Here is a 144,179-nt window from a genome sequence, read left to right as displayed (position 1 = left end):
AAGACATCATTTGTGACTGGATGTCAGGCAGCAATCGACGTACAAATTTGTCCACAAATAATCTTTTCCCAGACTCTGTTCCTAAGTCTTGTCCATTGAAATCCGAGAATACCTGTTCGAACCGATTAAAGAACTCAGTAGCACCTTCAGACTTTCCTTGGACACAGGCCGTAAATTTGTCCCAAATAATTCTCTTTTCGGGAATTATGGTTTTTAATTTAGCAATGATTCTGTCAGGCAGAGTTAATATCACCTATTGCGATCTTTCGCCAGCTGGCCTTTCCCCATCGAGTCTGGTTATATTTGCCTTGTATCTCCCAACCCGGGTACATCGTCAATAGTTCTAACTTGTTTCCATAAATCTACAGGCAGGAGTACAGGAAACAACAAATCAATGTCACCTAAGGTGAACACTGAGGACTGCAAAACGGATTCCATCTCTTTATAGAACCCTGTCGGATTTTTCCTAATATCGGGGATATATTGCCTAATAGTATTCACTAGTCCTAATAGTATTCACGTACCGTCTTGAGAACGGGACGTGAAAAAACTGTGATACATAATGTGCAGGAATGCTCACAGCGACTATATTATTTACAGCATCGGCCGCAACCTCAACCTTCGGGACAAATGTCGGAGGAACCTCTCTCATTGGCAACTGAGAAATAGGCGACTCCGAACGCTTACTAAGCAACAGAGCCAAGTCGAGCGCTAAAGCAGTCGAAGAAGTGTCAAGTGAAAAAGCTCTCTTATAAATGCTCAATAACTGTGGGACAACTAATCTTCCTTTTTACACATTCATCCTGCAGGTATTCTACCATTACCTGTATCACTTTCCTTTGCATTTCCAACGTATATTGACTATATGTGTCACATACCTCAACTGGAGTTATCGTTATGTCTGAAATCCATCTAATCGCGTCTTTCTTACAAATTCGCATTTCCTCCGATATCGGTTTACGACATGGAAGGAACCGTTTCTGTACATACGTATTCTCCTCTTCATCATCCTCATTCTGTAACTTTTCTAACTCCTTTCTATACCCAAATAACCTCTCGACATGCTAAATTACCTTCTCCACAGTATCTTTAGAAAGCGCTAGAGCATTTAGATCCCTTAAACCTTGCGGAACATCCACATTATTTAATCTTACCCACATTATACATAACTGAATCCCTAAACCTTCAATAAAAACATTTTTATCAGGAAAATTATCCGTATTACAAAGTGTGGCAAAAACGCTAGCTTGATCATCCTTCTCCATACAATGCTTAGCCCATGCAATTAATTCACGTTTCTTCTCTGGCGGTACAGTATTGCGAGTGACAACTTTTGTTCCTGTATCTCGATCGATTACAAGTGGCTCAGGACCACTTGGAAGAGAGGGAGCAGGCAAATTTGATGGAGGTACTATAACTGGTACTATAAAAAGAGGCGGAGGAGCAGGTGGAGGGACAAAAACCGGAGGAATAGGAACAACAGGTTGAGCAGGAAGAGCAGGAATAACAGCAGGAAGAGGTACAGCAGTGGGGAGAGGAACATACCGAGGTGGCGCAGAGGCACCAGGCCTTCGTTCATTTAATATTTTGTCAATAAACTCATCAGAAATATGAAGATCTTTAGAAGGATAGATTTTCTGAATTCCAAGTGAGAAAGCCCTATCCATATTTTTCGTTGCGTCAGACTGTTTGTTTTGGTCATATAACAATGCTTTTTCTGCGTTCATTTTATGATGACATGCATGTTTCTCTCTACCTTTAAGTTGTTGCAACACTTCTTTTTTCCAATTCTGCAAAACATCAAATGCTGCAGGTCTAGCCTTTTTCTTTAACAAGACTGACTCCAAGTATTCAATACGAGGGATCTCAAAACTACCATTGATTGGCCACTGAAGTTCAGAGGAATGTCTGGTTTGTCTGTGCCAAATATCATTAAATACTATACTTCCAATGCCATACTTACAGTACATAGTACATGCCGGCGACCCCTCCTGTGGTCGCCGGCTAAATTCCAAAGATTGTCTATCACTGCGGAATAATGCCCTAAAGCAGGTAGACAATTTCCCAGGCATATGTCAAATTTTTGGTGCTACCTGGTCAATAATTGTGTCTGCAGATACAATGCGCCAAAATTCAAATTGTCAGGGTTAAATTAAGAATCGGGTCACGACTCACCTGACCAAACCTAAGAATGACCGATCGGTACTTCTAAGAATCGTACCTAACTAATCTTACCTCGTGTATGGTGATTTCGGCAAATCTGCCCGCCTCGATAAGTGGACCCTCGTCAAGATGCCGTCTCGGACCACACGCTTATCGTCCAAGGATCGGGTGGTGCAGCACTGTTGAGGTGTTACATCTCATTCAGGGGGCCCCTTATGTCACACCGTCCAATCCCGGTCCGATAGCGTGTGGCAACCTTAACAATCCGGCATCAATCTTGAGGGTCCCTATTCGGGCGCCAACTGTGAAAACAGAAAAAGAATATCGAGGCTGAGTACCCCAAAAGGAAATGCACCGAACACGGGTTACAAAGGAACATACTAAGTACTTTATATTATACTGAATCCAGTTACAAAAAAAGAGCAAAATCGGATAGCTATCGGCCCTCAGTACAATACAGCGAACTCCAGCATGGTTCAGTGAGAGACCCTGTACATTAGAATGCATTTGCTTTTTATACATTTTAGTGGGCGCGATGCCCAGCCCCACTTTGGGTTAATATTCCTTTTAATACATCACCGATCTAGGGTTCGTGCCAAGTCTCAAATAACGGCATATAGCTGGTTTGCCTTTAATACATGTATCAACAAACGTATGTAATAACTGTGTATTCTAAAGTTTTCCAATCAGGCTTTCTTAAACATTAATACAATGTAGTTAAACAGATGTTCTTCGTTCAGTATTTGAATACATTGTCTCAACATATGCTTGTGGATTAGTTTTCATTGTACGAGTAATCCTTCTACACATAGGTCAGTGAAGGACATGGTCTCAATTCATGATCTCAACAAGTGGCCTGCAGGCAAATTACATATTAGCTATGTACAGAGGTCAAGACGGCCATGTTGTATTCTGGAATGACATCGTCCACCATTTTAGCTCACAGGTTGACTTTTACACAACGAATCCTAAAATGGCGGCTTGACCTAAAATTGGCGGCCTACATGGATTTAAGGTCAGGACTTTGCAACACAGATTTCTTTTGCAAGCGACTTTCGAGCAGCTTGGCGTAGGCCAATATTAAATATATTTATTACAATAGGAGGCAAGGTATACTTTCTATTTCAACACATGCCTTTCCCCTGTTTGATTCCATGAATGCGTATTGTTAGCACGCGTGTGGGCGTTGCAGGCATTTACCTCCTGTACTTCCCCCGTAACGGCCACATTTTCACGCGTTGTTCCACATTCCGCGTGTTCCGCCCTGTGTTCCGCCCACTTTTCTTGTGTGCGCTACACTATGTGCGCTTTCCTTGTGCGCGTAGCACACGCCGTTTAGTGACGTGTGCGCCCGCGTGCGCCACCCACGGATTTGGCATACATCCCAGCTTTTACTAGTGCAGCGCATTCCATAAATCGATCAACGGCTGCGTGCGTGGCTTTGGCACGCGTGCGCTGCGATTTTCACACTTGCGCTCCCCTTTTCGGCGTACATTTACTCCATGAATTACCCCGTTAATGTCTGAAGGAAAAAAAAAGAAAGCTATTTGAATGAAAATAACTCGTTTTTTGTCTCTTGTGGACATTTCCGACAACACCCGACCCCCTTACTTACCTTCAGGTGGCAGACTTTGTTGTGTGCTGCCACCTATGCCATCCTTCTGCGACGCCGGTTCCCTTCACTTGTGGTCATGGAAAACGGCGCTGCAGGGTCCCTTTAAAAAAGAAAACGTTATTATGTAAGTCGTGGGGGATACCCCACTACCCCTTATGCGATTACAGTGAACAAGCATGCGGGCGACACACCTGCACCCCTTGTTCACTGTAATTGCACCGAATGGTAGATGTGTCTGAAATTTTCGGCTGTACGTATTTTCATACACCCTAAATTGGAACAGAATTTTCTGAATTTTATTGTCAATCTTTCCTATGGATACCAATAGTTCCCTCAAGCTAGTTGTATCATGTCTAATTCAGTCTCACCTTCTGGCCTGCATGGAGTTTGAGTTTATCACATGCCTTAAGGCCAGTTTGCCTGAATTGTCATCCCCACTGAAGTCTATCTTTGGGCTAAGTGCAGATGACTAAATTTATTTCTCTACCTCTGGAGGACGGCCATGCCTATCCCGAAAATGTTTGAAAAGTCAAGCAAATCATTGCTCCATACATGCTCAATCTGAACAAATTCCTGCCACCTATAAACATTCGGGTGATTTATTTGAAGTACTGGGTTTCCCCACCGAGAAGCTCCACCATGTAAGAACACATTGTCATGATTGCTCATGAGCCAGTATTAAACTTCCTCAATGTGTATTTTAGAAGAACAGGGGGAGCCACCATTGAAGGTGTCCTTAGACATCAGGAGATAAGCCTGTACACATCATTAAGAATCATGGCCTGCTTTTCCAACCATGTTTGTTTGCTTCCATTTTCCTTTTGCAAGAAGTGATGGATTGGCCGCAGTGTGAGGACATGATGACAGTGTTTAAACCGGGGAGGTCAAAAGCACCTTCTTTGATATCCATGATTAGAACATGACACAGGACATGAGGTCACTTAGCCAATCACCACTGGTTGTTTTTTGTGACGTGTAAACAGATTTATAATCTCTTGTGCCCCTTTTAACCGGTAGCATTTGCAAGGGGGATATGATCTTAGGTAGATGTACATTTTTTAACCTTTCCCCAGTTACAAAGGTTCAAAGTAGCCATTCAACGGAAAAATCTGTTTTGTTCTGTAACAAACAATTCTGTGCTATAGTACATACTTTTCTTGGAGTCCCCCACAGTGTGAATTCCAAAATGTTATGCGACATCTTTGGATAGTTGGACCCCCAATTCTTGAGTTGAATTCTGAAGCAGATCAGGAGCATTGGCATAAACTCAGGTTTTCCTCAGTTAACTTTATCATCCCCTTTGAGGCCCTGAAATTGTATGCTTCAACTGAATTACCAGCATATCATCCGAGAACAGAAAAGCATTAAGTATTTCATTTCATGTTCCAGCTTTATTTTCATAGCTGTGTCATAAGAGCAACAACAGGAACATTCTCTATAAAGCAATTAATAAACAAATATAGTTATAATAAAATGTACAATACTTATAAGGTAAAATAAGAGTTTCCACCCTGACCGAAATCCATACAATAGCTCTCCTTAGGTCTAATTGCAACTGTGGTGGGCTCAATAATTAGGTTAGAAGAAAAGAAACAGCGAAAGTTGGCAGCCCTGCCTCATCCCCTTCTCCAAGCAAAAAACAAAAAAACGAAATACCTTGTTCTTTAGAATCCTATAGTTGATCCTCATGCAGAGAGGGTGAAACATATCTTTGAAAAAGACACCAATATACAAACTTCTGCACGGCAAAGACTAAGGGTCGATTAATGGCAATGTGCGCAAAAATCCTGCAAGGGGCACGCGCCGAGAAAAACACTACGCAAGCTTGTCCGCAGAATGAAAAATGCGCTCCCCGCGCATTCATGGAATTCACTGTGCAAAGTAACAGTATTCACAAGACGCGCCCGAATGCCCCCAGAACTCCCCCACGCAAAGCAGAAACAGCCAGAACAGCTACCTTTGCATACTCCCCCAGCACAAATACATACACCCTTCAAACAGTGCATGCGGTCCCCAGAAAGCAGGCAGACCTTGCCTCAAAACCTGCTGCTCATGCAAAGCGCAGCGGAGTGCTGTGAGTGTGTTGACCGTGGTTGCCCGGGGGACTCAGCCCTAATGATCACCCCACTCAATACTTTGCCAACTTATCTTCAGAGCTGGAGTGGAATGAACAACAGCCCAGAGACATCAACTGGGTAAGTGAGGTTAACTGTGATGTTCACTGCCCAGCAAACATACAAGCGTGGTTTCACAGCGCCACCTCAAGTGCTGCTAAATATTTTAAAAAACGAAGTAATAAATTAATCTCTGACCCCCGTCAAAAGTCAGAATTATATCCACCATGTATAATTTGAGAAGTGCATCAATGGAGATGACTTAAGAGCGCCAGAACTCGAATCCTACAGCAGCACACAAAATTATCAAAACAATATGCCTATGCACCTTACACTTATCGCAACACTTGCGAGCCAGAACCCGATAGTCGTGGCTGCCATGGCAAAAAAAAAAAAAATTCCAGCCATTGAAGAACTGCAACTATTGGAGATCTCTACTGTGCTAAGACAATTAGTAAAAGACACCATGAACCAGAACTTGGAATGCACAGTATCTACAACCACCATGAAACAAACAATCTCCAACTTTACAGTAAGATTGCAGAGCTTATAGGCATTAGACAATCTACCATGTGTCGCAAGTTTAACAGATCAATGCTCTGATGATGAAATAAACATAAATAATCTCCAAGTGTGAGAAGACGCATTCGGTGAGATTCGAACAGATTTGGACACAGATCCAGAGGCTCACCTACTTCAACGAAAGTTCACATGCCCTCCCTACTCTGAAGATGCTGAGAAATATTCAGTTTCCCCCCCCTATAGTAGCACAAATATAAGAGAGAGACCAAATATTCCATCACATTCTCAGGTGGAAGTACATAAACCTCAGGACACCACTTTGACAGCATTGAGTTGTGTACTGAACTCACTTGACAACGTTTTTGAATCTCTCGTGTAGGCTTAAGCACAGCCTTAAACATCCAACTAAAGGACCCAATTGATTTACTTAAAACAATTGTAAGGGGACAAACGGCTAGTCAAGATGAACTAAAATAGGATCTCAGCTCCCACAAAGAATCCAGTGAACAAATGTGGAAGGATATCAAATACACTTTAGCAGATATAAAGGGGCTGGAAAAAACATGAAACTTGGTCCAGATGCACATCAGGATGAATTTGTTTACAAAGATGACACCCCGCTTTCTGCGTCAGCGCTTGAAGAGTTCATGAGACTAGCGGCATTAGTTTCAACAACAGACCATGAAACCACAAATAAAAAACAAAATGGGTCAGAAGATGAGGAAACGACCATAATAAAAAAATAACGCAAACAATACAAGAAAAAAGAAAATAAGAAAGATATCACTATTACAGTGTAAGACTCTGCCCAGACCTTTAAACCGGGAGGGAAATCCAAACCATGGAAACAGAAGAAATAAAAAAAAAATACTTTTTTCAAAGCAGCACTGAACAAGATTGTAGAATAGGATGGCCATTAAGAAAAGAAAAACAAAACAAAAATCTCTGATCTAGTCACGACAGAAGAGGAAAACATAAAAATGCAAAAAGAGATGACCCAGCTCCTTGTAAAGGTGTGGATTCAACTAATGTCCAGCTAGCAGACCCTAAATCATGAACTAGCACCAGGTCAACAGACTATGGAATCAATGATCGAAATAGAAGAACTACCAAAACCTTTATGGCTGGCCCCCATCTTTTGCAAGAGGGGTCAATATAAAATTTGGGAGTCAGACAAAACCAAAAAAGTTAAAACAGAGACCGCTTCTTTGCTAACTGAGTTGAATGGCTGCTTGGAATATGACCCAGGTCTAGCTCAAGCACCAGAACAGACAATAGCTAATCCTGTACAGCCAATTTCAATAAGCAAACCCTTTGCGCCCCCCAAAGTATGGTTAAGACAACTAAATAAAACAATGTGACAAAAAGCACTTAATCGCAATAACGTCTATCATACACCAAAAAAGTATCAAACCTATATTTTTTTTCTCAATCCAAGATATAGAACTCATCTCCTTCCCATATGAAAAATGCACATACATGGCTGAACTTATCCTAAAAACAACTGAAGGTATGAATGCTTTCCAAATGTGTGCTGGAGAACTAACAAGCATGGGTGTCCAAGTATTTGACAGCTTACCGCCAATAGCCTTAAATTAATTGAAAAATAGGCAGGACATCACGCTAGCTGGTGTACAAAAAACAGCCTCCAAACAGACAAGACCTTCTGAATTAACAGACACTGCACCTCAGAGTGCAAATAAAGATTCAGCAAACAAAGAGAAATCCAAGCTATGGTCCGTTCTACCAGACATTTTGACAGTAGTCTTTAAGAGGCTTAATGCCAATGAGGATTTGGTTTAGGAAAAGAAGAGGCTGTCCCTTCTGAGCTGGAATACCATAGGCTCATCATCACACAGAGACAATGCCACCTGCAAGATGACTTTCAATGACCAAGACCTAGTATTTTTTCAATGGACTTGGCTCATGGGAAATATAAATGTTGATGGGTTTTCAACAGTTAGTCAAGTTACAATTTGCCCAAATGGAGGGAGGCCATCAGGAGGTCTAATGATAGCAATCAGAAACAGCATGGGCCATGATGTTAGTTGCATAAGTCATGTAACACCATGAATTCTTGTTGTCAGGTGCATTGTAAGGTGGGGTCGTACTACAAGAGGCCTTTTGTCATTTCTTGAAGATCTGTCTGCAATCCTTACTGAGGTAAATATCTCCTTTAGTGACAATCTCATCATATTATGTGCTGATTTCAATGCATATTGCTCTCCAATTATGAGGCAACTTTCAAAACCAGGTTCCCAGTAGGCTTAATGGAGAGGTATGGGACATTTATTTTACTGAATAATCATTATTGGTAACATATGTGGTGCTCCAACGGCCCTATGTCTACAAAAAAGCCTCAACCAACCCTTGATCAAGTCGACTATCATAATTGTTCAGACTGGATAGAAACTTTAAATGGGCAGAACACATATTAGCTACCTTTCCTGGTGTGGGTCCATCTCACTGCTCACCCCCTCTCTTTCTCTACTGCACAGTCACTGAAAGCTACACTAATTCTTACTTAATTTTGAAATGTTCATTCCTTCTTCTGTGTTTATATTCTCTGTTCCAAGAATATTGGGCTCTGATTGATCTAACATGAATGCTCCAACTGCCCTGTAGGGCAAAAGGGCAATGTCCAAGGTGCAGACCCAGCATATTAGTCTAAGCGATGTTGTGGTAATAGTGGGCCAGTTTTATAAGTTACTTCTCTTTGCAGCTAGTAGGTGTGATCAGTGCTACTGAGCATACATTCCTTAATGTGCATGATTTGCAACACATTTTACCAAAAGATTGCCCTTGGACACTACTCAAACAGTCTGTCTAAAAAGGAACAAATTGCCATTTGTGACTGGGCCAGGTTTTCATTTGTGCCTCAGCCAATTTTATTCTCCAGTCTGATCCTGGTAACAAATGGTTATTCATCCGAACCAACGTATTCTGTTTATAGCGGATCCTCTCCTCTAAATAGCTATTTGAAGCTGAAGGTTGGTATGCCCATGATCGAGAAGCTGCTCGAGGTGAGTGCTTAGAACGGAGGAAGGAATTGAGATATGGAGAAAGAAAGGGGATATGACCGTCAAAATGGGCAAGACGAGGTTGAGTTGGGGAAGAGCGAATTATCTTGAAAGGAGGTGGACATGGGATTACATTGGTACATGAGCAGCAGGGCATTGTTTTTGTGGTTGACTCGGAATGTCTTGCTCCTACGAAATGTTGTGTTGAACAAGCCCTTGTGGACTTTGCACCCACCTCCTAAAATGAGGGCTACTACCAGGAGATTGAGGGCAGAAGGCCCTGATATGAAAAGCCTCTTTTATTCTTTGCAGAGCTTTCTTTTGCTATGACTGTGTCTCCAGGTGCCAGTGCAGAAGAAAGGCCGTACACGGTGGGTCAATATTAGTAGCTATTATTGATTATTAGTATTGTTAATATTATTAATATTATTATTAGTTTTAGTAGCAGCAGCAGAAGGAGTAGCAGTAATAACAATAACAATGACGTTAATAATAAGTAATCTTAAAATATGATAAGTAATATTAAACATTCATTATATTATTATATTAATGATAATAATAATTATAATTATTCATTAGTATTATTATTAGTAAGATGCTTGACATAAGCAAACTATATCCAACACTGTGTCACACAATCCTACTCTGAATGAAATCCCTCAAATGTGACAAAAAAAGAATGTGGACTTCTGCATGTGCAACACAAGAGAAATACGTGATGAGTACTAAAAATCTGATTTCTTGATGGTCACCAGGGGGGCAGAGATTCAGATGTCTCCATAAACCTCTCCTCTCAAGGGGCCTCTTCGAGCTCTGAGCCCTCCCACCCCCCGAGAAGCCCCCATTGAAGGAGATCAAATGTCCAAGGGGACGTGTGAAGGTCAGGTGCACCCCCTGGTCCAACTCAAGGGCCGGTGGGTGCCAGAAAATGAGAGCTGTGCAGGGTACTCCCCACGGCAGCTGGTGATGCAGACCCGGGCTGCCCCACCACACCAGGAGCGGAGCTCCCCACAGGCCCAGGTGAAAGAGGCCCACCACACCACGCCAGCCTGCATATGTGGCCTCTCGAATCGCGGGAGGCCACCTGAGGAATGGCAGTGGCCCCCGTCCCCCTCGCCAGGGGATGCCATCACATGGCCCCCTCCCGTCGCAAGAGTGAGGAGCCCCCCTACAGTACTGTGGAAGAGCAGACAGCTGCAGGCGGAGATTCACCAGAACAAGGATAAGGCCCGGAGGGGTCCACCATTGAAGTCTGGGGCCCCGCTCGACCAAGAGACAAGTTGATCAGCCCGACACGTGGCACAGCCAGATGCCTTGCTAGGCCCTGAAGATCCTCTGCATATGGAAACTAAGGCACAATCACCATATACTAGTAATACGACAGACACGAGGTTCGATTTTCCAAGTACTATGGTTTATTGTAAAGTATGCTCAGTCGGCCGACTGGGTCTAACGTCTTGCAACGTGTACCACCAAGACCTCGTGAGACGCAAGAGCAGCGAACATCGCACAAGCAGCAACATATATACAAACATACAATCTTTAAAGGCACATCAAAACCGCCCATAATTTATCTTCTAGAGCTAGGGTTCGGTGATTGACAATCATGACAAATATGACACATTATGACGAGTTTCTTATTCAATCTAATTATACTTCTTTTAGCAACAGTTACAGAGACAGTTTTTTGTTATGGAGAACATAAAGTACTTGTTCAGCAAGGATATCGTGTTCGCGAGAGAGACACATTCCATGGCATGTTATCTACCCGTTTCTATTCATGAACTAGGCATCAGCCTGTTCTAAGGAAGATCCGCGAAGGAGGACGGCTAGAAGAGTATAATTCATGCTTTAACTGCCTATTACTACAGCTATAGTGAGACAGGCCGGCACCTGGGCCGCTGATTAAATGCTGTTTCTTCTTGCCTCCACGGACTTTGTGAGGGAGGAAAACAATGTATTTCTGTACTGTTTGAAATTCCTATCTGGGTTGATCTTTCAACATGCAGACTGTGGCCTCGCACCGTGTATGAGCTTTCAGAATAAAATAGATTTTGCAAAGCAATTGACAAAAAGGAACAAAACAAATGGCGGATGTTACACAAGATGGACGCCCTGTGGTTATACTGTTTATACTGACGATTCTGTGTTTGTGATGTTGGTCACATGATGCGATTGGTTTCCGGCCAGCATATTATAAATACTATACATTGTTAGGGTCCTTTCTGGACTAACAAACCCTCCTTTTGGCCATAAACCAAGAGCATCATCCATACATCTCATACATCTCATCTTCATCTGACCATGTATCTAATTCTGAATTATGCATGCTACTATAATCGTCATCTTCAACATTAATTGACATGAATTCCTTGATCGTTTCAATTTCGTGATTTGCACCATTATTTAATATGGGAGTGGGCTTTGCCTTCAACGCGTGTACACACTCATTTGTAATTTCAGAGAAAAATATCGGCAGGCAGTGTATGCAACAACAGGATCCCAAGTATTGTGACAAACATTGCAATTAGTTTCCATCCCCATGAACACAGTAGTTCCCAAAACCATGTGCTTATGTTCAGATTCCAACCACCTGTGGGGACATGAATATCAGAACTCAGGACGTGCAATTTCTTGATCGCTTCAAAAATCGTTGGGGAGGAAGGAGTCACTTACCAATACATAGCATGCTGACCCCACGATTTTGCACACACCCCCACGATCAGCCAAAATTATATCAAGAGCCATTCTATTCTGAAGTGTCATTAATCTAACTGCTTTCTCTTCTAGTGTCATGTTATAGAGTATATCGGTAGTTCCATTTATAGTTCTTTCTAACAACCTGGACAGTTTCCTTATATTCCATGAATTTATTGCTTGCCCCAAAATGGTATAAATGATTTTGCTATGTCGTCTGCAATCAGTCCTGTATCATCCCGCCGTGGCCTAGATCTGGATATTTTGGATATATCTGAAGTTTTGGAAAGGAATACACCAGGGAAAAGAATTCCTAAGTAACAGGTCCCTCCCCAATTTCTAGGTAACCAGGGATAAGCCTGTACCCCACATATAAAATAAACGGGATCACCTACATATATTGGTTCTTCTTATTTCTCAAGCACTGCAGTATTCATACATCTAGTAAACGTTCCTACCGAATAGGAACCCTTTTTCCATAAGCAAAATGGGACAGTACGTGGACTGTAATTGATAGAATAGGAGGGAGACACAACATCTTTATTCCCTACAGGAGTCATGTGGAAAGTGATTACAGACGATTTGTAAGGCACAAAGAGGCTATCTACTTGTATGGCCATTGGTTTTATTATTCTTGCTCTGTTAAATATGGAACAACCCACTGGTTCCATCACCACTCTTTCGAACTCATCTATGTTGGTTCCATCCAATTGACCAGTATCACTCTTGTTCCATTTACCGTAAAATAGTGCACTCAATTATGCATAGCATGCCGTATTAAGCGGTAATGGCTGCACGTACCAAACCATTCCTTTTCCGCCATGCTGGGTAAATGGGAGCAGACCCAACAATTCGTCCTATTTAGAATAGTATGAGTCATATTCATAATCAAAAGCAATGTATTATTATCGTACCCTCTTCTGTGTCTCACTTCTTGTGAGGGGAGAGTATAAGAGAGCACATGTACCGGGCTGCTTGTGGCAGGAGCATTGGTAGCAGGCAAAAGAAAGCTTAATGGATGCACAGTTTCCAAATACCAAAATATTGGGACCAATGTAATCAAGATGCAAAGTGGTGTCATAATTATTAGCATACGTTTCCCACAGCAAATTCTTCAGGGTACTCGTTTAGTCTCTATCTCTATAATATCATCAGGGTTGGTGCAGGAGGGGGCAGAGGTGTATGTAGGCATTTTCAAATGGAAAGTCTCAATGTTTGTCGTGGAAAAAAAAGTTCTCCACAGCAGCACACATGAAACAGCAAAGCGTTCAAGAAGCAGCAAAGCGTTCAGGCCAGTTCAGGTTATCCTGCTTAATAAATGATAGCAAGTTTATGTGATTCTGTACAATGCTCCAAAAGGCCAGAGCAAGCATCAATGTGTTGGTAACATATGCGCCCCGTTTGTTCCCATGGGGTGATTGCACTGGTCCTTCACTTTTCAAAGGTAGCACTAGGAAACCGCGTTTCAGGCTTTCAATTTGATGCAGAATGATACAGCTCATACGCTCCATTTCCCTAGGCCTCCAATTCCCATTTCATCCGTGTTGAGAACAGAGGCAAAACAAACACGTAGATCAGATCACTTCCGATTTTGAGAACGCAGGTTGTGCCTTATCGCTCCAGGTACTGTATAATCCATGAACAATGCACTCTCATTTCCAGATGCAGGATCAGTGCCAGCCTGCGATGCAATGAATGATGCTGTGGCTGTAGTCGGACAATGCTGAGGCACCTCTGGCCTTTCGATCTTTGTTGCAATCTCCCCAAGCCCTTTCTCAGGCTTAGGAAGCACCTCTGGCAGAGAACTGGCCACTGATGCAGCCTAGTTGCAACCATTACCAGGCCCTCCAGGTCACCCTGATTGGCCTCTCACCCCTTAAGAGGACCAATCCCTCGCCGGCAGGCGATCGCCGACCCACCCACTAAGGAACCCAACAAGGAACAAGATCCTGTCCTGATCCTGTCCAGAGCCGACAGAGACCAGGGCCAGGAACTCTGTCCGTGCTTCCCGCACCTTCCTGAAACCATTACCTGGAATCCTCTTCCATGCCCGGTAAGAACACCTGCCTCTAATAACCTAAGTAACTTTATCTATATGACATGCTGAGCCCCACACATTGGGCCCCTGTCGTAACTATACCACAAGTTTGTAATTGCTTGTAACATCATTAGTGCATTCCATACGCCCTGCAATGAACCACGCGGCCCGTGTTTATCCTCTCTTAATCCGCTGCCGCACATCTAACCACCCACACACCATGATAATGTATTGCCGTGCCCTTTGCACCTCCATTGAGCATTTAGACAAATGAGCACCTACGGCATGTAATGTTTTTAGCATTTGCAGTTAGCGTGTTTAGTAGGCATCTCGACATTCGAGCCCTCTGATTCTTGCCTCGCATTGAATACACTGGCATTTGAGCTCACCTGTCACTTAATGTTTATAGCATTTGCATTTATCAAATTACATTAGTGCGCTCCAGTAGATACTGCCCTAAGAGCTCTCCGCCTCTGGCCACATGCCACGTTACTATTCATTTATGTCTATTGCCCATGCATAAGTATAAGTTATTTTGCATGTTCTGGCACCAATGCTACTGCCTTATCACGGCCGTGCACCGCTTTGAATCCGTGTTTATGCTGCCTGCCTATGACTTTGCATCCTGATTTCTGCTGTATTGTAGCGCTTTACACCTCACCTGTTACTGTGTGCTCATAGAATTGCATCTTGATTACTGCTGCCTTGCAGTGCTTTGAATCACATTTGACATTGTGTGCTCATAGAATTGCATCCTGATCTCTGCTGCCTCACAGCGCTTTGCACCTCATCTGTTACTGTGTGCTCATAGAATTGCATCTTGATTACTGCTGCCTTGCAGCGCTTTGTATCGCATTTGACATTGTGTGCTCATAGAATTGCATCCTGATCTCTGCTGTCTCGCAGCGCTTTGCACCTCACCTGTTACTGTATGCTCATAGAATTGCATCTTGATTACTGCTGCCTTGCAGCGCTTTGTATCGCATTTGACATTGTGTGCTCATAGAATTGTATCCTGATCTCTGCTACCTCACAGCGCTTTGCAACTCAAGTAAGCAATACTCTGTATTGACTGTTATATTGACCAATATAAGTGTATCTGCCATTAGTATCCCCTAGTATAGATGGGTATGTAAAACGTAAAACGTTTGGTATGTAAAACGTTTCATATTATAGGCTGACTGTGTTATATTAGTTAGCGTACCATCTGATCAGTACATCCAGAGTACTAGCATATAATTCCTGCTTACAAGTTCCATCATACCTCCATTATGTACTGGTGCCTAACTACTCTCCTTCACTTACTGTACATATAAACCAGACACTGAACATTCCAGTCTCAACCTACATACTGTCCACTACACATCCACCTTCACCCCCGACGTAGCTATCACCCACACCTTGTGGATTAACACTATGGTCGGTGCTAACCCTTATTTGGATGATCCTGCACTTTGGATATGCCACTTTGCTACCAGACCAACACCAAATCAACCCTGTACTATTACTACCAGAAACCTTAGACTGAACTCCAGAGCCACCCCATTAAAATAGTGCTCATACTCTAAGCCATATAATAGTTCATTATCACCTCCCAACAATATCACAAGCAAATATGCTCAAATCACACCACACTCCTACCATCCGAGCATTACATGCAAAAACCTCAGATTAGGAGCTCGACTGTGGACTAAAACTCCTCAGCCTCACCCCCACAAGAGAAATAAACACGTGGGTCAGCAAAACAATCCAGCTACCCAGGCTAATGACCTAGATATTAGCTTGGCCTCTAACACTCTGCCTGACACTCCCCTACCAATGCATAAAACCCTTTCAACAGGCACTGTCATCAAAGCAGCCTTAGTGAATGCTAGGTCACTCCCTGCCCACGCATTGGACATTGCTGATTTTATAACTTCTGAAAAGCTTGACCTACTTGCGGTTACAGAAACTTGGCTAAACGCAGCATCTGGCCCCTCCTTGGCACAAGCCATACCTAATGACTATGCTATCATCAGATGTGATAGAAACACCAACCAGGTGAAGGGAGGCGGACTCGCCTTCATCTTCAAAAACCCCATCGACATTAGAGTCATTCAGGACTTACAAATCCCCTCTGCTGAATCCCTGTCCATCAAACTACCACTATCACCTAACCATACAGCAACAGTGCACCTCATCTACCGACCACCAGGACCTATTTCCACATTCACTGAGGACATTGTGTCCCTTATATCTACTAATACCAAACCTAATTCACAAAGTATCTTACTTGGTTATTTTAACCTTGGACTTAATGACCCATTGAATACTAACACCATTGACTAGCCAACAGTCTATCAGACTTTGGTCATACCCATATCATTCACGAGCCCACACATATTAAAGGAAGAACATTGGACTGGCTCATCAACCTTAACTGCACTATTGATCTGCTATCTAACGAACCATATATTTGGTACGATCACCACAAAATAACCTTTTCCATCAAAGCCACCACACTATGTCCTGCACCAATCATTTCTCAAGCCACCCACACCAGGAACAAGAAAGACATTACGCCGGATAAACTCCTTTCCCAATACTCCCCCTCTTAAACAATACTCTCACTTCGGACCCCACAGTCCCAGTCAATATTTACAATCAGGCAATACATAAAGCACTGAATACCATCACCCCTCTAAAATTGCGGAAATCTAAACCTCAACGCCATCTGAATTCATGGTTCACGCCGCACCTAAGGGAATTGCGCAAAACTAAGAGAACTGCAGAAGCACACTGGAAAAAGTGTCCTTCAGTAACTAATAAGAATGAGCTGACCCTAGCATCATCCAACTACAAAAAGGCCATTATACTTGCTAAAAAAGACACCTATAACAAAAGGATCATACAAGAGGAATCAAATACAAAATAACTTTTTTAGATCCTAAAAGAACTGGAATCTCCTATTGCTCCTGTTGACAAATGTATCACAGATGCATTATGGTGTACTAACATCCAGAAGGCTCTCTTGGATAAAATAGCCCTGCTACAATCTAAAATTAACACAAAAAAATCTATGCTACTCTCTGACCCTGATTGCAAACAATATCCTAGTAAGACCTCTACCTTCAAGCCCACATGCAAACCATTTAGTTTATCCCCTCTGTCAATTTGGGAAGTGGAGAATATCATTAGGAAACTCAAACCATCTAATTGCCAAGGTGACGCCTTCCCTGCTCCGATCATCAAAGCAGCTGCACATGACCTTGCGCCCTTTATCACTAACTTTATCAATGCCTCCTTCAAAACTGGAGTAGTGCCTGATAACTTAAAAGACGCTTGGGTCATTCCTCTAATCAAAAAAATCACTCTTGACCCTGCCAACCCATCTAACTATAGGCCTATTACAACGGTACCCTTTTTACTAAAAATATGGGATAGAGCAGCTTACCTGCAAATACAGACTTACTTAGAATCCAACAACCTATTGGGACTGAGGCAATCCGGTTTCCGTCTAAGACATGGCACGGAAACTGCCTTGATAGATCTCACCACACAAATTCAAGTACTAAAAGACAATGGTAAACAAGCACTCCTCCTACTGCTTGATCTGTCAGCAGCTTTTGGCTTGGTCAATCACCAAATGCTCTGCCACCATTTGAAATCTGCAGCTCATTTCTCCGACTCTGCCACTTCTTGGATCACTTCCTTCTTGGCTAACAGAACTACGAGGGTCTTCTCTCCTACCGACTCGACTGAACCTTCCCTGGTACCCTGTGGGGTTCCGCAAGGCTCTTGTGTGTCGCCTACGCTTTACGATGTCTTTACGAAGCCCCTGTTTGACATCCTTGACTATCTGGGTGTTACGTATACTAACTATGCTGACGACACCCAGATACTCATTCCCATCTCTGGAGACTACGCAACTGACAGCAAAACCCTCAATGAAATCTACTCAGTGATACAAGCATGGATGGCGCAACACGGTCTTTGTCTAAATGATGAAAAAACTGAGCTGCTAATCCTCAGTACACACGCTAAACTGAAGAAACTAAACACTGCCTTCAAATCATTTACTATAGATGGTAACTCCATCACCGTCTCCAACAACACGAAAACTCTTGGCATTTACCTTGACACCACCTTATCCTTCTCCAAACAAACTAATGCGGTAGCAAAATCTTCCACATATACATGTAAACTAATCACCGCCTGCAGGCCTTTCATTACCACACCTAATTGCATCACACTTACCAGAACTCTAGTTCCATCCAAAATTGATTACTGTAACACCCTCTACCTAGGTACTAGCCACAAAAACATTAACAAATTACAAGTAATTCAGAATAATGTGATCAGGGCAGCCCTCAACATCACGAAGAATTCGCATTCTGAGACTAGACGCAACCTCTGCTGGCTTCCGGTAGAGCACAGAATATCGCTCAAAACTCTTGCTCTAACACACAAAGCCAGGGCCAACCTTGCTCCAGCCTACCTTACTAACCAACTCACCTCACATACGTCCACAGACCACTTAGAGCGGCCCAAGTGCACACAATGACAATACCGAGATTCAAACTCCATAAGTCGGGAGGTGCGAGCTTCCCTGTATTGGCTTCAAAGTTATGGAACACACTCCCTGCTTCTTTCAGATCTGAACCCTCCTTCCATGTATTCAAGTGCAACACTAAACATTGGCTTCAGGACATGGATACAATGACAGTCTAACCTCCTTAGATTAGGTTTGTCTTCTGCCTTACTTTATTTTTTGTACTTTTCCTACTTATTTATTTGCTTTACCATTATCTCCTTGTAAAGGGGGAGAGCTTGAGTTTCCAGCCTTGATCAACGGTATCTTCCTGATCATTTGTATGTAACTGTAACATTCTGTAACCTGTATGCGTAGCATGGATCCATGACTTGCGACCATCCACTTGCACTGCAGTCTGTGTTGCCAGGAGGACCTGGTAATGCCCCTTCCACCAAGGTGCAAGTAAAGATTTCCGCTCAAAGTTCTTGGTTAGGACCCAATCACCAGGCTGCAGACAATGCCCTGGGCCGGTGTATCTGACAGGAAGAGCCTCCTGCACCTGCTGATGAATTAAATGCAAGTTTTGAGTTAACAGTTTACAATAAGTAATGAGCAAATGGTGTTCGATCTCCCTTAGACGCTTAGGCTGTGGGGCACTCCAAACATTTGCTGGTTTCCCCATCACGATCTCATATGGGGAGAATCCAGTCTTTGCCTGCACAGAGGTTCCCATACATAATAAAGCTAATGGTGATGCATCAGGCCACTTCAACTTACTTCCTGTGCATATTTTACTGAGTTTATTCTTTAAAATACGGTTTTGGCAATCCACAAGACCGGCACTCATCGGGTGTCTGGCCGAGTGGAATTTCTTATCAATCTGGAGGCCTGCACAAATCTGTGGTATCACGGCTGCAATAAAATGAGGGCCATTATCTGACCATATGACACGTTGCAAGCCAAAACGGGAAACATACTCTTTTAACATGATTTTCGCTGTGCTCATTGCGGTACAGTCTTTTAGGGGATAGGCCTCCACCCATTTGCTGAATGCGCAGACCACTACAAGGACATATTTATAATTCTGACATCTCTCCATTTCTATAAAATCAAAATGGATCACTTCAAACGGCATAGGAGGGGGGGGCAAAACTACCCACTGGAGTTGCTGTTCCTTTTCCAATGTTATGTTGTAAACAAGTCATGCAGTTTTGAACTAGCCTGTCAGCAGTCTTTCTAATGTGCAGATTCTGCCATACAGTGTCTAGATGCTGAATCATTTTCTTAGCACATATGTGTGTTGGGCTATGGGCCATAGTGACCATCGCTGTTACATAGGCATTTGGCAGTATCCATTTTTTATTTCTTTTGTCTACACTACACACGTGCAAGACAATTTCAGCAAAATAATTACACATCCAATGAACCAACAATGTATAAAATTAACATCTCATTAAAAAAAAACAATTAGCTCACCGTAATGATAATTCCATTATAATACTTAAGAACTGGTTTGGCTGGTCATGGAGCACGTCCAAGAATGTGTACCTATTAAATGAAGTGAGGAATGGAGCCTACATCATAGAAGAGGCAAGCTTACGAAATATTCATCACTAAGCGCTAAGCTAAGCTCCACTGGTGGAGTGATGATAACATGTCTGGGAGCTGGACGTACCTCATTGAGAAGACGAGTCGATATAATTATAAGTGCCATCCTCCAGATTCACTTCCGGTCATGAGCCTAAGGTGTGCATGACAAGTATGAAAGCAGTCGAAACAATGCATGGTATGAGGGGCAAGTGAGCAGGTCGTAAAATAGACAGCTCATTGGAATGTTTACAAGTGTGGCGGAAAGCCGGTAACCCTTAGGTTTAACACTGAGTACAAATAATTGTGGAACCACACGTAGGTCACAGTTTTAGTGGACACCTCGGAAGAGATCGGTGCACACAACCAGGAGACCCAAGGAGGCTAAAGGAGAGAGACCATGGCAGGTGAGTGGACATCATGGTGTTTCTATATCCAGTGATAGAAAAGAGACTCAGTCCCAATGGCTGGCTACGTGAATTAGAACCTTACCTTAAAGAAAGCCACATCTGACAACAATAAAGGAAGTCGAGATTGTAAAAAGGATGAAGGAGGAATGGGAAGCAGGAGAAAAACTGTATATCTGATAGGAAAATCACAAATCCTTGCATGAATCTGCCTTTGACACTGTCACAAGCAGGGGGACATTTGAACCGAGTGAGAAAGTTACAATTACTTTTGTTACAGACGGTTCAGTGCATGCAGTGGTGGCTTACACACTATGCTAATTTCTGTGCAATGCATGAATATTTTCTGAAAGTGCATTTTTGAGTGCCAGTGATAGTCTTTTTAATAGTGCTCATCCGTGATGGAACTTGAAATGTTACTCATTGCTCACTATATCAAAAGTGTTCATCATTTAAAATGCTTAAGAATTCAGAATCGCTAGATTGAAGGCACTGAGCAAAGCTAATAATGGAAGTGGTGAGTTCTGATTTCTAGTCTAGTTGCATAAACTACATGGGTTATCTGGCAAATCTAATGGCTGGTTATAGCACATGCGCACGCATACTAAATATTCATATGACATGAAAAGAGTGATTTTCTGATGCCCCTCTCAGCCAGGGCAGCTTTCCACGTAATATTGCGCAAAGTGCAAAATAATAGAATACGCATCCCACCATGTCGATCCCATAGTTTACTGCCTGTGGAAACATCATAAAAGCTTTGCAATTTAAATATCCTTTTATTGACTTGTACTTAAAAGTGATAATTAGGCTACAAGGTAGACAGCAATATTACAAGCAGGAATGACTTTTCTTTATCACATGTTTATGTTAATGTCATCTCTGCATTCCCCACACTTTTTCCTACATTATCACGGAAGAGTGCAGCCATAAATGCTGTTCCATTTCCCCTTTTTCTGGAGTATTCCAACCTAATGCCCAATGATGCTCTTCACTCCTTCTGACTCCCCAATACTGCGCCCCTACTCACCCCGAATTCTCCCTACAGTTTATCACACCTCTGCTTGCTTGCCCTCTATGCTCACTTCTTTGCGGCTAAACCATTTTCAGTTGTGAGGGATGTGTGCACAGGTGGGGGAGCTTCCCTGGCTGCATCATGCATCTGCCAGAAACATTTTATGTGCGCTCTTTCTAGAGAGCTTGATGTTAGCATTCTATGAACAGGAGCCCACACTATTAAGTAGTTATTTCTGTCATATACCAACGAGCTCATGCCATTTCCTAGATATTGGCATCCTACCCCTCCAGACAATTTGGATCATTGATTTTCGACAATTGATGAGAGTGTTGTCATGTCTGTCCACAGAACCCGTTCAGAGAACAGGCACTTTTCGCTAGTGTAGTTTAAAAATGATACTAAAACCCTGCAGGGTCTTCTTCACGGTGCGATGAGGAGTAGGAAAGAAAAAACATTGGGTGTGGATTCCTCAGCGTGTTCCACGTAATACGAAAACACCATCCTGGGCCTAAAAGTGGTCCCAAGGATGCAGGAAAGTGCAGGGAAGGATGCAGAGAGTGATAGAATAGGGGTTGAGCTGCTGGGGATAGACAGTCCAAATAAACTGAAATCTCAAATTGGAAATGTATCTTGCCCCTTACTAGGTCCTGAGCTCTGCAGAGAGATCCTTGGAAAGCTTTGCTCAAGAGCTCAATAATGAATTAGAAGTATCTAAATTGCTAAGGAAATGTCAACAAACAATAGGCCCAATATCTGAGCAGTGTAAGTGGGAATCTGTCCTTTGTGTGCATTACTTGGCCTTTTTTTTATAGATAGTCTCACTGGTTTTACTATGTCATTGGTTGCCATGCAGTCTCCAACTATTCCTTTATACCTTCTTGAAAGTTAGTCTGCAATTCCTAAATTCCTCTTCTTTCCACAAATGATGAATATACTATTTCGTAGTACACATTTTCGAAGATCCAAGCTATATCCAGATGACATTTATCAGCACAAGATGTCAATGTAACTTTCTGTCTTACCTTGCTAGAGGTTTATTAAGCACTGATCAGCTCCTTGTTAATCGAAGTTCTTCAGGGCATTGTACTATTGAATGGATTTTGGATATACCATGGATTTTAGTGTATTTTGGTGACAACTTATTTTTGTTTGCCAATGACAAGTGACTGTATTTACATTTTTCCAGTGCTTCGGTTAGATTTTGGGATTGAAAGGCATATGATTCCAAATCTAAACATTTGGAAGTCATTCCATGTTTCTGGAAGTCAAAATACTAACATGCTGAATGTTTTGGTAGTATATAACCGAAAGGAGACAGACATTTGCTGCCTTAAGATTTTGAGCTCTGAGAACAAAATAGAATACAACGTAGAAATGTAATTTGTTAAAGTCACAATCTGGTGACAAGGAGTGGATGATGTGACTCTGGGAGACGCGCAATGGGCATAAAAAAGACCTAGAAACATAACTTAAAAACATCCACAAGGTCGTATCTGAAGCACTGCAGGTTGCCCCAGATGCTAATAAGCCCATTCTCAAGCCCTGCCAGTGGTAAGCAAATCAGCAAAAAGGCGACATAAATCTAGGCTGCCTGATCGAAAAATAATGAAACGGTTCCAACGAAAGATGGTTGTTGGGGAAAATGGCAACAATATTTGCAAGCGTAAGGAAGTACATACTCGTGTAAGTGAAAACATTCATTAAGTCAGACTGTGCAAGTTTGAATCTATTTTCTTTTAAAAAAAAGAAAACTCATAATGCTTTAGAAATTATAACTGCATTAGGCTAGTATTTAAGGTCATCAGAGAAAATTACCTTTTTGGACTTGAATGCTACCAGCCAAAATTATGTCAGCCAAAAAAGATATCATCTCTGTAAGATCTTGTTTTTCATAACAAAAAACAAGCTGCTATTTTCATCTGGCTGACCACTTTTTTAGAACAAGTTAGGTATAATGTTAGTGGTATGGTAAAGAGAGATTTTTCATTAGAACCTGTAAGGATGATTTTACCTGGCACTGTCTTCAGTGTATGAGGCAATCTTAGGAAAATCTTTCCCTGTAAGCTTTCCCTACCTCCCCAAGTTTTAGGAGAAAATTGGGAATGATACAAACATACTATAACATAATATTATGTTGCATTATGGAAGGTCCAAGCAGAGATATTATGAAATGATGGTACTATGAAAACATGCTTTATCTCATAGTTCAGGACAATAATCATGTAGACACAGGTGTAAACAGAAGATCTATGGAAGATGTCTTGGAGAGTATGCACCACATTAACCACACGTTCTCTGTGGGAGTGTTTTTAATGACTCAATAATACCCTCACAGAGATGCAAGGGGGAGGAGGCCAACAGTACTGGTGTCCTCACAGGCCAAACCCAGAATGTGCAATGTGACGGCCATCTGCAGATTTAGCTAAGCTCTGGGTGTCTCTTTAAAAGAGCCACACCTCTTTGTCATCAGGGCTGGCACAGTTGCCATGGCAAGTAAGGCTTTTGGAGGTCAGAAAGTTTAGAAACATTGCACGTGGTCACAGAGACAGCTTATAAGTGACCTCAAACCTCATGCTAAGCTAGTTACTGACATTCTTGGTTTTCATTGCTTCCAACTCTTTGTAACCAGTCCACAAATAGACATGCATCCTGGCTGGGGGAGTGTGTGGGGGGGACAAGAGGGGGAAGAGAAAAGCTTCCTTGAGTTGGCATCTCTGCTGTGCCCTTCCGGGTCAATAGAAGAGATCGCTACATCCTGACCCCTGTCTGGTCAATTATGAAGCCTGGTGTTTGGAAACACTGGCAGAGCTTTCCTCTCAGAAAGGGTCATGCAATGGTGCCAGTGTGCCAGAGATTCTACACAAGTCTCCTTCTGGTTACATTTTCATTCATCGGGCTCGTCCATTGTGTCGACAATGTAGGCGTATAGTAGCTAAGGTTAAATAGTAAATTGGATGCTGAGAGGCTGTCTCAGCTTCCAATCATAGTGCGGCAGCAATTCCAACTTTTAGCAGCCACCCGACCAGTTGAGTTGCTGCCACAAACTTTAAACATCCCTGGGCTTCATCCAAGACCTTTGCCCAAGTATGTCTTCAAAGTTGAATACAAACACCCTTCAAACATCTATCCATGTCTGGTTCTTACACCGCCAGCCCTTCCCAGACAAGGCAGTCTGAAGCCAAAATCATACTCTACAACCTCCGTATCCCATTCACCTATCGTTAGTCTGGGGGACTCGGCACGTAACTTGTTCATGTTTAGATCATATAGTGTGATCAATTTCAGATGCAATCTTCAAAATGGGTTAATAGATGTGTATTATGTAGTTGTGTATGTTTGCTAAAGGTTTGTTAACCATAATGCAAATAAGAAAATTAAAATAAATATAACTATATAGTAATACATTTAACTTTTAGAAATAGATTTATGTAATTTGTAAGCTTAAAACTTCCCTTTAGCAATTACACATGTGGTCTGTATCATGATTCATACAGTGGTACCCGGCATTGTACTATTGACAAATAATAAAATCGACAATGCAACATTTCAGCAACTTCAAGATGTATAACAAGCCTGGAATAGTTCTACTGTAATTAAAGGACAATGTAATTTACTACTCACAAAAACGACTTTCCTGAAGGTGTGAACAGTATTTACTTTCCCAGGTGGACTGCGCTCTATTTCAATTACATTATTGTTCTTATTTATTACACATACATTCGATCTTGCATACAAGGTTTCTCCATACGCACATTAGCCCTTTCTCCTCTATATGGGGATATTTACGTACACGAATCCAACATATCCTAGTGAAGTATCAGAACAGGCTGGGCTGGACTCTAGATTACAGCTGTAAGCCTACAATTACCAGCATGCAAAGTAATGATTACCAAAATAAATCTAAAGAAACACAGTGAGACTGAAACAATCACAGCCCCAGCTTTAGGCACCCCTTCTTTTTTAATCGGCCATCATTTGCACCCCTTGATGACAAAGGTCAAAACACACATTTGCCATTTATTGGTTTTGGTAGTTGACCCCTTGTTGGGACTCTGCCCAAGCCCTCTAAGCCCAGATACAGCCCCTCCTCTCATCGTGCAGACATCATTTGACTGTTTGCTTTGCAAGAAGATGAGATCGAGGAGGCAAGGGAAGAGGTCCAGGGACTTCAGGCACCAAAATAAACCCACAGTGATCATTTATGTGTCTGATGTGAGGAGTCTTCAGGAGCTACCAGTGGCTCATGATCTACTGTTTGGAGAGACCATGGGGCTAGACATAATAATTAGGTCATCTAGGCTTTCATCTGATCAATAAATGCATACATGAACTGGGTTGCTTTTGTAGTTTTGTGTGCAATGGATGGGAACGTCATATTATTTGGGACTGTTGACAGAGCCAGAAAGTAGCTCACAGGATCCCTTGGATAAGGTTCCCAGATAACTCCATGTTCCCCGTCCCGCACTCCAGTCCAGGGACTTACTGCAATTGTTGTTGTTTTGTTGTACAGATGTTTTTGAAATGTAAATAACTAGTTTCAGTGTTAATTATGTATGAAATCATGAACTTTTATCTCCATTAATGATTCCCTTCATTATTTTGTGGGTCCCACTTGAAATGCTGAAAGACCTTGCAAAATGCAACCACATCAGACTAGAATGCAGAGAGGTGCCAGTAGAAGAACAAACGAATGGCTAAAAAGGGGTATTGCTATGTACATGACCCTGGCTTGTGGGCTGTTGACTGATATGTTTGATGTCAAGCCCCTGCCTTTTTACACCAAGAAACGAAGGAGATGCTTGATGATTGTATTTTATATGGAAGCAAGTGAATCACATGTTTGCGATCAATTACACCACATTTAACATCTGCATCATCAAACATGTTATAGATGTATTGATATTTAATTAAACCTATTGATTTAGCCTAGGAGATGAAAAGAAACAACAAGATACATGTTTAAATTCAGGAAAAGCTGCATATATATTGTTTTGTTAGTTTGCATTTAGTAATGGGCAGTAGAACCAATATGACCCCTACCTTCTTCAGGAAAGGAATGTGGGTGCCAACAGTTAAAGGGTGCTGTTTCATCAGCATTCAAATAGAAGGGAAGGAGGAAAGCTCAGGGGCAGTGCGTTTTTCTTAGAAGCAACACAACGTGGTGCAACACAGGTTCAAATCCCCATCCAGCATTTAGAAACCACTCACTGGTGTTAAGCACGTTATACATGAACAATAAAATGAATATAAATCAGCACAATTTCTATTATGTTCCAGGTTGTTCTAATAATAGGTTCTTTTATAGACAAAGTGCCCAAATCACAAATGGCTTTTCTTACTTCGCTGGCTCAGGCCAGCTGCATGCATGTTTACATGTATATATGGGATTTACAGAGCATGAACCTAGCTGGAAAGCATCTAATCACCCATGGAATTACAGGTAGCCTGCCAAGGTAGAAGAATACCTTGTATGTCTATCGGGAGCAGAGGGGTGAATCATGAAATCAAGAGGCAGGCTTGAGTGATATGATCAGTGATTGGTGAGATGTTCTTGGAAGAGTAGGTTCTTCAATCCCTTCCTGAAGTGAGGCTGGACTGGGGAGTTTTATCTGTAATTATATATTTTTTCCAGAGACAGGGTGAGCAGATTATAACCCAGTTTCCTAGTTTTTCCGCTCTTGCAGTTGTTTCCAGTCCAGTGGTTCGTGCCTTTAGGGGTTATGTTGGCCTGTGGACTTGGTGAGCTTCTATTGGGTGCTGTTTTGGTTGTGACTGCTTTGTAGGTGTTGCAGGCTGTTTTGAACATGATGTATTCTTGAAGGGTTCACCAGTGCAGATTATTGTGGATGGAGAAATGTGCTCACATGCTTTTAGTCCCAATGCTCCTGTGAGAAGGGAGATGCTGCAGTCCTGGTGAGAGATGTCCAGGGCTTGTAGAACTATTCTGAAATGTTGGGCAGGGATGGAAGCCTTGACTTTGCAACATAGTGTGTGATGGTACCATGTTGTTTGGGGCTGCTTGACAATTTGTGTTTTGAATGAGAGGTTGCTGTCAATGTCAAAGACAAGAGGTTGTGCACTGGCAGATATTTGAGAAAGAATCCACTGAGTTTCACGTCTGTCAACCAATTTTGGATTTCGGCATGGCTGCTGGGGTTTCATAGGATAGTGATTTTTGTTGTATTACGCTTCAGTTAATTAGATGCCTGACATCAAGGCTTGGATGAGGGGCAGACAGTCCTTGAGTTGTTGTATGCCACTGATGCACTTGGCTTCTAGGTAAAGCATTGTGTTATCTGAAAATTGGTGTATCTTGATGCTGGTGTTGGAGAGGAGTCCCATCATAGGATCCATGTAGGAGTTGAAGAGGACAGGGTGAAGGTTCCACGGGCTTGGGAATAAACACATGCAGCCCTAGCTCAATCTGCAGTCCTGACGTCCTGCTGCATGCAGGGCAAGGAAGAGAAAATGCACCACTACAAGTGTTGGGCCGGTATATGCTTTCTTGTTAATTACAAGCCAATACAATGTAATTATAAACAGGATTCAATTTGGCAATAAACTAAGATGCTCATCACAAGATGACATCAGGAATACATATATCATTGCCAGCAAATGCTTGGAAGAGAGTGGGAATACCTAAAGTTTGATAGCCAAAACGACAAATACAGTCTATCAGATCAAGCTCAACATTTCATCCTCGGTCATATTGCGCTGCAGTACCTCGACCTACACGTCTTCCTGGTAAGGTCAAGATTTCTCGTGTGTTCCGTCACGGGAAATCCAGGGCTGTTTTCCTTCGATAACATGTTATTCATAACAATGCTTATTCACGTTTGTACAGAAAATCACAGTAATTAAATGGCTCCTTTATCTTATAAGGGCATCAGAGATAAACATGTACAGCAAGCCTTTTCTCCTTGCGAATAACACCATTATTTATTTTTGCACTAAAAAGCAGAATTAACCGTTTAGCTATTTAACACAAAATATAATATGGGTGTGCTCTATTTTGGAACAGGACACCTAGGATTCTTCAAGGGCATGGGATCTGTTAGGCCCCATAAGTACCAGATGGTCACCTGTTGGAGAGGAGGGAGGCAGACCACTGCAGGATATTGAGGAGGCTTCATAGTCAATGGTATTGAAGGTGGGAGAAAGGATAATTAGAGAGAGTAAACATGAATCCCCTTTGTCCAAGATGTGGAGAGCGTAATTGATAAATTGGATGGTAGTGATTGCTCTGCTGCATCATGGTCGGAGTGCTGCAGGACATTGTGCTGAGTTACCTTTTCAAGCAAGTGGACGGTGAGAGTCTTCATGACCACTTTGCATGGATGGGGAGATGCATGATGGGGCAATAGTTGGCCAGATTGTCAGGGTCCAGTGTGGGCTTCTTTTGCAGGGGCAAGGATCTGTCCTGTTTTCAGTGCCTCTGGGAAAGTGACTTGTACTAGGGAATATGAAAATTAGGTTAAGAGGTGGTGGTGGGTGCCACACCTGTGATGACCTTTATAATGAGTGAGGGGAGGATGTTGTCTTTGTAGGTGGTGTTGAGGTCTGTAAGAATATCAGTCAAGTCTTCTAGAGTAATTGCACTTGAATTGGGGCAAATATTCTGTACTGAGGCCTCACGTGTTCATTTTGCTGCAATATAATTCAGGATCAATGATAGTAGGGTTATGATCATTCATGGACCGATAGGTCTTTGAACTGCAAAATCACATCAATTAAAACATTGCACAACAATTATAGTGGCAGGAGCACCCCTCGCACATACAGATATGTAGTTCCAAACCTGCAATTTCAATGAGCTATGCATGGTTGCAAGGTTGGGGAAGCATAATACCCGCAACTTTGCATGGCTCATTGATCTTGCGTGGCTGGGGAACTAAACTGTCAAAAGGAAAACATGTTTTCCCTTTGACAGTTTAGTTCCCCAGCCACTCAATATCAATGAGCCATGCAAAGTTGACAGTTCAGAGAGCCCCGGAGCGGTCCCTCAGCTGGAAAAGTAGCTGACTGAGCACTCAGTGTTTCACCGGGCTGGCTCATATGCAGTCGGCTCCTCCATAATGGGAGTGAGTGGGCCAAGACAAGGTGGGCCAACGCCCCCTTGCCCTTTATGGATGAGCTGCCACTGCTGTAAATATCATGTGTTACTGTACTCTACGTAATACATGATCTTAGTACAATAAAGGGTTGAGCTGTTAGTCTGAGGAGAGGTCACACTGTTCCTTCTGTAAATTCGGACAATAGAGAAGTTGTTTAATTTTTGAGGAAATGAAAAGCAGGGTAAATTTGAACTTTCTCGACTGCGTGGAGCAGAACTTCACCAGAGTACCATTGTGAAGCCTTCCTCATGGTGTGTGGGAGCCATGGGGCACAACCTTGGAGCACTGCAGAAACTCTGCCAAATGCAAACTTCAAAAACACTGAGGCTCCAAGTCAAGCTGAAATGCACACATTGCATCTGTAGAAAAGCAGCACGTGAATTCACTATGTGTCTTTGATAAATTCGAATAGCAGGCGCAATTTTCCTATTAAGTGAGTGTATTAAGAAAATAATAGGCATAGGATTATAGTTATATTGCAATTTAGGACATAATGTGAGAATATTAAAAGCCATTGTGGAATGCTGAGCCTTATAAAGCATGAGGCAGCAGATATTGTGCTTTATAGAGCAGGTACATTCAAAATGATTTTAATAGCTTCATGACCTTGTTTGGGGTGTCTTTTGATCCTTCTAATAGAAACATCAATGAAATCAGGTTTTCAGAATATCTATAAGAGGAACATATGTAGATTGGTCAGCATTTTATACAGTTACCAAATCTTCACTTTAGTAATGCTCAGAGATGAGCCCCGCTCAGGGATGGATTTTGGGGTGAAGATGGAACATGGATGCTCCTCAGGGTTGGGCTGGGCATCTTGTTTTGATCATCCTTGGGGCTAGAATAGCTCATCGGCACTGTTGGGTTTCGGGGTTGGAAAAAGTCAAGATGAAGTGTTGGGCCTTAAGGAGGAGATGGTGCCAGGAATGGAACTCAGGGAACAAAAGGGAACCCAAAAAACCTTGTAGTGGGGTTTGGCCTTGGGGTGTAGATGTGCCTAAAGTAGGAATGGGCTGTGAGTGGTAATGGGCCTTGAGACAGGGCTAGGCCTTGCAGCAAGGATGTGCCTCAGGACAGGGAAATGTTTCACGCTGCAGATGACCCTCAGGCAGAGATGGGCTTCGGGGCACTGATGGACCTAAGTCAAGGGTCAGCCTTGGGAACTTGAGAGAGTTTGATGGTCCTTCAGTAAGGTGCTGGGACATAGGAAGGATTGACAAAGTTAACTTTAGCTGTGGATAGCAGTGAAACAATGTCTCTCATGTAATATTTGATGGGTTCATATGTATTCTTTCACAAACCTCTGGATGTGATGATTTTACAGGATAACTTTGAACTGTAAGACTGTGAATTGACTGAGCATGTCCACAACCATTGTTACCTTGAGATTCAGTTATAATTGCAATCCCAATAGAAAATTCAGTAATTGATGTGGCAGCCATTTTGCCCACACGCCCAAATCCTGTGTCTGTCTGTATCAGTATATGCTATAGTATAGAAGAATGAAATGAGCACCAAGCCCAGTGAGCATTATGTATGCAAACCTTCTACCACGGATATATTTATGAAATGTAAAGATCTGTGTTCAGTTGCATTTTCCCAAGATGCTCCTTGAAATTATGTAAGGCAGGGTGACACATTCACGGATGCTACTTGCCATCTGCCCCCTTCCCCATAGGAGTGTTTATAAAGCGTGTACCAGACTATCCACCTTGAAATGATTATCTAATTGTACAATAGAATTGCGAACTGCACATGTTTGCAATGCCCTGAAAATAAGTGGGTGCTATGTACCCCTCTTTTTCCCCATTACTGCCGCACATTCTTTAATTCTACCTGTTTTAATACTTTTTTTCATTTTTCCCTCATTTTTCCCTCTTTCCATACTTTTACTTCACTTTCCATAACAATCACAAACATGTATGTTGATATGGAAGGTCACCAGAATGGGGTCAGGAAAACTGAATTCACAATTTGTTTCGATCAGAACCTAATTGACATGGCTATTCTAGGTTTTGATAATGTGCTTTTCTCAGTGTAATGTCCCTATTGCAACTACAATGTACTCTGGAAGTGGTCAGTAGAAGCACATATTGTAACATTTTCAAAAGAGCCCATTTATAAATGTTAGTCCCATTGCATAATGTATTGATTAAATAGCTGTTTTAGTTAACAAACAAACATTATATATATCGAACAACAGCCCCACTCCACAAGATGTCTAATTTCTCCTGTCATGCAAATTTCTACACAATCTAGAGTGGTTGCACTATACACACATCTGACTATGCAAATCTCACCAACATAGACATAGAGAATGTGTGTGAGAGAAAGGAGGGGTAGAGAGAGAGAGAGAGAGAGAGAGAGAGAGAGATAAGGGCATAGGGAGCACTAGATTAGTGTATGATACTCTGGGTACAGCTAAAAGTATTATAATGCTCTTATTACTCTGTGAACAATTGAAACATTTATATAATCAGGTACAATGAACTTTTCCTAGACTAAAATGATCAAGGTTGCCCTTATGGCAACCTCAGAGGCCAGGTCAATGTGTGTTGTTCTTATTACTATTGGTGATGCTGTGGTTAATGAATCATAATAATTAAATTTCGGCTGTTAATTTTAATTATAATAATAGAGAAGAGTACACATTAACCGAAGAGTGTGCCCTAATATTTTGTACTTGACTTGTCATTACAAAGTTTAACGATTGTTTTCAAATACTCGTAAATAATGGATTCGACAATCAAGTTTCAACATGGTGGAAAACATCTTACAGCCCTTTTCCGTGCCTTAAACATTGTATACATTAAGCAGTCTCAGTGACTGGAAGAAGCAGTGATGACGCCATCAGAATTAATCTGGCTTCAGAGTAAGATGGCACTGAATTGCTTCTAAATATTTGCACAACATCTTTCCTGGATGTGCCTTCTCCTGCTCATTTATAATTATAATTCTCATATAATAGCAGAGTGAGCATACACCCTGCTCTACAGTAAACATCTCCTGGCAGTGCTCTGCATGGACTTGCTTCCAAGACAAACGTGTTGTCCCTGAGCTATCCGCCCAGCTCGCATAGTGGGTACAGGGAGTGTGAGGTGATGCCCTAAAGCAGAGGTATCCAAACTGTGGGGTGCGCCCCCCTGGGGGGGCACGGCCTGATTCCCGGAGTGGTGTGAGACCCCAGACTGAAATGTGAAATGGGGGTGGTGGTTGTTCAGCTAAGGCATTTGAAAAATGCCTTTGTTGCACAATCCCCCTACCCACCTGCCAAAATCAACTCTTCTGAGGCGCTTTGGAGCTCAGGGGACAGGGATGGTATTTTTTTTACTGAACATCTATGACAGATGTCCAGTAAAAAATTCCATGCTTTCTCCCTGGGCCCCCAGCGCCATGCATACATGCATAATCACTTTGATTGTCTGCATGTGTTAGGTACGGTGAGGCCCAGGGGAAAGGGATGGTATCTTTTTAATGGACATCTATCATAGATGTCCAGTAAAAAGAACACCATGCCTGCCCTGTCGTCCCCCTTTGCCTGGCACACACTTATAATTACTTTGATTGTGTGAGTGCGTTAGGTGCTGTGGCACCCAAGGTACAGGGATGGCATATTTTTACTTTTACTGGACATCTATCAAAATGCCATGCCTGCCCCTTTGGCCCCTCAGCGCCAATTGCAAACGGTTCAATTATTTTGAAAAGTACGCTCTAAAATGCAACATTTTAACCTATTATTTAAACCCCCCCCTCACCCGAACCACCCTTGATTGGTTCGGGCTCCCTCGCTATGCTCGGTCGTATATGGCATAGCTGGGAGAAATATTTTTGCCCCAAGATGAGTACAGGCTAAAGTGCCTACTCAGCCCTCACACTTCTAGAACCCAAGAGCCAATACAATCATAAAGGGAAAACAGGCATGGTTAAGATATATACCTCTTTATCCTTTTGTGGTAACATAGACCAAGGAAAGGCTTGAGTGAATGTGGTTCTGTAGCAACCCAAACAACAGTACAACAGTAAAAAGTAAAGAAATGGCCAATCAAAGTTCAATAAAAATATATATACTTTAATCAAACACACCATGTACAGTAATAACTAACTAGAAAAACACTACACAAAACCCACCCCTAAGGAAAGAACACAGAATAGGTAAATAAGCACAATGCAGCACCATGATGAAGGAATCAGGGGTGTAAAACAAGTAATAACCACAATGGCCTTTAAAAAGATATGTTCTTGGGTGCAAAAGGGTTCAAAGTGACGTAACCTGTCACTAAGGCTCAAAAATGGAAAAGGGGGTACTTAGCAGTTAATAGTACCTTTTGCGGTTCTTAATGGTCCGGAAACGCTGAATTAGACTTCTTGGTGCTGTGTGAGGAATTTGAAGATCGGGAGAATGCAAAAGGCAGCACCGGATGTTCCAGGTGGCTCAAATGTGTCGAATGGCTCTTGAAAACAGCACCAAGCAGTTAAAAAGGCAAAAACACTAGTAGCCCGGCTGTATTCAGGGGCTTAGGGACAAGGTAAGCCCTTTTCTCATGCTCTTAAACATGCAGGAGGCAGGCACACAACTGGTTGGCAGGTCTTGCTCCAGCAGCACTTTCACCTCCAATGATCCCTTTGGATTGTAAGGGGACAGAGCTCGACTTTGCCTGGGAACACCTGCCTTCATCTCAAAATTGTAGGACTCTGGAAAGAACTACTCTCCGAGCAGGTTCCAAACAAAAACTTGTTGAAGGGTTGGAGTCCAAAAGATAATTACAAGAAGCGGTAGGAGACCCCTTCTTTTGAAGGTGAAAGCCCACATGCGAATGGACTAAATTTAGCCTACTTTAGGGGTCCAATCCCTGTTCTTGCAAAAAGTGGACTTTGCCCTTCTGACATCACACCCAAAGTGCTTTGAGCTAGATGATGTCAGCAAGTCGACATTGTTGTATGGGCGGGCCACTGTTTCGGCCAGTACGTATAGGATGTTATGCTGGGGCGTGGGAGGGGCGGGACCATGGCGAAGGGAGTTGCCGCATTGTATTAATAAAGCAGGTTGTACGTTGCTCTGGCTCCGTGTGGATTCATTACGTTTCACCATGCTGGGCCCACAAGGGGGACCACAACAATGGCGACGAGGGGAGAACCCTCTTCTTTCCTTAATGCGAGGCCTGCCGTCGGGCAGTGAAGCGCATTGGCGCGCCTCCATGAAAAGGAGAACACTCACCGCGCACCATGTTCCAGTGAGGAATGCCAGCCTACACTCCAGGGAGACTCTTGAGGACAGCAGACATGGATCCCAGAGCACCTCGGACAGAGGTGTGATGCCGCAGAGGTACACGCGCGCACACCCGCCAGGACACTTATACGTGTCGGAGCTCCCGCCGCACCCAGGTGTGGCCCCGCCTGCGAGTACTCAGCTGGGAACACTCGGAGGAGTCTCTCCAGTGCCCCGCATTACAGCCAGCCAGAAGGCGAAAAGCATAGTGGGACATCAAATGCCGAAAGACGACCGCTCCAGAAACCACACACAGCGGCCCAACATCAATGAGGCAACCCCACAAAACGCTCGGGAAACAGCCACACACACACGTGATATACACGTGCCTGCATCTGTAAAACCACTGAAAAACACTCGGGAAACATCCACACACACACGTGATATAAACGTGCTTGCAACTGTAAAACCATTGAAGGCGAGTAAAGAATTCACTATGGCCAAAACACCAGAGGGGGCCTCTTCACAGAGACCATATATCTCTAACACGCAAGCATGTCAAAACCAGCGCTTGCAACAGCGTCATCCTCGGGGGGGGCAGACAACCCTCAAGGAAATGAACAACAACCACAGGCCACCGGTGGCACGTCACAAGTCATGCACATGCCTAACCCATTTGAAATACGGGACACCTCGAACCTGGGACCTTGCTGGATCACATGGCTTCGAGACTTCAAATTCTACGCGGGAGCCATAGGTCTAACAGACGACGGGAGACTCAAGAACACACTCTTCATGGCAGTGGGGCCGGCGGTAAGGGACATTGCGGGTGAACTATTGAATGTGGACACTGTAACATATGGAGCACTTCATGCCAAACTCTCAGAGTATTTCGCTCCACATACAAATGTCGACTGTTAGGGAGAATTCTCTGTAAGGCTAATTTCCCAAAACTAGTGAGTCTCCCAGCAGCTTTGCTGGATTTTTGGGGTTTATATTTTTCTCTCCTGCTAAGAGTGAGATTCTTTTGCTCCCACTCTTAGACATGATTTGAGGTGTTCCTTTAACCATAGGGTCTCATGTGTTTTTTTGGTGTTTTTTTGGTGTGGGTTACACAGCACCCTCCGTCCCATAACCCAGGGGTGTCGTAGCGACCCCCCCAACATAGACTCCATACCCTGGGACTGACTACTGTCTCCCAGGGCATGTAAAGTCACCATTGGCTTTGCTAGTCCCAATTTATGAACAGAAACAAGTACAAACCATCATATTGTGGACGTACTGGTCGGGGCAATTCGATTGCCCCGGGGTCTGTTGTTCGAGGGGCCACGTCTCCGTCCCCCCTGATCGAGTTTTGGCTGGTGGCAGTGGATACTACTTTTTATATTCGACCGCAAATATATCTCTATGGGATTTTCCCATTGTTCGACACTACCAACTTTAATTATTCAATTCTTATAACCTCGAACATACCGCCGGTTTATTTATTTAATATTAATTTGCCAGTTGGTATTTTTTGCCAGAACTCGATTCTAAAATTGCGTTTGTGTCCTCTTCTGTGACTCCAACCCAAGTCGAGCACAGAAGCCTCCAAAAGTGGTGCCACTCTGTCTTAGTCCAGGGTTTAGGCACCCTGGACTAAGTTACCTTGGTAACTCAAGTCGCACTCTTGTGTGATTGGCCCAAGTGGTGAGCCGGCCGGCTCACCACTTAGCATGTTTGATTGACAGCTAGGCTGAGTGAATGGGGGTGTGCTGCATAAAAGCAGGGCTTTGGGGACTGGAACTTCAGAAGTCGCCACAGGACCTAAGAATCCGAGGAGGGAGAAGCTGAGCCGGCCTGCAACGATGACACCACCGGTGGAGCCCTGCTGAACCGTCTCACCACTTTTCCCAACAACAGAGGAGATTTCCAGCCCAGAGAGTCTTCTTCCTTCGACTGGTGGGGATAACCAGTTTACCTTCTTTTCGCCTTCCTGGAGCATCTCGTGTCCACCTTGCCTGTGCCAAGCACCCCGGCAACCGGGATACCACGTTTTCACAACTACCGTGAACCGAAAGGGTAGTACCTTTGTACCGGAGAACTCTGCGGCTGGTTTCATCTCTGGCAGTGCAACAACCTTCATCCTTCCTCCACAACGAGATCTTCTCTTCCTCTGGACGACGCTGTGACTTGCACCCCCTGCCCGGAACAACTGCCACTGTGTTCCGCCTGGCTTCCCTTGCAACCGTTTGAACGGGGTGTATTAAATCCTCGTCTCTCGAACCTGGGTTAGCCTGGGACACCTTAGCTAACTTTTCTGCACTGAACGAAACCTTTTTCGAACTACCTCCACAAACTTCGAAGACTCTGTGTAACTGTCTGATCTTGGGCATCTTCCGCATGGCTCCCTTGAAAGTGGGCCTGGCACCTAAGCTTCCTTGCTCACCAGTAGACTGTGCCTTCCTAAACTTGCTGTGGGTCTTTAAAAAGTGTTTAGTGTGTATGTTTCCATAATTCTGCTTTTCCCTCCCTTTTTATCTAACTTGTTGGAGTGCCATCGAACGTTAAGCACTCACCTCTGTCTGGAAATAAGTGGTGTTAACTAAGACTTGTCCAACAAGTAATCAGGGATGTACATATGATAATAGTGATTGTGTTTTGAACTTATTTTACCAATTTAGTGCTAGTGTGTTTTATAAGAGTGTGTTAAATAAATAAGTATATACTTTTACACCCACGCTCTGGTCAGTGTTTGCTTGTGCTACTGTATTTCTGTACCTATTTAGTATGCTCTGTATACTTCCTAACTCTTCTTGAGGGAAGTCTGACTGCTCAGCCACAGCTACAAAGTGAATCTGTGTGGTACAGACTGCTACCAAATGGGTTTACTGCCAAACACCTGTAGTCTTAAATCTTTTGCAGTGGTCCCTAAGGGAACTGCACAGGTTTCTGCCTAACATCGACTACGAACACCACATCTTTCATACTACCAGACAAGAAAAAGGTCTACCAGACAACTTCGTCATGCGCCTTTGCATTAAACTGAAACACTGTGAGTTTCACAAATACTCAAACGAAGAACCACTCAGATCGCAAGTTATTGCAGGATGGCTCTCTCAACCATTCCGAAAACAATTGCTACAAAAGCAGAGATCTCTGAAAGAAATCCTGGCGCTGGCCCGCATGGAAGCCGCAGTAGACTCACAATTGGACAATCTGGGGAAAGTCTCCATACAACAAATCCCTGAAAACTCTGACACCATCAACAAACTGTATACAAACCCCACTCAAGGAGGTAAGCGCCCCAATGCCGCGTGCTACAAATGCGGCTATGAATACCCGCACGCAGGGGAATGCCCAGCTTTAGGACAACAATGTGCTGCATGCGGGGGTATGGACCACTACAAGGCCATGTGTAAAAACGCACCAGGACCGTCGCCAAACAAACATCGACCTCAAGAAAGGCGCAAATATACCCGCCAAGACCCAGAGGCGACACCGACCGCACAAATTCAAAGAGAGAAGACAGAGACCGGAAAAACATCTACACGCGTGAAGACAGATGACTGCCAGAAGAGGCAAGACGCTCACAAAGAAGGTGTTTCGTCAGGTACATTGAGATGCGGTCTCCCTCCAGCAGCGAATCTTTGTCCTTGGAAGAAGATCAGAGGAAAAAAGGGATATGTGTGGGCCCTTAACAACAACACTGTGGCCACTCATCACAGCCCTATCCTCACACTGCATGTCAACAACACCCCGCTACAATTCCTGATAGACACAGGAGCGACGGTCAACATCATCAGCAAACAAGCGTTCAAATCACTCACATCGCCGCCAAAGGTCAAACAAGCCACCGTGGACATATACCTGTATGGTGCCACAACCCCTCTACCGTGCATAGGCACGATCACGGCGTGGTGCACGCACAAGGAACATGCAGCAAAAATCCCTCTACATATCCTGAAAATGGAGGCCAACAGTGGGTGCATTTTAAGCTTTTGGACGGCGGTGGACATGGGCCTTGTACATATCTTATACCAACTAATGGCTCATAAATATTTTGCCAAACCAGAGGCCACTGAACAAACCTTCCCAAATCTGTTCTGCGGGCTCGGAAAACTAAAAGGCAGGAAAGTTCACCTCCACATAAACCCACTCATCAAATTAGTGGCGCAACACTACCGAGGTATCCCTATCAACATTCAAAGGCAGGTGGAGGACGAATTAGACAAACTGATCAAAATGAATGTCATCAAACCCGTATCTGGCCCCACACCCTGGGTGTCGCCGATTGTCCCCGTCCCCAAGAAATCCCCGGACGGATCAATACGACTGTGCATTGACATGCGCAGAGCCAACATTGCCATCAAAAGGGAAAGGCACTAAGCACCCAGAATCACGGACATGATCCACCTCCTTCACGGGGCGAAAATCTTCTCGAAACTAGATCTAACGAAAGGATACCACCAGATAGAAATCGCTCCGGAGTCCCGATACATGACCACATTCGTTACCCATCTCTGCCTTTTCCAGTACAAAAGACTCAGTTTCAGCATCTCATCCGCCACTGAAATATTCCAGGAGGAAATACACAAGGTATTCCGGCATGTTCCAAACTGTCTGAACTATTCCGATGATGTCCATGTATATGGCAAAACCCAAGAGAAGCATGATTTAGCGCTGCACAGAGTATGCCAAGCCCTACAAGAAGCAGGGCTCAACAAGGCAAAATGCGAATTCTCCAAAGGGTCTCTAAGGTTCTTTGGTCACATCTTCTCAGAAAAGGGGATGAGACCAGACCCTGAAAAAGTCAAAGCACTTAACTCGGCCACACCCCCTGAAAACGCAACAGACCTGCGCTTGTTCCTAGGGCTAGCCAGCTACTGCGCAAGATATCTAAAAGACTATGCCACCGTGAGCAACCCCCTACGCCTGCTCATCTGCAAAGACACACCGTTCGTATGGTCAACAGAGTGCCAGAGAGCTTTTGAAGCTATTCGGAATGCCATCTCGCAATCGGGAGACATGGCATATTTTGATGCTGGCCGGGCCACTGAAATAATTGTGGATGTCAGCCCTGTGGGACTGGGCGCCATACTCACCCAAAAGGACCCGGCAGATCCACACAACAGATATGTAGTGGCCTACGCCAGCAGCAGTCTAACGACCACAGCACAGGCGTACTCACAGGCGGAAAAAGAAAGTTTGGCGGTGGTATGGGCCTGCGAGTATTTTAATTTATTCCTTTTTGGTAAAGAGTTCACAGATCGCCAGGCACTGCTCACCTTCTACGGCGACCCAAAAGCTAGGATGCCACCCAGAATCGCCAGGTGGGGTCTACGTCTAGAGGACTACAAATTCATGGTGAAACACCGCCCCGGCAAGGACGAGAATCCGGCGGACTACTTGTCCCGTCACCCCACAGAGACCACCGAGTCACAACCCTCCATCGCAGACGCATACATAAACTATGTGGTCCACCATCTCCAACCGCTGCCGGTGGGGTGGGCAGAACTAGCCGCCCAATCTGAACATGACCCATCTCCCCGAATCGTGCGTCATTGCCTACAGAACAACAAGAAGACACTCATGAGGCAACAAGCAAGATCAGAGGCGGAAACCACACAAGAGGATGTCAAGTGGCTCGACCAAATTCGAGACGAAATAACGGTGGTAGACGACCACATACTACTGAAAGGCTGCAAAGTGATCATCCCGAGAATGCTCAGGGACAAAACGGTGCACCTGGCCCATGAAGGCCACCGAGGGGTGGTTGCGACAAAGCACCTTCTCAGGCAAAAGGTATGGTTCCCGCACCTTGACAGACTGGTGGAAAACATAGTAGGCGGCTGTCATATTTGTGCACAGGTCCACACACAAACCCACTACAAACGTCACCACTACCAAAACGAGTGTGGGAGGAACTCACAGTAGACCTATTAGGACCGCTAAGTGATGGCACACATGTAGTAGTGCTCATGGATGAACACTCACGGTTCTCAGACGCACAGATAGTGGAAAACAGCTGAACGTCAAGCATCATCCCGGCGCTCGATTGTATGCTGTCGGCATACGGGATCCCCAAGATCATAAAGTCGGACAACGGCCCCTCATTCATAAGCCATGACTTTCAGAACTTTGCCAAGTACATGGGCTTCCAGCATCGCAAGATAACCCCACGCTGGCCACAGGCGAATGGTATGATGGAAAGGTTCATGGCCAGCATCAAGAGGACCCTCCAAATCGCCTATATCCAAAACAAACCATTTGATCAGGCCCTCAACCAACTGCTCAGAGAATACAGACACACTCCACACAGCCCAACAGGGGTGTGTCCCGCGGACCTAATATTTAGGAGATCAATCACACTGAGAATACCAGAAGACCCCAGGCCACGAGAACCGACTGCTCTCGAACAGGAGGTGAAAGTTAATGACGAAGAGAGAAAAGCAAAAATGAAGGAAGTCACGAATCGTAAGAGATGAGCCCGTGATAACCCCATACCACCTGGAGATGAGGTATGGTTTCGACAACCCAAGAGTCGCAAGGAAGAAGACACTTTTGCATCCACCCCACTTGTCGTGACACACAAGAAAGGCACGTTGGTAACAGCACAGTGGAATAAGAGCTCGATAGTGACCAGAAACATATCGCACTTCAAACGTGTAAGATCCACCCAGGGAGAAGACTGCGAAAGGAACATGGACAGTGAAGAAGACAGCACAAGGGAAGAACCAAATCACGGCGATGGGGAAGAGTCAGAAGGTGAGCGAAACACCATGATGCAGGCATGGAGAAGACGACCCCAGGTCGATCAAGGCGACCTCAACGGAGCCGCATGAAACAGCTACGCCTCAACGAAGAAATGGGGTAAAAAGGAGAAAATGAACTCATATGTTAAAAGGGGGGAAATGTCAGCAAATCCACATCGTTGTGTGGGCGGGCCACCTTTGCGGCCAGTGCGTACAGGATGTTACGCTGGGGCGTGGGAGAGGCGGGACCATGGGGAAGGGAGTTGCCGTGTTGTTTTAATAAAGCAAGTTGTACGTTGCTTTGGCTCCATGTGGATTCATTACGTTTGACCACGCTGAGCCCACAAGGGGGGCCACAACAGATGAGGTGGAGGGAACATGAAGTAGAGGCAGAGGCTGAGAGAAACAAGTTGGGGGAACTCTCCCTCAACTGTACAGGGCTCTCCCTGTCTACACTAACCCCACCCCTTCTCTTCTCAATTGGATCAAATGCCTTTAGATATGCAGCACCCTGGTGTAAGGCTGAACCTTTTGTGAATGGTTAGGCCCTTTGATTGCCCCTTTGTGAATGGGTGTGCCCTTTGATTCCTGTTCCCAGACTAGCTTCCTGTCATGTGTCTGTCCCTGGGAAAGAGTGTAAGCTGCCCTTACAAGGAAACTAAGAGAGGTAATCCCCTCCAGGCTACATTCTTGCCAATGGCAAGGGGTCCTGAGTCAATAAACAGTTTTATAAAAATCGAGCAAAAAAGATTGTTTTAGAAAGACAGCTCTGGGACCATGCAAAGCGCTCTTTCTAAATTGAACTGTCAGCCCCTGCGATGCACACAAATGCATGTGGGGGCTGACATGCATGTCGAGACTCGGAAGAGGAGACATGGGAGTGTGAGGGTAAGTGTGCATGTGTCTGTGTCTGTGTGTCTGTATGTGTTTGTATGAAAATGTGTGTTTATGCAGTGGGGGGATAGGGGAGCGGGATGGCGAGGAGCCAAGGGGAGCTTGGGGGTGTAAACCACTGAATTTAAAACAAAAAAATCCCTCTATCATGTCCTTTTGGCGCTTTCTGATGGCCGCATAAAGTCGACCAAAATATATCGGTCTTTTTTATGTGCGACCTTCAAAAGCAGAAACATTACATAGAAACATGGCAAGGTCCAGCCTGTCTGAGGAGAATACACATAACTCTTCCACTGCTGGACTGGGCATACAGGGCTGACACATGTGTGATACCAATTTTATGTGGGTTGGATAACTATGATAGATGCGGGCCACCATACCCTAAACTCAGGTATGGCTTATTTTTAACTTTCCACCAGAACAACATTCTTATAGTTATGTAGTTTTTGGAACAGGGGTGCATACCTTAAATGCAGTTCCTGTGCTACACAGACTTGGCTGTCACTGCAGCTCAGCTGTCAAGAGGGCACCTGTGACCGCTGAACCTGCTCTGTGTCACTGGTAGAGCAGGCACTGCGGATCACCATAATAATGCAGCAGGACACAGGTACACACTATGATTTTGGCATGGAGCTTATGAAAGGGGAATCTGATCAGCAGATTTCCCTTTCAGAAATGGAATTACCTGCTTTATTGTATTCATTAATAAAACTAAAAATAAGGCAGGGCTTCTGCACCCTTGCCAAATGGCAAATTTGTCACAATGAGTTCATGGCACTCAGTAAGGGGATGATGGGCAATGCATCTATTTCCACTTGTCTGTTTCAATTTAACACATTAAAACATTGCCCATTTGTGTCTCTTGAACCATTGACCACAGTAGTGAAAGTAGCAGATGTGATGATAAGGTATCCAAGATAAGCATGACTGATATTATAGAAAGTTACTATTAGTGAGTTCTCAATTTCCTGGTATTTCCTTGGCGAAAAGATGGGAATCATAAAAAAGGCCAGTGTATTAACCTATTCCATATGATTTGTTGATTTTATTCTTCAATGTTATCCAAACGCATCTTTATCAAGCAACATGTAGTGTGGTGACTGATTTAAGGTGCCGGGAGGTGTCAGCAGTGTCGAGGACTTGGAATGCTTTTCATGGAGGGCTGAGGGACATAGGAAGCCCATCAAGGCTGTGGGAGGCCTGACCTACCCAATACTGTGCTTGACACAAGTATGAAGATAATCGAATGTGAAAGCAGTCTGTTGTTGCAAGTTTTATTGAGGTTACCTGAAAGCCAAATGAAACAGACACATTCTGTGTAAATAGCACCCTCTGCGATCTGGGGCTAGAATCTCCGTGCATCAGAAGTCCCACACCAGTGATGCAATTTTGATGCTTAGCAATACCAGAAGCCAGAGAAGTGGCATCAATAGGAGACATGGAGAAAGATGCACCAAGGATATGTTACTCCAAAAAAAGCAGAAGGCCAAGAGCCATACCCATGATGGATTTCTTGCAGGAGGGCCATTGTTCTCTAGAGTCAGGTTAAGCCAATAGCTAGTATTGGCATGAATGGTGTGGGCTAGCAGTCTGTAAGACCCAGAGTGCCTCTTTCAGCGAGCAACATGGGTAAAGAATATACTCTGTGAAGAAGTGACCCAAACAATTGTGGAGGCCCTGACCCAATGTTCTCTTATCGAAATCCTTTAGAGGTAGTTGCCACATCACAACACTTAAGTAGAGCACTGACTCTGAGGGAGTCTCTAGTATGCAAGTCTGTTCGGTCATAGTAAGAAATAGTACAATTTGTTTTAGTCACAAGCAGGATCTCATGAGCGTGTGGATAAATTGATGGTGTATTTGAGAGCATTTTTTAATGGAATGTTTCTTAAATTCCTTAAAGTTATTTCATATATTTAATTTTATGTATTTTATATATTTACATAGCGCTGGAGCCCGTGGGCTTCAGGGCACGTTACATGGAGACAAGGACAACAAAAAGTGACAGGACAGCATAGTATAATGACTCTTTAAGTGTCAGTGTATTAGTGGAGAATTTTAGTCAAGTTCTCAGTGAACAATTATTTAAACAGTAGAGTTTGGAGTTTCTTTCTGAAACATAAGTAGTTAGATTCTACTCTCAAATGGCCGGGCAACTCATTTCAGCTAGTAGTTGCTTTAGAAGCCTGGTCCATTGACTCTTTTTGATGAGCTGACCTTTAGTAGTGACTGGACTCTACATCTGAGGGTATGGCTTGGCTCGTACAAGGTTAATTGCTTTTTTAGATAGGAGGGGGGCTACGCCAAATAGGCAGTGATGGACGAGGGTCAGTGATTTGAATGTAATGTGATCTTCTATAGCTAGCCAATGAAGATCGTTTCTATCTCCAGTAAATTGCTCTCTCCTGGATATTCCTGTGATGGTCCTTACGGCGGTATTTTGTATAACCTGACACTGCTTGATGCATTTGCTGCTAGCTCCTAACATCAACGAGTTCCCGTAATCGAGTTGTGACAGGATTGTAGCTCTGGCGATGATGGCACTATTCTCTTGACTCAGCAATGACCTAATTCGTCTCAACAGTCTTTGATGATATTGGCAGTTGCATTCAAGATATGCAACTTGAGCCTCTGCTCCCAATGATGATTGTAGGTAGACACCTAGAGTCTTGACTTTATCAGAGACTCTGATTATTGAATCTTTAATGCTGAAAGATGCTGCATTTAATTTAATTCTGGTGCAAGAGGAGCCGAATATCATTAGCTTGGTCTTGCTTCCATTGAGGCAGATCCAATTAGTTTTCATCCATGCTTCAATGGAATTGTAGATGACCAATAGCTTGTTATTATCTGTGGTGTGATCGCCACTTAACTCCATAATCAATTGCGTATCATCTACAAAGTTTGTGAAAAATATTCCCATGTTTTTTAGTAGGGTGCATAAGCAGCGTAAATAGAGATTAAAGAGTAGGGGCGAGAAACTGGCACTCTGTGGCACGCCAAAGTCAACTGGCCTACAGGATGAGGAGTGATCTCCCCAGATGATCTTGGAGCACCTGTCTTCCAGGAAAGAGGCTACCCAGTCGATGGCCTCCTGGGATCAATTCCCTGATTTGTCCAGGGTCTCTTGGAGCTTGCGATGATCGAGCAAATCAAAAGGTGCAGAGAGATCAAAGATTATCAGTAATCCTGCCTTTCCTTCATCCAAGATGCTTAGCATTCCGGTTTGAAGGTCTAATAAGGCGAATTCTGTTCCATTTGCTTTTCTGAACCCTGATTGTTGTGGATGTAAAAGGTCATTTTTATCGACATAGTCCTGGAGTTGACTTGTTGCAATTTTGTCTAAAGTTTTCAGAAGAAAATTACAGTTGGTAATTGGTTGAAGATTAGTAGGGTTTTGTTGGTCAAGGACTTTTTTTTACCAGGGGTGTGACCATGACAGTTTTAATTGCCACCTGTACTTTGCAGTCCCTGAATGATGCATTAACCATTCTACGGAGGTATGGGGCAAATATCTCTGAGCTGTCTAAAATTACCTTGGGGAGCAGTATGTTCTCGGGGCAAGATGTACAGTTAATGGTAGAAATTACTTTACTCATGTCCCCTAGAGATATTGGGGTGAACTGGAATTTTGATCCCTGTGAATGGATGGGTTCTTTTATTGTTGATGATGGACGTGGTATATTGTTGATTTTGCACCTTGCTATTGCTTCTCGTGCTTTTAGCTCACATATGTATTCCACTCTATATGATATATGGGCTCTATATGCCAAAGTAGATTAATTGATAAGTCTATTCTTCAAGGAAAGCAACCAAAGTGATATTGCCTTCTGGTAGAGGAAGCTAGGAAGGCTAATCACAGTGCTCAAAACTGAACATTTAAAAAGCATTTCAGGTCCTAAATGGGTAGTATGGGTTAGTGAGTGAGTGAGAGCATAGGTGGGTGGGTGAGTGAGAAAATTAGTGGATGGGACAATGGAAGAGTGATTGAGCCAGAGGAGTATAGAGTGTGGGGGAGTGACTCAGTGAGTGACATGACCTGCAGCATGCTCTTTGCAGTGCCAACCGTAATAATTCTCCCCACAAAGATATTGCTGTTTTTTGCAGGGACATTATTACATTGAACAAGGGGAGTGGGTGACACCCACGCAACCCCGATCCCCTAGACCTCATAGATATGTTCAACTTATATAATGTTGCCACAACATTTTCCTGGTGACATTATGTATGGGGATAATATTACCTGATACCTTTCAGAATGGAATGAAGATGGCAGGGCTCCATAAGTAGAGCACTGGGGCTGTCACATAGTAATCTGTACACTGTGGGATGACACATGAGCTGTAGATACCACTGTTGACCCTTGCTGTACTAGGCTTTCAGAGTTGAAATAGGGAATCTTGCAAGAGTTGCTGAGCTTATTTCAGATATAAGTTGTACCAATATCAACACATTTGGGTCTAGAGTTGGCAGTGCAATGACAAAGTTAGAGTGTAGTGTAGTTTTTGTGCAACCTCGCTTTATCATTGTTGCATCTGGCCAGAAACATTTCCTTGTTGACTAAGATATTGGAGAGGGTGAAACATTAAATTCCTCTCAGAATAATGTGTTGCTGTCATATAAATATTGAATATGTTGTTTGGAATTTATGTATGACTATGCCATTTCCTCTTGTAGCGAGGAGAGTACTTCACTAATTGATTGCTTGAAGAAAATCAGAATACAGATATGAACAGGCAAAAAGGGTGTTGCCATTGTGGTTGATTTATCTAACCTTGAAGGCTCTTCATATACAACGGGACATTAGCCAGAGTTATGTGCGAACATATCATTTCATGTGTTTTGTCTTCACTTTTAATTGGAACCTTTGTCGTGTTTGGCCTGTCAATAGTTCACTGACGCTCCCTAATAGAAACGTATTGCGCAGAATGGCTGTGTAATTAATATTCTGTATACAATTCTAAATTGGACACTGTGGGAACAGGTCTCCACCAATACACAAGCATCTGCTGCAGGCACATACTCCTTAGTTGAAGTAGAGGATTATTTATTGCCTTGGCATAGACAAGCACAATGGGCTTTGGCGTGTTGCCCAATCTGGCTCCCTAATAGAAACGCTTTATAATCATCATTAATCCTACTTCTTCAATTTGCAACAGTCCTTCATTAAAACCGAACTTGGTAATAAAAAAGAGTAGACATTTCTACACCCTCTTTTACCACAACATGAAACCCATCCTGAGCCCGTCTATTCGGACTTCCAATTAGTCATTGGTCACACTGGACAATAAAGTTCCTATTGTGCAGGTGTGATCTCACAGTTGTAAGAACTGTCATAAGTGTGAAGAATTGGGAGTAATGCTGATCATCATACACAATCTTCCCTTATGCCCTCCCCTTCTCAATGTCCTCACTTAATTGAAATTTAGCAACCTGGACTACAGAGGCTGTTGTAACAAAACACTGTGGCAATCAGATTTCTGAGAACAAACTCTCAACAGAAGGTGGAATACAGTCTAACGTTTTAACTGATTTATAACAGTGTGTTGGGAGTCCCAAATGGCCACATTGCAAGTATCAGGAGTGCTGCCCTCTGTGCCTCAGGCCACAAGGCTGGCATTGTTTGAATAGATTGACTAAGCAACGCAAGCCTGTGTGTCGTGCTCTGTCATAAATAAATAAATCCATTGACTAAGCAGGATCTTAATGGCTTTTCCCTTCTGTTGCTGCTCCATAAGATCCAAATAGAAAGTCGGATGCCATGTCATCTACAGAGTGCACTTTGTAGATATGCAAGCTCTGTCAATGACAGAAGAATTGCACAATAGTAGTAAAAATAGAATATGGGAAGTGCGACATCCAGGGACGCTATTTCACCAAATTGCCAAGGGTCGCGGAAGTGACATCCCACAACTCTTGACCTCTGATGACATCACAGGCAGTGATGTAATTTGACCCCAACCCAAATTACATCACGGGAAGTGTCGTAATTTAATTTGACCGTGCCCCCAAATGACATTGCAGGAAGTGATGGCACACAACCTTTCACCCCTTGACAAAACAGTACGTGGCATCACATAGCATGGTTCCTCAGTACTAAGAAAAATATGGTTACGGTATCACTGTAATATGATATACTATTTCATACAAGAATGGATCACCATATGTAGCATTGATATCAGTGTATCAAGGCCCATATGACCACAGGAAGTGTATGAACACACATCCCCTCTTTATGTTGATCCGCCCTGCTATTTCTACATGACTAGAGAGACAAACCAGATTCTGGGGGTAGGGGCGGATAGGCGGTTATAGGGATAGGGGAAAGCGATAGAAGGAGAGAGGGAGAATATTTCACCACGTTATTATAGTTTATGTCACCAAAACACAGTCTTCAATGATTTGGGAAGTTACCTTCCTAATTTCCTGCTGATTCCACAAGTTACCTTTGGGTTACCTCTCAGTAGGATGTGTTGTGTTGTGTTGTACCGTTTGCAGTTGTTTTATGGACTACACTGTTCCTGCAAAAAACAGCCAGACGTTTATTAGTGTCTTGGCAAACTCTGCTACCTGATCATCTTCCTATTTCTCTTGAAAGTGCTTGCATAACTCAAGAGTAACTAAAAGTTGAAACTTCTCACTTCTACACATTACTAGCATCGCACCCTCACAGTTTTAAACAAGTATATTTTTTTGTTTCATTGATACTCCCTACCACACAAGGTCTGCAGAAGTGTAGTGTTTTACGAAACCTGATTACCAACGCTCAATACCTGTAATTCCACTTTATGACAGAGGGCTTCTACATTGCCATGGTAGTGCTGCATCCTCACAGAAACCCATATCCTGCTTCCCATCCCAAGCCAGGTGTGCACCTATGCTAACATTTCGGGGGTGGGGCTAACCCTTGAAATGTTGGGGGGGGCACTGTCTTCAGAGACTGTGGGAGAGGGGCAAACATACTTGTGTGGGGGCATCTAACGTCTTTACACATTCTAAGATTACTATTCTAGGGCAGCTTCAATGTTACAAGCAGTTAACTCTCTGCTTTGCCTAAATCACGTACTTAAGAACTGCTGTGAATGCGTGGCCTCCTGGACCCCTATAAAACTATTAATATTCTGTGAAATTCAGTCACACGACACTAGAAGAGCAGTACGTTGAAAATGAGTTTTGCGTTCAAGCTTAGCAAAAAATGTGATATGGTGTTCAGTGAAGAATGGATGTGGTGGGGTCAAGAAAGGAAAAGGAAGGTCATACTACCAACCTCGGAGGATGGCATGCAATGGTGAAGGAAACGACTAGCTTATGCAAGAGGCAATCAACAAAAGAGCCAGCATGCAATAGTGTACTTGAGAAGCGAGTTTCTCTCAGGTGACCATAGCTTCAAATGTATAAATCACATTGCATACGCCTATTTCCATATGTGGTACACATTGTTCTTTTTTTAACTATAATGGGAAATTGCTTTATATTCGGTTAAATCACTCATAATGTGATGTGTGGGCAGAATAGTCTGGTGTTATCTTGAGCTTATTAGTGAATGTTCAGGGTGGAAAGGGGTGTGTTAGTAAATGAACCTTCCTCAATATCTACAATACACACGGGGACTGCAGTATTCACTCTGGAAAGCACACACGCAGACCCCCTGTGTTTGCACCCATCTCTGCTGCAAGAAGAGCAACACGGATGGCATTATCTCAAGATTGCCCTGGAGAGCCTGTTCACTGGGGATTCAGTCAAAAAAGAGAAACCACGGAACGGGCAGAACACGAGGCATCTTGGCCTACACCAGTGACTAAAGCAGCTGAAGAGCTCCATGTGATCAGGACACGGTCATGCCTGGACCCGCCTTTCAACAATAAAACAAGAGATTCTGGGGGTTGTAGTCTTAGTTCGTTTGAAATTGTACACATGGACTGCAAGTACCAGACTACAATGAGTTGTAGTGTTCACTAACGATGCCACACTGGCCTATAGGGAACTCTGGAGTTTTCCCAGTGGGCCTTTGCATCCTGGGCTAGTTTTGTGTAGTATTTCCAAATTTTCCCATAGGAAAAGAGTTGGGCCTGCTGAAAATGTGTAATATAAGGGCCACTTTAAAATTATTTCCAGGGCCTCTTTTGGTTCCCAGTTCACCCCTCTGCTGCACACCCTCGTGTCCTCTCTGCCAAAGAAGCAGTCCTAGTTTGGTTGCAGAACATGATTGCTTTTTAGCCCTATCCATCCCTTATTAGTCAGAGACTGGTCAGCCATCTTGCTTTATCCCAGGACAATGGTGAGCTGATTCTGCAGCTCTTGCTCACTCCATTCTGGTATTCGCAATTCTACAGTAGATAGACAGGGCGAACAGGAAAACTAGGGGGGAATGGGGACAGAGGGTGTGGGGAGTTGGACGGGGAAAGTATAGCTTGTTGTACAATCAATACAAATATTTTTTTTAAATGGAAAAAAAACGAATGGACAACCTACTGTACTGAAACCCGCCAGGCCACAACTTCGGATACCCCTGGGTGGGTTGTGGTTGTGTCGTGCCAGTTCAAGAAATAGGGGGTTCTTGTCAAATGCTGTGATGGAGGTATTATTGGCTAGTTCATTCACGCACTGTATGGTGTCCAGTACATGGCACGACTCACAGGACGAAAGAGCAACACTAAAGAACATGGCAGCTCTCTAGCCGTTCTCCAATGGATTCAGAACACAGTGTAATGCAGAAACAAAAACCACAGGCCTGTGTTCACCTCCATTTAGTGAGTCTGCTGAAGCTCGCAGTAATTTGGCCGTAATTCACACAGCAATGCCGAGAGTGAAGCGAAGGTCAAGCGCCAAGATGTCTCCGGGCTGATGCGTGCTTTATAAATACTAATAAATAAATCAATAAAGGGTTGTGTGAGGGGCAGTGACAGACTCGAGGGCAGTGTGCAATTCTGTCGGCAGAGCGAGGTCACTGACACTGCCCGCAGGTCCGGTGAGGAATGCAAGGAGGATTATCACACTGGCAGCCACAATGCTACCACATGGATGGGGGCACGGCGCAGGCCAAACATCTGCAACTCTGGAGCTTTCAACGACAGGAAATGCACTGCGAAGAGAGGCAGATGAAATGAGTGGGCAGAGCCAAAGTGCTGCAGACCAAGGCTGGCGTATCGTGCCAGAAATCGGTTTCCCAGTTTTGCATTTACATCCCGTGATAAGAGCCATGAGTGCTGACAATGCCCCCAGACTCCTGCATGCACCAAAGAGAATAACGGGATAAAGTGCAGTGCTTGCAAACAGCACAGTAGCCTGTCCAAAGACATTCACCTATGCAGCCACACAAATCACTGCTGCGCCTACAGATTATAGGAGATGGAGAAAAGGAGGAGGCAGGCAACTGCTGATTTTACCTTGCCTTCTTGGGGTCGTCTTCTTGGAGCACAGAGAGAGGGGTCTGAAGTAATAGAGAAAGAAAACAAAGAGTCAAGCCCGAACATCTCCCGGGGCGAGGTCACCTGACCAGAAAACTGTGACAAACTCCTCCAAAAAGGTACTTGAATTGCTTCTGTTCAAGGGAGAAGCCTTCAGCTGAGGTCTGCAAGGGACATGAAGCAGTGTCTGAGCCTCGAGGAGCGGGGGCGTCAGGTGTGGAAGCAGACGGGAGGGTTCTGTCACATGAAGAAGAGGGTATAGAGGATATGCTGGGGCAGGAAGTGAGCAGACAGTGATGCTTTCACCCCACAAGGGGTGGGCCCACTGGCCTGGCGCTGCTGCACACAGCAATCCGTGGGCTGAAAAACGGCACGCCAGGAGAGTGCGCTCGATACTCTTAAAATATAAAAAATAAAACAGTGAGTGCACCTCCTCCCTCATCGCCAAGCAAAGCAGCGCGGGGGGAGGGGGCATATACATATATTTTTTGCGGCCGCAGGCCTGATTAAAGGATGGATGGGAACTATGGCCAGGGATTGCAGGCGGTTCACCAGGGGTTGCAAGCTAATGGACTGGGGTCCCAAATGAGTGACCCCCAAATGATGCCCCTGACTACATCCTGATTAATGTGGTTTGCAGACTTTGGGCAAAAAGTGTAGCTTTGGGTGTAAGAAATCCATCAATGGTTGAAACACCAGGAAGGTGTCCAGGAGGTAAAGGTCACTCAACTCTCCATCTGTCCAGCTGATGGACACTAGAAAAAAACTTAATGAGTCAATAATCCTGAACAGACGTTTAACAATGGCTATAGGGAAGCTTTCTTAATTGATGACACAGTAATGGAATATCCTGGGAAGGGAATGAAAGACTTCTGTGAGGTTTCTGTTCCTTCAAGCTACAGAAAAGTTGAAAGCCTTTGGATCTGTAGAAATCAAATAATAATAGCTCAAAAAGCCTGTATGGCTGTAGATTGAGTGCACATGGTGGCAATAGTTATCCCCCACCAGTAACAGGGGATAGAGCTTTCAGTGAGTAGCTATTAGCAGTTGCTCTCATTTTTAAAGGACTCCTTGTGCCTAGAATAAAGCAATTGGGTAGTTTGAGAAACCTGAGGGCTTTCTCACTTACGGACCCCAGGGATTCTTTGTTCAGGGGTCCAGGGCAAGGCCATCGACTTTGGAAACCGACCCTGGGTTTGGACCAGTGCAGGAGGATTACCTGAGCAGGGGGTCCTTGGGGACAGTTGGAGGAATGCCCTCAGGAGAAACGTGCTATTTCCCCCTTTTTGACAAGCCCCTACCGACACGTCCTCCACCTTTTAGGTTCTTTTGAAACCTGTCCCGTTGCCCCTCCCCCAATTCCAACAGGTACTAAAATTAAAGGGAGACGTAGGAGAAGAAATATATCCCTATCTGACATCCCCACAGTCACTATGGGACATTATTATCTAAAATCCATTCACCTACAATCACACATCTGCCCCCTTCAATCTGACAAACACTTACAGAGGTTTCCCTCCATCATTAGGGTAAACTACAACTCCCATACTTCCTCCCCATTGTCTTCTTGCCAAACCACTGGACGAAGAAGAAGAGGAATAGAGGTATAAAGATTGTCCATAGGAACCAATGTAATTGTAATTGTAATTGTGTATATGTAAAGTGCTTATACACAAGTGAAGTGCTTCAAAGTGATTCAAGGCAGGAAGGGAACAAAGGAATACAGTCATCATGCTTACACCTTGAAGATTCCAAATTATTTAAACAATAGCTAGCATAGGCCTGATGTATCATGTATTCCTATGAGCAGCCTCCATCTTGTCCCATTAACGAGGACAGGCAGAGTCAGGCTCTATTTTTAACCACCCACACCTGACTCCAATTAACACTCCCTGTCAGTATAAAAAGTGGTTCACGGAGAACTAGCTGGGGATGCATTGTGGACCATAGGAGCTGAAGAGCAGGGGAGAGTGCTGAAAGGACCCTGGGGAGTCTGGAAGGGAGCTGAGCGCCATGATGCTGATCCTGTGTGTTGAGGGGCTGCATCAGGGCTGAGGAACAACAGCCAGAACAGGCACATCATATCCTGCCGACTCAGTCCACAGAAGTACTTGTTTCCACAGGCCATATGAAGGGAAGCCCAGGTACATGAGAGGCAGGTGGGAAAACCCTGATCTCGACCAAGAGAGCTCCAGAGAAGTCGCTTGCCAGAGCTGCCCTAACCGGGCGAGTCTCATGGCAAGAAAGAGAAAATCACGGTGAGTGCGTGTGTGGCTGGAGTGGGAACCTGGGCATTGAATTTGAGAAAGAAAGCAGGAAATAAAAAGGACCATGAAAGGCATTATGGGACTTGAAGTTCTTTTTGAAATTAAGTGAAATTGAACTGTAAAATAAAGTAATATAGTGGGGCATCGGAAAATGAAAGTACGCCCATTCAAAAGACTCAGTGCACTGTGAAAAGGGGCACGATCCAAACGAGGGAGACCCAGAACGTGTACTTGAAAGGGTTCTGATCCTGAAAGAAGGAGACACAGAAGTTGTGTTGGAAATGGGTCCGAGACTGAATGAAAGAGAGACAGAAATTGTGTTTATAGAGAGACATACTTTTGTTAAAGCCAAGGCTGAAGAGAGCCTGAGAAGATTGTGCAAACTATTGAATATTGTCAAATATTTGAACTGTTTAAAAGCCTATGAGTACCCTAAGGCATATCAAACACTAAGGAATAAAGCTAGGGGAAAGGAACCCAAAGAAAATAAAGGAAAAGGGGTCTGAGCCCGAAAGAGGGGGATCCATGGTCCAAGCCCTAACGAGGGAGACCAAATTGTGAACATTTTGGAAACTTGTAAATGTGAAAACCCGAGCAAGAGAAAGGAATTTTTGTGTTTTGGTTGTTGCATCAGGCCCTCTGCAGCAAGAGACTGTCATTGAGAGAGAGACATTAGTGGAAGGCCCTGATGCTTATGTTTGGAACTGTTTCCTCGTGGCCAAGTAACCAGAGTGTGTGCGAAGCTCAACTGTGCTACCTTGTCCCATGCTGAAAACGTGGGGAAGAGGAGCCACCTGCTCTATCATTCTGACATATTATTTCTCGAACACTTTTCTGTTTGCATACATTATTGCCCCACACCATTTGTATTTAGAAGTAAGGATTGGCAAAATGTTTATTAGTATAGACCCTTTTATTTTGACAGTTACACCCCTAGGACTGTGTTATTTTTACTTTGATGGTCGTAGCTTGCTCCCATCTTTAGATTTAGGGATAGCGAGGCATTAAATCAACCTATTTGAAGTTCAATAAACACCCTTGAACTGAGATCACTTGTGTCTGTCATCACTGGTGATACCATGCCTTCATTACAGTAGGCAGTTGTGTATGTTTTTTCTAAAGTCCAACGGGGGTTAGACTTCATAAAACGTATCCCTTGGTTTTAGGGCCCCAACTCCTAAAATAGGCCTGTACTACCCAAGTCAGTAGAGTGGCAGAGCAGCCAGGCTTATCTTACGAGGGAGGAATGTGAGCTGTAGAACAGTACAAAGAAATCAACACATACACAGATCCAAAGCAACACTTACTCACTTAAAGTATATAAAAAAATGTTATTTATTTTATATATACACAAGGCACACACACAATTATTCAATTAAAAATGGAATAAGATTTGAAAAAGAACAATATTACAGGTGAGTAACTTGTCATGTACTTTTCATATCCACACACAGAGTGACTTTAGTTAAGGTCAGTAAAAGCACATATATGTATCATCTTTCCAATAATCAGTTTCAAGGGAAGTAAAGGTTAGGCAGAACCACAGCTTGGGAGCCTTCCTGTAGGTATACAGGCTGCAGGACCTGCACAATGGAGTTCAGGTCAACTCCCAAATGTGGAAAGCATCACTCCCAAAGCAAAGGAGCACCAACAATGGTCTAAGGTAAGTGTAACCCAAGCCCCACAGTACCTGGAAGATGAAGTTGAAAATGCAGCTGGAAACCTTCCTGATGCAGCAATAAAGATCCGGTTTCCTGCTCCTCGGTTGTGGTGACAAAAGGGGGACCTTCAGTGTATTTCTTCAGCCGTCATCGAGAAAAGGGGTTGCCAGCAAAGGATTCAGCTTACTCGTACAGTGGTTTGTGGTTTTGGCTCCTTTATCTTAGCACCAAGATGGAACAGATTTCACTAGTTGGATTCTCTTTGGTGTCTTCATCCTAAACTCTGTTGAGGGGACTTTTGCAAAAGAATTCCTACTTCTGGAGGTCCACAAGGATGCCTGAGAAGTTTCAGCAAGATTCATTTGTTCCAGGATGATGCACTCGGAAATGGTCCAGGTTCCCGAGGTATTGGTGTTCTGCAGCCTGGAAAGTTGCAGGACATCAAGGGACAGCCCAAATCGAAGAAGTTCTTGAGACTAATTGATCCTATCAGCCTAAATGAGGAAGTCGGCCATGGCAGGGCTTCCCTGTTGAGTTGAGGGGATCAGGACAGCAGCAGGACTTCACCGGTACTTCTGAATTGCTGACGTTGCTGAAGGCATCTATGCTTGTCTTCTGCTTTGGATTTCCAGTTCAAGTGGTCAGCTCTGTCTGTGGTCGAAAAATCCTCGCCTTATTTGCTGGAACCCATTAATTCCCTCCTATTTAGCTGCCAATCAACTGGGTGTTGGCTGGCCTACAGGACAGCCAACCACCCAGTTCAAACTGGTTTCAGCCAGGCACACCAACAGACAATAGACAGTGAAGTTTCAGGACCCTCCCTCACTACCTGCCTTCTCAGACACACTGGAGTCTTGGCGGGCTTCACAAAAGAAGCCCGCCAAAGACAAATCTCAAAAAGGACCCACTCCCACCTGGAATGATAGAAGGAAAGCCCAGAAGGAACTTAGAAATGACAAATGGTGAAAAAAGAAGACGGGTCATTTTGAGAAAATGGTCCCACATGGGTGCTGAACTGCAGCTGAGAAATCAGCCTGCAAGTAACCTGCACATAATAGTAGAAAAATCCACTGACTGGATTTATCATACCAATGATATACATTTTCCCAGCATCGTGAAATTTATCAGTACATTTATAAACACTTTGTAAGTAACAAACTCTCTATAAAAGACAAACTAAGATCAATCAAGTGTATAGATTGTATACATTTACCAAGAATTTCAAGACTGCCAGCTTCAAAGACACTGATTTCCCGCAGAGCATGTTCAGTCAGATATAATCCAGCTGCACCCATTCGGCGGAAACTACAAACTCTTTAAAATGGGAAATGCGTTCAGCCAAGAGTGCCAAGCACATTAATAGTACATGGTGAAGGGTTTCCCTTTCAGTGGACACGTGACAATATCTGCAAGCTGAGTTTTCCTTCACATTATGGTTTCTGATATAAATAATCTCATTAGTGATGAGAACATTAATGTGAAAGCGCATGAAGTTGTTTCGAATTTTTTTCAGAGGGAACAGACTTAAATACAATTCGACAGTACTCAGGCTGTTGTGATGCATACAAGAGTGCTTATACACTGTAGACTTAGCGAACCGTTCCCATCTTCTAATCCAGTCATTCAAGACCTTCTTTTTCTTACCTTAATGCAATTCAAATTTCTAAGCTACATTCTAAAGAGTGCAGCAAGCTCGTACACTGTGTAAAAAAGGTTTTCATAGCAGTGTTATTCAGCATCTCTGGATTCCTAAAGACAGAATAGAATTGTTGGTTGAAAACAGTGTGTAATTTCCTGTAAAGTGCCAGCTGTTTCCAACGTACAATACTTTCCTGTGAAATTGTGCCTAATTCAAAGTGAAGCGCTTACATGGAGATGCTACGTGACAGGAAGTCAAAAATCTTCTGCCATAGCATGGTTTCATAAAGACATAACTCTGCAAATCAACCAATCTGGGAACAATTCCACTCCATAAATCAGCTTCAGAATCACCTTTCCCTAATAGAATTTTAAAACTGAAGTGGGGAAAACGTTCCATATTTTTCTTCAACTCTAGACATCTGTGTCGCCAGCAAAAGTGCTTTATGTTGTAGGTAGTTCCTATAAAAGGCCTTTGATGGATAGGAGACAATTGGGTAGGCTAAATATAGTACATGGTCACAGAGGGTAACTTTAGTCTTGCTCATATACCAATTGTAGTTAGATTTTTTTTTATTCTTACACAATTTTAGGACTACCGTCTTCTTAGTGTTAATCCTGAGCCTATGTAAGGAAATATAGTTAATAGAAGTATCAATACACCTCTGTAGATCCACCGGCGTGAAAGGACGAAGTCGTCCGCATAAGCCAACTATGAGACATTTCAAATTCCCAATTTTCAACAGGACAAAATATGCTCCCGTAATGTACCCCCCAATATCGGAGATATACATGTTAAAAAGGCAAAGGACCAAGATACAGCCTTGTCTAACACCCTTAAATGTTGGCATAGGAGAGGACATGGATCCCTCATTGTTTAGGTGGACTCCCTTCATGCAAGTATAACAGGATATTTAGTAAGCCCTCGGGGCATCCCATCTTACTTAGCTTATTCCATAGTATCTCCCAATCTATGAGGTCAAAAGCTAAGGATAAATCCATAGACATGGCATATACAGGCAGACAATCTTCTCTCCATGCCAAAGTCTGTACATAGGATATTAAAAAAAAACACAGTCAGTGCCAATTTATTTTCGAAAGCCTATTTGGGGTGTCTGTACAATGTTTGATGAGCAACCCCATTCCTCTAGTTCCTCTAAAATATGGGATATAAACATTTTGGAGTCTGCGTCTAAAAGTGTTATTGGATGATAATTAAGGGGGGATAGTTTATCACTTTTCGTAAATAGGTATAATGTGTGCCTGTTTCCAGGATGAAAGAGTGGATCTGGAGGTCATGATAACATGAAACAATAGAAAAAGAATACAGGCCCAGAGCCATATATCACTCTTAATAAGTGTGTTGGCAAGAGAATTTGGCCCGCTTGCACAAAAAGGGCTGGTCCTATTGATACATTGATACATGTCCTTTTTCCTGTTCGGGTCATCAGCATCCCCACTCCGTCCTGTTGGTATTATCACTGTCTATGGCTTTTTATTTTATTTTTCAAGTTCTGTTTAGTTAACCTAATACTAACTATGCGGACCTCTGTGTCCAGGTTTGGATGTTTTATTAACCCTTGTATTGTTTGGCATGCAGTGCTCTTCAGTGTATGGACATGCTCATCAAACTTATGTGGGTGATTCCTCTTGGTGGCACTTTGCAAGCTACTTTGGCAAGCGGAACCCACAATAGATTCAACATACTGTGTGAAAAATACAGATTAAAAAATGATAGCTTGGACTCATACGAGGAGTACCTAAAGTTATACGACATCATCATATTACATTTTTCAATATTTCCATCATGCCAGCTTAGTCTAGTACATTGCGTATTCAATGTCAACAGTTGGGGGGACACGAGTCGCTCCTATGCAGGAAAAGTGGGTGACTAACATGCTGTGATCACTGGACGAGATCAACATTATTCCAAACTTCTTACCAGAGTCCAAGAGGACATGTGTGACAAAAATAAAATCTACAACTGATGCACAGTCCCTCCCATACCGTGTCAGCTGTCCAACTCCCTTTTTCTCCGTATATCATTCAGAACACGCAGACCCCAAAACTCCAGAATTCTGTGCCATTTTTTCCCTTGTGCAATTTTTCTACCAACAGCTTGTTTCTTGGTACTTAGACAATGATCCATATCAGGGGTTGCACTTACACATGAAAAACTGTCTGCATTAAAATCCCCACCCACTATGACTTGCCCATCCGGGTAGGTAGTGAATCATGCTTCTAATACAAGGTTTACTTGCTGGAGGAAGCATGCAAGGGTCAATATGGGATTTCAGTATATAGTCAACAGTAGGAGATTTGGTTAGGGGCAATCATTTGGTCCTTTAATAAAGGCTGCTAATATCCCCCTTAAAGAGACAACATGCCATGTAATGGAATACCCCAGATAATTTCGAATTGCTACCATGAGACCCCCATCCCGGGTGCCCCTTCGTACCTTGAGAGGCTGGGGCATCTGCAATGAAGTGCCTATCAAATACTGGTGAATGGTCCAACCATGTCTCCGGTAACAGAATGAAGGTCACATTTCTCAAGAGGGCACGCAACGAGACATCCATGAAAGAGAAGAGAAGCTTCTTGTGTTCCAGGAGATTACTTAGAGGACATTAGATTTGCTAAAGAGGGCCCTTTATTTCCTTTTGTTGAATAATGGCATCTCTCAGTGACATGGCGAGCCAACGTCACTGCCCCGCCTCTGCACTGGAACCATTATTGCTGACAATTATTTCACGCAATTGGGTGGAGTTAACCTGATTTATTCCCCTGGTAACTCTTTCCTCTAAGGGGGGCCTCACTCACGAGTAGGTGATTCGTTGAGCTAGGAAAGAGATCATAACCCAATCTATAGAGATCAGTGGCTTCCTTTAAGAGTATGTCATAGATGATGCGAGATGGGATGATTAATCACACAGTCATTTCTATGTGGATGGCCAAACACTACTAACTTAATATCTTTATTAGTGATAACGTGCAAGGCAGGGATTTCATTAAAGAGTGGCAGAAGCCGCAACCTGTTAAGAGAAGGAGGACCTCCTCTATCAAACATGTATTGCAGGGATAGTTTTCGACCTTCTGAAAGAGCTCATCTTTTAGTTTTTATCTCCACCTGGGGCCGCTAGAGCCATTCACTGGGACATGTAAGGCTGTTTTCTGTGGTTCCTCCACATTAAGCAAGTAGCCCTCCCCAGGGGTCTGCCTACGGGAACTAAAGGTTTGCTCTACCACGGGTGGCCGATGTACCATGGTCAGTGTCCCAGCTCTCAAATGCATGGTAGCTTTATAGGAACTTTTTTGTTTTAAGAGTTGTACTACAATTTCATTAATTACTTTCTTAGTTATGAGTTGACTATTGTGCAGACTTTCAGTATGATGGGAATGTCCTATATTTTGGACAGGCTGTAGTTTAGGGTCTGCCCTCCAGTCAGAGTTATTTCAGTCCTCTGAGAGGGGATGGGGAGATGGTCGACCAGCGTCCCTATTTGCTCGCATGTAGGGCTACCAGAATCTGGTTGATATTCTTGATTGACCACACATTTTTTTTTTCCATGATCAGGAGATGCAGGGGTTCCCCGTTTAAACATATCATACACTGATTGACCTTGGGAATTTGTATATGGCTTAAGCTTACTGCCTTTGGCAAACCCTTGTGTTTCATAGTATGCTTAGGCTGTTGGTGGATACTTGGTATTCACTCCCCTGTTCAATGCCACCGTCCTTCTCGAGAGCTTCCAGTGACGCTAAGGTCTCCTTATGTATGGAGTCCTGGGCATCCAAAAAGGTGTCAGATGATTCACAAAGACACAAGTTGGATTGCTCCCCCGACAGAGCCTTTACGATGCCTTACTTATATTACTCTTCCATATGTAATTATGCAAGAACTTTCTTGAAGAATTGTTCTGTTTTTTCTTTAGTTTTTTGGATAAATTGGTACCCCGGGGGATCTGAGAGGTGGGCACACCGATTGGGGCAGCCACCTTCCCATCTAGAGGATCTGATCCCAAATCAACAAAGAGGATGGGATCACAGCCTATATAGATCAGATTTACCTTCTGAGGAAACAAGGGGTCTGAGCCCACCAATTCAAGACATATAGGCCTATGCATAATCTGCTTGTTCAACACACCAGTTTCCAAAGCATGTAATCTGCCCGCAATTATCTCTAAGTATGATGTACGCTTTTTCAATTCCAAAGAGGTAATATTTGCTTCCGACCCAATGGGAGAAGTTTTAGGAGGGTACACGGAATCCGAAACAAGCATTTGCTTCTTCAGGGTGGGGCGAGGGGGCCAGTAGGCAGGTCTCACCTTGTAGAAAAACAAGGGAAATGTTCATAAGGGAACTGTTTAGACCTCCCTCAATGGGCTTGATGGTTCCAGGAAGCTCTATACCCTAAATTTGATTTTGAACAGTTATGGGACATTTAGGGAAATCATGGTTACAGAGTTGTGCAGAATCTGGGATCAAAATGGGTTCCGAAGAGCTCCTTCCAGAGGCCTTAGATTGAGGGTCCTTAGATCTTATATTTGGGAGTTTAGGATTTGGCTCCTTGTCCATAACTTGAATAGAATTGGGAGGAAGCACAAGGGTGGAAGAGCCATGGTCCTCCCCACAGTCAACAATGGGCCACAAAAAGATGCTCAAAACGGGGGCAGGCAACACTGTCACACCAGCACCACTGTAGGTGATATAGGGATGTCACAAATAACAAGTAAAAAGCCTCCGCCCCACAATTACTATAATAACCAATAGACCATGTAAAGTGGACCACCCGCTAGGGAGCAAAGCGGCTCAAATAGTGAGTGGTAAACCCCCACCCCACAGTCACTGCTGAAACAAAAAGGGGTGAAGCAGGATGACTGGCCCCCCAAATGCCAAGATAGCTGGCACGCAAAGCAGCTCAAAGAGTGAGGGATAACCCCCCACAGTCACTGCTGAAAGAAAAAGGGGTGAAGCAGGATGCCTGGCCCCCAAGGCGCTGAGATAGCTGCCACGCAAAGCGGCTCAAGGAGTGAGGGATAAAGCCCCACCGCACACCTATGTACCCAAGGGGTATAAGTCAAAAGTTTGCGGCCCCAAGAATTCACCGGGAAGTGCCTCAATGAGTTAGGAACTCCAATAGATGTACTATAAGAACATAGTGCACCGTCCTTAGTCAGGGAGGTATGGACAAACAGTTCAGGCGAGTGCTAGGCAGGAGCAGGGTCAAGGGGGGCAGTCACCTGAGAACCTTGTCAGCGGACTTCCACGGGGGCTGTTGAATTATTTCAAAATGGCTTCCGGGTTGCCCAGTATGAGAGGGACATGGGCAGAAGCGATGGGAGCCAAGTCCACCATCGACCAAACACTCTGCAGTCACTCCGTCTCACTCCGCTCCCAGGCAGGGATGACAAGCAGAATGCTCCGACTCCACTTCAAAGGGCACATTAGGTTGACTTGTGCACTAGGTAGAAGCAATAGCAACAGAATAACCTTCTCCTTGTATGCACCACACACACTGCCGTCACCCTGCAGGTAAGTAAAATAAAAGTTACTTTACTACTCTTGAGAAAATGTGTTCACATGAGATAATAAACTAAAATAAAAAGTCCAAGTGCCTCCCCAGAAACACTGCACATAGGGTGCTGTGTGCGGCAAAAGTCAATTACAAATGTCTGTAATGAAATACATGGAGGAAAGCATAATTCAATTAAAGTAAAACAGAGAGCAGAAAAGCAGTGAAATAAGATTTCCAGTCAGAGCAAAAGAATGAGTGAGTGGGAAAAAGTTCCACTCACTCAGGAGAATAAATCAACAAATCCCAGAGTCCAGCAAAAAGTGCTGGGGGTCTCACAGGTTAGAGGGAATAGGCACACAAACTAAACATTCTCCCTAACAGGGTGGCAAGATCCCCGAAGTGTTAGAGTTAACACCTGATAGATGCCCAAATAAACAGATTAACAAGATTAGCTGGAGAAAGGGTGTTTTCATACTGAGTAGGATGTTCTGGAGAATTGTAGCTAAGTGATTGCAGAAGAGGGAAACAGAATATCCTGTGCCAAAAGGAAAAAATTAAGAGACAGTTCCGTGCCCTTTCCTTAACTCCTGTAGCACTCTTGATTAGACAATAAAACAGGAAAGGAGTATGGGAAGCTCAAGGTCAAGGGTCTGAAAGGGCATTGAAAATCACACCTTCCTCAATGGGAGAAGTAAACAGCATAAAGGTGGGCGATTATTAGATTCTTTTGTGAAACTATTCATTCATGGATGCCCCCAATGTTCCTTGAATTTATGAAGCCTTTGAGGTTTAAAGCAGAGGATCTCTGAAGGTGGAATATTCTAATGTGGCTGTTCTCCTTGAATATTGTTGCACTGTCGAATTTAGAAAAGCTGAAAGGATTTGGAGATATGTTTTTGCCCACATGCCAGCTCACTGCTTTGCCTTCAATGTAAGCCTAAGCACTTGGTTGTCTAACCTCACAGCCAATGTGTGCCTGAGATTAATAATTATTACCTTGAAGAATTGAAGGTATTCCTTTTGTTCTCTCCATGTTCATTACAATTGCTTAAATTACTTACTTTTGTGATTTTTCAACACGTTTTGGTCTGAAGATTGGACAACATCACTCCCTATCCGCTGATTTCCATAATTTGTTAAAATAATCAGATCTGGATAAGTACACCCCTATAGAGAATCCACATGTACCTTCTATGACTGCAATACCATTCTTGTATTCCTTGGAAGCTGGAGACAAATTAATCAATTAGATGAAAGTGGGTCCACATGCCAGTGGCTACACATGCTGCCATGAAACCCTATAATAACAACAAGTCATTTGTTGATGTGTCCGTCTTATGTAAGAGATACTCTCAATGTCCATAGAAGTTTGGCTCTTGGCTTTGGAAGTCTGCCTTTTCTTATATCTGTCTGGATAAGAACTGTGATAAATTGGCAGAGAATAAACACAAATCAAATGTGGGTTCTTGAGTCTGATAAGGAACCCGCTCTCTTCTGAAGTGTTTCTGTATTTGTGAAACCCCAAGAGGGATTCAGTCTGGACCGCCCGTTCCTCAAAATACAGATAGAGGTGAGCTGCTTCCTGGCGTTCATGAGCTACCAGAGAAGTCAACCCCTCTATGAATAAAGCAGGAGTCAAGTAGTGCCCAAACATAACAACTTGGCACTGGTAGTAGAACAGATTGATTGAATAATTCAGGAGCGTGTGATGGATATTGAGAATGAGGATAAAAAGGTGTTTCGAAGATCTATTGATATCAACTAGTGCCCTACACATATTTAAGAGACGATCTGCCAATGACTCTCCATGTGAAAAGTAATGTACTCGTTATGGGTGCTCTCGAAGTAAAATAGGAACTAACCCAGAGTTCCTTCCCCTTCCTGGCTTTGGATAATTTAAGCATCACCCCATGGTTTTACTAATGATTCTGTAACAACATCAGCTATTAGACAAAGTTGGCATTGAGTACAAGGTACTTTTTCTTTATCCACAGAAGGTAGTTTTGTGAACCCCTTGTTGCAAAACACAAGAGTTAGAAGTGTACCTGCAAAGAGATGCTGAGATAAAAATAGTTGCACATTTCTTTGTATTGTATCGTGTATATTGTCCTTGCCCAAATATATTGCCACATGCAGATCAGAGGGACCCTCACACTTGGGCTAGGGAATGTCTTTCATGTGACCCTGGCCCTAATATGAGTGTAATATGGAGAAAACCTGTACCTACCACTCATTCTTATCTAAAACAGACCACTGCTTTTAAACAATTCAGTGTTCACAGTTAGATTAAATCTAAACCAAATAAGTATCAAATGCCTCCTTTCTACCTCAAATCTATGGGTTTCAACACAACAGCTGGGTTCATGACATCATTCCAGACAGACTTTGCACAAGCATTCTATCTACAGAAATACCAGAAGCAATGATTAGATGAAAGATGGAAATCACACCTGATAACTGGTCTGAGTTGCATAGAGATTATTTCTTGCCTTAGTCTTAGGATGACAGTTTCATGCATCCCCACACACTAGCCAAGGTATCCTTGCTATAATAAGAGGATGACCATGTACACTCTAGTGTCTTTCAAATAGCTATATTAGCAACTCTTAACTGAGGAAGTGTACAGCTATTGTGGAATTCAAGGTGAGAATACATGCCATTAGCATTTAAGAGGTTAACATCTAGTGACTAGTAAGGTTGTATGTACAAGATAGCCAGCCAACATTGCATGACCTAAACAAATAAATTGGGTTTTTATATTGTGCCTTATGCAAGAGTCCAGTCTGTAAGTGTGGGACTGGGTTTTGAACACATGCAGCTCGGTGTTGTCTTGCCTCCAAGGTAAATGTGCTGCCCCTAGGCTATTCACCCCACCTCTGCGTCAATAAGGGACAATACCAGTTTATTGATTGGCTATTACGTCTGAGGGAGATTCCAGAGTAGTAAATTGCCAGCAATTATGGGGCTTCTGATTGGCTATACAGATGTCTCCCTTTCAGCAAATGTGGTCATTCATGAGCAGACTAGTGTACACAGTTATCCTCATTCCATGTGATGTACGGCTTCTTCAGACCAGTGGGCACATGTCCACTGCTTCACAGAAAACAGAATGAAGAGCCAGCACAGTCAATCATTCATTGACCATATGCAAATCTGAATCAGTTTTCTCTAGTAGAATGGTCACAGGAAAATCCGCAAATCTAACTGGCTACTGTCACATTCCACATATGGAAAAGTGTGGCTTTATCCAAGAGTTTTGTAGAGTCATGGAAAAAAGATCCATTCATCCATAGCCTCTAAACAATGTGAATGTTCCCCTCCTATCCTTGCACTAGATTTTACAGTATTGCCGCCTGCCCAGTATTGCTATTTTCATTCAATGATAAGATGTATCTTAAAATGGAGCATACACAACTGGACACTATACAGCCTAAATTAATATCCATTTCATCCATCTTATTAAGTGACAGACCTTAGACATTGGTGGACAGAATACTAGGTAAAAGGGCTTCTGTTTTGAATTAAATCAAGAAGATTAGAAAATATATTGTAATTTAAACTCAAAACGTGTAAAAATCATCTATATGTTAAAGACATGTAATATTATCTAAGCATTTCGTTGTTGTTTTCTGTAGGGAATTCGTTTCTGATCAATGTATTAAGTGTCCCTTGAATGTGTGCCAGTTTGAAGACATATGTTATTCAGGCTTTCAATTTCCAGTGTGTTCATGTGTCCTCTGTTACATTTCCTGAGTAAAGATGTATGAAGTTCCAAATGCATTAACAAACAAATTGGATTTTGGAACAAAAATAAACCCACTTTAAGTTGTAATTCTATATTTTTTTTTATTAAAGATGTCACTTTAAACCGTGAAGCCCATCACACACAAGACTACAGCAGCCCAGGACTGATCGTCAGAAGGGGCCATTCCTTCAACATCACACTTCGATTCAGCTTACCCATCTCCAAGTGGAAAAGTATTATTTTTACTGTACAAACAGGTAATCTCCATGAATATTACTTATGACAGATACCCTTCAACCGATGTAACTCACAGAGAGGACGTTTCGATTTTCCACTCATCTCACAGAGAGGAAATTCAAATTACACACTGATTTCATATGTATTGTATGTCCAGCACACACTCCTTTTAAAAGCTGTATCATTAATCGAATCAGTAATCTCATGCCCAAACACATGCCTGTTGGATTGGAAACCTCCATCAAACACTCCTCTCAGAGATTAGCATTCCCTGTAAAGGCCTAATTTTAAAAATAAGTCATCCTGTATTACTTCCTAGAGTTGACCCACTTCACATACTCAAGCTCACAAACAGAAAATGTCCATGCCATACACATATCAAACAAGACAAATCACCTCCAGATACCAATGAATGAATCCCAGGCACAAGCAACCCTTATATATGTGACAATTTCACAGGACATTCAATGTCATCATCACACTCTAGCCTCACCAAAAAAAAACATGTTTTTTCACGTGTTAATATCAAAGTCACGTCATCGTCACTAAACACTCATTTGAGAAACAAGTTATACGGATTACATATTTATCTCTTAGCCACATCATCTGCAACATATACTTGCATCATGGACAGGTAAACTCGATCACCTATGTATCTAAGTTATTTTGATAAGCAGGTACATCTTTACCACCCGTGCAACTCATGGAGTGATAAGAACAATTATACAAGGCAGGTAATCTTACAGACTATTACATTCCCAACAAAGACTCTTCTCAATGACAATTAATGGCCATCATATAAACATAAGATACTCCATAAAACAGTAATTTAAGAGAAAGCAAGCCTCAACAACACACTACAGTCAGAAAAATTAATTCAATATCATATATTAGCACCCGGCTGAGGGAACCAGCCACTCAGATGGCTAGGAACGCGAGCTTGAACCGCCGGTACAGCCCCACGTTCCAAGCTGCCTCATGGCCAGCTCCCCTGCCGCCATCTTCCCCCTCCCTCTGTCCCATTTTTTTGTGTGTTTTTCTCCCCACGACTCCCCTACTTACCTTATTTCGGGTGCCACATCCACTTCTTCCCTTCGCCTCCCACAGACCGCCATGGAAAGGGAGGAGGGGTTCCATAGGGAGCCCCACCTTCCCTTTCCTTGATGGCTATCTTGGAAAAGGATTTTTCTTCCTACAGTGGGACACCACGCGCATTCCATTGTAAGAAGGAAAGTCCTTTTTTTTTAGCACCCCGGGTTACCGCTTTGGCATCCCAGGGTGCTAATGGCTTCGCTCAGGCTGATAACTTGGGCTGGCGGGCCGTTATCCCCTGTTCCAGCCCCTGAACTCCACATTAGTACCCGGCGAGGGTCAATGAGCTTGTTACAAGCAAGCTCATTGGCCCTCGCCCAGGCCTAATCTCACTGAGAAGTCTCTGAGGCCTCTGCTTCTCCAGTCCTGTCCTCAGGTTCCTTCCCAGAGTGGCCACCATTCTCCCATCTCCCTTTCCATGGCACCCATTTCTTTTGTTTACCTTTTTTTCCATTTATTTTAATGGCCGCCATGGAAAGGGAGAAGGGACCAGGTGAATTATCTTCTCCCTTCCATGGCGGTCATTTTCTTTGTTTACTACGGCTGCCACAGAAAGGTAAAACAGACTATGTTTCCCAGTATGAGGCAGTCATTTTTCTTTTGCACTGCGAAACACAGCGCGCATCACAACCGAAAAATAACATTATTAGTGCCCCGGTCTCGCTAAACTCAGGACTGTAACTATGGGTCCAGGAGGCATTACCTCGGTGGTAATGGCCCGCCGGCTTGGGTCATATTGCCTTAATCATGCTGTCAACAGACAAATCTCAATCACAGTTACATTTTACAATAAGGTCATCTCCATCCATACTCATGAAAAAAACAATAAATCAACACCACACACTCACCACATCAACATATATATATATATATATATATATATATATATATATATATATATATATATATATCACTACAAAAAAAACATTGTTAAAGGGACGTTATGGTTAAGTTGCCCTATTAAAAACCTATGCCATTCTGCACAAAAACTTTGTACAAAAACACCTTATGAATACAGGTAACATCTAAAAACAAAACTGAAATTCGGAAGTTATGGTTGGCTAATCACCCATTTTTCCCATCAACACTCTCCACAGCTACCACTACCACCCCAAACATAAAAGATGCCACAACACATGTCATTGATGCCATCACTGATGCCATCACATCTTTAGCCCCTTTCTTTTATGTCAGCTAAGCAACCATAACTTGCACCACCACCGTGCACTGCTAGGACTAACAACCATGATATCAAAGATGACATGACAAATGTCATTGATGACATCACATGTCGGGCTTACTTACGTTGTGTCATTGAAAAATGTAGGCCAGGTGGTTTTCTGCACTAACAAGCACAATATAAAAAATCACAAGGTTCTGCACATGAAAACGTTAACCTTCTCATATGTTCTTAAAGTACATGCCTTAGGGTATGCTCGCAGATCATGCTACATAGGCATGGGGCAATAGGAGGCATCCAACACAGACTTACTTTGCATACAGGAAGATAAACTTTAATGCATTAACATTTTGTGATGAGACTTTTTATTTCTTCCTTCATTTAACCGCCCTGTGTCTGCATTGTATGAATTGTGGGTCCCCATATGTATTGTTTCTACTACCACAAGTGTATATGCAGTCTTGCATTGTTAGCTAGTTAATGCATGTTCACCATTACATAAACACCCCTCAGATCTTGCTACCAACATAAGACACACAACCCCATTGCAGGTAGGCATTGTAAAGTGGCATTATTTTCACATGTGATATCATCAGTGAGGTCATCAATGACATATGTCATGTCATCTTTGATATCGTGGGTGTTAGTCTTAGCAGTGCATGGTGGTGGTGCGAGTTATGGTTGCTTAGCTGACATAAAAGAAAGGGGCTAAAGATGTGATGGCATCAGTGATGGCATCAATGACATGTGTTGTGGCATCTTTTATGTTTGGGGTGGTAGTGGTAGCTGTGGAGAGTGCTGCTGGGAAAAATGGGTGATTAGCCTACCATAACTTCCAAATTTCAGGGGTTTTTAGATGTTACTTGTAATCATAAGGTGTTTTTGTACAACCTTTGTAGGTTTTTAATAAGGGCAACGTAACTGTAATGTCCCTTTGAGAAATGTTTTTTCAATGATTTGCATAGATTATCAGTACTGTAAGTGATCAATAACATTAGGTAACCAACATTTTTATTGAGTATTTAGAAGGTATCCAATAGTGACACATAAGCATACTGTAAGGCAACATTTGACTTCACTGCCCATCTTTCTACTAATTGCACAGTAGCATAGCAAGTTGCACAGCATCGCCACATGGTGAAGAAATCATACACACTTCACAAGGGTACTGGTGAGTCGTTGATAGTGCGGAAGGACATTGTATATTGTTGTACGAACTTGTAACTGAAACAATTCCCGTGCACAACTGAACAGTGCAAGTTTACACGACAAAAGAAGCAAGAGTGCATACCGAGGTATTTTATTGAGTGAGCCCCATTGCACCCTAAAAAAATGGATTTTTTATCTTCAACCGGAACGGCTACGGCGTTCCCGATTGAAGAAAACAAATCCTTTTCCAAGAGGGCCACCATTGAAAGGGAAGGCGGCTGTTGCATACAAAGTCTTTTTTTGCTTTCCATTACAGATGCCAGAAAGTGAAAAAGGGAAACTGGTGACCGTAGTGGGCAAAGAAGATTTGTATTCATTCTAAAATGTGAGGTTATCAGCAATACCTGTAACAGCAAGCCAGTGCCTGGTGGACATGGCGACTGCAAATCAATGTTTTATCTCCACTAGTAAATGGCAGTATTTATCTCCCCGACATTGTGGTCAGTAAGCATACCTACAGCGTACCCTTCAGAGACCTTATGTCCATGACGACACTTAGGAAATATGAAAATAGTACCACATGCAAAACACAAAAGGTGTTTTTTTGTGCGCAATGAACTGTACAGAAATGTGTTGAATATACAGGGATTATGCTTGGCAAAAATGCAGTAATGGCAGAAATATTGCAATCAACACCATTACCTCTGACCTGTGCACACATTTTTGTGTAAGTGTCACAAGGTGAAATGGGTGAAGAAAGGTGTACTGAGAAGTTATAAGGAAGCATTGCTTTTGAAACGTTTCTGTACAGAAAACACTTTCACTGCACCTGATCTAATTTTTCCACTTACAGAAAGATACCAAATCTGACAACATAGCGTCTTCATACAGAACTGATGTCGGTAATTGGGGCATCTGGGTTTCAGAAAGTACCCCAATGGCACAAAAGCATAATAGATGGCCCTGAGCCTAACCTTGCCAAAGCAAGTGGTGTCCAATAGCGCTCTGGATAACGTACCTTGGCAGCGTAAAGAAATGATTCCATAAAGGCTCACGTAGTGTCATACGCCACCTATTAAAGAACATACTACAACCTGCAACGTTGCATGGCAGAATATGAAGGGGAACATGAAATGTTTAAAAAACACACTACCATGTGAGCAGTAGTAAGGGACTTTTATTTCACAATGCACAGTGTTAAATCATCGCCCTGTTCTCAGTTGCAAAGAAATTGGAAGTTTGTGTCTCAGCAGCACAATAAAAATGTTACTTTTGACAGTCACGTAGATGTTTTCCCACACAGTCACCATGTGTTTGTGCCACAGTTTTCAACACACACACAGTATGCAGTGGCGACATAGTAGTCGGTTTCCTCTCACATTCATTGTCAAGACGACATCAAATGCTGTGATGAAGTCCATCAGAAAGTATGGTATGTTACTTATAATGTTACTGCCAATGGTGACGTTGTTGTTTAACCGCACTGAAATGATGCGTTGTTAACACAGAAGGCGTATTCCTGTCACAGTGATTTAGAAGGCGACTTGAATGGCTGCGAACTATGACAGCAGAAAGGATGGTGTGTTGCTTCTTACTGCTACAACCGCGTACAGACATAGAGGTCCGATGCGGTCATCCCATTCAATGATGACGCACATACAACTGGTGACGAAAAGCTGCACTTGACGATTAAAAAAAAGTCAGTCGGACGCTGAAAGCCATGGCATCCGCAGTACGGAAGGAAGTAGCTGTGGGTAAAATGAAGAAAAACATCTATCAATACAAAGCCTTTGCGGAAATGTAAAGGGTAACACATTACATTTCTATAAACAATTGTTTATATATGGGGAAATGTATTGACTCCTTAGAAAAGGCAACAATGTACAATATACATAGTAGGCAAAAAAAGTTGCTTGTCACATAAATGTCATAGGTAATATTGGAAATTGTAGTGACATTGTACAGACGGTGCTAATGTGCGATATGAAATTTGAATGGCACACAAACTTCCAAAATTGCGGTAATGTGCAATATGAAATTTCAACGGCACACAAACTTCCAAAAGCATTACTAGTAATACATTTGTTTTTTTTTTCAGACTAAGTAAATAATGCCAGGTTGGTATACAGGCCTCTAAAATAAGCTCCATTTCGAACCCTGCAGTCACACAGTAGTTCTTTGCTAGAAGACTTCCACGGGAACTGCTATTTCATGTGCCTCACAGACCTTTTTGAAGCATAAGTTATCAAAGGGAATGTTTCACAAACTGTGACTCCCTACATTAATTCTGTCTCTGGTCCCTGTACGTCAAGGTCGAAAAACAATTGACCCTTACGAGGTTTGGTGCGTCCACGACCATACTGAACGTCTACTTAAAAAATGAAATGAGATGAACTGAACTTCACTCCGAATGTAAATAAATTCTCTTTTTGCAACTACATATCAACAGTCACTCATGAGAACCGTTTCTCCCGACCACGTGCAGACGCGCTCTGTTTATGAAACTGTACAGGTGGCTGCCTCACATTCCAAAATGTAGGACGCCAGTCTAAGCGCAGTAATTTTGATGTTGGCTTCTTACATAGACGCAGTAAATAATTGTAGTACATTGTCTACCAAGTTGCAGTGCACGGTACGATAGTGGTAACAAGATTAAAGTACTGTTTCACTTTCTACTGCCACTTATAAGTAATGCTTACCTTTCAACACAAGGTTCCAAAAGGGTTTGTTTGCGGTGATTTCGGCATACAACTCAAAAACTAAGTGACCATGCCGGCCGTATTAAAAGAATGCTACATACTTGACGCTGCGGCAGACCCAATGGGTGAAGGCGCAACATCTTGACGTACAGCATGCCATGGATTAGCCAATAGAAATATTCTCCACTGAGCGAACAGGGAAGTGGGTCCGCGGAGCGGACATAGATATCACTAATTTTTAGAGTGCTATTTTTTGATCATTTTAAAGGAAACTACAATCAGATTTATCACAAAATTTACAAAAGCACGCTTTGGGGAACAAGCCCCTGCCGCTGCCGCAGAATTGATTACAATCCGTCCAGTGGTTTGACCTGTAGCCGTGCGCAAAGTATTTGCCCTATTCAGTCTATGGGAAAAAAAAGACGTTTTGGGACCACCCCTATAACTTTGGCCACCCTTGATGAATCCTTTCCAAACTTTTGAAAAAAATTCAGAGTGGCCCATATACTTTTTTTGCAAACTTTGGTAAGGATTCGTCCAGGGGGAACCGAGTTATAAGCCGCCCAAAAAGTGCTCTTCCTATGGAAACAGCGACTTAACCATGTAATATATATATATCACCATCCCACGATAAACTCTCTGGCAGATACTTTCCATCACAGACTGAAGACACAGGCATGTGTAATTTCCATCAAAAGCTGCACTCGCCAACAGACATTCTCCCAAAAGGGATACCTTCTTCATCAAACTTTGATTTCACAAGAAGATAATTTCCATCAAGCACTTACAATGCAGATAGGCAACTCTGTCACACACTAGTCTGACAGCCAGAACATCTCCATCAAAAAAGTACAGTATCACCCGAGTACATAATTACCATCACAGGAATGAACTCTGCATCAAACATTAACATCACAAGAAGGTAAAGTCAACTAAAGATCAACCTCACAGCAAGTTTATCTCCTTGAAACACGAATCCCACAAATAAGCAATTGTCATGCAATGTTAATCTCACATGTAAATGTAATAGCGGTCAAAGCATAATCTCATGGCTGGGAAATATCAATAAAACAATATACTCCAAGCTTGATAAACTTCACCAAATTCTAGCCCCTTGGGTATGCAACCACCCTCACTCACTATGATCATTGAAAGTTAATATCTATGGCACATTTACATTACAGACAGGTTATGTCCTACACCCATTAAGATCAGAGTGAGATTGTCTTCATGACAGAGTAATCTCAAAGGAATGTGTTCTCCTTCACACAATACCATCAATTGAATACAATCTCCATCAAGCACTCATTTAACAAGTGGGCAATTATAATCGCACTGTGCTCTATTGCAGATACACATCATGAACTATTCACTCAACAGAGGTAATCTGCATTACTCACTGTACTCAAAGGCATTCAATATCAATCACACACTAACCTTGCAGGCAGTAGTCACTTAGGTTACTTCATTGAAAGCCATGCTGAAAGTCAAATATTTTCAAACATATTCTAGAAAACTATTTTAAGCAATGGAATCATAGGACTGTAATCACACCTAGCATGCTGGCAAACATTCATAAAAAAAATCTTATGATGACTATTCACATAGGAAAGCCCCACCAGACTCTCACTTTCAACCAAATGCATCCATACTATAAGAACAAGCCCCAGAATTCTGTTGTAATCTTCAACATAGACATTTATTCACCCTTTTTAAGCTTCTGCTGTTGACAGCCACATCTTCTAAAATGAATGATTGTCTCTTTCAAGGACCACCAGAGGTAGAGACATCGAAGACAAAGATTGCCTTTCCGGTCACTAGCTTTTTGAACAGCGGAAGATGGGGAGCAGTCCTAGAATCCAGTGATCCAAACTCCCTGAACATGATCATCGCCAGCCCAGCCAATGCTGTAATCGGTCGTTATAAACTCAGCGTTGAGGTCACCATCAATGAGCAGCCTGCCACCTATGGGTTGGGGAACTTTATTCTGCTCTTTAACCCTTGGTGCACAGGTAAGAATGCTTCAAGATGTTCTATAAGGAATATTCGAATTATGCTCATTGTTTCCACATTCTGGCTGCTTGGTGACAGGAATTGGCACTGCACTTACATCGCACCTGCGAATAACTGCATTATTGTTTTTCAGAGGATGTGGTCTACATGGCAGATGAGAATGAGAGACAAGAATATGTTTTGAATGACAGCGGTATACTTTACATGGGCAATGAAAAGTATGTCCAACCTTTTGGATGGAATTACGGACAGGTATACACAGCTGCTCGTTTTTGACTGCAACTTTTCCACTACATCCTTCCCATGTGTCCCTGTCTCACGCCTGGACATCTGGCTGATTGGTTTGTAGCTTGATCACGGGTAGCATCAGCAGGGATTCTCAGGGTATGGAGTCATGTTGGTTTACCACAGTACCCTCTTACTGATTGTCCCTTCCTTGTTCGTCATCGGATCAATCATAGTACAGCAGGGCCCTCTCTATGCCTCCATCAATGAATCCTGCTGCCTTCCATTGCAAGAACACGCAATGATACTGCCGTTCTGCAGTGCGAATGCACAGGCCTGCGTGAATGCACTTAGTCAAAGTGCATCTCTGTACAGGCCTCTTCAACATATACTCAGCATCGTTGCACCCACGTAGGGCGTGTTTGTTGAACATTTGCACTAACAGAGACACCAACATAGTTCATAATTACAAAAAGAAACCTCTGGGGGATAGGTAAAGTGGCCTTGTGGCAGCACTCAGGGCCTCAAACTACCAAATAAATACACTGTGGCAAGAAATACAATTATTTTTAATGGCGAATTTAATCTTCCTTAGCTCGTGCTTTAGATCCAACAATACGGTTGCACACATTTTACATATACATGGGAATCATATATGACTCTGTGCCGTTGGTAGATATGGAGTTGGCTGCGTAATAATAGAGGTTCCCCAGGGCCATCCTCACACGTTAACATTCATCTGCATTTTACTCTTTTGTTTGCTTGCATGGGGTACATATTTCTCGTTTTTAAAAATGTTTTTTATTGATTTAGCTGATTGCTCAACTTTTCAATTTATACAAAATGTGTTTAAAAGTGCATATAATAGCCAAAAGAACATAAAAACTTTTAAGAGAATACATACATAGATACATAAGCAACGCATAAGAAGGCATATAATCAAATAGAAAAAGAGAAGGAAAATAAGAAAAAGTAAAATTAGAAGCACACTTAGCACTTATTGATATTGTATCCTATGAGGTTAATATTTTGAGGATGAGATGAGTTAAAAGAGACCAACAGTCACACTTTGAATCCATGTCCCTGCAAACTCGACGGCACCTGCCAAAAATGTGTCAACGTATGTCTGGGCAGAGGTAGTGCAAGTGACTTGGCACTTTATGAAAGATTTGGTTGGGATGTGCCCGAACATCTGGGTTTACACGGTCACGCCCTACGCAAGGCATGGTTTACGTTTACATCACTGTATCTCACCATTGGCAACATGCAAACAGTGGATAGATGCTTCTTATTTTCTTGACTCTTCTGTGAGTTGGAAAGGGAATGGCCGCCTCGGTGACCTAGAAGTAGATAGACCACCATGCAAGAATAAGGGGTAACCCGACTCCCCTGTGTAACCAACATCAACATATTTATTGACTGCCCACTTGTTGTGCATGTTTTTACAGTTTGAAGACGACATTCTCAATATATGCCTTGAACTACTGGATCTTAACACCAACTACCGCACTGACCCAGTCAAAGACTACTCCCAGAGAAGTGACGCTATCTATGTGGGCCGCGTGATAAGTGCAATGGTGAGCATCAGGTGTATAGAGCTTTGTGATGGCTGCTGTATCGCTCTTTGGGGTGCCCCTCCTCCCTCCAGTGGGCATACCAATTGAAGACAGGAATCCAACAGATTGTTTGCAACTTTTTAATTCAACCACAGTATCTTGCACGCTTGCTGCATGCCAGTGTGAACCGACATTTTGATGTAAGGTTACAAATATTTATTTTCCTCAACCTCCTAATTAGCAATTTTTATGTCTGATTATTCTACCTTTTACCACCACATCTTCTAGGCTCTATGGTTCCATCTCTCTCTTTTATCGCACACGTACTTAGATGTCCCAAAATGAATACATCTTACTTTCTACTCATATTTGTTCAGTGGTCGAAGTGGGCGGGAGCAGTTGGGAGCGGCTTGGATCGGTGCCTGTTTTCTTAAAAGTGTTACTGTTCCAATACTTTTATTTAAAAAACAAACCTTTCTGGAAGTGTAGGAAGAAGTTGAAATATGCACTTCACCGCACTGAACGGAGCATTCCCTTAAACAGCAGGTCCGTTTGAGGGTTTGGATTGTGCGTGGGAGGGGGCGTGGTGATCGGGTTTGTGTTGACCATGGGCTGGCCAGTAGGGAACATAGTTCCACTATTTCTTTCCATATGCTTCGACCACTGTATTTGCTAGCTTCACTATCCAACTCCATCCATGTCTTTCAAAGCTAGGTGATGCTACTTTCATCCCTCACCTTTCTTTCCATTTCTCATCACCATCTTCTCCTTTGCCTTGCGTAACTTATGCATGTTATGTATCTCTTTCTCAGGTCAACAGTAACGATGATTATGGCGTAGTCGAGGGTAGGTGGGATGGTAACTTCTCGGACGGTGAAGACCCAAACCATTGGAGTAGCAGCGTTGAGATCCTCACAAAGTGGCAAAGAGAGGGCTACAAGCCCGTTAAATATGGCCAATGCTGGGTATTCGCTGGAGTAATGTGCACTGGTAGGTCTTGTGAATAATATAAACTGTTTTAGCCACAATATGTAATTTACATAAATGTACTGGCATAAGATTTGAGATTTCGTGGAATGTTCCTCAAGCTACCACTGCAGCTGTCGTAAACTGAGAAGAAAAGTGGTTCGCTGACAATACGACTAGCTGAATGTAGGTATCTACACTCTAGGCCTCTGAACACTCACCACGCCCAATCCGTGGAAGTCAGAAACACTTTCCAAAATCTAGGTTCAACTTAGTGCCTTAAATCCAGCCCGCTTCCACTCTTGCAGAGAATGTGACTACAAAGAGCATGTTCCCATTTTGCTTTCAGACCTTGAGCCTATTCCTCAATGTTCTTTAATGTCAGGTATGTCTTCCCCACTCCCTAGACTGAATTCCTAATCTTGAACCCGTCTGAGAGTAGGTGCAGCGAGGGGCCATGGGCGTGATTTTAGGGGGGACAAGAGTGTTTGTCCCCCCCAACCTTTGTAGCACACCATTTTGTCCCAGTCATTTGTCAGGGGCCCCTTTCATTTAGATATCATGTTCCCCCAACATTTTCAGAAAAGTTACTCCACTGCGAGGGGCTCTGATTGATATATAATTGTATGCCCTGTTTCCGAGGTCGGCAAGAAATACAGCTTTTCAGAACTACCATCAAATACTGTCAAAAACTGTTCCGAGATATAGTTACCGAGGCGCAACCTTTTCCGGGGAAGCCATGACATCCAAAAACAGGCATTCAGAAGAGTTTAAAAATACGTTTTAGTCCTAAAGTAGGTCTAATCCTGGGGCAGTAGGAAGAAGGACCAGACCAGCACGACCCCGAGTAGGCCAAAACACACGGTTTGCAATGTGAATGAACAGGAGACCTGAAATGCAGCTGTCCCAGCATGCAGCAGGCCGCACTTGAAACCCAGCAAGCTCCAAAGATCGAGAAGAAAGCTCCCAGCAGTTTTGAGAAGCTTCAAAAACAGACATCTTCCTAAAAGAATAGCAGAGCTGCATACCTGCACGGTTAGTGAGACGTAAAAAGAAAATAATTATTTTGTACAAGTTATAAAATAATGATAACATTATATAACATTATGATATATCCTATATATGTGTATGCAAAATACATCCATCACAAGATATTGTGGCTAGAGTGTTCAGCACCTGTGGGGAAGTGACATCAGATCATGCTCATTGAATGCAGAGAGTGCAAGTATGGTGCGCATCAAGAAGGCATGCTCTTATGGCAGTGTTCCCAGGGTATGGGCAGAAAGACTCTTCTGGGCGTCTTGGTCTCACATGACATGGTACTTTGCAGGTAGATACCGAGTCAAAGACTTTGTCGCAGGCCGCGCCCCACATGCCGTAAGCACATAGCATGGAGCCAGGCCTAACTGGAAGAGTATGTTGGTGTAGGGGGGCTACCTCTGGAGCAACGACCCAAGCCTTTTGCGGGTGCCATGCCCATGCTCTGGGAAAGCCATAGATACTGGCCATGCTCTAGGAAAGACCCACTGCCTTCTTACCGGCAGCTCACAAAGTGTCTTCCACCATTCTACAGTGAACCGCCCTGGAGGGGCCAAAGACTGTGGCCATGTTTTGCTATCACCGGGCTTGGGGTAGTGATGCCACAGACTGCATCTACATGGAAGGGCATACACGCAAACCCTGGAGGCACCTTGTAAACATGGCATGACATACAAGCAAACCCTGGAGGCACAGTGTCAAAGGCTTGGCCTCTGCCCATGTCCCAGGCATAGTGTCCGTGCCTGATCTCATCACAGGAAACTATATGTTCAGCATTTGTTCCTATTGGATGCAAGTGGCGTCCCCAGGATTAGCTTTACAGATCAGAGGGGTATAAAAGGCCATCATAGTAATGAAGGATGGAGCCACCGTATTCATGGCCTAAACTTTTGGAATATTCACACGCTCTATAGTCCGGGCATTCCACATGCAAATGCAGACATTATTTTTCTGTAAATGTGACTAATCCTCCCCAAATACTCATGCCCTTGCCCTTCGAGGATGAGGACATGCCCCAAAGGAGTTCACCAAGATCCCCAAAAATGTTTTTGCCCTGAGGGCCTAGAGTCAGAAATGGCTGCCAGGTTTGGATTTGAATTTGGGTCACCCAAATGCTGAGTGAAAAGATGGCATTTATTTATTTATTTAATATACTTATGGCCTTGCGGCTTTGTATATACAACATAAAAGATTACATATGTCTCTATTTTTTGCACAGTTTCAATAACTGTTGTAAGAAAACGAGGATGGTTTTTTATCAAACCAAACAAACCCAAAAAGAGAGCTGAAACTGGACCAGATATGAAATCCAGCACATTGCGTTTGCGCCACACAAGAGAAAGTTTCACTCTGGCAATTGGAATGGAAAACACAACTTGCATGCATATTTAACAACTGATCAAAGTTCACAGCCTCTCAAAATGTGTGCTTCCATAGTCGGCCACGATTTACCCATGTCCTCCGTAATTATCAGTGGTGTTCAGTCATAATATCAAAAAAACATGTCGAAAGACAATAATTTCGAAAAACTGATGTCGAAAAAAAAAAATCGAATTCTTTATTTTTTTATTTATATATTTTTTGGGGGGTTTTGCAAGTAAAAAAAAGATTTAAAAAAAAAAGGGGGCGGGGGAAAGAGGAGTTGGGGGGAACCCCCCCTTTCCAAATAAAAAAACATAGTGAAAAAGAAATTCGATTTTTTTTTTTTCGACATTATTTTTTCGAAATGACTTTCGACATTTTTGTATTCAATATTATCACTATAAACCATTATCAGTGTGGATAAATATGCACAGACCATGGCCCTGATTCATGTATTATTTGCGCCGAAAAAAACGAGATTTGTGCGCCATTCGGCCTGCAAATCCATGTTTAACAAATGGGGATTTGCGTGCAGAATGGCGCACAAATCCCGTTTTTTTCCGGCGCAAGTAATCCATGAATCATGTGTCCAAGTAGAGAGAATTCGTACATCATCAATTATTCAAATCTTTGAGCACATACAATTATAATACACAAGTACCAGGACTATCACCAGATACAAGTGCTGCTTCCTCCAGCCTCATCTCAGATGCCTGTTGCACTGGCAAGTAATCAAATATGTATTTCTGTTAAGAGGACAGTCAAGTGAAGAATAGGTAGATCCAGAATACGAAACACAGGTATAACAGTTGTGGGCTATTTAAAGTGTGTCTTCATTTTTCTTTCTAGTGTTGCGATGCTTGGGAATTCCCACCCGGGTGATCACAAACTTCAATTCTGCCCATAACACAGATGCTAATTTAAGCATTGACCTTTACTATGATGAGAATGGCAAGTTTCTCGATGACATTACCGTGGACAGCATTTGGTAAGTATAGTAACCGGTGACACTTCACAAAATAGACTAATCAAGCTAAATAAAGCAACAATTTACAAATATGATAGTGACATATTTATCTTCTTGTGTCAATGCAAACATACTTATTTGGAGATTGGCTATATATATATATATATATATATATTGAGTGAAAAAATGTTGTTAAAGCAACGTTATGGTTAAGTTGCACTAATAAACACCTATCAAATTCAGGTAAAAATCTTTGTTAAAGGGAAGTTATGGTTACAAGTAAATTTGAAAAACCCAAGAAATTGGCCAGTTATAGTAAGCTATGCAACCATAGCTCACACCACCGCCATCCACTGCTAACACTAACACCCAGGACATCAAAGATGACATTACAAATGACATCACTGATGACATCACATATGATATTACTACTCTGTAACAATGGCAATGGAACATCGGTATGAGGGCTACCACTTACAGTAAGGACTATAAACCTCCTTTAACAAATATATTGCTTTCAGCGACAATTCTTATGCGTGTCATTTTCAGCAGTGCATGCTGGGGATGCAAGTCATGGTTGAATTACTTAGCGCATGAGGCTCGACCATGAACCAGCTCTACCACACCATCCCCGTTAGGCACAGCACCTAGCCTGCATTCTGGTCCAGTGTCCACTATATCCCCATAATGTGACCAACAGCCAGTGCTCACGGTTTGCAACCATGGCCAGTGGCCACAATCCATGCAGCACGGGCTTTGGCCATGCCGCAGGCCCCAGTAAGCAAATCAAAGTAGACATTTGTCCTTGTAAAGGGCCAGGCCCACTGCCCAGTCACCAAAGTTTTATCACTGTTTTTTGTACCTACGTTTTGACACTTTTCAAAAAATGAAACACCGGACAGATTTTCCAAAGCATGCTTTTGTGTCCTTGCCAATGCTCCTTGCACACGTTTGCTGCATATCCATCCAGCACTTCGAGCTGTTGCCGCAAACAGAATTGTTCTTCCCATTCAAGCCTATGCCGATTTTGAAAATGTTGGGACCCCCCTACAATTCAGCCCCCTCTCAACAAAATCCCTTCAAACGTTCCAGGTTGGGTCTATAATCTTTTTAAAAACGATTGTGCAGATTCATCAAAAGGCATCAAAGTTATAAGCAATCTAAAAATGTTGGGACCACCCCTCTAATTTTCCGCCTTCTTCATGAAATGGTACCAGACTTTGCAACAACATTCAAAGTTGGGTCTATATATTTATTGCAAACATTTATGCAGTTTTATTGAATGGCACCAAGGTTGTAAGCCATCTAGTAACTGCTCTTCGCCAGCCCCGTAATGCACACATATGCCTGGAAGTCCTCAAACATTTGTCAAGTTAGCAAACATCACAGCAATGCCCGGGAATTTCAGAGATGTTCGCGGACATCAGTGAAGACAAAACACCCTATTTTTGTCTTTTTCTGGACATATCCCATCCCATCCTAATCACCTCTCACCTCCCCAGAGATTGTTTCATTTATTTGACAAGTGTAATGCTTTGTTTTTTAATGTTATTACCGTGATGTTCGTGGACAATGGGTGCAGTTCAACGTGGTGTCCATTTCAAAGGTTTTGATGTACTTCATGCTTTTAATTGACCAATCAGTGGCCATGTATCTTTTATGTGAATGTTACGCGTCTCCCTGATTGACTCAGATACGTCTACGGGCACCGAACCAGGAAGTGATTCCACAGACCGTAGAGATATCACACTTTTATAGCTACTTTTTGGGCATTTTTAAAACATCTACTGGACGGATTAAAATCTAATTTTTAAAAGCAGGCTTTTGGGACCAGGCCGCATCTCCTTGCGCACATTTGGTGGAAATCTGTCCAGCAGTCTGGGCTGCAGCCGCAATCAAAAATGAAATCTATTCATGTCTATCCGGATATCCAAAGTTTTGGGACCCCCTATAACTCGCCCCCCTTAATGTTAGCAAACAAAACTTCATAAAATAATTCAGAGTTGTCTGTATACTTTCTTTGCAAAGTTTTGGGAGGATTCTTTGAAGAGTGTCACAGATATAAGTCACACAAAAACTGCTCTTCTGGGTTGAGCAACCTAACAATAACAACAGGGTAGCTACCATGGAGCCAGTAAATATATATATATATCGTTCTTACTGCCTTTCACGTGGTGCTCATGCCTACTGACAGCCGGTGCTTTGTAATTAGGTTAAAAGCTAATCTTTCTAACATCAAAACATGTTTTTTCTTGTTACCACGGTAACTGTGATAAAAAAACATCTTACATGCAAAACAAACCAGACACAAAGCACTCGATCCAACTATTTCAGTGCAAGAAGCTTTATTAAATTAAAAACAATTCATCATCAACATGTTGACCAGCATGAATTTAAAAAAATGGCATTTAAAAAGTCAAACACTCATCTGTATGCGTGACAGATTCCACCCCTATGCAGGGACTTCCTCAGGCGAAGTAAATCAATCTGTAAAATGCAAACCTTTTTCTATGTATACTCTTTCCGGGGAGTCGTTCTATTCAAAGTCATGTGACTTGTTAAAAAGTAGTGGCCTACCTTGTTGAAATTCTAGTGGCCAACTTTGATCTGTATAGCTATCCTCATTCTTGTGGACAATAATATAGATTGAACTCATACCTATGTCTGTTCTTAACCGGCCATTACAAATTTCAGCTCCCATATAATCCTGTTTGTACCAAATAGTACTGATTTATTTGTTCGCTTGGCTTGTGTGACATATATTTTCATTAAATCACTGCAGTATTGTACTGATTGTTTACATCTTTTATGCCATGAGGACTAAGCTTGCAGGTTCTTATTGATTTCCTGAGATGTTACATCACTTTCTACGTCCATTCAGCACCATAATGGTCCCAAAGTGTGTCAATTTGTTCTAGACTCCAGATCTGTGAGTTGCCAACAACAGAATGGGGTGATTTTGCAACTTCTTCAATTCTGTTTGGAGCACAGCATATTTCTATTTGAAGACGTACTATACAGGGAGAAATGTGGGACCACTATGGGTTCCTGCATTACCCCCACCTATGCCAATTTGTATATGGGGTGGTGGGAGCAAAACATGGCTTGGTCTGAACTTGGGGGAAAGTGAGTGAGAAGAGGAAAAATACTGCTGAGGAGATGCAAACATGTGTATTAATAATTAATCTGACTCCTTCCAAAGAATTGTAGAGAATGCCCTTGAATTAAAAAAAAGAAATGATGAATAATATGAAATTTCAATTGAGTTCTTCCAAAACCAAATGTATCTAATGTAGCCCTATTCACTCATGAACAAACCCATAAGCAAACCATCCCCATGCTCTTTGTTTGGCCTCCCCTGTTCTTTTGCAAACAAGGTAAAAGAAAACTAGGAGGCTATAGGCAAGATCATTTTGTCTGTGAAGCGCAAGGGAGTGAGAGTGTAAAAACATGTCATTTTCGTCTTTTACTTCTTCAATCTGCCCTTCCATTCATCCATGCCAACAGTAGACTCCCGGTGGTAGGGACACTAATTACCTCTAAGCTAGACTATTCTAACACCATTTTAGTAGCCATCTAAAAAAAACGTTTACACCTTCAAGCTGCACAGAATGTGGCTCCTGAACAGACAGAGGATAGTTTTTAAAATTCTCTGTCTGGTCTTCAAATGTATCCATGGGCTTGATCCATCCTGTCCTATCAGCAGAATACAGCCCTCCCACCTCTCACACTCCCTTTTGTCTGGTCATCAACATCTCCTAGCTGGTCCTCCCTCTCGCCAATGTCACCAGTGGTGATAGGAAGTTCTCGTTGCTGGTCCTTGCTTCTGGAATGCCATTCCAATGACCCTTACATTAATTGAGTTTTTAATGGTTCTTCGAAATAGTCCAAAAACATACCTTTCTCTTAAACTACCCATCTTGTATCCGTACTGGGTAAGGTCTGCAACTAGAGGCAGTTTGAGCTTCTGCTTTCGCTATATCAGATCAAATTAAATAATATGTGATGGTTTTAGTGATGTCATCTGCGATGGAATCTTTGTGTTCATGGTCTGTGCAACAGAGAGGCTCAGTGTTAAATTGGTATAGCTTGCAACACTTCATGAATTTCAAAGTTTTTGTTGAGTTAAACTGCTTACACTCAACCCTCTGTTAGATTGTTCACTGAATTTCAAGGGTTTTGCTATGCTATATCTCACACCACCTGTAGCACCAAAGGTTTTTATTGCATCTCATCACAAATTCAATATGATGAGCATGTTTCCAGAGTACACCACAAGGGATTTGTCTGCATTACGGTCAGCGGCTATGGACAGTGGTCGAGTTGTGATAATGAGGAAGTGGGAGGGGAATGCGTATGATATTTGGGATTTTAGAAAACATTTTGAAAAGATGTTACTGTGGCTCCGTCCTCTTTGTTCTCGCCTGAATCTACCATCAATTTCCCACTGAATTACCAAACAGGTCCTGCAGGAACAAGTTGCATCCATGAAAACAAAAGGGTCACTTTTCATTCCTGAAAGGCTTCATTTGCTGCAATGCACCATAGGTGATATATACATGAAGTTGGTGCAAGGAGACATCCGGTACGCCACCAAATGAAAAAACAAATAAATCACTGGCTCGATTTGTACTATTCCACTAAAAGACACATTTGCACTGCTTTATGCCCATTCTTTTGCAAATTTGAAGCAAACTCTTCCAGTGTTTCAGGCTGTGCACCTGTTCAAGGAAAGCACACTTGTGCCTATGGGAAAAACAATGCAAAAGTTTGAAAAGCACCCACTTGTATTTTTTTTTACACGTTTAACCTGTTGCATGAATTTCCATTAAACATTTCAAATTTGGGGGTCGTTGGCCATAAAACCTCTTTTTAAATTGTCATACAGCTAGATCAAGCAAGTCAAAGGTTATAAGCAATAGAACTTTCTCAAAGTCAATGGATCTTAGGTTTCACCTTAACTATAGCGCAATGATCAACATCATATAATAAACATGTATAACATAGGCAAGTGTATGTGTATGTATAGATATACATACTGTACACACGCACATTCATGTGTACTGTTGTATAGCAATTTACTATTGAGCACTTTAAAACCCATTCCAATTATACAAATAAAAAGTCGTGCATATAAAGTAATGCTTCACAGGGTAGTGGAATGATCAGATGGCTAAAGGAGACATAAAACAAAGCGATAAGCTAATTGCATTCCATCCCGAGAAGGCGCAAGGCTTGCCTATATGAGGCTCATTCAAAATCTGATTACAGTGGGATATGTTTTCACTTGCTTTTGCACGTGCCACCTGCAATTAGCGAAATAAATCACTTTTTAAGGGTGGAAAAAATCACAAAAATGAATCTGCATGCCCAAATGTCTCTGGGTATCCAGGTTTACCGATGTAAAGTAGCCCACCTGCAGAACACGGCATGTGAGGTGACCTGCGGGTGCTAACACAGTTGAGACGAGTCGCGTATACTCGTAGGGCCTCATTACGACCCTGGCGGTACGGGGTAAACGGCGCCGTAAAAGGTGCCGGCACCGTTTACCCCGTACCACCTCATTACGAGGTCCCCTCGCGGGACCCAGGAAGCAACGCCTGGTCAAAGCAGCCGTGCTTACTGGGTCCCGCAAGGGGAAGAGGGAGCAAACAATGGGCCAACTCGTAATGGCCCGTTGTTTGCTCCCTCTCCCATTCCCATTCAGCTCTATGGGGGCTGAAATGGGAATGGGGAGGGACCGGGTCCGGGTCCTTGAAGGGAGGAATTACCGGGCCTTCCAAACTCGGAATGGGCAGGTAATCCCTCATTCTGAGTCCCCGGACACGATTTCGTCGGCAGCCATGCCGCCAATAGCGGCATGGCTACCGCTGAGGTCGTAATGAGGCCCATAGAGATTTGCTTTTATCGTTGCCGGATCTTTAGCTCCTTCTCACAGGCTTGTCAGCCCATGATGGAGCAGGTTAAAGTGAAAAGTGCTGTGCATCAGGAATCGTCACAGTGCCTTGCCTGCACTTCAGATACCCATATAGCAATGCTCATGCCCAGCATGAGCCTTTTATTTTTTTGTCCTCCAAATTTCCATGTGAATATTTAACAATTGCATTTATAGTGGTGGGCCCATGAAGACCCACCATTACAAAATGCACTCACATGGAAAGAGAGCTTTCACCATCTCTTTAACGAATGTAACACTTGAATATGCATGGAAGGGCTCGCTGTGTGCCCTGTATGCCCCATTCATCCCCCCACTTAGGGTGACCAGATTTCGAAAATAAAAAAACGGGACAGGCCACTGCATCTAAGTAGGACTACAGCTTCAGCGGTGAAACTGTAGCCCTACTTCTGTGTGGGTGCCTGTCCAGTGTCATGTTGCAGCGGCCGGGGTCCCGAGGCTATTTTAAGTTTAAAAAACCCATCCGGGATTTGGGGATCAGATGGATATCATCCCGATTTTTTGGCAAACTGATGGAAAAATCATGATATCCGGCCAAAAAACGGGGATGGTATCCACCAGATCCCCAAATTCCGGATGGGTTTTTAAACTTAAAATAGCCTCGGGACCCCGGTTAAACTTAAAGTCTCCGCACCCGGGGACGGAGGTGCAAATACCCGGACAGTCCCGGCAAAACAGGGACGTCTGTTCACCCTACCCAAGACTCCTTGCACATCCCTATTGTGAATCATGAACTTGCAAGAAGAGAAAACTGAGGCAGATATTTCTGAGGGGCAAAGCGTTCTTGCATTCAGTCATCACAATTCTGTGTGAAATGGAGCCAGCCAGTTTCAAATCACTGTGCAGGTGAGCAAGATGCTGGAGCAAAGGAGAATCATCTCCACACTTGACCACAATCATTAACTCCATCAAATGCGTTTTCATTTTCTGTATACATGATGTGCTGCCTTCAGGCCATTAGTGGTGATCCATTCTAAGCAGTGGATTTAAAGGATCTACCACATTGTCCCTCTTACTGACAACCTATGTTATTTATTTATTTGTTTAGGGTATATATTGTGCATGGACCCAGCTTGTGTAAGCAACAGAGCGCTTTACAAGACATAGGGGGAAAGTACATGGCAATGGAAGCAGATCAAAAGGGATCAACACTAGTGAGCGGGGAGCTAACAACAGGGGAGACGGAGGGCGGTAAATTAGGCTGCAAGGGATTAACCAGCAACCAGGGGAGGAAACAGGGGAGCACTTCGCCCAGTCTCAGATTAGGTGGCGAGTGTAGAGGGTGTGGACCTAGCTGTTAAGGAGACTAACACTGAACAGTAATTAGTCGCCCATACATTTGGGTCATAGGAGAAGCCATATGGCACAATAACATAGACTGGCAGCACTCATTGGAAGATGTCATGTTGGTCACTGCATGCTGCACGAGTTTGAAGCATGGTAGCACGCATTGTATGATGTATGCCAGGGTTAGCAAATCTATCCTTTTTAGTCTCGAAAGTTGTAATTGATCAATCTGTTGCATTGCAATGTGAAACACAGCAGGATTGAAACATACCCTTGTGATGACATTGAGATATATTGTTCTTGGTAGCAGGCTCCATTAAAAAAAAGTAACACTGACTTGGATAAATTACTGTTTGCCTACACAGTACCTTTGCTGGGAGGTGCTTTCTGGCAACATTGCAATTAGACGTTACCAGTGTCTCTTTGACATTACATAATGCCACTATCACCGGAGGTTAAAAAACTAAATTAAAAACACTGGTGGATCCCAATGTTTTCTGCTACATGCAGAATTTACAGTAGCAGAACATAATTTAACTGGAGATACATTACCAATGGTGCCGGGGGATAAACACCCACCATATAAGATGTGAATCACATGGCATGATTGTGGTCCCTGCAGCACATATAGAATAGTCAATGGGTAACACTGAACACAAACGTCTACATAGAATAGTCAATGGGTTACACTCAACACAAACGTCTATATCTGACAATGAGGGAGAATCTCAGGTTGGGTTGTCTATCATGCCATTCAGATTCCTGGGGAGAATGCAGTCAGGTGTCCACCAATTAGATTATAATAAAAACCACATACTCAAAAAGTAGAGCATACACCGGGCAAGAAGCAATGCAGTTTATTGCAGCTTGGTGAGCACAATTCAAACAGAACAGTGGATAGGCTCTGATTGAAGGGCTGACATCTGAATGGAATATGAACGGTAGTTTTATACCAAAAAATACAATGGTCACAAATCCATCCAAACAATTGCACGTTGGAGAATTCATTTTTTCTATATTTCCCAGGAACTTCATTGGTTCGTGGACAAGACCTCCTCGAAGTTGATGTTGATTAGTTATGCGTAATTGAAGCAAATACTTAAACAGTTTCCCAATACAATGCCTCCCCATGTGGTACCACATTTATTCACCCCAGAACAACTTATTACTGAAGTAACATTTGTGCTGACCGCCTGAACTTTAATACACTGCCATTGGTCAGTCCCATTGAGAACTGAACACGAGAAACCCTGGAGCTGATGGGAAAGGGGCCATTCACACAATACCTGTTGGATGATGACCTTCACAAACTCTGTGGTAGATACTTTGGATGCTGGCCACCTCCCCAGAGCCCAAGAACGTTCTCCTACGAACGACTCTCTGTCCAGTGTTCCTCTCCCAGAGCCGCCGCCGATGTGCATCAGCGGTCATGTGGTACAGAGCCATTTTTCTCTGCTGCCGGTCTGGGCGGCTGGTTTGTCTGACCGCCCTTTAATTACATCACCTTATTCTAGTTATGTTGTTTTTCTCGTAATGAGTAGCTTAACCCCACTCCCCTTTTGCAGATCCCTGTTATACTGGTCACGTGTTTCAGATCGAGGGTTCCCAGGTCCAGCCCGCCCCCCATGGATTGCCCACTATGCATGCTTTATGATGGTGCTATTTTTACCCTTACCCTTCTTTAGCTAATCATAGTGCGATGTCTTTGGACTGTGTGCGCACCAGAGGCATAGCCAGGACTGTCTAACAAGTGGGTCCTGAAGCTAATGTAGTTGGGCCCACTGCAGTGACATTAACATCTGTAAATGCGCACACAGCACTGCTGAGTGGGCATTTACAGATTTTGGGTGGGCCTTGCCCGCTCTGGCCCTACACTGTCTATGCCTCTGGTGTGCACCCAATGCATCATTACCCCCTACCGTTCCGGGGAAGCCCTTTGTAGTCTGTTGCTTAGAATACCTGAGTCATTTCCCATGTAGCTGCCTGCACGGTCCCTCTTCTTTTCTCTCGCAGTTGGTAGGCGCGTACCCCTGTCTGGCACTGAATTAGCACCTTTAATACATGAACGACATCCTGTTGTCCATCAACAATTTTATTCTGTTTACCTGCCTCCCGTCTCAGCATCTGCTTTCGACCCCTGTTCTCATAGACCAGCATAACAGGGCAAAATGAGGGGAAGTATGAATCCATCTTACACAGCTTAGTAGGAAAATTCTCTGAACACATATTCTCTCCCCAGCACCACAACATACTTGGCCTCCTGCCATCCTATCTCCTCTCCAACAATAACTGCAATTTTGCCAACCTCCCACTGCTCTTTTGTGCTTGCCATTCGGTTAGCACAAACAATCGATTCCTGCCATCCTCCCTCTGCCTCCCTTGACCTAGTGATTGCCCCACCAGAAGCAAACCTGTACATGGCATCATCTCACCCAACCCACCTAGCTAAGCTACCATATTGCGTGCCTCCCTGGAAGTGTGAGAGCGATTGCTCCATCACTTTTACAGAACAATGGCTCTGGCACTCTCAGAGGCTGAATGCAAAGTATGAGCATACTGCGGACAGCGCTAGAGCTGCGTCTCCGTAAAACTGACAGCTTGTGTGCTATCAGGGTGCTGCACCACAGTGATTAAGGGAGGAGGACTAAGACTCTCCGGCTTCCCTCACCTCTATGAAGGCTCGGGAAGGCAGAGATTCTGCTGAATTTCACTGCTGTAATGTCATATAAGTAGGATATCACATATGGGAAGGCCTTTATACTCTAATGACTTGAAGTGGAAGGGATACAAAACAGATAGAAATATGGATAGGCAACTATCAACAAATAGATGGACTATTTCACTGAAGGATTCTGAGTGATATCTTATAGCCCATGCACTGATATGCACCCCATTGTTCACGGTTGCCCATCAACCCATTTATGTGAAGTGTGGCACCCGTGTCACTTTTCCGTCTGCAATGCAGTCCACATGCGCCAGCACTGCCATTAGGCAGACAGAAAAGACTTAGGGGCTGATTCATGGAATTATTTGCACCGAAAAACAGGGCTTTGTCTGCCATTCTGCCCGCAAATCCCTGTTTAACAAAAGGGTATTTGCGGACAGAATGGTGCAGAAATCCCTGTTTTTCGGTGCAAATAATTCCATGAATGAGCCCCTTAGGGAAGCATGTACCATATGGACCAACCACTCCCGACAACCTCCTGACTATCACCGCAAACCCCAACAGCAAATATTATCTGGCCTTCTGAAACCATACCTCATCCTACTCATACATGCCCTCCTCCCTCTGAATGCAATATAAAACGTGGCCACCTGCCACCTTCCCGCAGCTCTCCAATAATTTCCCCTAACACTAAAACAATACTAAGAGTCCTACCACCGCCCCACCTCCTACCTTGTATAATTTCCTGTCCCAAATAACAATACCTGCCATCCTACCACATTCTTCACCACGTTCATGTTTACCTTGCCCGCCCAAAACAAACTCAACATTTGGTGCTAAGGTATCCAACCCCACTCAGCTTTCCCATTGCTTGAATCCTCCAGGGCTCCATGACAGTATGGGGCAGCAAGTTTGTCAGTTCTAAATATCAGCTAAAAATATTTGCACCAATCAAGAAGCAAGTCAGGCACCTGGCTTTCCAATTCTCAGCTGCAAAGTGATTTCATTGTGGGCTATTTTCGGCTTGATTTTGTGGGAGATTAGTACTGTTGGGCTCCTTTTGCCAGAAGATGCATTTTGACCTCCCGAGACTGCCTTTCTACACCACGCCTGCCACAACTTGTCCACTCTCTCTACCCCAACCCCCATTCTCTATGCCCACCCACCCCACTCTCTCTAGTCCTTCCAACCAACCCCACCCCCATTACAGGTGGTGGTTGGGTATTGTTTGAGCTATTTTTGGCTACTTTTAACACGTCCTCTTGAGACTGTGTGTCTTCATGTTTTTACCCCAACCAACTACCATCAACCACCAAATTTACCCCCATCCTCTATAATCCCACCGGTTCACCCACCCCTACCCACCCTTCCCCCCCTATCTACCCCCTTCCTCTCTTCTCCCAGCCACCCAATCCCCACTCAGTCCCAGAGACCTGCTTTTTATGCAGTTTTCCCCCATTTGTACAGCCTGGCTGTCAATCACACAGCAGGGTGGCTGTCCTGGCAAGGACAGCCCCCTAAGCCAATCAAACAGGAGTGTAACTTGGGTTACCAAGCAAACCCATGGCAAGGGCCCGAAGACCCCTCCCTAACATCCTGCCTACCTAGACTTTCACGCACCTTAAGGAGGGCTTCTGTGCAGAAGCCCGCGAAAAGACAGCGAACAAAGGCATCATCCCTGGTTTGGTGTGCAGAGAAAAACACGAGAAAGACTTTAACAAAAAGAAATGGTGAATAAACCCAGCCGGAGCCAAAATAAAATGTATTTGGTCAAGCGGGTTTATGTTCGAGGCTAATATGATAACCTTAAACAATACCACGTTTATATAAGATAATCGCAGTACGAAAAATAGGGTAGTTACCACTGCCACCAGCCAAGTCTTGATGTAAAGGGAGCGAAACAAGGCTCCAAGAGACACAGACAAAAAGAGATAAGAATTAACCCTCTCCAGTGCTCCATGTAAGATGGGGTGTACTCGGTCTGTGGTTTAAAGTGACTAAAGTAAAGTTAATGGCACAGTAGTCAGCCCCAGAGAAATGGAGTCAGGGGGAAGTCTAAAAGACAACCCTGTGTCACTGCACTGAAGGTGCTATGTAACACGCATGGAAAATATGAGGCCATGGAGTAGGTGAGGCTCCAGTGCGCAAGATCACACAAAAAGTGAAAACACACACAGCAAAACACATGTAAGAGTGGGAAAAAGATTCACACTCTTACCAGGTGAAAAAAAATGTATCCTAGAAATCCAGCAAAGCTGCTGAGGGACTCATTAGGTAAGGGAAATCAGCCATTTATGAGAATTCTCACTAACACCACAATATACCCACCTAGTCTACCCCACTCGCCCTAACCCCACTCTTTCTACCCTCACCCACCCCACGACCACTCTCTCTACCCCAACCCCCATTCTCTCTATGCCCACCCACCCCACCCCCACTCTCTCTACCCAAACCCACATTTTCTCTATACCCACCCACCCCACTCCCACTCTCCCTACTCCTTGTAACCCACTCTACCCCCATTACATGTGGAGGTTGGGTTTTGTTTGAGCTATTTTGGGCTACTTTTGACACATCCTCTTGAGACTGTGTGTCCTCCATGCCCTAACCAACTACCATCAACTACCATTAACCACCAAATTCACCCCCACCCTCTATAACCCACAACACCATTCACCCACACCTACCCACCCTACCCCCTCCCTCTCTTCTTTCAGCCACCCAAACCCCACCCTCTCTACACTCACCCACCCAAACCCTTCTCTCTACCCCACCTACACCCACCCAGTCTACCCCACCCTCCATACCCCCAATCTTTCTACACTCAACCATTCTAACCCTGCTCTCTCACCCCACCACCCTATCCCACCCCACCTACCTACCCTACCCCCATGCTCTCTACACTCTCCCACCCAATCCCCACTCTCTCTACCCCTACCCACCCTACCCTGTCTACTACCAACCACCCAACCCACACCCTCTCTACTTCCACCCACCCTAACCCTGCTCTCTAAATCCCTACTCACCCATCTTACACATGCTATCTCTACCCCACCCAACAACCCTACTCGCATTCTCTCTACCCCACCCAATTACTCTACACCACTCTCTGCTCCCACACTCCTGCCCTACACACATTCTCCCTACAATCACCCACCATACCCCACATCTTTCTATCCCCACTCTCCCTACACCTATCCACTCACCTTACCTCATTCTCTCTACCTCTAGATCCCCACCAACCCACCTTACCACCATTCTCTTTAACCCACCGACTCAAACTACCCACACTTTATCTAACCCCACCTATATACCCTACTCCCATTCTCTCTACCATCACCTGCCCACCCTACCCCCATTCTCTCTTCACCCACCCACCCGACCCTGATTCTCTCTACCTCCACCCTTTTCCTACCTCCACTCTCTCTAACTCCACCCACTGTCAAACCCCACCCACCATACGCCCACTCTCTAAACCCACCCACTCAACCCCCACTCTTTACTCCCACCCACCCTACTTCCACTCTCTCTACCCTATCCATCCACCCTACCTCCATTCTCTACCCCCACCCACCTAACCCCCACTCTCTGCCCCCACCCACCCTGCCTCCACTCTCTCTACCCCATCCATACACCCTACCTACACTCTCTACCCCCACCCACTGTACCCCAGTCTCTTCCCCCACACACTCAGCCACCACTCTCTCTACAACCCAACCAACCCTACCCCAAATCTCTCTACCACCACCCACCCACATTACCCCCACTCCCTCTAACCTGACCTACCCACCCTGCTCCCATTCTCTCTACCCCAACCCACCCTACCACCTTTCTCTCTACCCCAACCAACCCACCTTCCCCCATTCTCTCTACCCTACCACCCTCCCTACCCCCATTCTCTCTACCCTACCCACCCTACCCCCATTTTCTATATCCCACCCATCCTACCTCCACTCTCTCTACCCCCACCCATGCTACATCCACTCTCTCTACCGCACTATTTTACTCTAGCTCCATTCTCTACCCCCACCCATGCTACCCCAATCCCTACTTCCACCCACCCAACCCCCACTCTCTGGACCCCGCCCACCATACCCCACTCACTCTACCAACACCCACCCTACCCCACACACTCTCTACCCCAACCACCCATCCTACCTCTACTCTTTCTACCCATCCACCCAACCACTGCCACTCTCTCACCCCTACCTACCCAACTCTTTCTGCAAACCACTCACCCACCGCAACTCTCTACCCCTCTCTCATCCTTCCTCCCACACACGTTTTATTTCTTACCCTCTCACTCTCACCTTTTCTCACTCATATTTCCTCTTGCACATCATCAATTGCACCCTCTCTCAATCACGTCCTCGCTTGCGCTACTCACCTTTCATCTCATTTTCTTGCACACCCGCACCCATCCTTTATCACATCCTCCTTTGAGACTTTGCACTCCCTCCTTATACCCTGGTGCCTATAAATGCAAAATCCAAAAAAACAACAGTAAATGGAAAAACTGTTGACATTGCCAATGCCTGTTGTAAATGTTTTTTAATGGCTTCCAACAGTTCACGCCTCTCATGACCAGAGAGTGTGGTGAGAGGACCACATCTAAACAATTATCCACGTCATGACAAATGCCTTTGGCAATCCCAGAACTGACTCAATTTGTATCAGTTACCTACATTTTCACACAAAATGTTTTCTGTAATAGATAATGCCAGTGGTAATGCAAGGGACATGTATTTTCTGATGATAGTAGTGCTGACGTCGTTGGTTCCAGGTTAAGTATGTGTAGTACTAAGCAGAATGTATCCTTCTGAAATAGGAGATACTGCACAGCAGGCGATATGTACGAATAATAATATAGCTCTATATTTAATGAAGCTGCCGAATCAGACTAGAACCCATCACCTCAAGTAATCTATAGGGGCACACACGTGAGAATATATTTGTCTGTAGAAGATAAATGTCAAATGTCACACCTTGACCATTTTTTGATTATCAGTCAAGAAAAAGTAAAACAAAGTTAAATAAAATAGTTCCTAGAAGTGTAAACACATAGATCATGCAGCGTTAAAAAATACTCCTTCGAGGTGTGTAGAATTAGGCGTAGTCTTAAACATGCTGATGGCACTTTAATGTCCCTTAAATGTCTCCCAAAGGCCCTCTTAACCATTGCGTGTAGCTAGAGCTGGACATTTACAAATTCAGTTGTTAGCATGGCTTTCATTTAACTCTTACACTTAAAAAACTAAAGGCGGTAGCCTTCGTCTTCTCTTTGTTTACAAATAATATCCGATTTTGATTTTTTGCCATGGAAGTCCTTTACTTATAAAATGTTGCGAATTGAAGTGATTTGTCTTTTAAATGCACAGAATAACTTTAAGCCCTTCATTGTATACCTTTCTCTCTTGAAAAGCGAATGAAGTATTGACAGTCAGTTTCTGTATTCATTGTCCGGGTGATCACTGGTTATATAACTTAAATAGCATTTTCAACCCAAGAGGGACAGCTCTCAATGATGCAGGCACCACAAACATGTCTTAACCTTGTTGGGGGTAATCAGCACATCATAGTAGCATGAAAACACCCTTCTGCCACCCTACAGTTAAGGTGAGTGACTTGATCCATAGGAAATGCAAACATTTTATTGTTAATAACTTTTGACTTGCAAGACGGATTTGGCTGAAATTTTCCAAACAAAATGGTTGTCACACCATCCCCTCTACCCCACCCCCCCCCATGGGAAATTTGTTAAAAAAATTGAAAAGTTATTAAGAAAGCATGAAAATGTTGTTTTTCCCAATTATTCCAGTCTGGGGGAGGGGAGAGGCAGTGTCAAACTTTCTGTTTGCAAAATATCAGCCAAATCCGTCATACAACTCATGTGGGTTTCCTTTGGAACTTGACACTCAACTATAGTGCGGCAGTGACCACACCACTATATATATATAGTGGCCATGTAGTTATGGTTAAGTTGGTGTTTCCATAGGAAAAGCATGTTTTGGGGGGCTTATAACTTTGCTCCCCCTGGACGAATCAAAGTTTGGTGAGGATTCGTTCAGGGGGGAAAAAGTTAAAGGGGGGTCCCAACATTTCTTTTTTTCCCATAGACTGAATGGGAAAAAAACTTTGCTCGTGCCTACAGCCCAAACCGCTGGACAGATTTTCACCAAATTTGGACCAGGAGCAGCGGCTTGGTCCCAAAAGCGTGCTTTTGCAGGTTTAGTGAAAATCCGTTCAGTCATTTAAAAAAAAAAAAAAAAAAAGCTGGTCATAAAAAATTTGTGCTATCTGTGTTTGGTCCGCAGACACACTTCCCTGTTCGCTCCGTGGACAGTGTCCTGATTGGCTGATCGACCTACATCGTGTCCGCGGACATGCGACGTGTTCGCTGATTGGACGGTGTGGAGCGTGAAGCGCGTCAGATTTTCGGTGGCGCCTGCCATCTTGGATTCGCGGACGTCCGCGGACAGCGCGGTGAAACATGGTTCAAAATTTGTATTTAGTAGAATGTGTTGGTGTGTAGGAGTGTTTGGGGAGGGTGGGAGAGTATGAGATAGGTTGAAAGTTGTGTTTTTTCATGTGGTAGACGTTCTTGTTGTGTTCGATTTGTCTGCGGACATCACGGGTGTTCTGAAATGTTCTAAATAAACTGAATGGGGGGTTTTCTGAGGACTCAATATGTGTCCGTTTTGTTCGGAAGCAAGCTGAAACTGTTCTAAGAACGCTCGAGGTGTCCGGAAATGTTCGTAAATAAACAAAATGGGCGTGTCATGGGGACGCTGTCCGTATTGGTCTCTTGTAAGCTGAATCTGTTCTAAGAACATTTGCGGTGTCCTGAAATGTTCGCAAATAAACAAAATGGGGGTGTCCTGAGGACACTGTCCGTATTGTTCATTGTCAAGTTGAAAATGTTATAAGAACTCTCGCAGTGTCCTGCAATGTTCGTAAATAAACAAAATGGGGGTGTTCTGAGGACGCTGTCCGTATTGTTCGTTGTCAAGTTGAAAGTGTTCTAAGAACTCTCGCGTTGTCCTGAAATATTCGTAGGGGGTGTCCTGAAGATGCTGTCCGTATTGTTCGCTGGCAAGTTGAAAGTGTTCTAAGAACACTCATAATGTCCGCGGACATTAAAAGTTTCCATTGGCCATAGTTGAAATGTTTGACTCTATGGGTGTGATATGCTGCGGTGGTTGTGGCCAGGGCATAGAGTGTTGGGTGCATGGCATGAATTTTGTTGTCACGTGGGTATGTTTGAAAGCCAACAACTGTACCCAGTGCTCCATTAACTAGTACTTGGTCCACGTCAAGGTTACGTTTAAGCATTACTCTGCAATTTAAGGATAATTTTAATATCTTTTCTAAGCCTGCTGTGTTTGAGATTGATTTTTCTAAACTATTTAGTCTTGTTGTGGCTTGGTCACACATAGGTAGTGTCATACCATGTACATCTAGTTTGTCTGTGGCGCTAATTTCCATTATTGGTTGCATTTCTTTACTTAACATTATTTCATTGAATTTGAAATAGCTTGCAAGAGTTGCAATTAAGGCCATACTATTGACATTTTTGTGGGCTTATTGTTCCAGAACATCTGTAGCACATGCATTATCGCCATAAAGTGCATTAATGTGCCGGGTTTTCAATATTGCTTCTGCTTCTTTAGAAAGTATACCAACTCTGATACTTTTTAAGATGTTGGCATAAGTGAGATCTGCAGATTGCCATATGTTTTCTGTTAATTCTCTGTATTGGAAATGTTGCCAAACGTTGACATTGCCAATGCTGCCAAAAGTTTTACGGCAGAGTTTGTGTCCTAATGTTTTAAAAATAGGCTCACCTTTTACTGGTGTCAATTGAAGAAGATCTCCGAAAACAATAATGTGTTTTCCTGCAAAGAGCTCTTCATAGTTTGTTTTGAGTACTTCTTGTAATCTGAGGTGAATCAAAGCCAACATTACGTTGGAGACCATGCTCACTTCATCTATTAGTAGCATTTTCATTTGTTTCAATGCTCTGCGTAGTTCCATTGCAGCTTCTGCAGAAAGTTTGTAATAGTCTAATTTGTTCTGGTGTTCTACTGGCAATAGTAGTAATTGGTGTGACGTGACACCACTTATGTTGTAGGCAGCTAAACCTGTGGGAGCAGTGACAACAGCTGACTGTTTGTTGTTTGTCAATTGTTGAAGGAACTTACTGATGATTTTGATTAGGAATGTTTTGCCAGAACCAGCTTCACCACTGACGTACAGTAGTATAGGTTTATAATTATGGCAGGAACATTCTTTATTTTTGTGTTGTACACCATGTGCAATTTGTTTTGTTACTTCTTGAAAAATGCTACGTTGCTAATTGTTTAGTTTTTATTGTAGTATAGTTAAGTCTTCTTTATCTTCATACTGACACATGGTGTTTTCTACTTCTAGCATAGCTAATTCTGCCTCATTTGCTATTAGTGGCTCTCCCAGTGGTTCTTGGCTTCCTGTTACAGAAGGTTGACTACTGTCAGGAGTGTCCTTATCTAGTTGGGCCTGGAGTTCTTCTTCGTGTTGCTGTTCATTGTGCAACATTGTTTTGTACTGTGTAAAGTTTACATCAGTTATAGTGCTTTCATTTGCAGTGAAAGCATCTTCATATGAGTCATAGTTATCTAGTATTTCTTCTTCTTTTCTCCATGGTTTAAAGAGTTGTAGCAGGGACATGTATATACTTCTTTATGTTGAGGAGTCTTTAATGACAATTTGATATGATTAATTAAATTTGGTTAAGTGAGTTTAACTAAGCTGCCTTCACAGTTTGTCACTCTGTATTTACCTTTTTTTCATCAGGATTTATATTATTTTTGTATGTGTAGTTTTGGGCTATGTGGTATAGAGACATGTTTTCCAAAGTATTACTTCTGTTTGGGTAGTATGCGTCCAATACATTTTTTTTTAAATGTCTTGCCTGTTGGGATCACGTTTGGCTATTGTTTCTATATCTTCGTAGGATTTTAGAACTATTTTTCTAGATTTAGCTGGACCAAGACTTAGCCATACTATATTTTCAGATTTACCATACAATGCAGTGCCAGTTAAACAATCATAAAAGCATGTGGATATGTGGTGCTCCTCTGGCTTGGTATTCTTTTCTCCAAAAGAGGTGTTGCACTTTTCCAAGGGGAGGAACAGTTTTATTACAAATAAAATGTAGCATAGCAATGAAGCGATGGTGAAAATATCTTGAAACATTAACAGGATCTAGAGAACTAAGTTCTCCAGGTGTTAGTATATCTATGTTTGTTTTGTTTTTGTTTGATATGCGTAGGAAATCATGTAAATCTTCCCATGCATATTCTGCACAACTTAATGTAAAAAACCAAGTGGGTAGCCCAAGGTTTCTGATCATACAACATACATCTCCATGACCTTGAAACCAGTACTGTTTAGTACCACGCATATTTGCTAATAGATTTGTAATATTTGATTGTAAAACCTCATCCTTTTGTTGCACTTTTTGTAATAATTGTGTAGCTGTCATATTTTGAAAGTGTGATCCTGATTTTCATATGTGTGCAACTCTGTAACATAAAGTTGCTAGTTGACTTTCAAAGAGTAGGTGGAATATGTATTCCACATTTTTATTTAAATCTGGGATCTTCAGAATACATCCGTAATGAGCGGTATTCTGAAGCTGATATTTGAATAGGTCTATCATCGTACCTTCCTCCTTTGCCAGTAGGAAAGAGTAGAGGAAAAGCACGTGCTTCTATACTTTTTTCCCATATGCTGATTGGTGATCCTTTTGTTTGACGCATTTGGTACGTTTCCAGTGCATCTTCTATGGTGTCATTAGAGTGCAAAGGATGAATTGTATAATGGTCTAAAGTATTTGATATTGTAGCAGGATCTAGGAGCTCAGCCTCTTGTGTTTCTTGAATTATTTCAGTTGTATCCTTCAGGTTTTCTTCAATATTAATTTCTTTGTAATATTCATTATTCTCTTTAAGATATTGCAAGGCATGTCTAACTTTATGTAAATCTACCAGCTGTTGCCATATTATTTTGACTTTTGTAGGTACTCCATTTACTAAGATAATTAAAGATTGCTGCATTGGACGTTGCACTCCTAGAGTATGCACATTTTCTTTCAAATCTAATGGTAAATAAACTACTTTTCCACTTATGCCTTTTACCAATTCAGAGGGAGGTAAATTTGCTGTTTTTGGTTGAAGGCGTATTATTGCTTGAAATGGGTGCACTGTTTGAATTATGATGCTCTCATATAAATTAAGTTGTTGTAGGGGTGTTGGTAGTGGGTATAATTCCAAATTATTTGTTATAGCACGTGAAGGAGTTTGGTTGTTGTCAAGTTTTGCAGTGCAGTAACTGCAAAGTATTAAGGGGTCAGTTATTTCGTATTTGTTTTCTGCTACAAGGTAGAGAGCTAATTCAAACCATTTAGAATCTTCATTGTCTTCTATTTTGTATGATAGGTCTACAGTTTTTGTGTTACTTTTATAAAAAGTTCTGCGGCAACATACACACACACATGGTATGGTACTTCAGCTGATGTACTTTTAAATTTTAGTATTTCTTTTTTGTATGTGTTTAGTAAAAGGTTGCCATATGTAGAATTGTTGCTAATTTGGTTTAAAGCTATTTCATTCTGTAAGTGGCTTTCACTTCCAAAATATTTTTTCTGGATACAGTCAATTTCTTCAAGTAGGTCTTTTGCTGTACCATGTAGAATAATGTTATTTACACTTGCTAGTGCTAAAGCAGGACTTTTAGCATAGTACAGTATATAAACTAGATTTCTTATAGTTGAATGATGTGTTGATATCCTTTTGAGTAGGTCCTGTAATGCAGTCCAATGAATGTCCTTGTAGTCCTGTGTACTTGCGCACTGGACAGGTATCCATATTTTACAGTAGTTTAATTTTGATTTTGTCTTTGCTTTTTACATATTGATTGAGGAATTGGCGTAAAGACTTGAACAATTGTTTGGGAATGTTACACATTGACGCGCATGGCCATTTGTACACTAGATGTTCTGATTCAGTTGAATGGACGGGTAATTCTACATTTTCAGGGCATATTTTTGTAAGGAGTACTTCTTGTTCCATTATGGTATTATTCACTTTTTCATAACCTCGACCACTGCTATGTATGGCAATTGTATTTGTTTGCTTTTGTTTGTACGCTTCTTCATTAAAGTATGGTTCTGTGCTCGTAGTGTGATTCCATTCACCTCTGCAGATACTTAAGAAGTTCTTTCTGTTGACATTTCGTTTATTGAGAAGTCTTTTTTGTAATTTAGTTATTAGTTTTGTTAGTGGTTTCATTTTGTTTAACACTAAAATAAAGAACTTTCTTTTGAGAATAATTGCACTATCTATCAATGCTTCTACGATTAATTTCCTACGATAGGTTTTAAGGGTTGAACCAGGTTTCTCTCCTGTTTTTATAAGATTTTGAAGGACTCTGTGATGGAACATTTTGGCTAAAATACTTTTCTTGGTATGCTTACTTTGAACTTTATCAAGATTTATAGAAGCAGTTTTATCTGTAGTGATAGCTGATTTTTTGTTAATTGTTTTCTGGTTTGTTTTACATTTTGATAGAGGAGGCAAAGTTTTTGCACTTGAAACTTCTTTTGTTCACTAAATGACTGTATTAGCTGTTTTGTTTCAACTTTTTTTACAAATTCTGATAGAGATGGATGCTTATGTTGGACACTTTTATTTTCATTTGTTCTACTTCTGCGTAGCTTTCTACGGACTTGACTTTTGGTAGGCATTTTTTAGGGTCTGTTGAAAAAAATAAGGAAGGTATGGGTTGGGGTGTTCTGCAATGTATGTGTGCTATGTGCATGAGTGTTTGAGTAAGATGATAAAGATGTATGTAATGGTGTGTGATTGTGCATTGGGAACTACAACTAGTAGGGATGGGTATTCTTGAATTTATGTGCTACTAAACTGGGGTTCAGATGACAGAAAAAAGTAAGCTAGTGGTGTGGAGAAGTACAAATAGTAAATCTAATGTATACAATTAAAACAGTTGTTTGTTCTATGATATCAAAATTGTAGCGGTTGAGTTGGGTAATTTGGTGTCCGAAAATAGGAATTTGTGGGCCATTCTGGCTGTAAATCGCTGTTTAAGACATGGGGATTTTTGGACAGAATGGTGCACAATCTCTATTTTTATGCACAGAAATAGCATAAAGTAACTTTACAATGTGTTTCAGTAATAATACAAATATTATGGTGATATTCTACTTACTTCTTTTCTGAAATGAACAGGTTACTTCTTAGTTCTTCTTTGTTCTTCAAATTCGGTTGCTTCTTTTCAGGAGAATGGTCTTCACTGCAATTGTAAAAGAAACAAATTAGTAATTTTATTTGTATATAGCACTGTTTTTAATTTAGACATTGATTTTTTTAATTGAAATCCTCAGCGCCTTCCTCAAAACCATTAACACTATCTTATTTACACAAGATACGTCGCACAAGTTCAATACATATGATATGTTCTTAATGAACAAATTGTATTGTAATGACTAACTGTAGCAAACAAAATATCTTTATTATGTTTGTGAAATTCATAATGTACCACTGAATACCACTATTTCTGTAACTAAGCTCTTCCAGGTAATAGTGCCCCAATGTCATGCTTAAATTAAAGTAATTGAATAAATAAAGAAATAAAACAAAAATATTAAGTCAGTTTGAAAATGTGTTCATGTACTGTACAGAAAATATGCATACCTGTAGTTTGTGTTCATGCATATGGATATGCATGGAGCTGCTAGTAGACATTTTGGAGACTTGTACAGTATTTCTTGTAGATGATGCTTGCCAACGATATGAAACTTGTACTCAGAGAGATTCACAGTACATTTGCAGTGCTGATCTATGATGATGCAGTTAGATGTAGAGGTCTTGAATGTGATTGGTGGATGGTCATGTGACTTCTTAGCTACATCCAATGAGGGTATGGCCCAGAAAGTGAAGTGGAAATGGTAGAAGGGCTGTTCATGTTACGATATGTCCGCGGACATGGCGGTAGTTTGCGGACATCGAGTGTTACATCCGGGGATTTTTGGGTTCAGAAGTCATGCAAATGAGAATGAGCACTGAAAGGGATTGGTCAGGAAAGTTTAGTGGGTTTGTTGTGCCAGGAGAGAGTTTCTCAGATACTCTTTTTGCTGAGAGAACAACAGATAGCTATGGCTGTGTGTTTCAGAAAACAGATTGTTTGGATTTTGGGAGATTCATGGATACATTGGTTGAAGGTGCAGAAAGCTGTGGAGTAGGTGTAGATCTTGGATTTCCACATGTGGAAGTACACTGGCATGGAGTACATGGAATGAAGTGGCCGGACTTGCTACCTTTTTGTGCTAGTTTGGAAACAGAGCAACATCCAGACATAATTGTAATTCCTTGTGTAGGGAACAGTTTAGGACATGTGTCTGGAATTTCTTTGCAATTTTCTATGAAAGAAGGACTTGGGAAGGTCATGGACATGTTCCCTAATTCTCAAGTAATATTTTCACGGATTGCACAGAGACAAATGTGGCTTCGTTTTTCTTCATTTGGTCCAGAAATGGAAAAAACAAGGCACAATGTTAATAAGGCTGTTTGTGCCTTTCTAAGAGATTTTGGCATGTCCTTCACAATGAAAATATTATGTTTCATAGTACATACATTTTTCGCAGAGATGGAGTCCATTTTACTTATGCTGGCAATCAGATTTTTTTGAGAAATATACAAAATGCATTACGACCTTTTTTAGAATTACAGCATCCATTTTGAAGTAGGTGTTAAGTATTTATAATGTTTGACATACAAACACCTCCCAAAGGCTCTTTTCAGAGCCACCACTTGTTTGTTCTATAATATCAAAATTGTAGCGGTTGAGTTGGGTAATTTGGTGTCCGAAAATAGGAATTTGTGGGCCATTCTGGCTGTAAATCGCTGTTTAAGACATGGGGATTTTTGGACAGAATGGTACACAATCTCTATTTTTAGGCACAGAAATAGCATAAAGTAACTTTACAATGTGTTTCAGTAATAATACAAATATTATGGTGATATTCTACTTACTTCTTTTCTGAAATGAACAGGTTACTTCTTAGTTCTTCTTTGTTCTTCAAATTCGGTTGCTTCTTTTCAGGAGAATGGTCTTCACTGCAATTGTAAAAGAAACAAATTAGTAATTTTATTTGTATAAAGCACTGTTTTTAATTTAGACATTGATTTTTTTAATTGAAATCCTCAGCGCCTTCCTCAAAACCATTAACACTATCTTATTTACACAAGATACGTCGCACAAGTTCAATACATATGATATGTTCTTAATGAACAAATTGTATTGTAATGACTAACTGTAGCAAACAAAATATCTTTATTATGTTTGTGAAATTCATAATGTACCACTGAATACCACTATTTCTGTAACTAAGCTCTTCCAGGTAATAGTGCCCCAATGTCATGCTTAAATTAAAGTAATTGAATAAATAAAGAAATAAAACAAAAATATTAAGTCAGTTTGAAAATGTGTTCATGTACTGTACAGAAAATATGCATACCTGTAGTTTGTGTTCATGCATATGGATATGCATGGAGCTGCTAGTAGACATTTTGGAGACTTGTACAGTATTTCTTGTAGATGATGCTTGCCAACGATATGAAACTTGTACTCAGAGAGATTCACAGTACATTTGCAGTGCTGATCTATTATGCAGTTAGATGTAGAGGTCTTGAATGTGATTGGTGGATGGTCATGTGACTTCTTAGCTACATCCAATGAGGGTATGGCCCAGAAAGTGAAGTGGAAATGGTAGAAGGGCTGTTCATGTTATGATATGTCCGCGGACATGGCAGTAGTTTGCGGACATCTAGTGTTACATCCGGGGATTTTTGGGTTCAGAAGTCATTCAAATGAGAATGAGCACTGAAAGGGATTGGTCAGGAAAGTTTAGTGGGTTTGTTGTGCCAGGAGAGAGTTTCTCAGATACTCTTTTTGCTGAGAGAACAACAGATAGCTATGGCTGTGTGTTTCAGAAAACAGATTGTTTGGATTTTGGGAGATTCATGGATACATTGGTTGAAGGTGCAGAAAGCTGTGGAGTAGGTGTAGATCTTGGATTTCCACATGTGGAAGTACACTGGCATGGAGTACATGGAATGAAGTGGCCGGACTTGCTACCTTTTTGTGCTAGTTTGGAAACAGAGCAACATCCAGACATAATTGTAATTCATTGTGTAGGGAACAGTTTAGGACATGTGTCTGGAATTTCTTTGCAATTTTCTATGAAAGAAGGACTTGGGAAGGTCATGGACATGTTCCCTAATTCTCAAGTAATATTTTCACGGATTGCAAAGAGACAAATGTGGCTTCGTTTTTCTTCATTTGGTCCAGAAATGGAAAAAACAAGGCACAATGTTAATAAGGCTGTTTGTGCCTTTCTAAGAGATTTTGGCATGTCCTTCACAATGCAAATATTATGTTTCATAGTACATACATTTTTCGCAGAGATGGAGTCCATTTTACTTATGCTGGCAATCAGATTTTTTTGAGAAATATACAAAATGCATTACGACCTTTTTTAGAATTACAGCATCCATTTTGAAGTCGGTGTTAAGTATTTATAATTTTTGACATACAAACACCTCCCAAAGGCTCTTTTCAGAGCCACCACTTCTTACCACAGAAAATTGCAATAGTTATGATAGGGTAGCAACCCAATTGTTTAGATGTCCGCAGACTTCGAAAAAATACAAAGGGCCCTTCTTCATTTATTTTCACTTCTATTTCTTAACTGTGAAAGGCGGCTCTGAAAAGAGCCTTATTTTTTTTTAATTTTTGTAATTTTGTATTTCTTTTGGTTTTTTATACACGACACACTAGGAGAGGAGGGGAAAGGAGGGTAAAGGGGGGACACCAACCACAGGGATAAGAAAGGGCGAGCTGAGAGAGGAAGATGTAGAGTGGGTTTTATTTGGGTAGCGAGCAGGTCTTCTCATGCTCTGAGACGATAGTCTCAAAAGCACTGCCAAGTCGCTCCCCCCTGCAGAGTACTGTGTCACAATACATACCTACAACTGTGACCCTCGAAAGGTAAGGGTCATCAGAATTCTGTATGGCCTGTGAGGCAGCTTGAGGAAGAAGCTGTCCCACAGAGGCGGTCCTTGTGGTGACACAATCAGAAACGGAGGATGAAGTAAAGGAAATCAACCTACTACGTTCTTCGCAAGGTACAACCTAGCGAATAGCCCCAGAGTGAAATGACCTCAGTTGTCGCTTCATGGTAGTGGTCCCAAAGCTGTACAAACCGTGCCTCCCGCGACTGAGTATCATTTTGCACTCATTGCAGGTGACACGGTTCGCACGAGCCTTAGGACCATTCCCATGAATGGTAAACAACCGCCACACCCAAGACTCACGCCTAGTGCGGGTAGTAGGGATTTCGTCTACCTCATTCTCGTCATCCTCTTCTTCCTCCTCTGCATCCTCCTGTTCCCCTCTTCAGGCCCTTGGGAAGGTGGTGGTGGTGGAGGGGGTGGGGGTGGTGCTGAAGCAGACAAAGCACCTGGTGGCAGCAGTGGAGCCACAGAAGCCATCAGGTTGTAGATGGAAATCTGCAGGTTGCAGCAAAAAATCTCTGTGCTCTGTAGAATAGCCAGAAACACAATTAGAATCCGCTCTAGGGCGTGGTCTTTTATAGGGGTGCTTGTGCGCGGTCCGCGGACATGCCCTCTGTCCGCGGACAGATCGAACACAAAAAAGGTTCAAAAGGTTTCAAAAAGTATGTATAAACTTATAATTAGTATGTGGGACTTGTGCTATGGTGAGTTTTTATTGAAAAATATTGTGGATTACGTGAAAATGTACTTTAAATTGTTCGGGGACACAAACAGTGTCCGCATTCAGAACAAGCGATCAGCGTGGGCACGGTCACATGGTCGCTTCGCGAACATGTTCGGGAAGGAAGCGGCTGCCGCAGGACACCAAATGCACGGGCATTGGTTTGCGCATGCGCGTTGATGTTCTACGGACACTGTTCGGGTCCTGAAGTAATTAAAAGTGTGTCAGATGTCAAATTAACAGTTACGGACAGGCGTTTGTTCTTAGAACAGTGTCAACTTGCTTGCGAACAATACGGACAGACATATCGTCCTCAGAACACCTCCATTTTCGTTTCTTTACGAACATTTCAGGACACTGCATGTGTTCTTAGAACAGTTTCAACTTGCTAGCAAACAGTACGGACAGGTGTAGTATTCTTCAGGACAGCTCCATTTTCATTTATTTACGAACATTTCAGGGCACCAATTGTGTTCTTAGAACAGTTTCAACTTGCTAGCAAAAAGTACGGACAGGTATAGTGTTCTTCAGGACACCTCCATTTTCGTTTAATTACGAATATTTCAGGACACCAATTGTGTTCTCAGAACACTTTCAACTTGCTAGCGAACAGTACGGACAGGTATAGTGTTCTTCAGGACAGCTCCATTTTCATTTATTTACGAACATTTCAGAACACCCGCAATGTCCGCAGACACCTACATTGTTTTTTTTAAACGGAAACTAATTACAACACAATATAAAAATATAACTTTATGTAACATATATTAATAATTTATGACAAAGAAGGTGAGGCAGAAACGGAAACAAAAACAGGAGAATTAGGGGTTTCAACATGATTGTTATTAGGTGAAGAAGGGATGGAAGTCTCATCAAAACGTTTTGCGTTATGGAGAGGATTTGGGGATCATTGACTGGGATATGGTGAGGGGGGACAAGTACATGTGGGACAATGGTATGAGGTTTTTGTTTTAAAATGATCTTCAACAAAAGTTTTCAAATTATTAAAATTGGTCAACAATAAATCCATTTTCTCTTTTATGCTGTCAAGCTTGTTATGCATAACAGTTTCTTCAGAGGTATTTTCTATTTTGGTATGCTCTGTACAAAAAAATATATATATATATATATATATATATATATATATATATATATATATATATATATATATGTATATATATATATATATATGTTAAATGTATATAAAATAATAATAATTAAATTGATTATTTTGTAAAGTGTTTATCATTAGTTTCACTATCTTGTGACATTTCCTCATGTGGGAAATGCTCCTCTAGCCATTCCAGAGTACTAGACATTTCTGTAAGAAAAAAAAAGATCATATATATTTTTTTTTAATCTAATACAGAAAGTTTATAAATATATGAGTAAAATGAAGTACACTTACTATTTCAGGTAAAATATGTTCTAAGTACTGTGTAGGTCTGGTCTTGTTCTTAGTTCTGTAGTGTCTGTGAAGTAATTATGTTGGAAGCAAATGTATCTTCTTTTGGTATATTCCATTTTAGAACATATTGTATTTAAATGAATGGTTAGTGTGTTACATATATGGGTTACATTTCTTATGTATCACTACATATAATGTGTATGCGTGCTGCTTTTTGAATTTGTTAAATGTTCCTATGACATGATATGGCAATCAAACATACCCCCCCATAGTTTTTAGGTAGTGGTACTGTTCTTCAAACATATCCGCGGACATTAAAAGAGTTTGCGGACATCAAGTTCAGTAGAAGAGGTTCAGTATGTTCCATATTACATGTAAATAAAGTCAAAGTTATTATTGTTAAATTGCGCTACTAAAAACCTACGAAATTCAGTGAAAAAACGTTGTTAAAGGGACGTTATGGTTAAGTTGCGCTACTAAAAACCTATGAAATTCAGTCAAAAAACTTTGTTAAAGGGACGTTATGGTTCCAAGTAAAACCGAAAAACCCTTGAAATTCGCCAGTTATGGTAAGCTAAGCAACCATAACTCGCGCCACCACCGTGCACTGCTAAGACTAACACCCACGACATCAAAGATGACATTACAAATGTCCCTGAGCAAGCAACGGGAGCGTTACGAAACGCGTCGTAGGTTGTAATGCCTTGAATAAAACTGGATATGGCATAAGAACTCTGGTGAATGGTGGATTGATTTACTTTTTGGAGTTTTATACTGGCGTCCTGACCTCATTGAGTGCTGTCCCCGTGTGGAGAAGTGCAATTACTTTTCCTTTCTTTAAAATATATATATATATATATTTATAAATAAATGCTTGTGTGCACTGTATATGTTCCCCCAATATGATTCTTTTGGACCCACTAGGTGCCTGTTCTGTACATGACTTTTTGGGCCCACTAGCCAAGCCTTTGGCAGTGCGCACTGTATATTTTAAAACACTAATGGGCCACTAGCAATGGCCTTTGACCGCCATGGCTAGTGGAAACAGCCGTTCCTCAATAAGGTGGCCCCGGCCTTCAACTGTGGCCACTATACATGTCTTTCAGGCCCACTAGCCAGGGTCCTTCAGCGCTGGCCATGTCCTCTGTATATTTAAAAAAATGACCAGGCCACTTGCTATGGCCTTTGGCCATGTCCACTGTACATGTCCCCCAATATGTTTATTTTTGACCCACTAGGTGGCCACGGCCACTATACATGTCTTTCAGGTCCACCAGCCAGGGCCTTCTGTCCTGGCTAGTGAGCATGGCCTTCAGCCATGCACACTGTATCTTTTAAAATACTACTAGGCCACTAGCCATGGCCTTTGGCCGTGTCCACTGTAAATGTTCCCCCAATATGCTTCTTTTGGAACAAATAGGTTGCCACGGCCTTCAGCAGTAACCACTATACATGTTTTTTTGGGCCCACTAGCCAGGATCTTTGACACTGGTTTGTGACCCCGGCCATCACCCATACCCACTGTATATTTAAAACACTTCGAGGCCACAAGCCATGGCCTTTGGCCTTGTCCACTCTACATGTTACCCAATATGTTACTTTTCAACCCACTAGGTGGCCACGGCCAGCCATGGCCTTCAGCCGTGCCCACTATACATTTGAAAACACTACCGGAGCCCTAGCCATGGCGTTCAGCCGTGTCCACTGTACGTGTTCCCCCAATGTGTTTCTTTTGGACTCACTAGGTGGCCACGGTGTGAGCACGGCCTTCATGCTCACTGGTGAGGGCCGTATTGCACCCCTTGACATGTTATCCCAATAGATTTCGCCACACTCCACTGTAGCTGTAAAATTCCACTTCTTATTATATCACTCTAATTTTCTCAACTCTCTCAACCCTGAATATTTTGAACATGTTTGCAGTTATTAAACATGTGACACACTCACAATAACCCTGAATATGCCAAAATAACCTTGGATATGAAATTGATATAGAATATGAAAAAAATGCCTTGAATATGTGAAAACGTTCTAGCTCTGAACTTAGTCCACAGCCCCGCCCGCCCTGCTCCCCAATTTCACATGGTGTAATCTTTCCGCCTCCCCACCTCTAGCCTGATGCAATTTCATCCTTTATCCTCCTCCAAATAGCATTTTTTCAACTTTTGTTTTCATCTAACCCTGAATATTACCCCAAATATTCACAAATATCTTAAGAATCGAGTGAATGCTTCCTGCCCAAGTTGTTTCATACCTGGTCCAATTGCGTACAGCGGTTTTGGCACATTTTTGGCTATAGGAAAATGAATGGGGGCAAGGCCGAAACATAGCTTTTTGTTTTGTTAACAATTTCTTTATTTGTTAGCAGATCTTTCCCAAAATCTCCACTTTGGGGGAGCCCCAAAAGTACAATTTTGCTTGAAAAATGTCAGCCAAATCGTTGTACGAATCAAAGATTATTATCAATTCATGTTTTGCGTTTCCTATGGAACTCAACACTCAGCTTAACTATAGTGTGGCGACTGCTGCACTATAATATATATAATTGATGTTTCAGTTACACACTGTGTGTTTATGGATCTGTTCAGGCGCCATCAATATAAAACCTCAGCTTATTTTTCAATGCAGGAATTTCCATGTTTGGAATGAATCCTGGTTTATTCGGAGAGACCTTGGAACTTTCTATGATGGATGGCAGGTTCTGGACTCAACTCCACAGGAACCAAGTCAAGGTAATCTTAGGGTTCTACTTTGTTGCAACATTTTCCAGCTTTCCTTATATTTAGAAAGTGCAGAAAAGCTGGTAAACATTTCTTACAAATGAAAATCAACTCAGAATGCTTCTTCAGAGCAGATACAATTTTAGTGGCTCAGCTCAATGTGCCCTTGTTTTCATGGCCAGCGTTCACATTGCCACGCAGAAGTCCATGGGGACACGGCGGTGTGTGGGGTAGGATGAGGGAAATGGGCTCACATGCATCACATGAGTGGTGTCCCTTCAGCTGAAAACATGTAAAAGAAATAAGTAACACAAAAGACTGTCCTCCCTTGTGAACCAAGAGAACAGCAAACCAAACCAAAAGGGAGGAACATAATGGGGGCTTAGACTGTCTTCCCCTCACACGCCACCCCTGGATTATGCAGCGAATGGATGAGTCCACAGAACGTGGAGCAGCACAAAAATGCCAATGGAGCTGTTTGCTGTGAAATAAGGGGATGCAGCAAGATGGCTCCGATATAATGACATGTATGCATACATTCAGAGCTCCTCGCCATAGGTTATGTGGGTGGTGTTGCCATGGGTGAGGAGGTAGTGGTTTGGTGTCTAAATAGGTGATTACATATTTGAATGAATGAAGACTGGTTTGGTGCATTTAGGCATATGTGACTTATTTAGGGGCTCGCGTATTAGGTAGTTATGATTATTGCCCAAACAAGATATTTTTTATGCATTAATTAATCACAGGATGTGGCCATTGTTTTGCAGTGTTAGTCAACTGGTGAAAATTGAATCCTTTTCTCTGGAAAAGGAAGGTATTCAACAAAGGATTCTATTCCTGTGGGTGATGAGTAAGTGAATTAATGAGTACTCACATTTATATAGCCCACATTTAGGAGAGTTGTTTCTAGGTGCGTTGTGATTTAGTGTAAACCTTGATGATGTTCCTAGCTAGAAAAAAAACATTATCACAGGCAACAGCTCCAGCTTTTGCATACATGTTTTATGAAGCTGGATGCATGAGCAGTCCATAGTGATGGTGGAGGAGCATGTGTAATGGGAAGTTGAAATTGTATTATAAAGTTGTGTGCAAATGTTGAGTAAATCAAGATATATATCTATTTTCTATCTAATGCAACTACGGTTGAAATCAGGCACCTCGCTTGCAAAGCGTGGTGGACCCCACTGCTGAACGAGGAAACCCTGTCCCTTTAAATGTGTTTGAAACCCCTTCCGGGCCAGCCTCGCCCACTCCTCCAGGTCACCCAGGTCTGGCTGAAAACACCCCAGGATGTTCCTGTCTCTACTAGTGGTCGGTTTATTCTGTTTCATTTTAGACGGGAGTTCCCGCCAGCACTGAGTCCGCTTACAGGAACCATAGAGTCCCCCTGCCAGGCAGGGGTGTAAATTGAGGGAGGCATCAAGCTGGACGATTTGTGCATGGACCGTGATAGATGTAGGCTCTGGTTGAATAATACTTATACCACAGGGACATAGGCTACCCCACCTGTATGGCACTTGCCAGTAGTGTAATGTCGCACAACAAATCAATCATAACATTTGATCTATGTATAAATTAGAGAGCACCAACATTTGTTTTCACACATGTAACAGTTTTTATTTTCTAGTAAATCCTTAAAAATGCCTGTGGAGGCTGCTGTGTATGTATACACATCTTCAACCCCCTGTCTATGAGGAGATTTATACAAATGCCATCATATTAAATATTCATATGACTAACACATTGTAATACCATTTTTTGTGAGGGTTAGTACAAGTTGTGACTTAGAATGTGGTTGATATATCCACACGTCTGTCTAGTCAATTCTGGTTGAGTGCAAGGCAGTGGTGTTGAGTGGAGACGATCTAGAAATCTTGGCCTATTAACGAATGATGCAGGCAAGACCCACGTGTTTGACAGTTATGTTAATGTTAAAGGTATTTATATAGCGCATCCTCACCAACAGAGCTGGTCTATGTGACCGAGCAGGTGTCTGTTTCTCCAGACATTTCTTTCCATGCACACACGCATCCTTATCATACTCTATAACCTCCAACACTCTAAACTTCGGTTCTCCCAGGGTTTCCCACTCACAGTGCATTGAGACTATAATAATGGTAGAAGGTGCTATACAAATAAGAAGGACAACACAAGGTTCAGAGTGTACAAATGTCCGTTTGAAGGTTAGGGGAAGATTTTAGGGACAGATATGCTTGAAATTACTGACTAGTCTGAATCATTAACAGAGTGCTCCTTCCTGGTCTTAAATTTAATTTACTAAATGACTGCAAATAGTTTACGATGCAAGTGGCCAGTTTGTTTTTGTTTATAGATTGCTGTACGACTATGTGAGATGACGTGAAAATGTCAAACATACTGCAGTATTATTTGCACTTCTAGGTTTCAGTTGTCATGCTGGTGCATTCCTGAAGACGTGGTCTTAGTTTGTTTCACTTGAAGTAATGCATTTAAAATAGGCTTTCTTGAGAGAGGGATCATAGCTGTACTGGCAGGGTGGCATGGAGTCCTCTAACTTCAAGCTCAGGCTGCTGCACCTGCAGTGCTGGCCTTGCTGGGAGAACATTATGCAAGAGGTGCTCATGGTCTCCAGTCCCTCGCATAGCAGTGAACCCGCTGCAATACAATAATTTAGAGATACGTCGTTCGTGCAACTGCAAAGTAATGGGAGCCCACGTCTAATTTGCCTAAACATTTAGTCTCAACCACTGTACCTAGACTTTATACAAGCCAAGATTAAGCCTCAGTAGAAGAGCTGGAAGCTCGAAACACGTGTCAGGCTGCAACAGCACTGATTAAAACCACTTAATTAATCTGCATTATGCTTGCTATCTTATGTGTGTGCGCAGTTTGAGAGCAAACCCATTCTTCTCTTGGTCTCGCAGCTAGACTGCCAAATCTAAACATTCAGAATTCGACCACATATTTAGCATGGTTTGGCAGGACTGTGTTTTGGGAACTGTGTCTATTGAATGAGGTGGAAAGAAGAAAGGGCAAGTAGGTTAGTAGTAATGCTATCTGTTAAGCCAGGGAGCACTGGCTGTCCCTGATTTCTGTCCTATGATGAGAGTGCGGATGGTGTTAGTTTGGGCACCTCCCAAATTTCCTTGCCCATACTTATGCAAGTGCTCCTAGGGAGGTATTGACCATGATGGGGGTGGGAGGAGATAGACGGTTCCTCGTGTTTGTCCTACAGAGCCAGCATAACAGTGCCAGGCCACTGAAAAAACCACAACAGATTTTGTGAACATGTGAAAGCCCTATGTATGATGCAAAAGTAATGAATGTGCTAAAGCACTTCCTGGGCCACAACTAATCTGCTTCATACGAGCTTTGTAGGGGACCGAGATAGCGGGAATTGAAAGGTCACACTCACCCGTGTATAGACTGTTCTTTTGATGTCACATGTAAAATATAGAAATTAGCATTTGAGACCACTGCTTCTTGCGGACCCGAGTCTCATTTAAAAAGAATCAGCATCATTGCTTTCGTGCACATCACCTTTCAGTCTTAACACAATTCTTTATAGAAATGCATCACTGTGATTATTTAATCGATCACTATGATATATCGGTTTTAGTTTGCTGGCTCCCGCTATATACTGCCATTTGCACTACTGCTTAATGGACTAGGCCCTAAGATTACTGGTTCAAGGTCCTGCAGCATCTAGCAGGCACAGACGATGGGTATAGAATAAGAATTTGTCTCGGTAGGATAGCCCAGTGGTAGTCTCGGGAGGATAGCTCAGTGGCAACGTGCTTGCATTGAAAGCAAGACGACACCCCGGGTCCGAGCTTAGAAACCTTAGGTGGTTCGTTCCCTGGGTCCGCACTTCGAAACCTCTGGGTATTAAGCGCATTATAAATAACCTATCATATCACGAAGAAGCGGCTGAGTAATTCTGACGAATTACACCCTCCCCACAGTATCATTCCACTGAAAAAAAGGACCTGCAGAAAAATACTCCTAAATAAGATTCATCATGCAACACACCCCCGAATTTCAAGCCTCTCAATGCAGTTTATTTATGTAGCATTTCTTTATCCACCAAGGGTGAAAAACTGATTCACTCAGATTCATATGTTTCGGTTGGACACTGACCTTAATATGCAGTGCTCAACTGGAATCATACCATTACACCACAGCCCATTTTTTAGAATCCCACTTCAATTAATTTATTTTAATTTAATTTTGTCGCACAGCATATGGGGGTTGGGTTAGGGTGTTAATTAAGGTGGGGGGGTGTTGGGAGCGCTGGGTGGGTCTCCCCACATTAATTTGCAGTGAAATGTGTTTAAAAGGAAAAAGAATTAGATGAAATGAGATTCACATTTTTTCCCGATAAATCCCGTAGATCCACTCAACTTACTATTCTTTATTGATCACCGAGAACCATCTGGCTGGCATTACCAAGATTCTCCCTCCAAAAATTAGAATTACATTACATCTTTAAATAGCCCATCTTGCTGGATTCCTCCCACTTGTAAGCACAGTAAGTATAGGCATGATTACGCCTATGTTTAATGGACTTCAATGTATTACCCTCAGAAGGCTGACAGTCTGAGTCAGTTATTCTTGAGTGCTGCAGATGGGGCACAGACGGCAGGGGGAGTGCTTATCACACTATTTATTTATGTAATTGGGATTTTTAACACGCCTAATACCGTACCTGAGTTCGCTTTCTAAGCGCGGATCTGGGATTCGCACCTCTGTTTCTCTGCGTGGTCTTGCTTCCAAGACCAGCGCGTGTTGCCCCGTGGCTTAGGGTGCATCCACCAAGCATCCGGCAGGCCCTCAGTTCCTTCCCGTGCACTTCCTAATGTGTGTTTGTGAATCAGCTTAACTCATGTCTGATGTTTGTGGCAGGGCTCTATCGCTGCGGTCCCACCTCTGTCAAGGCCGTCAAAGAGGGGGATGTTCAACTGAGCTACGATGGACCCTTCGTGTTTGCAGAGGTGAATGCTGATCGTGTGGACTATCTATACCACAGCGCAGACAACAAGGAGAGAGTTGAGACAGATACCACCTACGTTGGCCAGAGTATGAGCACAAAATCTGTGGGTAGCGATGAGCGCATCGATGTCACTGATCTATACAAATATGCAGAAGGTAAGGAGTTCCTCATAGAATCATAAAATAAATATGATCAGTTTATACTTTTCACCCCAAACCACAAATGTTCCTACATTACATAAAGTAAAACATGGGCTTTGGATGCCAATGGTATATGTACTATGGCATTTAGATGTTCAGCTGCAGCCATAGCATCCTTTCAATTAAAGTGTTTTCACTGAATTTGCATGGTTTTTAAAGCATACCCTTAACTGAGTGTCGCCTTCACTAAAGTTTGTTTCACTGCATTTCAAAGGTTTTTATAACTGAGGGGGCGCCAACGTGTTACTGTAACTTAACATTACTCCCCTTAACAAAGATGTTTTCTCTGAATTGCAATGATTTTGAAATTGTATACCTTTTATTATTTCCACATCATCATTATAAAATGAGTGTATCCTCAGAAAGCTTAGGGTCTGAAATTTTACACACAGTTAACACACTATGGGCCAGATTTACAAAGCGAATGGGATTGCGCTGTTATAAAACGCTTTTCTAAATCAGGCCCTAAATTCGAGCTCTCTGCTACCAGTTAATTTCCACTGACAAAAATGACTGATTCTTTCACATAAAAAGACATTCAGCCTAGCCGTCTAATCCGCTCTAGGGTCAGTACAAGCATAAGAATGCTCCTGCATGGCCCTTTTGTAAATAAACCTTTTTAAGCACCCGTTGTATGGCTCTTTCAACAACACCTGACCAAGGACAAATTCCAATGGACGCACATACCGACGTGCGAACCTACCAGTACTGCGCTACTGTCAAAAGATGCCAGCCCAAATGCCGGCTACCTACACTCTATACAGCGCTCTACTGCGCTCGAGCTAAGTCAGCGCCTTAAACAATACAATACAAATACAAAATAAATGGAATCCACTGGAATGGCAGGTTAGGATCTGCAGGTCTGCGTGAGGTCAGGTGATACCACCCAGCAAAGCATTGATCTAGGCTTAGACTTCAGCTCCCCGTGAAGCTTTGGCGCAGATCTGCAGTGTTTTTTCTCTAGGTCAGCACAGAAATGTACGATATAAATGAGTCATCTCTATAGGCCAATGTTATCTAATGCACCATCAAATATAAGACAGTCAACGCAAACAATCACATCCCATAAACCATCAGAGTCGTGCAAAACCAAATGCCACTGTTTGATGTATGGACGGGGCAACAATAATAGGAAACACTCCTAGACCAGTCATAAGCCTAGCTTGGTATAGTAGGGACATTTTCTCTTTTCCTTCAGACACTGCATATGCACGTTGAAGATCCAATGACAGAAAACACCCACCATGGCACACAGAAGTGAAATAAACAGAGGCAGTCGGAAAAGGGAGTGAGTGTAGTAGGGCTGCAGGCCCAAAGAAGACAATATGGGATTTCATTTGTACATAGATGCAAGTACTGCTATGATCCTCTCTGTTGTTTTAAGCTCAACTTACAAAAACAGATAGCATATAGTCATGTAGGTTCTGGTGTACATGGCTACACAACACCAGACATCTGTATGTCAAAGCTAAAACATCTCCAGGATATATGGCAACACAATTTTTATTGACTTTCACTGACCTCATCACTGTCCAGGATGATACCATATCCCACTTAGAGCTCCACGTGACCTTTGACACAGTGAAGCACTGTGTCCTGAGGCAATGTCAATCTGGGTTTATTGATTCTTCTATTGGAATGTGCTAATTCCAATCTGCCCTAATGCAGAAGACACGACACAAACACTCCATTATCATTCCATCATCTTTCAACTACTATGTGAAGGGGTCTGTGTTGTTTTGAATACATTCTTTGCCAATTATATGATGGTGACCCCTAAGATATGGCCAGTGGATGGGTGGCAGCCATCTTGAAGAGCTGGATTTCTCAGTGTAAAACCAGTTCGATGAATGAGGACCTCTAGGTCTTTGGTACAGGTATTGCTCTCAGGCATGTGGTGCAATTTCGACACTTATGGGCTCATTCTGAGACCAGCCAGAAATGACCAGGAATGTAATTAACGGCAGGAGACAACAACTATGCCTGTTAATGACATTTGAGTTGTTCTGATGTGTTTATCTCTTGGTGGAGCAGAGGCAACACACAGAAGATCCTCTCTGCCTGTTAGCCCTGCTCTGTACAGGGACTCTGGTAGTCTTCAGTCTGATCTGAATGTGGGCAGAGAGGCTTAAATAATGGATTCCACCTGCAGTTTAGGTCAGTAGAATATCAGCAGAATCTGTCTATAGGGTTTCATTGTAATGTCAACCGCCATGCAGGTCTATGGTGGCAGCCATTTCTGCTTACTTGGTGGTAGAACCGTAAAATGGCACACAAACTCAGGACCATCGAGATGTCTATGCCTTTTTTAAACCACTACCACAAACGAATCTAAATACTAAGGAAAGGGTCACCCACACAAAACTGTTAGCGTATGGGGTACTTCCCGTGGAATTTAAACTCAACTTAAAACGATAAGCCTAGACCCAACTATACCAGCCGTAGCACAGAGCTCAACTTAAACCCAGTAAATCATTGGAAGGTTTATGCAGGGAAGTTCTCACATTTGCACGGACGTGTTGTCAAAGCAAATGTAGAATGGTGTGGCACAACTCATTTGCCATTTCAAAGCGTGCTGCGGCATCACAACTCAGGGAAAGGCACAGACTGTGGATCGCACCAGAAGACATTCTCATTGTTTATGCCTGCCCTCTCTATGGGCCTTTGGTTTTGGTCTTATCGGTCCGAAAGATCCCCCATCTGCGCTATATTAAGAGTGTGTTGATCACTTTTTTGTGTTACATGGAACAGGTAAAATGATGACGTATACTCAACCCTGTTGTGTTTACCCTGTGTAGGTTCTGAAATGGAACGAGCGGTGTTCAATAAGGCAGTTCGCAGACTTCAGAATCCTGCATCCATGGAGGATGATGGTGCAGGAGAGCGGAATAATTCAGCAAGAACCCCAGAAAGGGTAAGGGACCGGATCCCGAGGGCACCCACTGGATCAGGAGGCACTGGAGGATCTGGAATTTCTGGAAAGTTCAAGCTGACGTCAACCGCCGTGGCTGGAGATGACATCAGTCTTGTACTGAACCTCAAAAACGTGTCCGCTGACCGCAAAAATGTTCAAGTGAAATTGAGCTGCTCCTCCATCCTGTATACTGGAAGACGCTTGCAGGACATCTTCACAACATACAAATATGTAACTATCGAACCCAGAGGAGGTAAGTTTCCATATTAACTAACCTGTGAACTCACACTGCATTTTTAAACGAGGAGCAGCAGGACAATCCATTTGTCTTGTTTCATTCATGAAGGGAGCTGCATAGAATGAGGCGATACTGTAACTGACAAAGATAATGTGATCATATCTCAGACAGAGGGGGTCTGGCGGGAAAAGGAGACACCAGGGGACAAAGACCTGGTCCTAATGCAGCAGTGGGGGCTTCAAGGAATGAGGCCTTGCACGTAGTCAAGTACAGAGCAATCACTAATGTACAATCAAACACAAAGGGCCTGGAGGATAGCTCAGCAGCAACGCACTCGCCTTGGAAGCAAGATGGTGCGTACCAACACAGGTTCGATCCCCGGGTCGCGCGGTGCATACCAACACAGGTTCGATCCCTGGGTCATGCTTAGAAACCTCTGGTTATTAGGCACATTATAAATAACCAATTACAAAACTCTGAAAGGAATAGTTTTTTATGATTGACGATGGAGAGAAATATTTGCATTGCCCAGTCTATCCAAGATGATGCAGCATAAGTAATGAAATGAGGCACATCGTAGTGGTGATCTCTTCCTTATACATAACAGATGTGGCAAAGATGCGTATACCAGGACAACCAAATTGAATAGATTAAACTGTGGGACAAGAAGATAGAACAGTTCATTGTAATTGGGTCTTTATAATGCACTTAATACCCAGAGCTGAATACCCAGAGGTTTCTAAGCGCGGAACCGGGGATCGAAACTGTGTTCCTCACCGTCGTCTTGCTTCCAAGACGGGCGTGTTGCCCCTGGGTATCCTCCTGAGTCAATGTTCCAGAGTTCATTATGTGGGCTGGAAGCACAGACCTAAATTGGAGACGGGGCATAGACGTATAAATCTTGAATCACCACTTGGGAGAAACACTCCATGGTAGCAATAGGGCAAGCCACCCAGCCACAAGGAGACACTACATTAAGAGGGTAAGAGAAATGGCAAGGTGTTGGAAGTCAACGAAATTTACCAAATGAAACCAAGCAAACGATGGTTGTCCTAACGACAGAACATTTACCAGGAACTAAATGAAGCATCGTCTAATGACACTTTCTAAATGAAAAATGACAGCTCTGAAAATGTAATGATCTAATATATTGTGATTGTTTTCCGCAGAGGCCACTATTCCGTTAGATATATTCTACTCTGAATATGAAGGTTACTATGGCAATAACACCATGCTTTCAGTGACAGCACTATGTGAGGTACCGAATGCTGCCAAGGTGCTAATTCGGAGGGATATCGCCTTGGACAGCCCGCCCATCAACATCAGGGTAAATCTGCTTTTGGAAACTGATGTCTTGAGTTTAAGGAATGCACATTTTGGTTCACACACCTTTAAACTAAACAGTATATTTTTCCATTGTAGACATCCACAATTTACACATTAAAATGAATGGATATTTTTTTCTGTTTACAAATAACTCTTCAGCTCAGGAAAAGCATTCAATAGGTTTTTCAAACATTAAAGCTATGTCAACGGGAAATTAACACATTTCACTAAGTGTCTCTTATATTCTTATATAATTGTGACTGTTGACGGGACTACTCAGTCAATTTTTGTGATAAAAGCGTGTTTCGCATCATATTCTTCATCAGGGTTGAAATAAGATCAACACTTTTTGAAAGGTAAGCCATTCTTCACCTTGACATTGCACAATAAACTCAATATTTATATCAGAATTAGAAACCAATCTTATCCCCCCCGTTTAGAGACGGAGTGGAAGGAGAGGTGAGGGAAGGAAAGAGAAACCCCCGGGATGCTTTAGGTGCGACACTCCAGAAATCTTCTCCAAATCCTATCCTTTTATGTTTGTAGTCCTATCTCTTAAATTGGTATGTTTCATAAGAGGCCAGTGTACCCAAGTCTGCTACCCAGTCCTTTACCTTCGGCTGCACACTCTGTTTCAGGATCATAGGATAAGTATTTTTCCGATTAGCAGGGCTATTAGTAAACACTTCTGTCCTTATACTAGATGTCCTACAGGGTCGTCCATGCAGAGTAGCGCTAGTTCCCAGAATTCTCTGATCTGGTTATTCATCACTATGCTTACCCTAAGAAATATCTCAATCAAATAGCGTCTTACTCTTCTGAAGTCAATGAAAATATGGAACAGGGTCCCGCGAGGCAAGTCACATGACCAGCATTTTTGTTCTGTTAAGAGGCATAGCTTGTACTTCTTGGTGGGTGACCAGAAGGAAGGCAGCCTGATCCACCCTCAAGTAAATGTATACACTCTGACTGTCTATTTAATGGCATTGCACATTTTCACGGTCACCGTTAGGGCACTTCATTATAGTGGACATCTTCAAATATGCCTGTGATGAGCCTTTTACTAATAGCTTGAGTGTACAATGCTCACTTAGGATCTGGGGCAAGGCTGAGCTTTCCAAGTTCAAATTCTGGTAGGACTGTCTCGGTCCTACCTCGTGCGGAGGTCACCACATTGACTACCATTAATAATGGGCAAAAATAACAACTCTTATTAAAAGCACATAGAAGCTAGAGTGATCTGGCATTAAGCACTATAAAAAATGGTATTATAATATGATAGATTTGGTCTTAAATAGAAAATGCAATAGCTACACTAGTAGGCCAGGATGAATCAAACACTTCCCCAAACAGGATCTGTGGAAAAGATAATTCAGTCATTAACACTGCGCATTCTGGCAGTTTATGTGAAACACTCTCACAATTGAATTGAAGCTCGGGTAGACTGCAGACATATGGATTCACCATTAAATAAGATGGACAGGGAGCATTTTACCCAAAATACTGGCAATTTAGGTGCTTCAGGATTTATGTAAATCTAATAAGGATTGAATAATGGAGAACATGAAATTGTACAGCTATCTTTATTTTCATTGATACCTGAAGTCTCTGGAGTATATATTGCTAGTCTCAATACCAGAAAGGAATTTGGCAAACACGTTAGCAACAATAGATATTATGTGTGTATGCCACCATTGCCAATAAACATTTGGCTGACCAGCTCCTAGATTTGCTTGACAAAATATGCAATTACTATGAATTTGAAAACACTTAATAAAGTTGCCTTCATTGAAGATGTGAGGAATTGCCATCTGGCAAGGGTGCAAAGCACAGGATTTTTTTATTTTTATTGACAAAAAGAATGATGAGGCTAATTCCATCTCAACAAGGGGTAATCTGCCAACCAGATTCTCCCTTTCCCGTCGACTCCATGCAAAAACATATGCAATGCCGCATCAAAGCCAGATCCATGGCACGCGCTCTCTCTCTAGAGAGCTGGTTCGAAGGTCACAAGGTGCCCACTTTACAGCCGCATGGACTGACAAGTCCCTGCTGCACAGAGGCAGCATTTAAGATATCCCTCACTCTACCCAAAATTATGATGATCATGAGCCCCCCATGCTGGGGGCAGGGTAAACTCTAAATAAAAGCTATGCCTACATTCAAGCATAGTGGATGGTACTACTTATGATTACAAACACTACATTCCAATCAATATTGCCCATGTGTCAGCTCCTGTGAGCCACTCCACTATGGAAGTTGATGTGTATTGTGATCAGGACAAGAACCTGGAAGGCCGGGCCTCCTCTTTGATCTCTTTGTGAGAACAGGTAACAACCTCCCCCTGAGGCAGCCGCACAGTAGGCAACTGTCCCCGACCCAGGCATCAATGGAGCACACCCATTCAGAGGGAGTAGCCTCGCACCAGGGTGCTGCATCTAAAGGCCATTGTTCTCAGTGAGAAAGGAAGGGGGCAGGAGTATGATAGGCCGGAGGGCTCTCATCAATGGGGGAAGGTTTCTGCCATTTGGTTTCTCACTGTTCCTCTCTTTCCTGTCCCCTCTACTTCCTATGGAGCAAAGCACTTTGGGTGTGACTTTAACAGGAAAAGGTCCTCTCCATCCTGGAGCAAGTAGTGGACCATTAAGGCAGACAAGCTTCAGTCCAATCACCCGAGGACTCTTGTTCCTAAAAGAAGGGGTCTTCCACCACTTGGGCAGACTTGCTCAGTTCCTCTCTGATCCCTTAAGGCCGCAGATTCGATCTGAATAACTCACTGGACTTCCTTTGGGACAGTTGTACTCTCCAAGGCCCTCAGCCTGAGGTGAAGATGGAATCATCCAAGGCAGCAGGATGGTGTATCTCCTACCACTCCTAGGGCACATCGGATGAACCTTTGCTGTGGATCAAGGCCTACCACTCTGCACTGGAATCTCCTAAACTAAGAGTGCAGTCCCTGAACAGGAATCATCCTATTCTTGAGTTCCTCTGAAAGGACCTCACAGCAACTGGAGGACCAGACCAGCCAAAGCTCCCTGTTCACTGCACTGAATAAATCGCTCCGTGTTCACCTGGAACAAGAGGGAAGTCGCCGGCGCTGGTCGTGGCACTCCTCCACCAATCGAACATTTGTTTGCACCTTCGACGAGCTTGACACAGCATTGTGTCCCAGCCAAAGCTCATCACCTGGTAGTCCTGAAATGACTGCTCAATGCTGGAGCCTGAACCAAATCACTAGAGAGTCACTCTCTGACTTTAACCACGGGATACAACTATGGCTCATCTCAGCTGATCTGCTACATCATCGATCGCACACCAATGCACCAAAGATCACCACTTTGATGACCATCACCAGCTGACACAAACCACTGGAATGTCACTCATCAACCCCTCTCAGTGGCTAAAGCCTGACTATGGCTGGCCAGCTGCCAAGAGTTCCTGAACCGGCCAATTTGCATCCTTGATGAGCTGCCATTCTACCGCACAGAGCACTGCATTCACCCCTACTCAACACCTGCTTGCTGCTGGGACCTCCCCGATCCTACGTGCCCAAACTGAGCCTGATCAACTCGCATCAATTTGTGACCCGGGTCTGACTGTGTCAACCCACCAAGGACTGAATCCAGTTATCGTTGACTCTGAACTGCCCCCTCCTTCCACTTTGACCCTAGAGACTGGTTAGGTCATGATCCCTCCTGTTTTCCACCAAGATATAATTTGTATGGTAGTTCCTTACCTACCACTCCTGGAACTACGCTCAGAGGGCTACATTATCCAGTCTATCACATTTTCTCTGTTCTTCCTTTGTGGTGGGTTTTTGTACAGTGTATCTGTTCATTCTACATGCAGATGGTGTGTTTAATGAAAGTGTTTACATTTTTATAGAACTTTGATTGGACATTCCCTTTATTATGGACTGTGACTGTGTTGTTTGGGTCACTACTAGCTCGCCTTCACACCCCTCTTTACAGCATAGCCTTCTCTCGACGCACGTTACCACAAAATGCGAAGGAGCTATATCTGGTAACTGTCCCCGTTTTACCATTATGATTGTGTTTGGTGTGTAGAAGTGTTAGGGCTGAGTGGGCCATTTTACCCCAACTCATTCTTGTACTCCTGCAGGGCAGAATCTAATTTGTCACAACTAAACCAAGCTGGAGTTCAGAAAATGAAAACAACTAAATATCTTCTAAGAATTATATTAAAACTATTAAGCCACTGGTTTTCCAACATTTGCATAATAATCTGAAAGTATCCAGAAGGCCATCATTGAAACACCTGTAAGTGAATTGATGGAGTGTAGGGATTCCAGGGTATTCATGTCAAGCAAGATATGCATATAAACCCCCAGGGTTCTGAGTTCAATGGCCTAAAAATACCTTGGTATATTTTGTGTCACACTTGGACTGTAGCTCACAGCTAGTATCTGGTGGAAGAATGGGAGGTGGTGGTAAAGAAAACCTTTTGGAACATTTATCTAGTACGTATCAACCACTACGATGTTAATATTAACAGTAATTTGCTGATATTATTTAGACGTTCTTCCAGTAAATATATATGAAAAGGCATTAGTATGTCCCATAATAGGGAAGATGGTAATTTCGTGGTTATCAATTCAACCCAAAATTGATATAGCCAGTCCATTCTAGAACCATATATATTTGTTTTAATCAGTAATTCCTAGTGAATCTTTGACATACATATGGCCTGTACATTTTGTTGACGTTTGACTCCCAGTTTACATTTTCTACAGGATTCTAAGAGAAGTTGTAATTGTCCAAATTATAGTGCGAGTCTTACTTATATTAAACTTGTACCCAGAGACATTTCCAAATGTTTTAGACTAGTTGCACCTGTTGGAAGTGCAGTATAGTTTGTCTAAAATGCTGCTGTTAGCAAGAGTAATTCCAGTCTAGTTATGAAGGAGTGTATCCCTGGAGATGTCAAACTTGTCTGAATTAAAGATCAATATAGAGAGCAAACAATAGAGGTGATATCGGGCACCCCTGTTTGTATTTCTATTTGTATTATTTTATTTATAGAGCATTATCCAAAAAGCGCTTTGATAATGGATAGAAACAACAACAGTACAAATAACAGCAAAGAAAGTGAAAAATCAGGGAAACAGAATTACGTTTGGGACAATGATTGAAGCAGATGGGTTTTAAGCTGGGTCCGAAAAATATGGCAGAAATGGAGGAACAGAGAGGGAGAGGAAAGGAGCTCCAATTATTTTTGGAGCAAGAAGCGCAAATGAGCGTAAGAGCTGTTGAGTGATCCAACATCAACACCCGGCGTGTATTCATTAAAAAGACCTGGAAAAGCTTAGGAACAGAAAATATATTTGCAGTATTGACCCTGTGAGGATGCTCAACTCTATGAACTCCGAATAGGTGCAAGTGGTGCTGCTGTAAAATCTCAGTCCCATCTGATCTCTTGCACATACTCTGCCCGCAAAACAAGGTCATGTTTACATATTCATTTTGAATGACATAAAACCAAACTTTATATTTTTTATTGTGTTTACGAAGACAGGCACCAATACAATGGCAAAGATTGAACACTCAGAAGTTAACTTTCACATCTTTATCAATTTATCCTACACTCCACTAATGATGTTTGATTGTTTGGAAAAGGCAAAGAATTGCATACAGCTAAGAGAGGGCTCATGATCATACCCATAACACCACACATATATGTTTCTACAGCATTCGTTTCATCTTTGCAAAGAGAGTGATGGTTGGAGAGATCGAATCCACTTTATTCATATGTGATGTAATAAGCATTTATCCAGTACCTATGAGCACCATAGTGGTCTCCCAGTGCTATGAACCGGGAGTCATCCAATTGAGATGCATATTGATGTGTCCTTCCCTAATGAACCAGGGCATCAGTGATGATTTGCATTTTTGCACATGAGTAATCAACGTAATTTGGTTTAGGAACCTTTGCCTTTTGTGCGAGTGATAAGGGTAATTTGGAAGACTTAATCCAGCAACCTTGCATGGTGCCTAGAGCTGCCATCTTAGTCCTGTTCAGTAGAGCCCACATCCTCAGTACTCCTGGCTTGTAGTAACAATGGGAAAAGGCATAGTTGGCATCTGACGGGATATTAGGAAAAGCTCCATGTGCTTTTTGGGCATGGACATGATAATGTTGCTGATTTTGCAAATATGGAACCCATTGGGAGATAATATTAATTGCAGAGTGCCACACATTTTGGTAAAGTTTGAAGCCAAAATTCTACATCAAAATCCCTGATTGCAGAGATTACATAGGATGCTTTCTGGCCTTCTATAACATCATCTCCTTTCATTTTGCAGGTTCTGGATCAGGCGGTGGTATACGAGCCAGTGACTGTGGAGGTCCGGTTTTCAAATCCTCTCATGCTGACAGTGAAGGACTGCATCTTGGTAGCTGAAGGCAGTGGCCTGATTGATGGGCAGTTCAAGGCAGCGTAAGTGAAAGCACATCACTGGTTCTTCACAAAATTACATTTTCCTTAGTGAATATCCATCTATGATATCCTATCCACTGACGTATGTGCATAGCAGGTTATATAGCCTAGCAATCATCCTGAGCTCAAGGACTACAACCATGTAGTCATGTAGTCTGCCGTATGAGCACCCTGAAACTGCTCACTGATTCAGGTTACCACGGCCTCACTTTATACTGTGGTCAGAGATAGATGAAAACCAACAACAGACAGAAGATTTCTTTTCCAAATGGTCTTTCTTTATCTCTTTGTTTTTCGGATATACATTTTTGCAATAGTTTAGTCTGCCCTGCATGCTGTGGCCATTGGAGATTTCTTGAGCAGCACACTGGATATGAATAACCTGTATCCTAAAAAGGTGATCCTAGTAGCATACACCTTCGTTGAAAACCTTTAGTCACAGGAAGGGTGTTATTTTTCATTCATTACAGTTATACTTGTTTGGGAACAGGAAGAAAATTATTAGAAAAGAAGAATGGATGCATAGAACTAAAAGTAACATTTAAAATATTTGAGAAGGTACATCTTGTTCCATCTATCCTTTTCTGAGGTAATTGTGATTTGGGGAGATTTTGCTCATAAGAGTAAATGTGTATCAAGGAAAACTATTAGTTTCTTTGGTAGAAACAAATTACATTTCAATCAAAACATTTGAAGGATGATCGAACTTATGGGAATGTTTCTCGTGTAACCTTTACACATTAGGTTTCCCAGGATTCCCAAAATGACTGTTTTTTTTAGTTTGAACTATTTCTTTTTTTTATTTCATGATCTTGTAATATTACACCTTGTAAGCTTTAATAGCTTTTGGGTAGGTTTCCTTATGTTTGTGTAGTTCAGCTTTTTTGGATTCTTTGTTTCCCCTGATTGAGTGAGGTCAGCGAGAGAATGTTACTCTGAGCTTGGAGTGTGTGGGTGAGAGTGAAGGTTCTATCTGTGTTAGTTGGTGCCAGCCTGCCTGGATTTTTCGGTGCCAGTGAGGTTCTCCACTGGGGAGCAGACCCATCTGGGCCCTAGCCCCTCATCTATAACATCTGCCAGGTCATCTTAATATAGAATATTACTTTGGGGAAAAGATCAAATACAATAACAACCAAAACTAAGCCGGAAACTTGATATTGTTCTTGATTCCTACTGTTTTTGGGTGCCTACATAAAACCAAGTGATCGCCAAAAAAATAAACTACAGAAACAGAAGGAAACTGTTATATCTGCTTCCCATTGCCATCTTTGTGTCCCCTGAGTGAGAACTACCACCCATGAGTGGGTGAGAACTACCAGTGCTCACCCACACACTGATCTCCTTGCCCACCTTCCCCCCCCTCCCTTACAGTACATAAGCACCTCAAGAAAGTTCGGCACCTTTCTACAACTTTTTCTATTTCAAAGACAAGAATGCTCAGAATAGAAAACATTTTCACCATGGCCCAAAGCCATGCAGGGGGCATACCACACCCCAGGAGGGTAGTGTGGCATGCCATAGGGTCCGGTAGCTGATGGCAGTGGCATACATCTTTGCATATGAATCTCATTAAAAGTTCTAAAGGTTTGTGAAACACGACCCACCCACATTTCATGTGGCTCCAGTTATGCACAGACTAGTTCACCAACATCTACTATACATGTTTTACTCTATTCTTAGTTTTAATTCTGTTGCTTTATGGTGCATGACGATTTGTCCCCTTATACCTCTGGAATACAATGCATATTTCCCAGGGATTTATTTTAAAAACATCATCTGGGGAATTTCTTTGAAAAATATATTGCTTTTTTATTTTGAGCAAATTTGATGAGTATGATTCTGTAACCTGTTAATATGGGTGTTATTGAAGCAAAAATTATAGAATTACAAGTCTTTAGTGGTAAATGCTGAAGAAAATGGAAAATATTATTATTATATTTATATAATGCTTATGTGTCATATTAACAGTAATAGTAATAGTTGAAGTATTATTGCCGTTCATTTTTAATGTAAACGAACTGAAAAAGAGGTTAATTGCAAGGATTAAGACGTATCTTAGATTAGCATTCGGATGTAAATGTAAGTTTAGGCTTATAAAGTTTATTTCAGCACCAAAAACCGTCAAGGCACATTTACATTTTAAATCATTATCTTAAGAAATCTCAGGAATTTTATGTTCATTTAAGATGATAATATTTGTGTGTTTTAACTGGTATTATATATTTTAAGAACTAAAGACAAGTTCTCACTAATACACAATTTCATTCCTGTGTGCTGTACTTTAGGCTCCCATCCATGAGGCCCAAGCAAAGGATGAGGTATCATTTGAATATCACGCCGTGGAGGAGCGGTACCCAACAGCTGCTTGTGTATTTCAAAAGTGAGAGCATTTCTATGAAGGGTTTCAAGAGCGTAGACGTCGCAGAACGGAAGTGGATCCATTGATTGAGGTTATCCTTTTTTTCTGAGGTGCTCTTCAAGTCATTGCTGTAATAACACACATCTATGGTGGGTGTGTGATGCTTCCCACCCAAAAATGTACTCACACAAGGATGGCTTGATCAATGTCTTTGGATCATTTCATTCAATTGGTCATGCCTAATTCCAGATGTTATTGTATTGTCCCGGGTTCTGTGGACGGTCCACCATCATACTTCTACCTTGCATCTGTGCTAATAAATTCCTGAAATGCTTTTCAGATGTGAACATTTTAACATAGTAATCATTTTTCCTGACAGCATGCTCGCCTGGCTTTGCATCTCAGTTATCCTTCAAATTGTCAGATTCAAAGCTGTATTGGATTTCTCTATGCCACAGTTTATTGTGATGTGAAGTTGACACTGCCAGTTGTGTTCATCATACTGCTTCAGTACCCCCCGGAGTCCTATGGCCTTGACTAAATTACTTTCCAAAGCGTCGTATTACTGACTGGCCTCTATTATGACGAACAAAACATCAATCTTTACTGGAGTTATAAACTTCAATGTTAATTGATTAACATATTCAACAAAAAGGTCTGTTGCTTAGCTCATACTGTTTGTAATCTTGGCATTCAGCAAATGATGTATGTGTGCTCATCAAGAGGATAAAATATGATATTATGTTCTCTTTGGTTTATGATATGATATATGTTATTTATAGCATGCTTAATACCCAGAGGTTTCTATGCGCGGACCCAGGGATCAAACCTGTGTTTCTCTGTGTTGTCTTGCTTCCCAGGTGAGAACGTTGCCCCTGAGCTATCCTCCCAAGACTATAGATCATCTTGTTCGTCATCTTGGTTTAGATATGTCCACTCCCTTCTTTCCCTTCTTTCCCTTCAACCGGGAAAGGAGCCCTTAGTACTGACTTGCTTATTGCTTCTTTCCAGCCTTATATTTTCATACATTGGATGACCAATTAAATGTTTGGGTGAAACCCGTTCATTCAAATTAGAAGCAGCCATTTTTTGATCTGATAAAATCATTTGCACACTTAGAAGAAGCAGTATATATGTTAAGGTGAGCGGGAAAACTCAGGGGCAACGCGTTTGTCTTGGAAGCAAGACAGTGCAGTGCAACACAGGTCCGAATCCCGATCCCACACTTAGAAACCAATCTCTGGTATTAAGCGCATTATAAAAGACTAATAATAATAAAAGGGGTCGCTTATTTTCTGCTAGCGTAAAGAATTTGTTTTTATTTTCAAAGAGCAAATTGATCTTAAGACCTTGCATCATAGGAGCCCAATAACGGCTTTATTGTCAGCACCTAAACTCAGGTTCCTTCGGTGACTACATCGTATTAGACAAAAAAAGCAAATTGCTATTATGTTGCATTTTCTGAAATGGCTAAATAACTATTTGACGACACTGACATTGATGTTTAATCCTTGTATATTTAGAATGTTTAACAGCATAGGTATGATTTATGTTTTTGCCTTGTCATATTTGTAAATTAGAAAATGTTCTTGCTAATCTGAGACCTTTGCACTTTACAGTCAGGCCTCGGACAAAAAGAAGTGTTACATTCTTGTGCAATAAAAACGTAGGAATCACAAGTATTTATTCATCTGTTTTTATTTTTTTTTTTAAACTGGAAATTAAGCAATACATCTTAACAGTCCATTTTTTAAACTCTTGCCTGTTAAACAAATGTGCCTTCCCCTGAATATTTCCTCTCTTTAAATTGACTTGCATGGATGTGAAGAAGACAATTGTGGCATTCTGCTTCTTTTAATGAATGACTTGAAAATACGAGCATGAAATACATTCATTCTCTACACAAAGAAAATGACATTGACTGAGCCTCTTTCATGGACCCACTGGATCAAGCAGTGTAATTGGCTTCATAACCTACTTTCTAAAAGCAAGTTCCTTGGAAATAGCCTGGCAGTTTCATATAGGAAATGTGTTTCCTGTGGTTTAAACTGGACCCACACCGAAGGCGGGAGAAGGGGGATTCAGTCTCTTGCTAGCTGAGATTGAGGTGGCTATTAGTATTTCAAAGTGACAAAAAGCCCCGGAACCCAATGAAGTTCCCATAGATTTATATAAGGATGAGTCCATGGTGTGGGCTCCAGGGTTTTGGTGACTTTTTAATGCAGTGATTTGGTTAAACATGTCCCAGCCTCCTGGTGTCGGGCCGAGGTAGTCCCAATGTATAAAAAAGGAGGCAGGCAGTATCCAGGTAATTATGGTCTGATTGCATTATTGGAAACAGCGTAAAACATTTTTTTTATTATTTATTTAAATTTGTAGAGCGCACTGCAGCCCGCAGGCATCAAGGCGCTATGTCAGAGCTTAAGAAGGCTTAATTAAGGGTTACAAGGAAGCCACCCAGGGGTGCTTGTTACAGTTCAGAGAAAGTGTTTACAGAGTAACACAGAACACACATGCAGGTGCAAATTGTCATAGAATCAAGGTTAAAGCAGTCAGACAAAGAGGTTAGTTTTGAGGGCTTTGCGAAAGGCTGAGTGGGATTCAATGATCCTGATGTGGGGCGGTAGAGAGTTCCAGAGTAGGGGGGCGACAGCAGGGAAGCTGGAGCCGCCTGCCCGGACCTTACTGGTTCTGGGAACCGATAGGAGGTTAGAGTAAGGGGATCTAGAAGGTCTAATGGAGGCGGGTTTGGTGATTCTGCATGACAAGTAGGGGGGCAAGGTTGTGGAGGCACTTTTGAGTCAATGCCAGGGCTTTGAATGTGATCCTCTCCTTGAGTGGGGGCCAGTGGACCTGTCTTCTAAGTACCGAGATGTGTTCTCTACGCGTGAGGCCGGTGGCGGCTCTGAGGGCGTTATTTTGAACAATTAGGAGTTTGGCGACATTCTTTTTTTTTATATAACCTTTATTTTTGCATTTTTCCAAACTTGTTACATTAACATTCACACCTCAAAGGGGTGTGTTCCCAAAGCGCCCAACCCAGCTCCCCCACTACCCCCTGCCCCCCTCCACTCAGTCTGTCAACCCTCGCCATAGTTCGACCCCTCCTCCATGTGGGTAAGTACTTATGCCAGGGTTTTTTTGCTTGGCCAAGGTTTGTGTCCCTGCATTAGGTGCCGAGTTCGCCCATCGAGGACGATGCGTCATCAGCTGTTTCGTTGATTGAGAATGCCACGAACGGGCCCCAGATGTGGGGAGGGCGTGCGTGTTGTGGCAGTGTTTTGATGAAATCAGACTCGACATCTTGGCAGTAAAGGATGTCTTTCCACCAGTCTGCTACCGTTGGGACTGACCCACGTCCCCAGGTCATGGCGACTCTTCTGTGCGCCAGGGTCAGTAGCACCCCTGTTAGTTTCCTCACGGCTGGTGAAAGTTGTTGCGTCATCCCGAGAAGTGCCACCGTCGGGACGCGTTGCGCTTCTTCCCCTATAATTGTCGACGTGGTCTGAAGGACTTGGGTCCAAAAGGGTGATAACTTGGGGCAGTCCCATGCAAGGTGTACAAAGTCTGCAGTTAAGTTTCCACATCTCTCGCATTTTGCCGGTGAATCTGGATGTTGTTTGCTCTTTTTAGTGGGGTAAAGTACATCTGGTGGAGAAAATTGAAGTGAATTTGCTTGAGACGTGAGTTTAGTGCTATTTATTGTGTTTGTCATGGTTTAAATGTCCATTCATCCTCAGGGATCACTGCTTGAAGGAATTTTTCCCATCTAGTTTTCGTGTGAGGGTTAATGGTTGCAGTGTCAGTTAGGAAGGATTTATAGTTGGTTGAAACTAGTCTTTCCTTCACCCTGCATTTGGATCATGTTGTGCAATAACTGCCAAGTCGAGGGTTCACGTGGGTAGGTGGGGAAGAGTGCTTGGAGGGTCTATCTAGTTCTAAAATAAAGAAACTTATCTAAAGCAGTAGTGCCTCCTCTCTCTGTTACCTGTTGTGGAGTCATAAAGATACATTCAGTGAACAGATCGCCTAGGGTGTTTAGCTGTAAATTTGCTACCGAGGTATGGAAGACTTTTTCGGAGGTCCGAGGTATCTCTGGGATGAATTTGATCGGTAGGAGGGGTGAGTATCTCACTGAGACTTTGTATTTTAATGCAAGTCTCTTCCAGACCGCGTATGTCGTGAGGACAACATTCATAGTGTTACAGGGCACTGGGAGCTGACTAATGACCAACACCCTCAGCAGGTTAGGAGTCGCCAGGGCCCGCTCTATTTGTACATGGGGTCTGACAAGGTGAGTGTTGTACCAGTGGCCGAGGCACTGCGCCTGCCCCGCCCAGTAACATCTCTCAAGGTCCGGGAGAGCGAGTCCCCCGTTGGATACTGGGAGTATCAGGGTTGAATGAGCCACTCTGGCGGGTTTGCCTGTCCATAGGAGTTCAAGGACCATACTCTTGATTTTCCTCAAAAAGGGTTTTGGGATAAGAATGGGGATGTTAGAGAAAAGGTAAAGAAGTTTTGGCAAAATTAGCCCATTTAACTAAGGAGGCCCTGCCCCACAGGGTTAGCGGGAGAGATTTCCAACGGTTAACCTTCTCCTGGAGTATTTTTTATGTTGACTCGTAGTTGTCTCAAAAGACTTCATGGTAGTTTAGTGAAATTAATATTCCTAGTTAGAGTACCCATGAGGTTTCCCATGTAAAGTGAAAGTCCTCAGCAAATGGTACAATGGCGGGGATGAGCGGGAATATTATTGATTTGGTATGATTAATTTGTAACCCGGAGATTGCACCAAATTTAATTACCTCTCTCATTACTGGGTTCAGGTTTTCGGCAGAGTCATGGATGAACAATGCTACATCGTCTGCATGTAGGGATATGATCAGCCTGTGCAGGCCTATTCTGAGTCCCCGATGGAGCTGATTGGATCGTTGGGACGACGCCAGAGGTTCCATTACTAATGCAAATATCAATGCTGACAGAGGGCAGCCTTGCCTGATACCCCGTTGTAGCTTGATGGGAGTCGATCTCGCCGATCCTACTACTATTGTCGCCTCGGGATTGTTGTAAAGTAGGGATAAAAGTTTAATGAAACAGGCTCCTAGGCCCATCCGAGTGAGTACTGCGAATAAGAAGGGCCATTCCACCGATTCGAAAGCCTTCTCAGCATCAAGTAAAACAGCGACGGCTTGGTGATCGGGGTTGAGAGCCTCCATGACCCCAAACAGCCTTCTGATGCCGAATGTCGTGTTGCGGCCTGGTACAAAGCCGGCCTGATCTGCAAGTACGAGACCCTGCATCAGTGGCAGCAGCCTCTTGGTAATTATTTTTGCAGTATTTTGTTATCTAAGTTAAGTAGGGAAATGGGTCTATATGACGCACATTCTTCTGGGGGTTTGCAGGATTTATGTAGGAGGATAATATTGGCCTCTCGGGTGGTTTGTGGAAGGGAACCTGATTCTAGCGCTTCACCGTTAACCTCGGTAAGAAGGGGGGCTAGGGTGTTTGCGAAAGCTTTGTAGAATTCCCCGTTTAGACCATCGGGCCCTGGGGCATTGGTGTTTGGGAGGGATTTGATGGCCTCGACTATTTCGTCTAATGTGATGGGTTTGTTAAGGGGTTCCCGTAGATCTCTTTCTACCGAATACAGTTCAGTTTCTTCAAGGTATCTGTGTAATGCTTTGGTGTCTGCGGTGTATTTAGAGGTGTAGCGGTCTTGGTAGAAGGATCGGAATGTGTCTGCTATTTCTTCATCTGTGTGCATGATTGTGCCGTGAATGGAGCGTATTCTCTCGACCGTTGTGAGCTTCCTGTCAGCATTTACTAGCTTCGCTAGGAGGGCTCCGGGTTTTTGGCCTTCGCCGTAGTGACGGATCTGGCTGTTCCAGCCTAGGAGTTTTATTTCTCGTTCCGCTGTGGCCCTGGACGTTTGTAGTTCTTTCTAAAGAGCGGCCTGGACTCCGGAGTCGTCCGCGGCGAAGAGTTTAAGCTTGAGGATTTTTAAACGCTCTTGACTGGAGGTTAGCTCTTGACGGATAAGTTTAAGGATGACGTTCTCTTTGGCCAAGCAGACCCCTCTCACGAAGCACTTCAGTGCCTCCCAGATCGTGCTCGCCGAAGTCACTGAACCCACATTGTTTTCCAAGAATGTTGAGATCTCATAGCATAGTTCTGAGGCAAACACTTGGCCCTGCAGTGAGCCCGGCTTGAAGCGCCAATGTAGAAGGTGAGAGTTGTAGATGGCTGGATTGCAAATGAGGGTTACCGGGGAGTGATCAGAATGGGTTTTTCGGTAATATTTGGCAGAGCACTGGCTGGAGCGAACTTCCGGTGGAGATACAAAGGTAGTCTATTCTGGAGCTGGTGTTGTGCACTGCTGAATGAAATGTGTAGTCGCGCTGTTCCCAGTTATTATGTCTCCATGCGTCTACCAACTTATATGCCTTGCAAATTTCCTGTATTTGGAGGCTGGCCTTGGAGATCGGCAGTGTTGTGTTTCGCGACCTGTCCTTAGCTGGGTCTAGGGCAGTGTTGAGATCGCCTCCCCAGATGATTGTTCCCGCTGCCTGTGATGCTAGGTGTGTGAGCATCCAGTCAAGGTTATTTGCTCCATCAACATTGGGTCCGTATGAGTTGACTAATGGGACCTCTTTTCCTTCCACTATCCCTCTCACCAAGAGGGATCTGCCTTCGGTGTCCCTTAATGGAGTTTACCAGTCAAAACCCGGATCCCCTGTTGATCAGGATTGCCACTCCTCTGGCGTAGGCTGAGTACAAGGAGAAGTACCTATGACAGCCCCAGCTGCGGGCCCATTGGTGTTTTTTTTCGGGAAGGAGATGTGTTTCTTGGAGCATGGCAACGTCTATATCATGTCTCTTCAGGTATTGCAGGAGCTTCCTTGTTTTTGAGGGGCGATTGCCCCCTCTAATTTTCCAAGTGTTCACCTTGAATTATTTGTTTATTGTGAATATTTATGCTGCTATTGTTAGGTTTGACATGAGGGATCTTCTGGAATTGTTGGTAGCGTTGGCGACTGACACCTGCCGGTCTCCAGAGCAAGCAGAGGAGGGGGAGTGACAGAGCACAGTGAGTTGAGGGGATTACGGGGGTCAGCGGTCTGGGGGCGCATTCCCAACCTTGTTCTCTAACTTACTTCCTTACACAGCCAACCCCCAACTCACCTGTTGGTTCTTTTTGTCGGAGTAGGATCCGCAACGGCACGGATCCATCCCTTACTTTCCCACCCATTAACAATGAACATTTGAATTAACTTTGTTGTGCAAGGGGCGATAGGGGCTTCCCAAATTGCACAGCCGCGGAGTGCTAGACTCCTGTGTCATTTTGGATCAGTTGCTGTGTTTTTTATTCGGGTTTTAGTGCCGATGACCTTGAGACTGTCAAGAAGGGTTTCTGCGGCCTCTTTCTCTTTGCATGCATGTTTGGTTGGTGCTCAGCCCGGGGCATCCTTACCGATCCAGGAAAGCATTGCCCTCCTCTGGTGTTTGGAAGAAATTGACTTTCCCCCCATGTTGTACCCTGAGGCGCGCCGGGAAGAACATTGAGTAAGAGAATTGGTTCTCTTTCAGCCTTTGTCTTGTAGCAGTAAAGGATCTTCTCTGGGACTGGGCAGCTGGGGAGAAGTCTGGATAGAAGTGTATCCTGTCCTCATCGTGGAGGAGCTCACCTTTCTCCCTGGCCAGTTGCAAGATGGCGTTGCAGTCTTTATAGTTGAGTAGTTTCGCTATTATTGGCCTGGCAGGGGTCCCAGGGATGGGTTTGATGGATGGGATTATGTGTGCTCTTTCCACGACAAAAAGGTGTGAGAGGGAATCTCGGCCAAAAAGGGTAGTGCACAGCGATTCCACGAAGTGCTCCATTTTTTGTGTCAAGCTGGTGTTCTCTCACCCCAATAATCCTGATATTGTTCCGTCGGGAACGGCCTTCCAGAACTTCGCACTTGGAGATGGTGACCCTCATTTGGGTCTCGAGCTGAGAGATTCTGGCTTCTAGGGTCACTGTGCTATCATGAAGGTTGGAGACGCGTTGCTCCACCTCATTGAGGCGCTCAGTGTGGGTGTCCTTTCTGTGTTGGAGGAGATCAACTTTAGAGGAGAGGCCGTCCATTTTATTGTTTAGACTCCCTATGCCCGCCTTTAGGTCCAGTAAGAGACCCTTGATGTCAATTGTGGCGTTCCCCTCTGCCATTTGGTGTTCACTGTCGGTTGGGGACTCCGGTTTTTCTTGGAGTCTAGGGGTTTTGGGGGCAGTTCCAGCTTCGAAGGTTAGCTTTCTCTGGGATTTGTCTGTCTTCCCCATTGGACCAGGTCTGCCGGAGGCATCTGTGCATTATTCCTTTTGGAAGAACTTGGATTTGTGGTGCCAGTTATCACTGTATGAGGGGGAGCTTGAAAGTCGAGCTCAGTTCTGGTGTAAGTTTCTGATAATGTGCTCTCCGGGGGGACCGGGAGCCCAGTGGTGTGCTTGCCGGGAGGCTTGTGGATTTTGATGGTGTTGACCTAATAGCCATTAGCACAAGAGGGAGTCGCACATTCTAGCTGGACCCTGCTTCAGCTAAAATCGTTTTCAAAATGTCAATGATTGATCTATTGAAATGTTCCACATCACCAGAAGAAGATGGCTTATAGGAAATATGCAGTTTCCTTTTCATACCCAAAATGTGACAAATCGTAGTCATCACTACACTAGTAAAATGACTTCCATGGTCTGATTGTTTTATTTGAGGCAAGCCAAACGTAGAGAAAATATGGTTCACTAGCAATGTGGCCACTGTTTGCGCACTGCAGTCAGGTGTCGGAATGCACTCCAAACATTTAGACATTTAGCATGTGACTGCATATATATGTGTCCCCGTGTTGATCTTTGGAGCAGGCCAATGAAATCTATTTGCAAGTCTGACCAAGTAGTGTCAGACCTCTTTTCATTAAAGCTGCCCTATGTGTTGGAGAGGCAGACTGAAACTGTACACAACCCAAACATCCCTGAATATACACCTCTACATCTTGGGACATGTGTTGCAAATAAACATATGATTACAAAATGTCCAATGTTTTCTGTGACCCACAGTTACTGCATCATGGGCATTATGGAGCAACAACCCCCGAAATTACAAAGGTACCACCCACTGGATCTGGCCTGACACATTATGGGCATTGCAACATTTTCACCCATTATTCAGGGGGAGCGAATGATTGTTGAAACAAATGTTCAGTCCATCTTGTAATCAAATTCTCTTTCTGTTCTTTAACAATACCCTCAATTCCTCACTCTCTCTACAGTCCTCCTCTGTCAGAGGACTTTGCTCTGCATCCAGCAAGAGGTTGTAGAACAGACCTTAAATGGGATCTTCTTTTTGTGCCTTGAGCAAGTCTGACTCAGGCATATCAAAATACCATTGTGCGGCAGGCTTATCAACTGTCCCCTGAGATTTGGAGCATGTTATTGCATCCACTTGGATTTCACCAAGGAGGTGTTCAATAGGAATATATTCCCCCATCACTGCTCTAATCTTGGCTAACTGTTCTGCTAACTGTTCTGCTTTGCCATTTCCCTATTTGGCTTGCTCTGGTGTTTTCAGATCTTTTTTATTCTCTAGTAAATGATCATGTCATTCTTTGAAACAAGCGTATCTATGACTTCAATGTCTTCTTGTTAAATGTGACCATTCCTCTCAATTTCCACTCCAATAAACATTCTGTAAAACTATTTTGAGCATAATCAGAATCAGTAACTAAAACTATTTCTTTGAATGTAGTTTGTACTGTTGTGCATATTGCCTTATAGATGGTGGTTTACTCTGAATCTGACTGTTTCCTCTCTCGGCTGCATCTGGGAGTGTTTTGCTCCGAAATATCCCAAATTCACTCCACCTATTGATGTAACTGAACAGAGTACGATTCCATGAATACTGTAGTTGGTTAAACGAAAAGGCAACTAGAGTTTGAATATCTTCAGCTAGTGGAACACACTTATTCCCTGCTGAAAGATCCAAAGTGGTAACTACCTTTGACTCTTGAATCTATGCAACGCCCTGATCAATAAATGGTAGTGGTTCCCCAGACACAGGTAACCTATTGTTTAGCTCCCTCAAGTCTGCGCACAAGCACCATTGACCACCAGACTTTGGCACACTTAATAGGACTCCAAACAGGACAAGTGTAGCCTATACTGCTGCACAAATACAGGCTCCCTATGATATCCCTCTGGCAGTGTTACAATATGCAAATCAGTAAGCCCAGAATCATAGGAGTATTTGGCAAATACCTCTTTGAATTCCAGGAGTATTTTCCACAACTTAATTTGTGCAAGCATCTGGTTTTCCAGACATCCTTAGTGGGACCCGCGAGCAGACCTCGTAATGAGGCGGTAGAGGTTTAACGGCGCCGACAGCTCTACCGGTGCAGTAAACCTTCTACCGCCTTCCTCGTAATGAGGCCCAATGTCACTGAAGCAATTCAAACAGCAGAAGAGAACAATGAAATGGACTTCAAAGTGCATCAGCACACCACAGTATGACCCTTCTACAAAAGGCCACATCTATCAATTCTATCTAGCTAAAGAAGATGCCAGCATTGCCCACCAGAACATGTAGGATTTGTTATATCTCTAGGTCACTTCCACCTTCTGTAGGAGCCTGGATTAAAATGCCACATATGGGGAAATAACTTGTGTTATGTTTTATTATTTGGGTACAATGTTGGCTACATTTGCAGACCTAGTGCAGTGATGGGCACACTAACCTTTTTATTGTGGAAGAATAAACCCTCACAATAAGAGGTACCACACACATGGTTTTTATAACAGCGCTCTTTGGCTTTTATCTGTATTTTTTAAAAATAGGAGTCCAAACTCGGCTTATCAAAATCCAGCTGGAAAGTCTTATTACATCATAGAACATCTGCATACAAGAGAAGTAACAAGATAAAAACATGTAATTGCACATTTTACAGAGGAGAGAAAACATTCTATATTGTTCCTGATATTCAGCCTTATTTGCCATTTACCATTTCCAGACAAATGATAAAATGAGAACTGTGCTCACAATCAGCTCAGCGAGGTGAACACACTTTGCTGCCCCTCTTCATGCATTCACTCTGATCACAAGAATTTCTCTTTTCTTGTAGCGAGACTATTTACACATCAGCATTTGGCAGGGGACCCAGAGGTGGACTTGGCAGTCATACTAAAAAGCCTTTTTCAACCTTGCAAAATCTACACTTCTTATAAGAACAGAAAAGCATTGAAAACAGATAAGCACCTCCCAAGTCTGACTAGGGCTTTGCCTAATCACCTATTCTATTCATCTTTATTGTTTTTACTAATACTCACTGAGCCCAGAGACAGAGGATTCAGCTTGAATGGGAAATGGCTTTGGTTGGAATGGCTGTCTTCTTCCTACACAGCTGGTTGCTCAGGCTTGCGCAGCACAGGCCTGCCCCTTCTTCCTCCAGACTCTGGCTGCAGTCTCTCAGCTCACACATGGCCAGTCAGTCACCAGTTCCTGAGTCCCCTGAATTCTCTCCTTCTCCCTCGAACCTCCTTCTTCTCTCTGTTTCTGTTGGCAGCCACCTCTCTCTTTACTCCTCCTCTTCCTTTTAAGGCCTTTTTCCTTCCATCATCCTTTCATATATCTTCAAAAGAAAGTATATGATTTTACCACCCATTCTCGTACCTCCTGCCGTGATGTCACCTATCTATCAAACACCTCCGCTTTAACTAACTCCTAGTACATTGCCAAACTCTTTCTGTCCTTCACCATGACCTCTGTACAGCACTGTTTCTCCAGGCCCGGATGAACATGCAGCATTTTCATCCTCTGTTTCCTGCAGCTGCCTGCTCTTAAAGAGTTTTTACAAAATGCATTCTGCTGTCTGCCACGAAGACTCCAGTTCAGCTTTCAGATTTTCTGCATTTCTTTCTAAACCCACATAACTATGTAAATGGTACATTTTCACCCATGGCCTGCAGTGTGGCCTTCTAATTACTAATAGTTTAGTCTATTAAGGTTATTGTTTAGGGATTAATAATTAGTCGAGTTAATTGTTAGTGCCTACACTAGAGTGCCATATTATGCTAAAGGTGGAGCCAAGTACCCCCATCCCAAGCTCTGCCCCATGCTGCCTTTATGTTGAGGACCACAGTGGGAGACACATGCAGTTCCAGTAAGAATACCAGTACCACAAAGAGTTATGGAAGCAAGGTTCCCATTGAGAATACCATGCATGCATAAATGAAAATATGATGGCCATTTCAATGAAATCCCGGAGGAAATGGGATAAACAAAGAGAGAAGACTGGTGAGGTCATACGGAGCAAAACTAATACACTGATAAAAGAAGTTATAGAGATACTAAACATGTCATAGAGTCAAGGAGGAGGAGGAGATGATAAAGATGATCAACATTTCGGGCTTGAGATGAAGATGCTCATGCTACAGAAATAATGAAGACGAAAACAAGTTGTTTTACATATGTACAGATGCAGGCAACACAAGCAGACAAAGTATTCTTAAGGCTAGCTACGTAGTGAATTAGATTGCAGCGATGGGTCAAATGTATATGTATAGGAAGGAAATGGACTACAGATATTTCTCAGCTTACTTTTAGCAGAGTTTAGGCCCAGGAGCAGAAAGCTGTTTTCAGTGTGTCGCAGTTGATAAAAACAGCTGAATTACAAAGGTGAAGTCAAGAAGGCTTGGTTGACCCAACCCCAGGAAGTCAAGGCCACCCTAGGCCTGAATGTTCCAACACAAGCTACAAATGAATAAAAGAGAACACGCTCCTGTGTGGAAATAGGTGGAGGACCGGTAAAAGATGTCTGAGTTTCTTCATCTAATAGGGTGTAATACAGTAAAATACTCTAAAAACATGGTCTCTAGTCAAGTGGCCAGGCAAGGATAGTCACTGGACTGAGCTGAATCGAAACTGGGAGGCAGAGGATACTATCCTCCCTCTTATTCCCAGGCTACCAAGAACAACCCAAGAACAATGATCAAAGGGCTAATTGCCTGGCAGACCATTGAGTGATGACAGATAGCAGGATAACGAGGTGGATAGCTAAGGTAATGACCAGTCCACCAGCACCTGTGTGTCGACCTGCGTGCTACTTAGCCATGAGGAATATTATAGAGTGGTGTGAGAGTGTTAACCAATTGTAGAGGGCTACGTAGTTAAGAGCCCTATAGAGTGTCTATCCAATGGGACGTCGTGTATTTGATGAAGTTCATGATGACTTGCACCAAGGGAGGACTTAGTTACCCACCGGATGTTAGAGACCCAATCACTTTCCCTATCACGTATGGAATGTACACTTATATGTTCCTTGTAATCCTATCAGAATCCCCAGTAGGTTTTTGTAGTTGCCATGTAGGATGACGTAGGTTAGATGTCAATGATGATGAGTGTTTGCTATAAAAGTAACTTTTTTATGAAATTGCATTGAGATTGT

General features: G+C 42.8%; 1 protein-coding gene across 1 annotated transcript; it reads left to right on the top strand.

The window, feature by feature from the left end:
• The first annotated feature begins 41,697 nt into the window (after positions 1-41,697).
• Positions 41,698-132,197, top strand: LOC138579924 (protein-glutamine gamma-glutamyltransferase E-like). The gene is made up of 13 exons (XM_069650145.1): positions 41,698-41,761; positions 66,986-67,132; positions 75,002-75,244; positions 75,379-75,497; positions 76,919-77,047; positions 77,839-78,016; positions 81,242-81,380; positions 112,158-112,261; positions 117,134-117,376; positions 120,220-120,588; positions 121,743-121,900; positions 128,223-128,356; positions 130,642-132,197. Exons 1-13 carry the CDS (start codon positions 41,698-41,700, stop codon positions 130,799-130,801), a joined length of 2,187 nt encoding a protein of 728 aa, XP_069506246.1. The 3' UTR covers positions 130,802-132,197.
• Positions 132,198-144,179: the final 11,982 nt, after the last annotated feature.

This window comes from Ambystoma mexicanum, chromosome 3p (assembly GCF_040938575.1).
Source record: "Ambystoma mexicanum isolate Mex_15411 chromosome 3p, UKY_AmexF1_1, whole genome shotgun sequence".
NCBI classification, from domain to species: domain Eukaryota; kingdom Metazoa; phylum Chordata; class Amphibia; order Caudata; family Ambystomatidae; genus Ambystoma; species Ambystoma mexicanum.
This window is presented reverse-complemented; position numbering and strand designations above follow the sequence as displayed.

What these genes read in the sequence shown, in the direction of transcription:
- LOC138579924 (XM_069650145.1), top strand. Translation starts at nt 41,698, where the DNA reads ATGGACAGTGAAGAAGACAGCACAAGGGAAGAACCAAATCACGGCGAT. An exon ending in CTTTAACCCTTGGTGCACAG is followed by an intron (nt 75,245 to 75,378) that starts GTAAGAATGCTT and finishes ATTGTTTTTCAG; the next exon opens with AGGATGTGGTCTACATGGCA. An exon ending in CGCTGGAGTAATGTGCACTG is followed by an intron (nt 78,017 to 81,241) that starts GTAGGTCTTGTG and finishes TTTTCTTTCTAG; the next exon opens with TGTTGCGATGCTTGGGAATT.